The following is a 144,179-nucleotide window of genomic DNA, read 5'->3' as shown; positions in this document are numbered from 1 at the left end:
GATTTCATGTGGTGACCGTTTCCTAACGCAAGCTGAGCTAACGCAGATTTCCCGGGATAGCGTAGGCGATAATACCTCTCATGTTCTTTCCTGCGTTGTTCCACAGTGCGCACTGTTTATCCAATGTACTTCTGGCTACATTCACAAGGGCACATCGAACGCCGACTCAAAACATGCCCACATATGGCAATGTCACAGGTATCAGTGACGTCACAGCCGGCAGCTAGCGTATATAAGGGCGCAACCACAGCCCACTGCCAGTCATTTCACTTGACAATGGCCAGGGAGTGCTTGGCCGAAAGCTCGTGTAGTTTTAAGCAATTGACTCGATTGGAAACCCGAGAACATTTTATTCGATATTACGATCGCCCACTATGCGGACAGTTTAGAATGAATAATATTACAAAAAAGGCCAGATACCTTTTTCGTCTATATCGCAAGATGTCTAACACTCGAGACAGTTTTTTTTTTTTATTTCATCCCAAGAGCCGCGGCATAAAGGAACGGGCAAAGATCTCGGAATTCCAAGCACGGTGTGCGCCGGCAGGCAAGGGAGGCGAATTGTTATCTTTTTTGCGCGCAGCGTGCGCGTACCGCACAAAATGTGAAAAAAATTTACTACGGTCCACCACATCTGATCAGAATTGTAAGGAATTAACATTTCTTCTACTGTTCTTTTTTCATGACTATCAGTCTGAGGTACTCTACTCCTCTGCAATCATTCCATCTAATTTAAGTGAAATCACGGAATATTAGAGCAGTCATCATATTACATTCTGCAAAATCCTTTGTTCTTCCGACAGATGAAATTCATGCAAATGTTTCCAGAATGAAATTTTCACCCTGCAGCGGGGTTTGCGCGGATATGAAACTTCCTGGCAGATTAAAAGGGCTTTAATCCGCCAGGAGGTCTCATGCGGATGTTCATTTATTTAAAGTCTTTCACTTGATCTAACTGAAATGTAAACAATATAACTGCGTTACTCCATTTCGGTTTGAAACTGTTTGTTTGACTGTCGAACGACAATTGAAGCAAAAGTACATGTTGGTTATTATTTGATGTCAGCTTGCTCAATTTATTATTATGGTATGCTCCAGATGGCAAGGGCAGCTTTGGGACACTATTACCTATATGTTCAGACGTCTGGACGAAGACCGAAGGGAAGGTGGTGAGGCACTTGGGGTGATGGACATTGAAGCCCTTCTTGATTTCAGCTAGTGTGTGTGATGAACAGGAGACAGGGCTGCTCCACCGAATGGTAGAGTAATGTGGATCGGACACTCAATACGCCACTGATGGCGTGTGAACGTAGTCGAATACGGATAAGCTAAACCTTATTGATATAAGTAATTCCAAGGGAATGAATTTGTTTACAAATGATAATTTTGGCAAATCTTTGTTTGATTTTATCTGTAGGGATGGGGAAAACTAGCAGGTGCAAACAAATAGCGGTGTTTTAGTTCTGAATAACCATTTTTTTCATTTATTTGATCTTGGTTGTAACAGGTGTTTTTATTTCTTATTAATAACAGAATAAAAACCGAAGTATCAATTAGCCATAGCAGCAGTGATAAAATTTTTCGTTTTTCTGTAAGCCTTTTTTAAAGAACTGAAACGTCCCCTTTGAAAAATTTATGAATGACTGTCCTGATAAACCTCTTACGTTATTTTATTTTCAAACAGCTGAGCAGAACTGAACGTGTTCAGACATTTCTCTCTTTACTTATTCTGATCAACACTAAACTGACACACAATATTTTTAGCGCAACGCCATCTGTCTTTCAATAATCCCTACAAAAGAATGGCCCTGACTAACAATAACATATACCTTTCATGAATCACTTACCTCACAAAAATCTTCGTTACTCGAACTACTGCAATACAGCCAGAGCCAATACTGCCACATAAATAAAAGATTCTAACTACTGAAGGACTAACTACTGATAGCCATGGTTAGCAAATGAAACATTTTGATAGAGAACAAGCAATGTATTTACCTTAATAATGTTCAAAAGTCATCATATATGTACCAGTTCACGATATCCAATATTACAAATTTACTCTTTCAGTTGGACACACGTCCAGATCGTCCGCCCTCAAAATTCTGCCCTCTCTCTCCCCACATCCACCACTGCTGGCGGCTCACCTCCAACTGCACAACGCTACGCGCTGTTCACATCCAACTGCCCAACACTACAATAGCGAATATTCCAACAATGCAAACCCGCCAGAGACCTCACACAGCATAGTCAGTGATTTTCATATAGAGCGCTACGTGGCGTTACCAATATGAAAAACTAAACAGCGTACTTACAGAACGAGTGATTTTTGTTAGTAAAATTTAAACTGCTTTGAAATATTGCGTTATTACAAAAAAATGGGAAACTCGATCAGTGCAATTTTAATAGCAATGCCGAAGAGAACGAGCGACAAACACTTGGCTTAAGAACTGGTGCAGCATTGCTGAGACAATAACGTGTCTGTTACTGCGTGGTGCGGCCTGTTAGGTGGTACCTGTGTACGTGGGCCGACCACTGTGGCCGAGCAGTTCTAGGCGCTTCAGTCTGGAACCACGTGACCGCTGCGGTGGCAGATTCGAATCCTGCCTCGGGCATGGATGTGTGCGATGTCCTTAGGTTAGTTAGGTTTAATTAGTTTTAAGTTCTAGGGGACTGATGACCTCAGAAGTTAAGTCCCATAGTGCTCAGAGCCATTTGAACCATTTTGAACCTGTGTACGTGGAGTGGGCAACACTAGCCCCAGATGGTCCCACTGTCGCCGTGGGACATCAGTTCTATTACAGGATGGCACAGTCCCTATTTGCAACTATTTAATGAAATGCGACATCAATAAAGTACAATGGGCCATTTGCTTTAAAATATTAAATACAGGAGTAACCACAACCAGTTTATCATAACATAAAGAAGAAACACAAGACTTAATGTTTCTTCATAGTTTAGAGTCAAAATATAAAACAGCTGACCTGCTGCCTGTTTCTAGATAGGATGCCTTTGTCTGCTTGTAGCGCCTGAAACCAGGGACATTAACACGAAAAATAGAATCGTTCAACCCCACGTTTCAGCCTTTAGCTCTGTCTATTCGTTAAGTCAAAATAGTGGTATGAAATCCCAATGCAATATGGTTTTTGAGCATACTCCCACAAAATTAGAATTAGTAGCAAAATACTGGAGGATTTTTATTCTTGTTTTTTTGTAATAGTCAAGCACTTATTTCTGAGTCAGATCGCTGGTCGATCGTCAGCGATCGGCTTGTTATCTTTGGCGTGTCCCCGGGCATGAGCATCTTTGCGTTTTCGGCTGGGGCTCACGGGACGGCGAGAGGCAGTCGGTTTTGGGGCGGCCGGTGAGACTAGCGGAGTTGTGGCTCGGGCGTAAGCACATGTGTGACGTCTGTTACGCTGGGGCTGTTTGCCAATCGTGAAACTCCTGCGGCGGTTACTGGTTGCCTTGAAGGCATTTCATATAATCTGTGCCAAGCTTCACAGTGAGAGGGGAGTCCGGAGTTGGTGTTGACCTACTTGTTGTTGTTGTGGTCTTCAGTCCTGAGACTGGTTTGATGCAGCTCTCCATGCTACTCTATCCTGTGCAAGCCTCTTCATCTCCCAGTACATACTGCAACCTACATCCTTCTGAATCTGCTTAGCCGGCCGCGGTGGCCGTGCGGTTCTAGGCGCTGCAGTTCGGAACCGCGGGACTGCTACGGTCGCAGGTTCGAATCCTGCCTCGGGCATGGATGTGTGTGATGTCCTTAGGTTAGTTACGTTTAAGTAGTTCTAAGTTCTAGGGGACTGATGACCTAAGATGTTAAGTCCCATAGTGCTCAGAGCCATTTGAACCATTTGAATCTGCTTAGTGTATTCCTCTCTTGGTCACCCTCTTCGATTTTTACCCTCCACACTGCCCTCCAATGCTAAATTTGTGATCCCTTGATGCCTCAAAACATGTCCTACCAACCGATCCCTTCTTCTAGTCAAGTTGTGCCACAAACTTCTCTTCTCCCTAATCTTATTCATACCTCCTCATTAGTTACGTGATCTACCCACCTTATCTTCAGCATTCTTCTGTAGCACCACATTTCGAAAGCTTCTATTCTCTTCTTGTCCAAACTGGTTATCGTCCATGCTTCACTTCCATACATGGCTACACTCCATACAAATACTTTCAGAAACGACTTCCTGACACTTAAATCTATACTTGATGTTAACAAATTTCTCTTCTTCAGAAACGATTTCCTTGCCATTGCCAGTCTACATTTTATATCCTCTCTACTTCGACCATCATCAGTTATTTTACTCCCTAAATAGCAAAACTCCTTTACTACTTTAAGTGTCTCATTTCCTAATCTAATCCCCTCAGCATCACCCGATTTAATTTGACTACATTCCATTATCCTCGTTTTGCTTTTGTTGATGTTCATCTCATATCCTCCTTTCAAGACACTGTCCATTCCGTTCAACTGCTCTTCCAAGTCCTTTGCTGTCTCTGACAGAATTACAATGTCATCGGCGAACCTCAAAGTTTTTACTTCTTCTCCATGAATTTTAATACCTACTCCGAATTTTTCTTTTGTTTCCTTTACTGCTTGCTCAATATACAGATTGAATAACATCGGGTAGAGGCTACAACCCTGCCTCACTCCTTTCCCAACCACTGCTTCCCTTTCATGCCCCTCGACTCTTATAAATGCCATCTGGTTTCTGTACAAATTGTAAATAGGCTTTCGCTCCCTGTATTTTACCCCTGCCACCTTCAGAATTTGAAAGAGAGTATTCCAGTTAACGCTGTCAAAAGCTTTCTCTAAGTCTACAAATGCTAGAAACGTAGGTTTGCCTTTTCTTAATCTTTCTTCTAAGATAAGTCGTAAGGTTAGTATTGCCTCACGTGTTCCAACATTTCTACGGAATCCAAACTGATCTTCCCCGAGGTCCGCTTCTACCAGTTTTTCCATTCGTCTGTAAAGAATTCGCGTTAGTATTTTGCAGCTGTGACTTATTAAACTGATAGTTCGGTAGTTTTCACATCTGTCAACACCTGCTTTCTTTGGGATTGGAATTATTATATTCTTCTTGAAGTCTGTGGGTATTTCGCCTGTCTCATACACTTGCTCACCAGATGGTAGAGTTTTTTCATGACTGGCTCTCCCAAGGCCATCAGTAGTTCTAATGGAATGTTGTCTACTTCCGGGGCCTTGTTTCGACTCAGGTCTTTCAATGCTCTGTCAAACTCTTCACGCAATACTCCTTCCACCTAGATGTTTCCAAAATTGAGGAGCCTGTGTGAGAAGCACGGAATGGGCCTGTTGGTTGCTTCGTCCTTCTGGCAGCCGGAATGTCTACAGTTTGTGGTGAGCATAGTGTGAACCAGTTCTCGTAAGATGTGCTCCCAGCTTGACTCTTGGCCTGTGTTATTTGTGGGTGCCGTCCCCTTGTCTGTTACTGCTTCCGGGTGTCCTGTAAGATTTCACAGCATAACTGTGTTTTTGTGGCATTCTGTGTTTCTGGCTCGGCCTCCGCCAAGAAAGGGGAAAGATTTGTGCCCCAACCGAAAGGGGGCGGGGGGTTCCATTGGACATATTTTGGAATTCCTTAATGCTGTAATTTAAACATATAAAAAATTATTCTTTCAGAACAAGCGCCTGTTTCTTTGGGACACTGCAGTTCAAAGAGGAGTGGCGTAATGTTAATGAGTATTTGTTATTCGTCAAATGAAGTGTATTTAATGTCTTGTGGGGCACGCAGCTGTGTTATTGAACTCATTTTGAAGTGTTGTGTCGGGTGAATGACTGCTTCCGACTTCTGTGTATTCTTTTGAGTAGTATTGTAAGGTTTTTTCGATATTTGTCAGTGGGGCGTATAGAGTCAATTTTGTTTTTCTCTTTCTTTTGAATTACGGTGAATTGTTTAGTTTATCTGGTTATTGGCTTAAATCGCGCTTCACGCACTAAATCAACTGATATTGAAATTGTTTTTTTTTTTTATTCCTGTTTAATGTCAGATAGATTCAAATGTAACTTTCTGTATGTTACTTGTAATAAATGTGTTGGACTGACTTTAATGAATTATGTGCAATCGAAGTAAGGGACCCAGTCCTTCATTAGTGCTTAACAGCGGCGTGTGGTTCGGGTTGTGAGCCCCGTGCTCGGACCAGTTTCTTTTCGAGAAAAGGAGCGAACAGTCGACGAACTAAACTTTCCTTAATTTGAATATTTAATTTGATAGTTTCTTTCTACTGAGGAAATCAAAATTTTTCAGTCTTTGTTCCATTTCCCTGTTTACTACAGGAAATAATAGGAATAAAGTACCGAAAGCCAGTTATTAACAAACCAGCTATTTTGAGCGGTTTCAATTATCCGATTAAATTGGCACTGAAATAAAAACGATACAAACGAAAAGCGTGTGTTTCACCAATAACCGCCGTCCCTAGTTATCAGCTGTGCTTAATTCGTTGGATGCAGGAGAGATGTACCTGTAATGCAGTGGTACATTTTCCTGGGGTTGTAAATATACCATTATTTGTAACTGCAGTTTCGCTGCCAAACAGCTTCATGCCAGTGTAGCACACTCAAAGAGTGTCCGCAGCACACTTCGCAAATCCGCCTAACACAACAGGGTCCGTGAACGCACTGGCGACAATGTTCTATTTGTGGGTCGAGCGTCGAGCTGCAATCCAGAGTGATCAGCTGCCGCACGATTCGGTTCGTCCGCACCACACTGTTTACCCTTCCTCATGACGCGGCACTCGCACGGGTTCGTGACGCTGCCCACATTTTATCACACGAAAGTCAGCAGCATTTGCAGCTGAAGATCGTTGTTCTACATATTTATGTCAATCTGTCTCTCATGGGCTTTCTAATTTAAAAGTCTCATGAGTCATGACATCTACAATAACTGAAAACTACCACACAACAATTTCCACGAATTCACTTCGGTGAACTGATAAATGGAACAAGTAGTGCAATCTTAGTTATTGCAAAATTAATTAAGCACCGCATCGAAGACCGATATTCAGAAACTGAGTACGTGGCACTGAAGAAGGACTGAGCTCAAGAGAGCAGAACACATCACTCCGATCTGTATGAGAAGTCCGACCTGCACTAAGTGTGGTGCAGCAGAGGACTCAAAGCAGAGTAAGTTTTAAGCCGTCGTCTAAATATACTCCACTATACTCTGACTTGCTGCGTTCATTAATCTTATTTACATGTCAAGGGAATAGTAATCTCAAGACTACCAGGTGAGAGTCGTTCAGTAATAAAAAGCTTCATTTTAAGCGATCTTATCACTATGAAAAATGAGTATGAGAGCTCCCTTAACATGAAGGTTTAAAATTCAATAACCATTCATGAGCTCCTGTGTACTAGAGACTACAGTACATAATTGTATGTCGTACAATCCCAAAAGCTAACATATATCTTGTGTCTAAACACGGAACATGAAGTTGGAAAATCAAAGATTGCTATCTTGTGCGTTACACCAACATAAATATTCAGCTAAAACATTCAGATTGAAAGTATGTTCCTAAAATGCTGCACAGTAATTTCATGAAGAAAAATATTTCTCTAAATTTTGACGAGGATAAAGACCTTTACTTGGGTACGCTAATAAACAGACACGGTAATTTTGAATCCTTACAAAGGTCAGATGGATCAAAACTTTCCAAAAATTCTTGTAACAACGACCGCTGTCATTGGCAACCAGAAGAATCTTGTCCATCCTTTCATTCTTTCTTCTCATGCTTACACGTTAGCTCTGCCGGAGTGCACTGTTTTGACAGTTGAGGCAGGTAAGTCACTAATTCCTCAAATGATTTTATATAGTGGTGTCGATGGTGTCAATATGTCCTTATGAACCGGTTTATGTCTCAAAACATCCTTCCAATTTCTTCATTTACTACTTACCGTAGCGACTACAGGATAGCTTTTCGTGGAAATACTTCAAGACGAAATGTGTATACTCAGACGATTTCAGGTGTTTCTTCAAGAACCTCCGCATATTGATTCAAGAGGTCGAACAACTACTGCATTTGCTCATCGGTGATGTACTCTGGCTCTTCTATTTTCTGTTTTACTTATACTCTGACTCCAAGTTCTTTGATCGACTTGTCCAGAGGCACTTTTGTCCTGCGGTGTTCTTTCCCAATGAAGTTGATTCGAAAACCTCGTCAGTTCCGTCCGTAGCTACCGTCTTTCCACAACAGTTCAACTTCAGCCCTTGCACTCCTGATCAGAAAGGGCACCTCGCAAGCAGAGAGGTCAATCTTCTTTGTGTCCTTCTCGTAGAGAAGCTAAATGTCCAGAATTCAGTCGTCAACCAAGCCTTCGTCTATTAGAAAAGTGTATGGGATCTGTTGTCACTAACATCCGCATCTGCATTCTAACATTCCCGGGTTGTGCGCCAACAGCACCAATAATCAGCAGTTGCGTGCTAGAAAACAGGCAGCTTGGTTTGTGTGGACTCTTTAGTGAAAAAACTGCTTGAACTCTCATTCACAGATATTCCTGTGTCTAGAACAATAATTACCGCTTCATCCTCAATAGTAGCTCTAACCCCAGATTCTAGTACGGACGAGTATTCCTGATTGCATTGATTCACATCAGAACGGAGCTCCTCCCTCACTTCGGTTCCGTTATTATACCGATAGAATTTTGCAGCTCTATCACAGACCCTACCCCACCTCATGCCCGACTCTCCGGTATTAGATGCGGTCAGAGTTGGTATACCAGGATTCTTTCTTGTTTGTTTATTTACTTGCAACGTACTCCCTTACAGTATTTATAATACTACTTGTACTGTATGTGTATATGCTGTGTCTGTGGAGTTTATTGTTCGTGTTGTATGATGTTGAAGATGATGATATGCAAAATGGGTAAGCAGGCACAGCTAGAGGACAAATGTAAGGAGGTACAGGCTTATCTCACTAGGGGTAAGATAGATACTGCCTACAGGAATGTTAAATAGACCTTTGGAGAAAAGAGAACCACTTGTATGAATGTCAAGAGCTAAGATGGAAACCCAGTTCTAAGCAAAGAAAGGAAAACAGAAAGGTGGAAGAAGTATATAGAGGGTCTGCACAAGGGCGAGGTACTTGAGGGCACATTATGGAAATGGAAGAGGATGTAGATAAAGAATAAATGGGAGATATAATACTGCATGAAGAGTTTGACAGAGCACTGAAAGACCTGAGTCGAAACAAGGCTCCGGGGGTGGGCAACATTCCATTAGAACTACTGACCGCCGTGGGAGAGCCAGCCCTGTAAAAACTCTACCATCTGGTGAGCAAGATGTATGAGACAGGCGAAATACCCTCAGACTTCAAGAAGAATATAATAATTCCAATCCCAAAGAAAGCTGGTGTTGACAGATGTGAAAATTACAGAACTATCAGTTTCATAAGTCACGGCTGCAAAATACTAACGGGAATTCTTTACAGACGAAAGTAAAACTTGCAGAAATTGACCTCGAGGAAGATCAGTTTGGATTCCTTAGAGATGTTGGAACACGTGAGGCAATACTGACCCTACGACTTATCTTACAAGCTAGATTAAGAAAACTCAAACCTACGTTTCTAGCATTTGTAGACTTAAAGAAAGCTTTTGACAATGTTGACTCTAATACTCTCTTTCAAATTCTGAAGGTAGCAGGGGTAAAATACAGGGAACGAAAGGCAATTTACAATTTGTACAGAAACCACATGGCAGTTGTAAGAGTGAGACACTTAAAGTAGTAAAGGTGTTTTGCTATTTGGGGAGCAAAATAACTGATGATGGTCGAAGTAGAGAGGATATAAAATGTAGACTGGCATCGCAAGGAAAGCGTTTCTGACGAAGAGAAATTTGTTAATATTGAGTATAGATTTAAATGTCAGGAAGTCGTTTCTGAAAGTGTTTGTATGGAGCGTAGCCATGTATGAAAGTGAAACATGGACGATGAATAGTTCAGACAAGAAGAGAATAGAAGCTTTCGAAATGTTGTGCTACAGAAGTATGCTGAAGATTACATGGGTAGATCACATAACTAATGAGGAGGTATTGAACAGAATTGGGGAGAAGAGGAGTTTGTGGCACAACTTGATTAGAAGAATGGATCGGTTGGTAGCACATGTTCTGAGGCATCAAGGGATCACCAATTTAGTTTTGGAGAGCAGCATTGAGGGTAAAACTCGTAGAGGGAGACCAAGAGATGAATACACTAAGCAGATTCAGAAGGATGTAGGCTGCAGTACGTACTGGGAGATGAAGCAGTTTTCATGGAATAGAGTAGCATGGAGAGCTGCATCAAACCAGTCCCTGGACTGAAGGCCACAACAACAACAACGATTAAGATGAAGATGATGATGACAGAAGGTGAGGTATAGTGCCTGCACATAGCCTACTCCTCGCGAATAGCACAAAGGGAGCCGTCAACCTCAACGTCCCCATTCGACGGACAGATCACCGTCAACATGGTCACATGCCCTCTCTTCATGAGAAACTGCAGTGGCGTTGGGTATGCACAGCAGGACATTGGCGCAAAGTCTGCTGATCAGGAACTTTACGCCACCATATCTCTTCGCTTATGCCAGCCAAATTCTGGCAGTGAAAATACTTCCATCACTAGGATTCTAACCGACTTACTGCTACGCTGAGTGCCCTTCCAGAAGCGTGCAATAGCGTCCTCGGCCACGGAGGTTGGTTAGTTTCTTACTCAGTTGGACGATTGCTATCCCGTACGACTTTGGCAATCACTGGTGGATGTGATCTCCAAATCAGTATTGGCTCGAATTTGTGGCTGATTGTTATTCCAGTACGTATTATTATTGGGCACACAGCCAGGATTGTATATCCTATCATGGCGTTTTTCTATGCTTCCATTCGTACAGTGGTTATTCCCACTACCATTTCCTTCTTTGTGGTTCTGATATCCGTTCAGCTGGTTATCCTGTTGGAGACAGTCAACTGTTGCCGAGTTGGGGGGGGGGGGTGGTTGTGAATCATAGAGAGACCCTTTACCGTTTCATTCACGCGCATGTTAATATTGCACTCCCCTGTAATCTCGGTACACGAGGGCGCAAAGCCGGATAGCTGCAAAAGCGTACGTACACTTTGCATCTTCGGGTCACGTTCAGATTTCGTCGAAAAATGTTTAACGGTTTTTGATAAACATCAGTATTCAATGCGGAATTTACTGTTGTTATGAAAACATGCTAAACACAAACAGTCAAACTGAACGTTCCATTTCTTTTTGTCATGAAAACGTGTGCCAAAAGAACTGTCAAACTAACCCTCATATAGCCTTCATTAAGATATTCGTACTACAACAACCAAAATTTCGACTTTTCCGGTGGATTGTCCAAAAATTTTCTTTCATACTAATCTTGTCCTGACAATTGCTAAAAAAAAAAACAGCCAAATCGGTCGAGACGTTCTCAAGTGATAGCTATTGACTTTTACTCATAAAGATGGGTACCAGAAGGGCGCAGTAGCGTTTTCCAGACGGACAGGGCTGGAATGTAGGTGCACAAACCACAACCAGTCATCAGCAAGTAGCCTGTAGTTTTTTCCTGCTTGAGTTGACTGTGTCCTTTATATTCGAATGGCTTAAGCCACAGCCCCACAACTCGTTCCTCCCGCTTGTGTAACTTCATGAACAGGTTAGCTATTATTTATTTTATTTATCATATGGCAGTACACATTACTGTATGCTTCTTACAAATGTTTAAACAAATATATACATAAAAACACAATAATACGCTATTTTTTCTACAACTGACATGGTGAGACAGTGGTTGTGTACAATTAATGTAGCTTGATTCTTACAGAGTAGAAGACAGCAACCAGCCACTACTGATACTGCTATTTATTTAAGAAAATAGCGCCGTAACCGGTTTCGAACTGACAAATTCATCATCAGACGGCTGTTCACAAATTCACAAGATGGGAGAATAAAAATCGAAACCTGACGATTATGTAAGGTGCATCTTGTGAATCTTGCGAACAGTCGTCTGATGACGAACTTGTCAGTTCTAAGCCGGTTACGTCACTATTTACTTTAATAAATAGCATTATTAATAGTGCCTGGTTGCTGTCTTCTTCTTTGTAAGAATCAACCTACAATAAAATATGCTATATAAGAAGACTAAAACATACAGATAATGGGCAATACAATTAAATACAAACTTCAAGATTATACGAGGGGCGTTCAGAAAGTAAGCTCCGATCGGTCGCGAAATGGAAACGACTATGAAAATCCGATAAAGCTTTGCACAGATGCGTTGGGTAGTGTCTCTAGTATAACCCCAGTTAGCATCACGTCGCTCTTCTCATTTCTGAGCTCACAGTGAGTGCGTAAAGATGTCTAGAAAATAGTGTCTGCCGCCAAGTACGAGGGCCTGGTGAGAAATTTCGCCTGAAGCTATGCAACTAACATTACATAACTGTCGTGCTGTTTCGTCTTCACGACAATTCTCAGCCGCATTCTGCAGGGACAATGAAGATGCTCCTGCATCGTTTTCGAATGGAAATGTTAGATTACCCACAATACAGTCCGCAATTGTCTCCCCCTGAGTTTCATCTCTGGTCACATGAACCGATGTCTTTGAAGACAACATTTTGACACAGACAACGAGGTGTAGGCCAGCGTGGAGAATTGGCGGAAAGCACTGGCGGCTGCCTTCTATGATGAGGCTATTGAAAAGTTGGTACAACGCTATGACAAAAGTCTAAGTCAGAACGGCGACTACGTAGAGAAGTAGCTGAAAGTTGTAGCTAATTGTTACAAGTAAAACATTTCTGATGTTCACTGTGGTTTCATTTTGGCAATCAATCGGAGCTTACTTTTTGAACAGGCCTCGTATATGGATAATACAATTAAATACAAACATCAAGATTATGTATAAAGTCTTTAGCAACGTCTGTTCCCATCAGGAAATCACTGAACTTGCCACTGTATGCCCTTTTGTCGCGCTCTTGGACGATGTGGCGGATGGTCTGTCTGTTGGCTCCACAGTCACAGTTGGGGGTTGGTGTTTTCCCCATTTGTGAAGAGTATCTGTACATCTTCCGTGATTTTCACGTATTCTGTTAAGGGATGACCATATTTTACGCGGTAGTTCTTGTCAGGGTGGTCTCTCACTGATCCAGGAATGGGCTTGACAATGCTCAGAGTACACCTATCGCCATTGTTCCCTCCATGTCTTTGTTGCATTAAAGTTTATACTTCGCAATTCCTTGGTTGTTATCATTGTTGAATGTCTAGACCGAAGTCTGTTTCTTTCCAGGTCAGGCATGTCGCAGTGTACATGGAGCTGGGCGTTATCGGTTATCTTCCTATATTCCCAGAGAAGAGCATTCTTCCGACACAGGTCTGCAGGTGCTATGTGGCTCAGAACTGGCAGCCAGTGTGTTGGCGTTGATCTCATGATTCCGCTGACAATTCGCATATTCGCATCGTGCTATTCAGCTGCACGTCGATTTTTTTTTCTATTTTGTGAACACTGTTCATCCACAGACCGGAGCGCAGTACTCCGCGGCCAAGGAGACCAGTCCAGTGCAGACCTGTGTAGCGTGTCAGCCGAGGAGCCCCAAGTAGTGCCGCACAGCTTCTGCAGAATATTATTCCTTGTGTTTAGTTCGGATCCAGTATTTTTCAGATGTCTTTTATAAGTGAGCGCTCTGTCCAAAGTGACTGAAATGTACTTTAGATGCTCATTAGAACGGAGGCGATTTCCCTCCTGACGAACGTCAAGTTGTTTGCTTCGTGATTTATTATTGAAATGAAAACATGTAGTTTCGTTTTTTGTAGGATTTGACTGTAATCTCCATTTGCGAAAGTATGTACTTAATGTCTCCAAGTCAGATGTCAACGTTGTTTCCATGACCTCAGACTTCTTGGGTTGTGTTGGCAAGACTCAATCGTCTGTGTGCCCAAACTTCCTGGAAGATGTGGCATATCAGCAATACATAAGCTGAACAGTATTGGAGCCAACACGAAGCCCTGTAGTAGGCCGTTGTTCAGGGCTCTTTGGACTCTTACCTGTTCTCCTGTTACTACTTGGAATGTTCTGGCAGCAAGCATGGCATCTATAAGCCTGCTAGTTCTCGAGCAAGGTATTGTTTGCATAAATTTGTAGAATAAGACACATTTCCAGACAGTGTCATAGGCAGCTAACAGATCTATGGAAAGAGCTGTTTTTTTTAAAAAAAAGAGCTTTTTTTTAATTTCTTTTGGTACCCAACCTCTATTTATGCAGTTAGTGATACAACCTGGTCTCTACGGCTGCGTGCAGGGCGTAACCTGGCTTGCTCCACGGGAACTGATTCCAGAATTTTGGTGACAATCCGGTTATAGACAAGTCTTTCTAGGAGTCTATAGACAGAGCTCAATAATGTGACTGGGCGATAGCTCTTCGGTTCGTTACTCGGCTTCCCTGGCTTTAGGAGAGCAACGATACTTGATCGTTTTATTTTTGCTGAGGGACTCTGGCGTGTGTTATAATACCTGTAAAGAATTCTGTTAACAATTTTTTCTCATATTTTCCGCAGTTGGGAAGAAACTCCGGATAGACTCCATCAAGTCCAGGTGCTTTTCCCGATTTTACGTCTTTGAGAACGCTCGTTATGTCTTTTGCCGAAAATGGACGGGAAAATTCCGTTTGGTCATCGCAGAGAGATTCTAATACTGTGAGCTCATTCTTATTCTGAGTGTTGTGAGCTCTATCTCGCGGAGTTTTATGAGGTTGATACTAGCGCTAACTGGCAGCCGGACAATCATATTGACCTCCTGGCTATTTAATAGCACATCCTAAAAGATTAGCTATGAGTCGCTATGTGAGAGAAGAAAGATTAGGGTTTAGAGGCCCGCCGCCAACGGGGTCGTAAATGGTGAGTTTGCTGTATGATTTTAAACTGACACGGAAGAGTTTGGCACTGTTAATTTGATGTAATATAGAAAACAGTGACCGTGAAGGACACACTGCTGGATTGCCTACAGCCATGTCGTTGCAAGATGAAGATTCAATTAGCAACTGCTGTGAGGGAGAATTTGCACGTCCTCCTACACGTGTCTGGGGCAGACTACATGCAGCACGTCCTTAATTAATCCGGAATACGCCTCTGGGAAGCAGCAGCTCGCCTACGCATATAGGTGCGGGGGGCGTCTTCTCCGTTCCACAGCAGTTCCCCGGCAGTTCGCATTGCCATGCTCCACGTGGTATTCCCCACGTCTCGCCTACCATCGAGGCAGAACATCCACCTACACTCTGTCTCTTCTCTCTCTGCCTTCTCTCTTTCTCTCTCTCTCTCTCTCTCTCACACAAACACACACATACACACACACACACACACACTCGACACAGCTAGACGTATATTCCGCCAGCTTCATTACCTCCAGTCGGTGAGCGTCCTTCCCTACAACACTGGACAGTACCTCCATCGCAGTGTTTTTCTTCACAGTAATTGTTTCATTCAATGTGCGGATTGTAATCTATTTGTCGCAGCTAAACTCTCATACTGCCGCTCCGTCCAGTTTTCACGCTTCCGCCTATACCTCTGTGGAATGGTAAAAATTTCTACCTACGGGATTCCAACCCGTAATCAAGTTTACGTATTAAAACCACAGGCGTTCGCCATGGCAAGTTACACTCAGCTGGCAGCCAGCGGAATGCAGAGACAGGTTGGTTCGAGCAGTCTATGAATGCCACGCGCGGCCAAGCAGCTTTTGTTTTTCTAAATACTTCGTCCTACCTCAAGTGGTCTGTTAAGTTTTATGAAATACTACCACCGACTGATCCATTATGTTTTATTATTTGATGTGACCAGTGAATATATTTTTTTCGGATAAACTGGTACAGATGAAAGACATAACGTTTATATCATAATTACTTCAACAGGATATGCTGTGAACAGTTTGACGACTTTAGCCTTCTGATCCATAACTTGGGAAAACAAACTGGAATTACGTTTAATTAGAAAATACCTTATCCATTTCGATGTTGCCGATTACTCTGTCCCGGCCGTAGTGGCCGAGCGGTTCTAGGCGCTACAGCCTGGAACCGCGCAACCGCTGCGGTCGCAGGTTCCAATCCTGCCTCGGGCATGGATGTGTGTGAAGTCCTTATGGTTAATTAGGTTTAAGTAGTTCTAAGTTCTAGGGGACTGATGACATCAGAAGTTAAGTCCCATAGTGCTCAGAGCCATTTGAACCATTTCTGATTACTCTGCACTTTTTCGGTCTTGTGCAGATAAACATCAACAACATTTTAAAAAGTTTCAATTTTTTTTTAGAAAGTGTCTTTCATTGTCTATATCGCAAACAATATACAACATTAAACATAACAACTAGTTTCTACTTTTCATAATAACTAGTTCAGTTTAATAAGCCACGGCTGCAAAATACTAACGCGAATTCTTTACAGAGGAATGGAAAAACTGATAGAAGCCGACCTCGGGGAAGATCAGTTTGGATTCCGTAGAAATGTTGAAACACGTGAGGCAACACTGACCCTACCACTTATCTTAGAAAATAGATTAAAGAAAGGAGAACCTACTTTTCTAGAATTTGTAGACTTAGAGAAACCTTTTGACAACGTTCACGGAATACTCTCTTTCAAATTCTGAAGGTGGCAGGGGTAAAATACAGGGAACGAAAGGCTATTTACAATTTCTACAGAAACCAGATGACAGTTATAAGAGTCGAGGGGCATGAAAGGGAAGCAGTGGTTGGGAAGGGACTGAGACAGGGTTTAGCCTATCCCCGATGTTATTCAATCTGTATATTGAGCAAGCAGTGAAGGAAACAAAAGAAAAATTCGGAGGAGGAACTGAAATCCATGGAGAAGAAATAAAAATTTTGAGGTCTGCCGATGACATTTTAATTCTGTCAGAGATCGCAAAGGACCTGGAAGAGCAGCTGAACGGAATGGACAGTGTCTTGAAAGGAGGATTTAAGATGAACATCAACAAAAGCAAAACGAGGATAATGGAAAGTAGTCGAATTAAATCGGGTGATGCTGCAGAAATTAGATTAGGAAATGAGACGCTACAGTGGTAGATGAGTTTTGCTATTTGGGGAGCAAAACAACTGATGATCGTCCAAGTAGAGAGGATATAAAATGTAGACTGGCAACGGCAAGGAAAGCGTTTCTGAAGAAGTGACATTTGTTAACATGGAGTATAGATTTAAGTGTCAGGAAGTCGTTTCTGAAAAGTATTTGTGTGGAGTGTAGCCATGTATAGATGTGAAACATGGACGATAAATAGTTTGGACAAGAAGAGAATAGAAGCTTTCGAAATGTGGTGCTACAGAAGAATGCTGAATATTAGATGGGTAGATCACGTAACTAATGAGGAAGTATGAAATAGAATTGGAGAGAAGAGAAATTTGTGGCACAACTTGACTAGAAGAAGGGATCGGTTGGTAGGGCATATTCTGGGTCATCAAGGGATCACCAGTTTAGTATTGGAGGGCAGCGTGGACGGTAAAAATCGCAGAGGGAGACCAAGAGATGAATACACTAAACAGATTCATGAGGATGTAGGTTGCAGTAGGTACTGGGAGATGAAGAAGTTTGCACAGGATAGAGTAGCATGGAGAGCTGCATCAAACCAGTCTCTGGACTGAAGACCACAAAAAAAAAAACAGTTTCTATTCTTCGTACAACCCTAGTCAAATATGAAAGAATAAGCAGAAACAGAAAACTGCTTTAGTTAAACTTACTTATGTGGTCGTCAAGAATATACATATTACAACGTAAAATAACGTATAAAATGTAATGACACACCAATAATACTAATGACATCGAAAGACATTGTGTCAGTGTATACAGTAAGACAAAACCGCATCATCTGCATGTTTGAGTAGGACATAAGAAAGGAACGGAAGTAATCACAGGAAACTAGCGATAATCAGTTTTACGGCATGACAAAACATGGAACTAATAAACATGAAAGACGCATCAGTCTCAAATAAAAGACGACTTCAATTAACTATTCCAACGAAATGAATAAAAACCTGAAAACTGTGAGCAGGACCCGCGCTCCAAGGGTTCCGTGCAAACTTAAATATGTATAACAGATATTTCATCCATCCCAAGAATCCCAATCTTGCCTGTTGTCGATAACGGTGCTGTCAAGATATTGCTCCCGGGAGTTTCAAAACTTCCGAAAATGTTCATCCGTAAGTTATTATTTCTTTTTTTAAAAAATTTCGTTTTCGCTAATGTAATATTTCACTCATGCAATTCATTTCGATGTTATATTAACGTGCTATGATATTTGGCAATTTCAGATGCGATAAATTTGTCCGCTATTGTCCCTGTCTCAAGTACTGGTAAGATTTGACGGACGTCTCCAAAGAAGGAGACGATATAACTTCCCATAACGCTATTGTCGTTACGCCAGTGTCGAAGTGTTCAGGGATCTGTTTCAAATAATACTTTATGAGATACTGGGACCTTATTCATAACAGTGGATATGCAAACCAACGTCAGTTGCCACTAATACTAAAGTTTTTGAAGTATCGTTCGTGGTGGAAATAATAGCAATCGAAAACCACTAATCATCGTAGAGCGTCTGGTCTGAAGATCATCTCACAGAGATGAAAACTAGTCTCCTTTTAAGATAAAAGTAAATTATTTCCGCATTTTAATTACTGAACTATTTTACTGAATTACTGAATTAAAAATTTCATTATTACTTCGCTCTAAAACACTAAAGTTTCTAGTATCTCCATGTGTGGTACACATAGACTGTCAGGTAATGTTTGCTCGTAGAATGAACAGTCCATAAAAGACCTTCAGTGCTAGCACTATTGTGGGGGGGGGGGGGGGGGGGGCAGTCGTGTGGTCTTACGCGAGTACCTGTCATCACTAGATGGCGAAAGCATCGTTTTCACAGCTTCAGGGGCTTCACCTCAATGTAACTCAGCCAATTAATATCATACAAACATACATTGCATTGGTAATCATTCAAAAATCTGAAGAAATGCTACAGGGATTTTGATCTGTTGTTCAGTAATAGGGAAAATGAAACACGAGAAAGAAACCTTTCTCGTGTTTCATTTTACCTATTACTGAACAACAGATCAAAATCCCTGTAGTATTTCTTCAGATTTTTGAATGATTACCAATGCAATGTATGTTTGTAATTATGTGATATAATTACAAACCAACAATTTCTCATAATTTTCCTTCGCTTGTACTGTGACACCTTGCTTCTTACCAAATTTCATGAGCCTATGACAACGGGAAATACCACACAGATTGTGATGAGTCTGTTCGTATCAAGAACTGCCCATATCTTTTGAGTCCTATTACTTGGAAGCCTAAAGATATTACAACGCCAGCGACCGTGGACCTTAAAGTGTGACATAAATTTCAGCTTGATATCCATACCGTTCCCTGATAAATAGTGGATCTTAATAGTTGAACAGACAGAAAACGAAAGGATCCCATAAGGATTTAGTTTTTACTAACTGAGGTACAGAACCCTAAGAACAGTGATTTTAAACCTATAGGGATAAAAGAAACTAACAGTACTTTGAAAAATGTAATAAATTTACATGAAAGGCCCAAGTTACGATAAGCAGAGAACATGGTTTACAATAAGTATTGAAACAATCCATGTTTACTAAAAATATAAATCTCTTTCACTTTCCTGTTAAAAAACTTAACTCATCAGAACCAAGACCAAGCAATATACAGAACTATATGAAACAATTTCGTCATTACTTCTGAATGGTTTGCGTTAGGACGTCCATATTGCACGCTTGGCCAGGGGTGTGATGGGAATTAATATGCTCATGCATGGTTTGGTTTTGCGACAATGCCCACTTTCATTTGGATTGGTTCGCCAATAAGCACCATGCGAGGTGGCGCAGTGGTTAGCAAATTGGACTCGCATTCGGGAGGACGACGGTTCAATCTCGCGTCCAGCAATCCCGATTTAGGTTTTCCGTGAGTTCCCTAAATCGCTGAAGGTAAATGCTGAGATGTTTCCTTTGAAAGGCCACGGCCGATTTACTACCCCATCGTCCCTCAATCCGATGAGACCGATGACCTCGCAGTTCGGTCTCCTCCACCAAATAAACCCAACTCAATAAGCAAAATTTGCGCATTATGGGGACTGAGAACCCACATTTCGTAATCCAGACATCTCTTCACCCACAACCAGAGACTATGTGGTGTGCAATGTCCAGTTACGGAATAATCAGTGCGATATTCCCAGAATGAGATTTTCACTCTGCAGCGGAGTGTGTGCTGATATGAAACTTCTGGCAGATTAAAACTGTGTGCCGGACCGAGACTCGAACTCGGGACCTTTGCCTTTCGCGGACAAGTGTTCTACCAACTGAGCTACCAAAGCACGACTCACGCCCCGTCCTCACAGCTTTTCTTCTGCCAGTACCTCGTCTCCTACCTTCCAAACTTTACAGAAGCTCTCCTGCGAACGTTGCACGAATAGCACTCCTGAAAGAAAGGATATTGCGGAGACATGGCTTAGCCACAGCCTGGGGGATATTTCCAGAATGAGATATTCACTCTGCAGCGGGGTGTGCGCTGATATGAAACTTCTGTAAAGTTTGGAAGGTAGGAGACGAGGTACTGGCAGAAGTAAAGCTGTGAGGACGGGGCGTGAGCCGTGCTTGGGTAGCTCAGTTGCTAGAGCACTTGCCCGCAAAAGGCAAAGGACCCGAGTACGAGTCTCGGCCCGGCACACAGTTTTAATCTTCCAGGTAGTTTCATGAGTGCGATATTATTTGATGGCATGGTGACTACCAAATTGTACGTGAAGGTTTTGGAAGACGATTTCATCGCCTTTGTCTGAAGTGACCATGATTTCGACAAGACGCGGTTCATGCAAGACGTATTTCGACCGCATCGAAGCAGGAGAGTGTTTGACGTCCTGGAGGAGCACTCTGGGGACCGCATTCTGGCTCTGGTGTACCCAGAGGCCACTGGCTTGGACCTCGAGTGCCCGCGATATTCTCCGGATCTGAACACAGGCGACTCCTTTTTGTGGGACTATATCAAAGAAAAGGTGTACAGCAACAACCCCAAACCACTGCTGATCTGAAAAGAGCCATTCAGTAGGTCATCGACAGCATCGATGATCCGACACTTCAGCGGTTCATGCAGAATTTTGCTGTTCATCTGCGCCACATCCTCGCCAATGATGGCAGACATATCGAATATGTCATATGCCGAGTGCGAATTCTGTAGTGACGTTTACATGTTGAATAAAGTGTGTGCCCGCCTTCGTTTGTACTAATTTACTTTTTTTTCCCATATAGTTCAATAATTTTCACCCTCTATATATACGCATATTAGGCGAACCTTTTTGTCATGTAATCGAAGGAAAAAGAATCACTTCTTTAATCTCGCTATTGTCATTTATTGATGTTGTTTCTTCAATGAGGATGGTACGTCTTGCATGTTTATAAGTTGACTGTTTTCCTAATGCCGTAAAACTGGTTACGGTTCACGTTAATGGTAGGTTCACTGTCAACGATGATCATCCATACAGTCCCGACTTGGTCCCGTCGGATTTTTATCTGTTTCCAAAATTTTGAAAACAACTTCAAGGATCTGCAGTGGTGACACCTGTTCCTGTCAAATCAACGAAGTTAAGCGCTGTCAGGTGACCTGGATGGGTCACCGTCTGGGTCTGCGGATCTGCCAAGTACTGTCGGCAGGTGGGGTGCACTCACCCTTTGTGAGGCCAATTGAGGAGTTCCTTCATTGATAAGTAGCGACATCGGTCAGAGAAACTGACAACGGCTGGGAGAGCATGTGCTGACTACATGCCCCTCCGTATCTGCGTCCAATGAAGCCTAAGGCCTTAAGATGACAAGGTGGTCAGTCGTACCGTTGGGCTTTCACTGCCTCTTCGGACGGTGTCGGTTTGTTTATCTGATATTTTAAGCTGATGTTGTATGTTTTTTGTATGTAAAAGTTGCGGGGGGAGGGGGATGTTATGCACAAAGAATGGATTGTGCTACTGAATATTATTGTGCTACCAGACAGTCAACTCAACTGATTGGAGAAGTACAGAAATCAATAGTTCAACCCGCAATAAACGATCAAGTAGAGGAACTATTCCACTGACATGTAGTAAGCGTAAATCACTGTATTAAACAGACTGCGTGCTCCAAAATTTAAGTAACCCTTACACATGCTTGGCGAGAGACAAATGATTGACGTTGATATCCAGACAGATAGCTGAAACTGTCAACAGAAAACAGATGCCAATAAAGTACCCTCTAAGGAGCAGAAAATAGCAGTAGGTCTTGTCCAGATATACGGTGGCAGTGAGTTATGCTCAGGGTGTTTTAGACAAGAGGAACTGAGACATCTAGTGTGTGTAGGACATACGACGAGGAATTTATTCACCCTCCTGATTCTGGATTACTAGGTAGGATCCAGTTAAATGTAGTGCACCTTACGGCTGTAACAGGGTAGTTTATTTGATTAAATAAAAATTGTGCTAAATAAAAGATTAATTTGATGCATAACACCATTGCAAACAGCATGGAGTCGTATATGGACGAATAGCAGCTAACCATAAAAAACATGGCCACATCATTTTAGTTTAACACTCGTCGCCCATCAAACAGCAGTTGAATACAGCAGAGCTGAAAGCAATGTGCAGTGTGGCGGCGCTAAATTAGTTGCATAAGCCGTTAGAAGAACATAAATAGGACGTCATCTGATTATGAGGAAAATTCCTAACTCTGCTGTTTCAGCTCATTTAATAACGGAATACATATGCCCATTCGTGGCAGTAATATTTTGCCAACACGAGGTTTCAACTTATCGTCAGATTATAGTTTAAGTTTACTCAGAATAACTACGCTTCGCAAAATCATAATCTCATTTGTGAAGTGTTGATAAAATAAGGTGTTCATGCAAATCCTAAAACTGTGATTGACCGCTATGAAACACCAGATGATAGACGCCATCAATTGGAAGGGAAGATTCTGGAGCCGCAGATTTGAGGGCATAATTTGCCTCGAAAGCCACTTACCTTCCGAAACAGGGCGTGAGTGATCTCCAACAAAGACCTGATCGTAACACGCATGTCAGCTTTTAGGTACATTCAACACAGAGAGGTCACCTTAGGAAAGATACCTAACGACCATCGTTTCCCAATATACTACCTAAGTAGGGTACATAAGGAAGCAGCACAGAATTCATTCTTTAAGATGGGCAGTAGCTTGTCAGAGGCAGACAGGGCACTTCTGATATTGAGTGCACGTTACCCCACTCCTAACTGATCCGGAAGACTATGTTGGCGGAAAAGTCAAGTGGTTCAAGTGGCTCTGAGCACTATGGGACTTAACATCTTAGGTCATCAGTCCCCTAGAACTTAGAACTGCTTAAATCTAACTAACCTAAGGACATCACACACATCCATGACCGAGGCAGGATTCGAACCTGCGACCGTAGCGGTCGCGCGGTTCCAGACTGAAGCGCCTAGAACCGCTCGGTCACTCCGGCCGGGACAGAAGAGTCTTCCAATCGTCAAAGGCTATCCATGGAGCGAGTGAAAAGCATGTACCGATGAAGAAACAAGTCGAAACAGCATCATTATTCACCCTAGAGATCAGAATTTACATTACACAGGAAACAAGTTTGGAGACCGAGAAGAATATGCCAATGAATTTAGCATGAAAGAGATTTGAGACTATTGAAGTACACGCTGCTAAATGAATGATACCAAACTGTCAATTGAGGTGTGTCAGATGAGCCAGCTGGGAAATAGTTGTTCATGGAGATTTAGTAATAGCTATTTGAAATACATACTATATAATTATTGCTGACAAAACCACTTAAGTTCCCGTTCTCCCGGCCTCCTTCCCTTCCCACCCTCCCGCACCACCCTCAAGCACTTCGCAAACCCACTCCTCTCCGCCGCTGTCAACACTCTCTAGACAGGTGAGTTAATGGCTACAAGCCGAAGGAGCTGGCCGTAGTTCTCTTCCGTTTTTCCGATTTCAGATGACGACGGAACGTCTGATATCGTCACAAACAGTCTGCCAGGAAGTTTCATATCAGCGCACACTCCGCTACAGAGCGAAAATTTTGTTCTGAAAACTGAGAGAAGAACTCGAAGAGCCTCACAAAAATACTCGTACAGCAACCAGCACCTGTGAGCGTATGCAGAGGCGGATGGAAGCGTAAGTGTAAGGAAAATTAGCTGAGCTCCTGGTCCAGATGCCATCAAGTATCTGTATGGTCTCTTACATTACATGACCATATTAATCAACTTATATACAAGCAAGGAATCATTTCTAAAGAGTGCGAAAACATTTCAACGTGTTGAAACAAATAAGAATAGGGATAGTACAGATAATACAGATAATAAGATGCAGAGGCTGATGAAACCGTATGTGAAAGGAAAATTAGCTGAGCTCCTGGTCCAGATGCCATCAAGTATCTGTATGGTCTCTTACATTACGACATGATCATATTAATCAACTTATATACAAGCAAGGAATCATTTCTAAAGAGTGGGAAAACAGTTCAACGTATTGAATCAAATAAGAATAGGGATAATACAATGATCCTAACCATTGAAATTGTACAACGCTATATCATTAATGAACATCTGAGAAGAAAGATAGTCCAACGATGAGGACGTTCGTAGACTCGCAGAATGGTCCGACCGTCGTTTACAGAGACTTGGTGGCTAATTATCACTGGAATTCACCAACAGCCATCTAATTGAGATGTTATTTTATTTTAGTTTGACTACCAGTTTCGGCATCCACTATGCTATCCTCAGGCACCTGCATAATACCAGATGGTACACTTGCAGTGTATATCAAGGTATACAAAACAAGCTCTATGGAAAATCACGGGTAATCATAGAAGCACTTGAAGCTACAAAACGAAAGAAGTAGCGTTAAAGCAAATCTCTGTGTACATCCATCACAATAGAACAAAGATGTGTAGATATTTGTTAGTCATGAAACTATTTAACATCACGGATTTACACCAGAACAAACTGAAACATTAAAAAGATCAGAACTAGACAACATGCAATTAGGAGCTAAGTTCGTCAATTCTTTTTTTTTTTTTTTTTTCTAAATGCAAAATCCTATATAAATCTTATACATTAGGAAACCCCTAATATATATCAGGACATACCCTCATTTAAAGCAAAATATCACACTGTCATCCATGAAGTACAATAATGTGCATATTTACGGAATAAGTAGTGTCGCAACTTGTGATATAATTAATGGTAGCGGCATGAGAATGTAGCTTGACGCAAATCTCAATGGCAGACGACCTAAGAATATTCAAAAATATCGTGTGAGGTTATGTCATACAACAAATCTAAGTAAAAAGATGTGATATTGTGTCCTTTATATCGCTTATCCGGTTGGCACTTCCATGGTAAAACAAACCAACAGGTATCTCAAACCTCTTATCTAAAGGGATACCTCCAAGTTCTCTGCTGACAATGTCATACTATTTCCCTGGGAGTACAAGCTATTATCCTAACGACCATTCTACAAAATGATGAACCCATCTAATCAGTAACAAACACATATTGAGTTTTGTCGCGATAGGAAAAGTGGGTGTGGAGAAAGCTACGAAAATAGGTGAGTCTGCGAAGAACAACATAACATCAAAATTTGAGCTCACTAAATAAGTAACGTACCTGTGAAACAAAGGGGCACAGATTGTGCGTAAAAAATGGTTTGTTAAATGGAATCGTATGTAAAGTACTCATGGAGTTAATAATACTGTGGTAAGCATGGCCAGTAAAGGAGCAGCGCAAGTCAATGAAAGAAAATGTTAGGGCAAGTCTGAGAGATTGCACGGCACTCTCACTTCTGATGTGGTGTCATGCCAATTTATGTTCTTAGGGAAGATGATCTTTATTACTTGTTTGCTTGTTCTTAGGGAAGATGATATTTATTACTTGGTTGCTATACCTAGATAAAATCTGAGTTCATTCATATGGTGAAGTGGATGGCAGTAGTTAGCGCTCTTGCTTGTGTGCTCTAGTGAAGGAATGGCGGTAAGCTTTACCTACATTCAAGGGAAGAGGGTGCCGAATTAAACGACTGCAGCAAAAGCACATGCCAGCTGACGGCCAAGGAGAGCGTTTTTTCTGCAGAACCTGAGTGAAAACGTTTGCGGACTGCCCAGTTTCTCGGTCTCACTGTGCAGACACGTTGGATGGCGCCGGTAGGTCGGCGGTCGTGTCCAGGAAGGCTTGCTAGTGCCGAGGTGTCGCTGCTGCTATGGGCAGAGCATTGATGACCGGCAATAAAGCGGAGGATGGGCCTTTGTTAGGAAGTGAGCTGATGAGACGACTGTAAGTTTCTGCGAATTTCCGTGTGACAGGTCAGTGGCGCCCAGGCGTCCAGACTCAGCTACAAAACATATTTGTGAAGGCACGAGGCTTCTAGCAACTTTATGGCCGTTCTTTGGAAAGTTCGAAACGGACGCAACAGGGGAGATGATGATCTTTTTATGGAGGGCTGTTGTTCCATCCAGGTGGTGCTTTTAACAAAGACAGCATAAACGCGTGGGAAAAAGGCTGTAAAGTTGCATCTCACTTGTAAAGAATAGCAGGTCTTTACCCGAACGGTGGGACTTGTGTCCATTGCTAGTGTGCCACTTCCAGCCTGTGCCAGCCACCATCTGAAACATCAGAGGTACTGCCTCTTGAATCACGCACACAACGAGTAATCTGGTGGTATAGTTACTCCTTTTGAGTAGGCCGTCTAAATGTTTGACATATTCCGTCACGCATAGTAGTGTCATGGAGTCAAACTGGTTTGGTAGACCAGAAAAACAGGTACACCTGCACACTGGAATCAACTGGGGATTCAGAGGCTGCGTTCCGAATCAGCCGAACGCATGACCGCGTACTTGCAATTTCTTTTCGGGCGCGCAACGTTAATAACAGATTGCCGCCGTCCATGACTGCAGCCGCTGAGCGCATCGTGGTGTACCGCCCTGGCCTGCAGAAGGGTAAAGTATTCGTTGCTACGGCGTAGGGCTCCAATATATGCTTCTCAGCACCATGTACTTGGGAACCTAATTCTTCTTTATGGAATAGTAGCGTATAGATGCTTGACAGTAGCGTAGTTTTTCGGCCATACCACGGATTCAGATGTATGAAGTCAGGTACAGCGATTAGTTCTGGTTAGTGTCGTGTGTTGATGCCCACCTGATCACATTGTTCACTATAGACCGTATATTAGTGAACGCGTTTGTCAAATAAAAATGTTTGACGTTTCTTTGGCCTTTTTTTTTTGTCTTGTGATGTTAAGAATGAATAAATCTATCAGTGGAGGAAATTTCATTTGCGTGGCTTCATGCCCGAAATTTAATGGACAAATCTATTGTTATTTAGACCACATCTCCTCCCAGTGTTCTGATCAACATTACCTTTGCCTGTTAAAAAAATCATACTATTCCCCATAAGCTGTATGTAGAAATAAAGGGAAACGCTGGAACACTGACAAACTAATGTTACTTGCAATATGCAGTCAAGAAGTACCGAATTTCCCACAAATGAACTGGGGAATATGCCAGTTTGTGTCCAAAAATAATTGACTAAAAATGGAATGCTGACAACAGACAACACCTTATCACACCATACGTAATCAGTAAAAAACATCATTGACCTAAGTATAAAAACAGCGCACAAGGAAAAAATCGAGGAAATGGTCAGTAATGAAAACGTGCTGTATACCAACGGAATAGACTGCTACAAAGCGAAATACAAATAGTTGCGTAAACAACCAAGATCTGCGAGCTAATCCAATACTCATGGTAAACCTTCTGAAAAGCGTGTTTAATACACCCGGATGTAGAGGGTGATTATAATTAATTCTTGTAATACAGCTTTACAAGCAGGGCGCGATCCTGCATTGAGACAGTCATGGCGAAAGTCGCAGACGCGAAAGGAGAAAATTCTGTGTACCCGGCGTGTTTATACCACCTTCAACGGGTGGTGCGCATGACAGGTGTTTTTAGTTACGTGTTCTGACACATACAGCGAGGTCTATTGATCCATTTTCGCATTATTTTTTTGCTTCTGCCACACGTTTTCCCCATTCTTCCATAATATTACGTAGCAATTTGAAGTCATTCTGGCGATTGATGATATTTCTACAGAGGTTTGAAAGTTAAACTTTAATTATAATCACCTGTACATTACAAGTAATCTGTTGTATTAAGCAGGGGCCTGAAGATGGCATAGTGGAATGCCGAAAGTGGTAGTCAAAATTAGATAAAATAACATCTCAATTAATCGGCTGTTGGCGAATTTTAGTGATAATTACTTGACCAGCTTACGTCCCCTGTCCACGATGGATCCACAGAAACTGTGTGACGGAGTTGGAAAATACTGTCGTGTACTTGTGTGGCTTCGAAGGGTAGTGTAGTGTTCAGTAAAAGTTACTTGGTCCGTTAAAGTAAACTGTAACGTGCTTTTCAAGTCTTCCCGTAGGTATAATGATAGACATTTTGACAACTTTACTTTAGGACAGAATCTGGCTGCCCAACAGTGTCGTCCTGCTACCTGTAGTGTTATTGTAGACCTATGACCTACTGCAACAGTTAACAAAATTCTGTATCAACGTGTTACCAAAGGTTCATCAACCTCAGCAAAGAAACTTAATGACTGTCTTTACCGCAATTCCAATCTCAACGATATTCTGAAGTGCCACTGAAGGGCGTTGATACACTGAAGCGCCAAAGAAACTGGTATAGGCATGCCTATTCAAATACACAGATATGTAAATATCTACATCTACATCTACATTTATATTCCGCAAGCCACCCAACGGTGTGTGGCGGAGGGCACTTTACGTGCCACTGTTATTACCTCCCTTTTCTATTCCAGTCGCGTATGGTTTGCGGGAAGAACGACTGTCTGAAAGCCTCCGTGCGCGCTCGAATCTCTCTAATTTTACATTCGTGATCTCCTCGGGAGGTATAAGTAGGGGGAAGCAATATATTCGATACCTCATCCAGGAACGCACCCTCTCGAAACCTGGCGAGCATGCTACACCGCGATGCAGAGTGCCTCTCTTGCAGAGTTTGCCACTTGAGTTTGCTAAACATCTCCTTAACGCTATCACGGTTACCAAATAACCCTGTGACGAAACGCGCCGCTCTTCTTTGGATCTTCTCTATCTCCTCCGTCAATCCGATCTGGTACGGATCCCACACTGTTGAGCAATATTCAAGTATAGGTCGAACGAGTGTTTTGTAAGCCACCTCATTTGTTTATGGACTACATTTTCTAAGGACTCTCCCAATGAATCTCAACCTGGTACCCGCCTTACCAACAATTAATTTTATATGATCATTCGACTTCAAATCATTCCGAACGCATACTCCCAGATATTTTACAGAAGTAACTGCTACCAGTGTTTGTTCCGCTATCATATAACCATACAATAAAGGATCCTTCTTTCTATGTATTCGCAATACATTACATTTGTCTATGTTAAGGGTCAGTTGCCACTCCCTGCACCAAGTGCCTATCCGCTGCAGATCTTCCTGCATTTCGCTACAATTTTCTAATGCTGCAACTTCTCTGTATACTTCAGCATCATCCGCGAAAAGCCGCATGGAACTTCCGACACTATCTACTAGGTCATTTATATATATTGTGAAAAGCAATGGTCCCATAACACTCCCCTGTGGTACGCCGGAGGTTACTTTAATGTCTGTAGACGTCTCTCCATTGATAACAACATGCTGTGTTCTGTTTGCTTAAAACTCTTCAATCCAGCCACACAGCTTGTCTGATATTCCGTAGTCTCTTACTTTGTTTATCAGGCGACAGTGCGGAACTGTATCGAGCGCCTTCCGGAAGTCAAGGGAACAGGCGGAAGCAAGCAAGCAGGCGGAATACGGCGCTGCGGTCGGTAAAGCGTACATAAGACACATCCGAGGTAGTGGTGAAGTGCGTATTTTGCCGTATGATCACATCACGAGTGTACTGCGAAAATCAGGAAACCGGTAAAACATCAAATCTCTGAAACAGGTGCAGCTGGAGAAAGATCGTGCAAGAACGGCACCAAAGACGACTGAAGACAATCGGTCAGGGTGACAGCAGTGCAACTCTCCCTAAAATTGCTGTAGATTTCAATGCTGGGTCATCAACAAGTGTCAGCGTAAGAATCATTCAACGAAACCTTATCGGTATTTGCTTTCGGAGCCGAAGGGACACTAGTGTAGTGTGATGACTGCTCGACAAAAAGACTTACGTTACCCGGGCCCCTAAACATCGACACTAGACTATTGATGACTGGAAACAGAAGCCTGGTCTGACGAGTCTTGTTTCAAATTGTGTCGAGCGGATGGATGTGTACGAATATGGGGACAACCTCATGAACCATGGACCCTGCACGTCAGTAGGGGACTGTTTAAGCTGGTGGAGGCTCTGTCATGATGTGGAGCGTGTGCAGTTAAGAGTGAAATGTGACCCCTGATACGTCTAGATACGACTCTGACAGGCGACACTTACGTTGGCATCCTGTCTGATCACCTCCACCCATTCATGTCCATTGTGCATTCAGATGCATTTGGGCACTTCCAGCAGGACAATGCGACACCCCAGACGTCCAGAATTGCTACAGAGTGGCTCCAGGAACACTCTTACGAGTTTAGACACTTCCGCTACCCACCAAACTCCCCAGACATATCTAGGATGCCTTGCAAAGTGCTGTTCAGAAGTGATCTCCACCCCCTCGTAGTCTTACGGATTTATGGACAGCTCTGCAGGATTCATGGTGTCAGTTCCCTCCAGGACTACTTCAGACATTACTGGATCCATGTTACATCATATTGTGGTACATCTGCTTGCTTGCGGAGTCCCTTTCACGATACTAGGCAGGTATATCAGTTTGTTAGTTTCTTCGCTGTAGTTCACAACATGAATTCTACGCTGGACCCGTATTCCGCAGGATCGTGGTCCATATTCTTGTCAAAAAGAAGAAAACGAAAGTCAGTTCGTTTCTCTTAAGGTAATTCCTTTATTTATTTCCTTCGTCAGTCCGAGTTTGTGTCGGCCCGAAATGATCTACCGTCACCGAAAGTAGGCACTGAAGTATGGATGCAAATAAGCTGCACAAATTAAATCAGGGGCGGCAAACATACTGAGGATTTTTGTTAATTTATTTCTCTTCAGGAAATAAGCTTTCCAAGATAAGGAAAAGCGAGGTTACCATTTAACGAAGTTTACTAATCACCGCGCGGGGTAGCCGAGCGGTCTTAGGTGTCTTGTCACGGTCTGCGTGGCTTCCCCCGTCGGAGGTTCCAGTCCTCCCTCGGGCATGTGTGTGTGTACGTCGCCCTAGCGTAAGTTAGTTTAAGTTAGATTAACTAGCGTGTAAGCTCAGGGACCGATGACCTTAGCAGTTTGGTCCCGTAAGACCTTACCACAAATTTCCAAATTTCGTAATGAAGACTTTTAATATTGTATAATTACAGGTTAGGAACGTGTGGTGGAGGTATTCACATTGAAGATTCACTTGGTTTTGACGCGTGTCATGTAAGGATGCCGATGTGTCTCAGCAGTATTGCTGGTAGTTTGATGGTTCTGTGGTATCAGCACAGGGCCAAGAGAACTATTGCCCAACCCTATAGTCAACAATCTGGCGATGACTTTGAATTTATAGTGATAATGCGTGAGTACGGAGTAGAGATGAGCTCTGCATACTCACTTTCAACTCGCCAGCGGGCCATGATACGTCGTCTCCGAACTTCATGTCACCATATGCCCGGAGACTCGACTCGTAGGTCTCCGGCGTTACCCCATGAACGGAAAACGTCATTTGAATCTGTTGTCGGATACAAGTGAACACTACCAGCGCAAAATGAAAGCGAGTACACATGTCTGCAAGAACAGCCAACGATTCGTGGCATTACCGCTACTTACATAACAGTTGCGCGTGACGATTATTATATTATATGAATACAGGGACTGGTAAGTTGAGAGAAATATTGTTCTATATATGTGCTTTGTGTGTGTGTGGCTGTGTGTGTGTGTGTGTGTGTGTGTGTGTGTGTGTGTGTGTGTGTGTGTGTGTGTGTTTGTATGTATGTACATATATAATAATTTATCAAAGCTGCTGTAAATTTATTTTAATTTTTGATCTCCATTCAACTTCGTTACAGGGCATCGGACCGTGACAAACCGTCACACTATGTCAGGATTAAACTTACAGTCCTAAATGCTTCAGTAAGCACGAACGAAGCAACGATTGGGAAGCGATCGCAGTAGCAGCGTTCTCAGAAAAGTAATACTCGCGGAAATACGGGAGGAAGGAAGGAAATCGTTAAAAATTTGACGTAACACGGAGCAAGGTGGCGCTGTCGTTAGCACAATGGACACGCATTCAGGAGAACGACGGTTCAAATTAACGTCTGACCATCAGATTTAGATTCCGTAAATAACTCCAGAGCACTGAAAGCCCTGAGTCGAAACAAGGCCCCGGGAGTAGACCACATTCCATTAGAACTACTGACGGCCTTGGGAGAGCCAGTCCAGACAAAACTCTACCATCTGGTGAGCAAGATGTATGAGACAGGCGAAATACCCTCAGACTTCAAGATGAATATAGTAATTCCAATCCCAAAAAAAGCAGGTGTTGACAAATGTGAAAATTACCGAACTATCAGTATAATAAGTCACAGCTGCAAAATACTAACTCGAATTCTTTACAGACGAATGGAAAAACTGGTAGAAGCCGACCTCGGGGAAAATCAGTTTGGATTCCGTAGAAATATTGGAACACGTGAGCCTTAGGCCGCACTGTTACCCCTCGCGCCGAAACGGGCCACGAATATACGAGTATTTAGTATGCAACTCACCGTTGTGTTCATCAAGCATCTGTTAACAGTTGATTGAAGAATATGTTTTTCATTAATTGATTACTATGGCTTCAGCAAGAATAAAAAGGTAAAAGAGGAAAAGAAAAGTTGATAAAAGGCGAATTAAGAGTGGGAGAATTCTCACTCAACGCCACAAACACCTAAGAAGAAAGGAGATATCTCCAGAAGATGAAGTGCTGTTTGGATATAGTTACGCGTTTGTCAAAGGCTAGAACGCGTCTTATCTTAGAAGAAAGATTAAGGAAAGGCAAACCTACGTTCCGACCATCTGTAGACTTAGAAAAAGGTTTTTACAATGTTGACTGGAATATTCTCTTTCAAATTCTAAAGGTGGCAGGGGTAAAATACGGAGGAGCGAAAGGCTATTTACAATTTGTACAGAAACCAGATAGCAGTTATAACAGTCGAGGGGCATGAAAGGGAAGCAGTGGTTGGGAAGGGAGTGAGACAGAGCTGTAGCCTCTCCCCGATGTTATTCAATCTATATATTGAGCAAGCAGTAAAGGAAACAAAAGAAAAATTCGAAATAGGCATTGAAGTCCATGGAGAAGAAATAAAAAACTTTGAGGTTCGCCGATGACATTGTAATTCTGTCAGAGACAGCAAAGGACTTGGAAGAGCAGTTGAACGGAATGGACAGTGTCTTGAAAGGAGAATATAAGATGAACATTAACAAAAGCGAAACGAGGATAATGGAATGGAGCCGAATTAACTCGGGTGATGCTGAGGGAATTAGATTAGGAAATGAGACACTTAAAGTAGTAAAGGAGTTTTGCTATTTGGGGAGCAAAATAACTGATGATGGTCGAAGTAGAGAAGATATAAAATGTGGACTGGCAGTGGCAAGGAAAGCGTTTCTGAAGAAGAGAAATTTGTTAACATCGAGTATAGATTTAAGTGTCAGGAAGTCGTTTCGGAAAGTAATTGTATGGAGCGTAGCCATGTATGGAAGTGAAACATGGACGATAAATAGTTTGGACAAGAAGGGAATAGAAGCTTTCGAAATATGGTGCTACAGAAGAATGCTGAAGATTAGATGGATAGATCACAAAACTAATGAGGAAGTATTGAATAGAATTGGGGAGAAGAGGAATTTGTGGCACAACGTGACAAGAAGGAGGGACCGGGTTGGTAGGACATGTTCTGAGGTATCAAGGGATCACGAATTAAGCATTGGAGGGCAGCGTGGAGGGTAAAAATCGTAGAGGGAGACCAAGAGATGAATACACTAAGCAGATTCAGATGGACGTAGGTTCCAGTAAGTACTGGGAGATGAGGAAGCTTGCCCAGGATAGGGTAGCATGGAGAGCTGCATCAAACCACTCACAAGACTGAAGACCACAACAACAACAACAAATAACTCCAGGCAAACGCCCAGATGGTTCCTCCAAAGGAGCACGACCGAACTCCTTCCCCATCCTCAAAACAATCCGAGCTTGCGCTCCGTCTCTAATATCCTCGATGTCGAAGCAATCTTCCTTCCTTTCTTTTGAAGTAAAAATGGCGCCTTGATTTTGAATACGCGCAGACACACTCACAGATAACTTTCCTTGACTGGTTTCGTCTTTAACCAGCGGCATGTCAAGCACACAGGGAGATGGAGCGCCACCATTATTTGTTGGTATGGCTGAGTATAGCCCCAGCCACAACTAATGCAAGCGGCCATGGAAGCGCATTAAATTGTAGCCACACAGTCAGAGGTACAACAGGGGTAACCTGCCAATGTGGCCAGTACTGGCTCCGAGGCAACTGATCCATTATTAGAAGCTGCAACCAGGTGGAGGCAACAGAGGCAGCAGCAAGACCAAGCCGCTACCGCCTGCATGACCTAGTTGCTTCAGTAATAAAATGGAACGCCTGCAGACGTCCTTATGATGGTATTTGTTATATAGATATCAGTTTTGGCGATTCAGTAAGCCATCTTGAGCCTTAACTGATGCTAAGGAGTAGAACTCCAATCCTAACCACGGTCCCATCAGTGGCAAACACGTTCTGTAGACTGTAACATATGTTATGTCTATAGCCATCAACTAGTACGAGAAGTAGTTCATTTACGTAATGAAATGGAACACCTGCAGCTGTTAATGTTACCGAAAGGACGGCTGAAGGTGTTCCATTTTATTACATAAATGAACTACCGAAGCCCTTCAAACCTTCTATCAGAAGGGTGGATACACAAAAAACACTTGGTTCAGGTTTCGAGCCAAGTTTTGTTGAGTCTTACGTGACTAAACCAATGCAAAGCTAGAACAGGCCAAGGCAGCATAAATACTTGCCATTTCTAGTCTGCCAGCCAGAGTCCCAAGGAGGCGACCTACGGTGGTGTACGAATCTTTGAGTGTACATGGATCAACAAGTCACCAACTCCAGACTCTGCCGCTAAAGCTATGGTCCTTCTGCTTGCACCAAGTCCAGTGTTCTAACCGACGGGCCTTCTTCAGCTGTTGCCAACTTCCTAACCTGGAGGTGGCCCATTTGAACCCAGGGATGGGTAACCACTCAACCGACATGACTTGTGTAGGCACAATCCTTGCTGCCTGCATCTGCTCGTGTCGGCGGGTACTGATGCTGCTATGAGCCGTCCCCTCCTCGCTGGGACGATGGCGTGATTCGGCGTTCATCGGCACGCTTCGTCCAGTGCACCAGGACAGCCTTTACTCTGCAGTGCGGGAAAACTGCTTGCCACGCGGTGCTGCTTTATCGACGTCCATACAGGTTCACTTTCAAGTACTAATACAAATATTTTACGTTGATGCATCAGAGGACAGTGAGCTACCGATTTTGTGAAAGTAACAACTCAGTTCCTGCATTCAGTGTAGTGGCCATCCACTCGCGGTCTTACATATGCCTACATTTGATTGCATGATTTTTGAGATGCAATTGACATGTATGTTAATCACATTCAATTCTTCACTGACTCCATTTAGGAGGCTTCATTTACATGTGAGTGGATATCGCTTCTTACGTTGAAATGCAAAGTGCAACGAAATTCATTCCTCCCTGGGGCCACAAGAATATTTCTGCCACTTATACACGCATCCAATAATTATGATGCATTAAGAATTCATTGCTATCCTTTCCTTACTCGGTATAGATCTTACCCAGAATTCATTAATGGCACAACAAATCCTCATGTTCTCGTAGAGTAATTTATAAAGAGCTGTGCCTTAACAGACAATCCTGGAAACAGTTTAACTTCGACCTGCAATACAAGGCGCGTTCTAGCCTTTGACAAACGCGTAACTATATCCAAACAGCACTTCATCTTCTGGAGATATCTCCTTTCTTCTTCGGTGTTTGTGGCGTTGAGTGAGAATTCTCCCACTCTTAATTCGCCTTTTATCAACTTTTCTTTTCCTTTTTTACCTTTTTATTCTTGCTGAAGCCGTAGTAATCAATTAATGAAAAACATATTCTTCAATAAACTGTTAACAGATGCATGATGAACACAACGGTGAGTTGCATATAAATATATTCGTGGCCCGTTTCGGCGCGAGGGGTAACCGTGCGGCCTAAGGCTTCTTGTCACGGTTCGCTCGGCTCCTCCCGTCTGAGGTTCGAGTTCTTCCTCGGCATCGATGTGTGTGTTATCCTTAGCGTAAGTTATTTTAAATTAGATTGGTTGGTTGGTTGGTTGGTTTGGGGAAGGAGACCAGACAGCGTGGTCATCGGTCTCATCGGATTAGGGAAGGATGGGGAAGGAAGTCGGCCGTGCCCTTTCAGAAGAACCATCCCGGCATTTGCCAGGAGTGATTTAGGGAAATCAAGGAAAACCTAAATCAGGATGGCCGGACGCGGGATTGAACCGTCGTCCTACCGAATGCGAGTCCAGTGTGTAACCACTGCGCCACCTCGCTCGGTAAATTAGATTAAATGATGGGTAAGCCTAGGGACCGATGACCTCAGAAGTTTGGTCCCATAGTCTTTACCACAAATTTGCAAATTTTCATGGCCCGTTTCTCTCACTCAACCATCTTCACAGTGGAAAAATATCATTCACAAGGACAATATAAGACGACATTCTTGTTTCATGTGAGCTGATGAACAATGATTGACTTGAAGAACGTTAAAAACCTAGGTACTCTGGAATGAAGCGCTAGCTCTTGCAACAACTAGATTACTGATAATCCCGGTTACAAGTCTGACCTGTGTTTGTTACGTTTTTCAACTCACTCAGACTTCTACATGTCATATAAAACCATGAGTACCGTGTGATGTTTGTCTTTATAAATGATACTATACCACTGTGCAAATAGTGACTGAAACAAGTCATGAATAAGTTGATATACAAGACAGCATTGTATTCATCATGCGTTTCAACAATTACTGAAAGAGAGGGTGTGGGAGGAGGGGATATGGGAAGAATTCATATAAAATATGACTCCCTCTACCGTCTAAACTTTATATAATTTGAGAACGTGTTTCAGCTGCGATTCAGGGCTGGTGATGCTGATCGTATTCCGGGAATTTGTCTAAGCTACTACGGAAAACGGTGGCTCTAGACCAAATCCCACACTCTTTGATTCGGCATACGATTTATAACCGCATGTGATTCATTATTTTGTCTCGCTGAGGTAACTATTTGGGTGTTACGCTTTGCTACCAAGGGCAACGGCCTTGCCGCAGGGGATACACCGGTTCCCGTGAGATCAGCAAAGTTTAGCACTGTTGGGCGCGACCGGCACTTGGATGGGTGACCATCCAGCCACCATGCGCTGTTGCCATTTTTCGGGGTGCACTCAGCCTCTTGGTGAAAATTGAGGAGCTGCTCGACCGAATAGTAGCGGCTCCGGTCAGAGAAAACCATCATAACGACCGGGAGAGCGGTGTGCTGACCACATGCCCCTCCTATCCGCATCCTCAACCTAGGCTGACACGGCGGTCGGATGGTCCCGATGGGCTACTTGTGGCCTGCAGACGGAGTGCCTCTGCTACCAGATCTTCGTGAAAATATGTTTGCAACAGAAAATGGAACTTGTCCAATAAGTAGGTAAGTTTCTGTATCACGAGATTCTACATCGAGTTTCTAGGGCACAAAACACTGTAACTCAGGGCACGCTTCATTATTCACTGTCCGTATCAAATCTCAAGTTCTTGTTCTACTTTTTCAGTAACTATCACGCATCTTGACGTGGTCGGCAAAGTACTTAATGGACATAACAATGAGAGTGGTAGAGGGAGCCCGGATGCGCCCCCCTCCCCCCCACTACCACCCCCATCTGTCACTACTCCTCAGCCATTCTGCGCTTCTTATTCATTGAGACCAATTAAACCGTCTATAGAGACTAGATCACTGTTCTCATTTGCCTGCGCTATTGCCCACAAGGCAGAAGCGTATGTTAGTCACGGGCGGTCGCGGTTGTCAACAGGGAGAGGCGCCGACGCCGCTATTGCTGAAGACGGCGCTAATCTCGAAGGCGTCGCCAGCTGAGACGGCTCCGCGGGGAAATCTGAAGAACAGCCACCCCCCGCCCCGTGTCCCGGACACTGCGCGCTCCAGACTCGGCCTCCGTCCAGACCTGGCCACGCCTAATTGCAGCCGACAATCTCCCTGCTCCGCAGCCATCATTGCAGATGCCTGCTGGAGGGGCACGCACGCACTGACAAACACGTACTGCCGACCGGATCGATATCTGCAACTCGAGTACAAGAGGTATGCGACCAGGCCGTTTCATCTCCACAAAAAGTTAGAAAATTATGCAATACATTTCGGCCCTGTAAACACAGATATCGTATTTCTTCACCTGTTATTACCGGGTCCATTATGTCTTTCTCCTAGTGAATAGAGAGACTAGGGCAACAGATACTGACGCTGAAAGTGGATCCTTATAAGCCGAGGGCAGTGCAGGTAAAGCTATTCAGTGCTATTCCTGCTGGATCCTGGCTGGTTGAAGGTTGATGTCGTCTGACAGGTGGAGAGGTTTGAGATTATGTGGGAGACCGGTAATCCTTTGTTTGCTGATTTGCTGCTGTGGACTATTATCCACGCAGCATGCCTGGCCAACGAAGTGTCAACCGGTGGTACATCGGAGGACTAAGGTCCTGGATGGGTGGAGGTGTTGGATGCACCATCTCGTCGTCGTAGGAAACGCGCAGAGTGGTTCTGAAGCGTTTAATCTAGAAGGACCTAACACGCAGCGACACCGACCTGGAGGGCAGCAGAGAGTGCTTTGCGTTGTATCTCTGGAAACTGGTGTAGGAAACCCTAGCGTGATCGAATACGAGCACCTTTGTAGTGCTGGAATCACTTGCTGGGTAAGAGCAGCGTAGAAGACCACTTCTGGAGCCGGGGCGGTGCGGAGGTGGCGACGCGGCAGCTGAGTGGGAGCAGGGTGCTCCATCTGCCATCTGCTTATACAAGACGCCGTCGGGCCGCCCTGGTCTGAAGGCCGGAGAGAGGAGAGGCAAGGGAACACAGCCGTCCGCTCGGGCGATGCCTCGTAGACATGTTCTCGGCCAAACTGTAACCATGCAGCACACGCCCTGAAATGCGCTCTCTGGTGCCACTCTTGAAGGTACTGCATCCCCCGTAACTCCCGACGTGCGAGTCTCTTTTCTCTTGAGGCTGTTTGCTCGGATGTGGTCCGGCACATATAATCCTGCACATATAACGTAGTGGCCGGCATTGAGCAATAACGCGCGGTGTGGTCGAAACCCTTGAAAGAGTAACACTCAGCCCTCCGGCCCTTGGCCTGGAGCGACTCGATGCCAACCTTTCTGTCACAATGTTCTTGATTTGAAAGATTTTTGCGATGCTCGACGTTTTCAACGACAATCGCAATGAGAACAGGCATGGATACTGATTCCACAGTGACCGGATCCGGGGGGGAGGGGGGGGGGGGGAGGGGGGGGGAGGGGGGAGAGCGGGGGGGGGGACCAGACGCCGAAGATGAGGTCCTCTAGTTATACCTTAATGTGATCAGGTCCATCTTCATGGGATGGTGGTGAAACACCACATTCAGAAGCTTGAGGGTCTTTGGAGTGAGTGGAGCAATGGAGCTTCTGATAGCCGATAAGTGTCATAATCTTCCAGTAATCTTCAGCGGCATGCAGGGTGATCTGGTAGAGGTCGTCGCCAGTGGCATAAATCGAGAATGACAGCGTATTAGTTAAGCTTGAGTCGCAGCGTCTTTTATGTCTCCGCCCATTTTATGATTACGGGCGTAGGAGGAGGAGACGGCACTACTGGAGGACTCGGCCGAAGATCTTCCAAAGTGGCTACATCCGGCATGTCATTAAACTGATTGGCAGCGTGCAGAGCTGGCCCGTGGCAGGATTGCAGCCCAGCAGTTTGCTTTCGCACGAAACCATCGCGCTGCTGCCGTGGGGCAGAATAGTTTTACGACTTGGTGTCTTTCCTGGAGAGCGCGCTGGGTTGCTTAGTGGGCGATAAAGTGACATAATTCGTAACGAGTGGTCTGCGCTAGCGCCGATCGGACGTTTGGGCGAGGTTTAGACCACCTGCATACGTTCGTCTGACGGGCCGCTTTCGCGAAGGAGGCTCATCAGAAAGCGCACTGCCGCTCAGCCCAGTCTCTGTCTAATCTGCCGGGCTCTATGTAATTGCCCAGTCCTTATGTAATCAGCGAGAAATTGCAGCCATGGCCAACGATGATAGTATCGTTTGAGCACAGATCCGGCTGCGTACCAACAGAACAATTATTCTTATTTTTAAGTCGCGTTAAAAGCAATTGCACTCTCATATGAAACGATCATTCTGCAGCAAACAACTGTCACCGTTATCATCATTTACATGCAGTCTGTGTGGACGCTAATTCTTTTCAAAGTATTTACCATGTTCAAGTTTTATTAAGTTACTAATAATTTGTCCCTGTATCTGCTCGACCACCTCCTGAAGTAATTAAGTTGCTACAATACACTACAATAACAATGCTCCTTAACGCCTTAAGATCCGAGCACATATTGAAAGTTAAGTGAGCTACACTAGTATTAGCTACTCTACTGGCCATTAAAATTGCTACATCAAGAAGAAATGCAGATGATAAACGGGTATTCATTGGACAAGTGTATTATACTAGAACTGACATGGTATAACATTTTCACGCAATATGGGTGCCTACATCCTGATAAATCAGTACCCAGAACAAACATCTCTGGCCGTAATAACGGCCTTGATACGCCTGGGCATTGAGTCGAACAGAGCTTGGATGGCGTGTACAGGTACAGCTGCCCATGCAGATTCTACACGATACCACAGTTCATCAAAAGTAGTGACTAGCGTATTGTAACGAGCCAGTTGATCGGCCACCATTGACCAGACGTTTTTAATTGGTGACCTGGAGACGGGTCGTAACACATCTGAAATGTAACGTCCACTGTTCAAAGTGCCGTCAGTGAGAACAAGAAGTGACCGAGACGTGTAACCGATGGCACCCCATACTATCACGCCGGATGATACGCCAGTATGGCGATGACGAATACACGCTTATAATATGCGTTCACCGCGATGACGCCAAACATGGATGCGACCATCATGATGCTGTAAACAGAACCTGGATTCATTCGAAAAGATGACGTTTTGCCATTCGTGCACCCAGGTTCGTCGTTGAGTACACCATCGCAGGCGCTCCTGTCTGTGATGCAGCGTCAAGGGTAACCGCAGCCACGGTCTCCGAGCTGATAGTCCATGCTGCTGCAAACGTCGAACTGTTCGTGTAGATGGTTGTTGTCATGCAAACGTCCCCATCCGATGATTCAGGAATCGAGACGTGGCTGCACGACCCGTTGCAGCCATGCGGATAAGATGCCTGTCATCTCGACTGCTAGTGATTCGAGGCCGTTGGGATCCAGCACGGCGTTCCGTATTACCCTGCTGAACCCACCGATTCCATATTATGCTAAGTCATTGGATCTCGACCTACGCGAGCAGCAATGTCGTCATACGATAAACCGCAATCGCGATATGCTACAATCAGACCCTTATCAAAGTCGGAAACGTGACGGTACGCATTTCTCCTCCTTACACGAGGCATCACAACAACGTTTCACCAGGCAACGCCGGTCAACTGCTGTTTGTGTATGAGAAATCGGTTGGAAACTTTCCTCATGTCAGCGGTTGTAGGTGTCGCCACCGGCGCAAGCCTTGTGTGAATGCTCTGAAAAGCTAATTATTTGCATATGACAGCATCTTCTTCCTGTCAGTTAAATTTCGCGTCTGTAGCACGTCATCTTCGTGGTGTAGCAATTTTAATGGCCAGTAGTGTACTTTGCGTTAATGATAGTAAACAGTGCACGATTCTAAAAGGTTTTTGAAACCATAGTGAATTTTTTGGGGATGGTATCATACACTTAAGTGATAAAAGTCAGGGGATACTTCCTAATATCGTTTCGGACCTACTTTTCTTTGGTAAAGGAACTCGACATGTCATGGACTCAACAAGACGTTGGAAGTCCCCTGCAGGAATACTGAGTAATGCTGCCCCTGTAGCAGTCCATAATTGCTGAGTTGTTGCCAGTGAAGGATTTTATGCACTAGCTGACCTCTCGGTTATTTCCAATAAAAGTTCGGTGGGATTCAGGTCGGGCGATTTGTGTAGACAAATCATTAGCTCGAATTATCCAGAATGTTCTTCAGACCAATCCCGAACGATTGCGGCCAGGTGACACGGCGCATTGTCATCCATGACACCTACATCGTTGTTTGGGAACACGAAGTCAATGAGTGGATGCAAATGGTCTCCAAGTAGCCAGACATTACTAATTCCAATCAGCCCGCAGCTCGTGGTCGTGCGGTAGCGTGCTCGCTTCCCACGCCCGGGTTCCCGGGTTCGATTCCCGGCGGGGTCAGGGATTTTCTCTGCCTCGTGATGGCTGGGTGTTGTGTGATGTACTTAGGTTAGTTAGGTTTAACTAGTTCCAAGTTCTAGGGGACTGATGACCATAGATGTTAAGTCCCATAGTGCTCAGAGCCATTTGAACCACTTTAGCCAATTCCAATCAGTAATCGGTTTATTTCCACCAGAGAACATAGTCGATTCCATTACACACAGTTCACGCTATTATAGAGCAACAAGCAGCTTGCACAATACCTTGTTGACAACCTGGGAAACCGAGCGATGTGGCGCAGTGGTTAGACACTGGACTCGCATTCGGGAGGACGACGGTTCAATCCTGCCTCCGGCCATCCTGATCTAGGTTTTCCGTGATTTCCCTAAATGGCTCCAGGCAAAGGCCGGGATGGTTCCTTTCACAGGGCACGGCCGACTTCCCTCCGTAATCCGATGAGACCGATGACCTCGCTGTCTGGTCTCCTTCCCCCAACAACCCAACCCCCGCCCCCCCCCCCCCCCAACTACATGGGATCATGGATTCGTGCGTGGGATTTGCGCCACACGCGAATCCTACTATCAGCTGTTACGAAAAATCAGGACTCATCTGACCAGGCCACGATTTAGGAGTCGTCTAGCGTCGAACCGATATGGTCAAGAGCCCAAGAAAGGCGTTGCAGGTGATGTGCTATTAGCAAAAAGCCGTCGCGTCGGTGTAACCTACTGCCATAGCCCATTAATGCAAATTTCGCCACACTGTCCTAACAGATACACCGTTGTACGTCCCATATTGATTTCTGCGGTTATTTCGCACGGTGTTGCTTGTCTATTAGCACTGTCAACTCTACGCAAACGTCACTGATGGTGGTCGTTAGGTGAAGGCCTTCAGACACAGCGGTGTCCGTGTTCTGAGGTAATGCCAGAAATTTGGTATTCTCGACGCACTTTTGACATTGTCGGTCTCTCAATATTGAATTCCGCAGGCATTCCAAAACGGAGTGTCCCATGCATCCAGCTCCGACTATCATTCTGCGCTCAGTGTCTGTTAATTCTCGTCGTGCGGCCATAATCACGTCGGAAACATTTTCACATGAATCACCTGAATACAAATAACAGCTCCGACAATGTACTGTCCACTTATATCTTGTGTACTGCCATCAGTATGCAAGCATATCGCCATTCCACGGCTTTTGTCACTTCACTGTATATCTTTACCTTATAGTCCAAGTTCTCCGCCCCTTCCTCATGAAAGGCCGCTTTCACCATCAGAGTCTGTAGTCTTAGATGCTGAAGCTGGAAATGGACCTCCATAAACTTGGAGTGGAGCAGGTAAGCAATTCAGTACTAGTCCTGTAAGATCATGGTTCCATTGACCTCAATTCTACATCTACATCTACATCCATACTCCGCAAGCCACCTGACAGTGTGTGGCGGAGGGTACCTTCAATACCTCTATCGGTTCTCCCTTCTATTCCAGTCTCGTATTGTTCGCGGAAAGAAAGGTTGTCGGTATGCCTCTGTCTGGGCTCCAATCTCTCTGATTTTATCCTCATGGTCTCTTTGCGAGATATACGTAGGAGGGAGGAATATAGTGCTTGACTCCTCGGTGAAGGTATGTTCTCGAAACTTCAGCAAAAGCCCGTACCGAGCTACTGAGCGTCTCTCTTGCAGTTTATCTATCTTGGAGTTTATCTATCATCTCCGTAACGCTTTCACGATTACTAAATGATCCTGTAACGAAGCGCGCTGCTCTCTGTTGGATCTTCTCTATCTCTGCTATCAAACCTATCTTGTACGGATCCCCCACCCGTGGGCAGTATTCAAGCAGTGGGCGGACAAGCGTACTGTAACCTTCTTCCTTCGTTTTCGGACTGCATTTCCTTAGGGTTTCTTCCAATGAATCTCAGTCTGGCATCTGCTTTACCGATGATTAATTTTAGATGGTCATTCCATTTTAAATCACTCCTAATGCGTACTCCCAGATAATTTATGGAATTAACTGCTTCCAGTTGCTGACCTGCTATATTGTAGCTAAATGATGAAGGATCTATCTTTCTATGTATTCGCAGCACATTACACTTGTCTACATTGAGATTCAATAGACATTCCCTGCACCATGCGTCAATTCGTTGCAGATCCTCCTGCATTTCAGTACAAAAAAATGGTTCAAATGGTTCTGAGCACTATGGGACTTAACATCTATGGTCATCAGTCCCCTAGAACTTAGAACTACTTAAACCTAACTAACCTAAAGACAGCACACAACACCCAGTCATCACGAGGCAGAGAAAATCCCTGACCCTGCCGGGAATCGAACCCGGGAACCCGGGCGTGGGAAGCGAGAACGCTACCACACGACCACGAGCTGCGGACATTTCAGTACAATTTTCCATTGTTACAACCTCTCGATATACTACAGCGTCTTCTGTAAATAGCCTCAGTGAACTTCCGATGTTATTCACAAGGTCATTTATATATATTGTGAATGGCAACGGTCCTGCGACACTCCCCTGAGGCACACCTGAAATCACTCTTACTTCGGAAGACTTCTCTCCATTGGTAATGACATGCTGCGTTCTATTATCTAGGAACTCTTCAATCCAATCACACAATTGGTCTCATAATCCATATGCTCTTAATTTGTTCATTAAGCGACTGTGGGGAACTGTATCAAATGCCTTGCGGAAGTCGAGAAACACGCCATCTACCTGGGAACCCGTGTCTATGGTCCTCTGAGTCTCGTGGACGAATAGCGCGATATGGGTTTCAAACGATCGTCTATTTCGAAACCCATGCTGATTCCTACACAGTAGATTTCTAGTCTCCAGAAAAGTAGTTATACACGAACATAATACGTGTTCCGAAGTTCTACAACTGATCGGCGTTAGAGATACAGGTCTATACTTCTGCACATCTGTTCGACGTCCCTTCTTGAAAATGGGAATGACCTCTGCCCTTTTCCTATCTTTTGGAACGCTACGCTCTTCTAGAGACGTACGGTACACCGCTGCAAGAATTTGTCCTGACAGGTGGATTGTGCGAAACGGGTCATCCTTTGTCTGCTGCGGTGGAGTTTTATCCCTGGCTAACAAAGTGTTGGCCGTTGGTACAGCTGATGTCTTATGTCCCGGGTGGGCACAGGATTTAATGATGCACCTAGTTACGCAGTCGTTCTGAAGTACCAACCTCAAGGACCACAGTGGGCTCTGTGAGTTATATCTTTGGGAGCTGCTGTAGTAAGTTTTTGAGCGGCCGAAGAAGCAGTGCAGGCTGTTTGGTGGAGCTGCTGTCATCTTGCTTAATGGGAACAGCACCTAAGACAATGTCTGGAGCCGGAGCAGCATGGAGATTGTGCCGCGATGCCAGAGTGGTGGCGGGGCTCTCCATCTGACATCCATCAAGCGGGACGTAGATGGCTCACCCTGGTCCGATAGCTGCCGGGAGTGGGCGGTGGGGAAACCGCACCTGTTCGCTGACGACGATGTCGTCGGTGAACGTGCAACCAGAGAGCCTACAGCCGAAATGCCCCGGATGTCTGGGCTGTCTGGCACGCTTTTTGAAGGCGCTTTGTCTTCTATATCTTGCGACCACTTGGTGCTGTCTTTGTTCACATACGGTCCAGTGCATTTAATCCAGCGGACCAGCATTGGGCAATAACGGACGAAATCATCGAAACCCTAACAAGATTAATACTGTACCCTAGGCACATTGATGCACAGTGGCTCAATGACAACTCCAATGCCAGCACACGTCTTGACTTGAAACACCACCTTCAGAAACTTGAGGGTTTTGTCATGCTGCAAAGAAGCTGACTTCTTATTCAACATACGTAACTGGCTGTCCAATCTTGTAGAGCCAAGTCAACAGTGCTTTGTCATCTCGGACGCTAGTAACATGCTGAATCTGAGATGATGTAAGGTGTTGTGTGTTGTTGTGCTGAACCCCTAGTTATCGTACTTGCGGTACAGCCGTGGGATCACGACCAACGTGAACATTACTATGTTGGAATAATAGGCCACGATCCTACTATCACTGTCCACGCATGCTGGTGGACGCTTCTTCTTCTTACATTATGCATTAGATAATCTCCGCACAAATACCCAATATTCGCCAACGCAGTAAACAAATGAGGCAACTGCTGTATAATCTTTCTTTATGCAGGATGATTCCATGGTGATGTTACAGACTTTCAGGGATCGTGCAGAAGGGTAAATGTATCAATATTAGTTAAGGACCATGGTCCGTAAACGACCGAGCCAAAACTCATAATCAAAAACCGTTCTGCTACCTAAGTCAGCGAAATTGATGTATCGGTACTGTTTTTGCTGACTTCAGGATGGGCAACCTTCAAAGTTGGTAGTATGGACCGAAAAAAAAAAATAACCAGTAAATATGGGTTCTGAAAGATTCATATCTAAGGTGCTGTGGGTACTTGTTTAGTGAAAGAGATCTGTTATTCAATCGCGAGGGTGAACGGGTGTTCATTCCTCTTAAGGTACGTAGCCTATAATTTTCAGCTCCATAGTTTCTGGGCCAATATCATCTCCCTCAAATTAATACATTTAACATTCTTCATCATCCCCGAAAGTCGTAACATCATTACGGAAACACCCAGTATGCGATATATAGACAGTTTTTCACTCATATAATCTGTGATTTTCCGCTGGGACGACGATCATTTGCTTATCCAGTCATGTAGCACATTTGATACTAATATGACCACTCGCTTGCATGACATCTTCTTGGTGTTGCAGCATATTTATTCAGGAAGACAGCTGAACTCCTAAATAAACTATTAATTTTTAGGCCAAATTGTATCCGAAGAAGCATCCGTACATCAGAGCATGTATAAATTACTGACTTTTTCAATGCCCCACCCCTGTACACGGACTGAAAGACATGATTTTTAAGTCCGCAGCTCGTGGTCGTGCGGTAGCGTTCTCGCTTCCCATGCCCGGGTTCCCGGGTTCGATTCCCGTCGGGGTCAGGGATTTTCTCTGCCTCGTGATGACTGGGTGTTGTGTGTTGTCCTTAGGTTAGTTAGGTTTAAGTAGTTCTAAGTTCTAGGGGACTCATGACCATAGATGTTAAGTCCCATAGTGCAATGAGCCATTTTTTGAACATGATTTTTAAATCGAAAGCCGTTTCTGTTTGTAATTTGTTAGATCATTTTTAGGTATCACAGACAGATCCGACCAACTGCTTCACTGGATTTAAGAATCTAGTCTTTATACATTGTACATGTAAACTACTGTCGAGAATTTTTTACGTCATCTTTGGTCGATAGAAACGATTCCGAACAGCAGCTGTGGTGAAAAGAAATATTTTGCGTGCTCTGCTTTAATGCTCTTACACGTCCTCTTTCATTTTGAGAAAAAAGGAACTCAGTAACCTAAAATTTTTGGTTACAAACAAAAATTTTACTTTCACTGTCGGAGAAAGATCTACTTCAGCTATTTCCATCAATTACGATGTGCAGCTATATCTGGGTGGTCAGGCAAATTAGCGGATCGTACATTACCTGCATTAGTTAACTACAGCTTACAAGTTAATTTGGCATTATCTTCTCTCAATTACTAAATGATGCATTGAAGGCTCCCTTAATCAAGCAGATTATTCTGTATCACTGGGCGATTTCTAGGTAAGCCTTTCTAAATCCATTCTCATGTACTTCGGTGGATGTTGAAGAGGTGCAGTTGTCTGCTTGCCCTCTCTGGGTTGTCACTATGCGCAAAGAATCAAGTACAGGACCCCATATGAAATCCTGGTTGTCAGGTTGGCAGTTGTCACTAGTTACGAGGGCTATCCACAAAGTACATTACGTTTTGGAATTAAAAATAAATAAAGTATTTGAAATTTTTTTGTTATATACAGATGAAAGCCACACTTAAATACTACTTTTCTACATAGTTGCCATTTAAATTAAGGCCTTATCGTAGCGATGAACGAGCTTGGTAATTCCTACGTCGTAAAATTCGGCCGCCTGCGCCTTCAACCTTGTGGTTAATCAGTAACCCGGCAGAAATACGATTTTTGTGGATTTCCGGGAAAGAGGCACTACAATAAACTCTCAAAGGTATTGCCAAACTCTGCACAATATCAGAAGAGCAATACAAAACATGCGCATGGGAAATTTGGGCTCAAAGATCTTGCTGATTCATGACAAAGCCCGGGCCCACACGGCAAATGCCACTCGTGAAGTTCTCGAATATTTTAAGTGGGAGTTGTTTCCTCATCCGCCGTACAGTCCCGACCTGGCACCGAGCCACTTCCACTTATTCCCAGCAATGAAGAAGTGGTTGGCTATGCAGCGTTTTGATGACGACGCACAGCTTCAAGAAGAGGTAACCACGTGGTTGAAGGCGCAGGCGGGCGAATTTTACGACGAAGGAATTTCCAACGATAAATGCCTTAATTTAAATGGCAACTCTGTAGAAAAGTAGTATTGAAGTGTGGCTTTCATCTGTATATAATAAAAAAAGATTCCAATACTTTATTTATTTTTAATTCCAAAACGTAATGTACTTTGTGGACAGCCCTCGTATTTCATTTCGGTATTCCGCTGTGACGCGTTGTTTGGCAAATCTGTTCCGTCATTGGGATGGCCTGAGGAATGATACAATGCCCAGAGCGAAATCAGAGTCCACTTTCCGCTCTTTTATATTCAAGCACGCCTCACAGTGCTGGCATGTTCATGCTAGAATGCGGTGCTCCTTATTACGCAGACTGCCTTGGTATTTACAAGACGGTGAGTTTCCCATGCGCTGAGTGGCCAAAATTACACTTCACCTAATGCAAAGGGTTGACGTAATTATTTAGTTTTCTGAGCAATAGTATTTTGAAACACTGGTCGATGATCATAGCCCAGAAACTGCACTTCAGATTCATACCATTTATTCTCATTGATAAATATACATTGCCGGAAATAGTTGCAACGATCTTAAGGATAATGTTCAGTGGCATATGCATATTGAGGGGTTGTGGTGTAGTGAATGATTTGTCACTGTCATCGACTATGACAGGGAGCTTAGAAGGCCCGTCTGTACATCTTCCGTTTTAACTGTGCTGGCGGTGTTTGTGTTGAATTTAGATATTAACAGTGTTTTTCATACTAGGGTGTAACCACGCTCAACGATGAATATGTACTCCTGTCGAACAACATGTGCCTTTTGAATGGGGTCGTAATGATGGTGAAATTGATTAGTTTCTGAACTTTTTGACTTAAACTGTGTGCACGAAAAGCTCTCTCTAGTAACGTCACAGAAATTCCGACTACTATGTCTGATCTAGAATCGCCCTTGCTACCCTACTTTTAAACACGGACGTAACTGTGCAAAATACTTCTGATGAATGTGATAGCAATCAATCAAAACTGGATTTGATTATATGTATGTGAACCCGAAAATGTTGACGAAATAGCAGAAGCGTAGATAATGGAAGACTCAGGGTGGACAAAAGTTGAGTCAGTTCTTTCACTGATAACCCGATCATTCACTGTAGACAGAACAACAGCAGTGTTGGCTCTTCCATCATCAACTGTCAGCTGTGTTACATCGAGTTTATTTTCGATAAAAATCCAGGCGTAGTAGGACACTTCACATTGTGCATAGCCAAATGTCTCTGGTCCTCCATTAAGTGAAGTGGCAATGGGCACCTCAGTAATAGCTTAATCCATGTAAGGGATCTTCTCAGTGCTATGGGTATGTGCAATCTTTACACTAATCTGCACCTAGAATTCCTGTCTAGAATACAAGAAGTACGAAGTAATATAGATTGGCCATTATATTAAGTACTCTTACATTCCAAGCTGGAATATAAGATTAATAGGATACATGTACGTATAGAGTTAAATCTAATGGAACAAAGTCCATCATCAAGCAAACCCACTTATCATAAGGCACTTTTATGAAACGTTGAGCGTTATACATATTACTTGCATATGACCATTGTACCTATCTGTAGTGAAATGTATCTGCTATAGTGATATCTGAAATTTGCATCAAAGCAGCCCAAAAAAGGTAGAATGTAATCTGAACGTGGCTACATGTAGCAAGATATGTGCTAATACACTATTAACATTTCGATGGGGTCTCCTTTGACAAATAATCAAAAAAGAGGAGAGAAAACCTACGATGTACAGGGTATCCTTCTACTCAGTACATGTAATTATACAGGCAACCTAAACTACATCATGAAACTACAACACATATACAGGGTGAGTCACCTAACATTACCGCTGGATATATTTCGTAAACCACATCAAATACTGACGAACCGATTGCACAGACCGAACGTCAGGAGAGGGGCTAGTGTAATTGTTTAATACGAACCATAACAAAATGCACAGAAGTATGTTTTTTAACACAAACCTGCGTTTTTTAAACGAAACTACGTTTGTTTTGTTAGCTCATCTGAACATATAAACAAAAACGTAATCAGTGCCGTCTGTTGCATTGTAAAATGTTTATTACTTCCGGAGATATTGTAACCTAAATTTGACGCTTGAAACCTCCGACGTTCAGTTGCGTGTTGTAACAAACACGGGCCACGGTAGGCGAGCGGCATCTGCAGGGACATACACTCCTGGAAATTGAAATAAGAACACCGTCAATTCATTGTCCCAGGAAGGGGAAACTTTATTGACACATTCCTGGGGTCAGATACATCACATGATCACACTGACAGAACCACAGGCACATAGACACAGGCAACAGAGCATGCACAATGTCGGCACTAGTACAGTGTATATCCACCTTTCGCAGCAATGCAAGCTGCTATTCTCCCATGGAGACGATCGTAGAGATGCTGGATGTAGTCCTGTGGAACGGCTTGCCATGCCATTTCCACCTGGCGCCTCAGTTGGACCAGCGTTCGTGCTGGGCGTGCAGACCGCGTGAGACGACGCTTCATCCAGTCCCAAACATGCTCAATGGGGGACAGATCCGGAGATCTTGCTGGCCAGGGTAGTTGACTTACACCTTCTAGAGCACGTTGGGTGGCACGGGATACATGCGGACGTGCATTGTCCTGTTGGAACAGCAAGTTCCCTTGCCGGTCTAGGAATGGTAGAACGATGGGTTCGATGACAGTTTGGATGTACCGTGCACTATTCAGTGTCCCCTCGACGATCACCAGTGGTGTACGGCCAGTGTAGGAGATCGCTCCCCACACCATGATGCTGGGTGTTGGCCCTGTGTGCCTCGGTCGTATGCAGTCCTGATTGTGGCGCTCACCTGCAAGGCGCCAAACACGGATACGACCATCATTGGCACCAAGGCAGAAGCGACTCTCATCGCTGAAGACGACACGTCTCCATTCGTCCCTCCATTCACGCCCGTCGCGATACCACTGGAGGCGGGGTGCACGATGTTGGGGCGTGAGCGGAAGACGGCCTAACGGTGTGCGGGACCGTAGCCCAGCTTCATGGAGAAGGTTGCGAATGGTCCTCGCCGATACCCCAGGAGCAACAGTGTCCCTAATTTGCTGGGAAGTGGCGGTGCGGTCCCCTACGGCACTGCGTAGGATCCTACGGTCTTGGCGCGCATCCGTGCGTCGCTGCGGTCCGGTCCCAGGTCGACGCGCCCGTGCACCTTCCGCCGACCACTGGCGACAACATCGATGTACTGTGGAGACCTCACGCCCCACGTGTTGAGCAATTCGGCGGTACGTTCACCCGGCCTCCCCCATGCCCACTATACGCCCTCGCTCAAAGTCCGTCAACTGCACATACGGTTCACGTCCACGCTGTCGCGGCATGCTACCAGTGTTAAAGACTGCGATGGAGCTCCGTATGCCACGGCAAACTGGCTGACACTGACGGCGGCGGTGCACAAATGCTGCGCAGCTAGCGCCATTCGACGGCCAACACCGCGGTTCCTGGTGTGTCCACTGTGCCGTGCGTGTGATCATTGCTTGTACAGCCCTCTCGCAGTGTCCGGAGCAAGTATGGTGGGTCTGACACACCGGTGTCAATGTGTTCTTTTTTCCATTTCCAGGAGTGTATTTACGATGACGACCGTTCTCCTGATCTTACACCTCTGAAGCAACGTATTGTGGCAGCCTGCGGCGACATTACACCAGATGTACTGCGGCGTGTACGACATTCATTACGCCAGAGATTGCAACTGTGTGCAGCAAATGATGGCCACCAAATTGAACATCTATTGGCCTGACATGTCGGGACACACTCTATTCCACTTCGTAATTGAAAACGGAAACCACGTGTGTACGTATACCTCACCCCTCATGGTAATGTACACGTGCGTCAGTGAAAATGACCAATAAAAACGTGTTAGCATGTGGACGTAATGTGCTGTTCCAGTCTCTTCTGTACCTAAGGTCCATCACCGTTCCCTCTGGATCCCTACGTAATTCGGTGCTCTCCGATACACACGATCGAACAGCGGAGGAGTGGTACTCAAGCGTCAACTTTAGGTTACAATATCTCCGGATGTAATTAACATTTTACAATGAAACAAACGGCACTGATTACGTATTTGTTTATATGTTCATATGTGCTAACAAAACTAACGGGGCTCCATTTAAAAAAAACGTAGGTTTGTGTTAAAATACATACTTCTGTGCATTTTTTTATGGTTTGTATTAACCAGTTACACTAGCCCCTCTCCTCACGTTCGGTCTGTAGAATCGATTCGTCAGTATTTGATGTGGTTTACGAAATATATCCAGCGGTAATGTTAGGTGACTCACCCTGTATAACACAGTCTTATAGAAACAGAAAGATGATCATCATGGTTTTGATAACTAATATGTGTGCACACTATCAGTACAAAATCATAGTTGAAGAAATATGTCAGTCAGTCATTAGCAAGAACGTAACCATAATTTATTACTATCTCACTGCTCTGATATTATATCATCTTATTATATGTCAAGAAAAACTCTAAACTGTACGTACCTTTAACTGCGTGAGAATAGCGAGGTCATCACTTCCTGGAAAGTTATTGTTAATTGCTGACCATAATAAAATACTAAAGAAAATATTAAAATACTAATCAGTCTTGATCAAGATCAATCGGTTGATCAAGACTGGTTAGTATTATAACTATCTATAAGATCGCTGTCAAATTCCAACCATGTTTCCAAAGATTATGAAAGAAAGTATTGTTGCTTTAACGTCTCTTTTTGAAGCACTAGTGGATCAAAAGAGCAAAAAAGATTACCTGTCCTTACGGTTACCATGATCTCATTATACCTGAAATGAGCATTCCCAGTGCCTTACGTAGTGTGTCCGAAGGTATAACTGAGATACTACCTGCACAGAATCGACAGGGAACTATGGGTGAAACTGATCAGAGCTCACACTGCGCATGGACGATACACAGACATTCTTTACAAATGGGGTGTACAGAGTCTCCAGTTTGTGTCTCTGGGGCTCCAAACGAGACAATCAAGGACATTAGAGATGAATTCCACATGTGTTCCTGCCAGGGGAGTTGGAGCAATCTCACGAAAGCTAATGATACCACTTTTATATGGATTAGGTTCAAATGGGACTGAACATTATGGGACTTAAATGCTGAGGTCATCAGTCCCCTAGAATTTAGAAATATTTAAACCTAACTCACCTAAGGACATCACATACATCCATGCCCGAGGCAGGATTCGAACCTACGACCGTAGCGCTCGCGTGGTTCCAGACTGTAGCGCGTAGAACTGCTCGGGCACACCGGCCTAGATATTGACATTTAGTTAGTTTTATAAGTAGTTTCGTATTTTCATATTCTTGTTATATATAATATTAGTAATGTTATGTACTTTTAATTTAGAACAGCATGTGAGCCATACAAATAAATAAATAAAATTTCCACAATATTTTCTTTGATTTCCAAGATTCAATTCTGCGCTCTTAATCTTGATTAATATCTTTTACATAAAATACCAATACTCATACCATATACATCGCGACATAGACTCTCATTACTCTGCTCCATAACATAATAATTTTTTTTTTACTTTTACCCAAAACTCTGTTCTCTTTAACAAATATTTCCATCTTTCTTTTTTGCATCTATCTTTCTAAACACAACAAAAATCAAGCCTCTTACCGCGTCTGATAAAGATAAAAGATTCTCCCCCTCAAAAGGTCCTCAGGTCTCATACACCATACATCACACTTCTATATTCTTTCAATTCTTTCACGTTGATATACTGTATTTTCTTTTCTTTGTCATATTCGGTTGCTATCACAATACAGCCAAAGCAAGAATGCCAGTGTCCTTAGGATTGTGACAATAGGATTCTAGGTTAACAACCACTGATATGTAGTCTGAAATTTATTAATACAATGTATGTAATGCATAGACAGCGTGCTCTACTGAAATAGCATGGAATAGTTCACCATAAACTCCTAATCAAACATCGCCCTTAGCAAATCATGTTTTTTACGACATATATTGCCAGATAGAATTACGATTAATACAGATATTAGTAATTAACAGAATTCCACATATGTAGCTAATAATCTGATAAGAAAAATGTTATAGCATGCACATATTGTGACAACAATGGTAAAAGAAAAATACACAAGTCAATGAACAGCAGAAAGTACCATAATCAAACGCGTAAGTATTAAATATGTCATATCTCTTTACAGACTGGAATAAATATTTATCAAACTTTAGCCCATATATACATTTCTAGTCACCACATTCTTCTTCGACAAGTCCAAATAAAGTTTCGCAGTTATTTTCATTTATACTTAGAGTCTTTCAATTAGTAGTTCTATGTTAGACACACTTTGGAGACCTCGTGTCTTAGGAGTCCTTAAAGTTTCCTTCGTCGTTCGTTGACTGCGCCTCGTATCACTGATGTGATGCTCTGTCTCATCTCAGATTATTACGTCGTACTGGTGGCCTACTCTCAGCGATGTTAGCATTATGCTAAGGGCTAAACATACTTCGATCTCGCTAATTCTGTTTGGATCTTCGTAATTCTTGCGGCTAAAATTGTTTTCATTTGCGTAATTTCTTCGGTTCTACAGACCGTGTTCTCTATTTCTACCTCGGTAACTTGCGCAATTGTGGAAATTACCTTTGGAATGCCAATTGTTTGCACGGTACAGCTGGTGTCTCATTGCATACCTATTGCCTTCGCGGTTCCTATTAAATTTCTCCCTCAAATGCTAGCAATGTGGGTAATCGCCCTGTGGCCTGTAATTATGGTGGATATTATCATATTTCTATTCATGGATCGTTCATCATTATCAACTTCAAGTTTCTGCAACCAATCTCTAAATGTTTGTATATCGCCTCTTCGATGACCAGCCAAAACTATATGTCTTGACTGTACCGGCAGCTTAGTCAAATAAACTCATATCAATTCTGAGGGAGTGTAAGGAATTGGTTCTTGTGCACCATGTATCCGAAAAAGCATGCAGGACTTGAGAAGGCCGATTGTTGAGCGCTCTCAATCATAGTGTGCAGTGCTTAGTGCCATCATGTATCTTCATTGATCAGTAAGCTGAGAAGAACGTGTGGTAATAATCACCATAAGTTAGTCATTCTCAAGCTAATGAAAGCATTTTTGTAGCTCCTCTCTTTCAGGAGTGTTAGTTCTGTAGGTTCGCAGGAGAGCTTCTGTAAAGTGTGGAAGGTAGGAGAGAGGTACTGGCAGAAGTAAGGCTGTGAGTACCTCAGAGTAGCTCAGATGGTAGAGCACTTGCCCGCGAAAGGCAAAGGTCCCGAGTTCGAGTCTCGGTCGGGCACACAGTTTTAATCTGCCAGGAAGTTTCATTTATGTAGCTTTTTCACCCTCATGGTAACTGCACGTAAGCTATAATTGACGGCCAATATGTCATGTAGGTGGAAGACGAAAATCAAATTATTTTAGTCGCTCCATTGAGTGAGTTGCGATACCAACATTTAGGAAAATTTTAAACTTCCTAAGAGTGAGAAAATGCATGTAATATAAGCCATCATTCTTATGTGTGCATCAGTTTTTTCTCGCTCCATAAGTTTCATCCCAGTTACCTTGTTCCCAAAAAGTATTACATTCGGGAGTAAGCTCTCCCACATGTCATGAGTTCGCTTGCACATGAGAATTTGCGAGCCAACATCCCAAAAGATGTTCGGGCTCACATGCGGTTCATCTTCGTCGAAATGTCTTGGTTCAAACTCGTCTAGGGGTTGAACCGCACGTGTCGTATTACACGCCCTAAATTAGACGCTTGTTTGTGTAACGGCATTAAGTGGTATGTTCTGTATTTTTATCTCACTGTGTTATTATTAACTTGGTGGAATAGTCGTGTTTGGTGTCGTTAAGGCACTTCTAAGACTGTGGTTTGACTATTCATGTCCGCTTTGCTTTTATTGTTTTGTTTTAAGAAGCGAGAATTGTTTATTAAGATTTGTGTGTGTTGGCTTCCGGCACTTGTTAAGAGCGCCCGAGTTAATGGCGCCGGGGTTATAATGTGATGTCGGGATTTTATATTGTTATTTGATATTTAAATATTATCTTGTGTTGGTATTATCTGTCCTGTGTTACAGAACATAACCAAGGTGCGTCAGTGATGAGCAGTTGTGGGAGGCATGTCGGGGAGCTCTCAGCGGTTTATTTCGGGGACCGTTTCCAGTGGGAAGGCTCCGAAGTGTAGAGAGCACGCTAGTCCGTGATTGCGTTGGGAGTTGCCCTTGCCCTTTGCTTGTTTCAAATTATTATTTTGTTATTATATTTATTGGTTATGTGTTGCGCTTCTTTGATTTTATAGTGACAAGTGCCATTATCGTTCTCAAGGTTTTTTTTTATATAAATGATTATAAATTGTAATGCCAAGTTAACTTATTATTGCATCTTCGTCTGTGGAGTAAACACTGTATTGCCGAGTTAATTTATTATTGGATTTTGTCTCTTGGGTAAACTCTAAAAGCACTATTGTAAAAGGTTCTTTGATTTTATGGTGGCAAGCCGCTGTTACTGTTTTTAAAGCTCATTCTTTTAACCATTTGTTAAGTTCTGTAATTTATATGAATTTGTTGTTACTTAAAAGAGTTTAGTATTGGCAATTTAATAAATTGCGTACAGAGTCTGCTGTTTGGATATTATTTGGTGGAAATCCTTGGATACTTGTCCTATAAGAACACACATTCCAAACATGTTCGACTTATCTGTACATTTTTCAAGAGTTATTAACTTCAAGGGAAACTATTCTGATCACAAGAACAGCAGCAATTCACAGACAGATGAACTTCAAGCACACAGAAAACCATACAAACGGTGCCTTAGTTATATTTTTTGTAAAGTGGTAGGTTAAATGAATGTCAAGTTAGCACCTTACATTATAACATCCACGATATATATATATTTTTTATTACGAGTGGAATATGAATGTGTGGATAATATTCATTCTATTATGTAATTATTTCTTAAAAAGATGATAATTATGTGAAACAGAGACAATATTTGTCTCACATTCTTTGTTAATCTATGTCATTCTTTTCTTTTGTTTTTTACCCTTTTGTCGTCTTCTTCTGATGTACATCGCTGACGCAAGACCCGAATCGATTTGAGGTCTGTTAAATGAAAAACATTTAATGTAAAATTATTCTACTTTTATGTTCGTTTGCTGAGAAAAACAAATAGAGCCAAATGCTTTAAAACTATTTATGATAAATTATTGTAAATTCACTTCCTCTTTTAATTATAGTTTTGTATTAATTGTCTTATCATAGTCGCAAGAAGCGCAGCCATTGTTAGTTGCGATTATATAGCAACTTCGTCTGTACTTCTAGTTGAAAATAGCATGGGTTTGTGTTAAACTAATTTGCATAATATTTAATAATTTATTTTTATTGGGTACATCAATTTGCTGTTCAACTATTTATTGGGAAAAGGAAACTCTTAATTAAAAAAGAAATCCTCTTTCTTTTGCTGGCCGCCATCTTAACTTTTATTACAGTGGAAAATTTAAATTACTTGAAACTGCACCAGTGGTACTGAAATCTATTTTTAAAATAAATAAAAATTAATCGAATAAGAGTGCATTTTCTAAGACTAGTGCTGATGGTATTTATTGTTGAACAAGATTTCATTGCTGGTGTATGAGTCCAAAATTAAACTACGGACGAATCAAGGACAAAACATTTTTTGGTAGCATATGTCAGTGTTGTGTGCAGGTGGTATCCTGTGGTTCCTTTTCATGATCAATTTGCTAAGATTAATTAAAACCATCGAAGACAAAAAAATATTATAAAAGCTCTGATGTATGATATGTAATTTTAGTGATATCAACACAGCCTACAGTCAACATTATTACACTACGTCAGGTGGAATTCTTGTGCAATTTGAACAAAATAATAATCTGAGAGAAGTTTTAGTTTGAATAATGCACTGTTGTTGTTGTTGTGGTCTTCAGTTCTGAGACTGGTATGATGCAGCTCTCCACGCTACTCTATCCTGTGCAAGCTTCTTCATCTCCCAGTACCTACTGCAACCTACATCTTTCTGAATCTGCTTAGTGTATTCATCTCTTGGTCTCCCTCTACGATTTTTACCCTCCACGCTGCCCTCCAATGCTAAATTTGTGATCCCTTGATGAATCAAAACATGTCCAACCAACCGATCCCTTCACCTAGTCAAGTTGTGCCACAAACTTCTCTTCTCCCCAATCCTATTAAATACCTTCTCATTAGTACGTGATCTACCCACCTTATCTTCAGCATTCTTCAGTAGCACCACATTTCGAAAGCTTCTATTCTCTTCTAGTCCAAACTAGTTATCGTCCATGTTTCACTTCCATACATGGCTACACTGCATGCAAATACTTTCAAAAACGACTTCCAGACACTTAAATCTATACTCGATGTCAACAAATTTCCCTTCTTCAGAAACGATTTCCTTGCCATTGCCACTCTACATTTTATATCCTCTCTACTTCGACCATCATCAGTTATTTTACTCCATAAATAGCAAAACTCCTTTACTACTTTAAGTGTCTCATTTCCTAATCTAATTCCCTCAGCATCACCCGATTTAATTTGATTACATTCCATTATTCTCGTTCTGCTTTTGTTGATGTTCATCTTATATCCTCCTTTCAAGACACTGTCCATTCCGTTCAACTTCTCTTCCAAGTCCTTTGCTGTCTCTGACAGAATTACAATGTCATCGGCGAATCTCAAAGTTTTTACTCCTTCTCCATTAATTTTAATACCTACTCCAAATTTTTCTTTTGTTTCCTTTACTGCTTGCTCAATATACAGATTGAATAACATCGGGGAGAGGCTACAACCCTGCCTCACTCCTTTCACAACCACTGCTTCCCTTTCATGCCCCTCGACTCTTATAACTGCTATATGGTTTCTGTACAAATTGTAAATAGCCTTTCGCTCCCTGTATTTTACCCCTGCCACCTTCAGAATTTGAAAGAGAGTATTCCAGTTAACATTGTCGAAAGCTTTCTCTAAGTCTACAAATGCTAGAAACTTAGGTTTGCCTTTTCTTAATTTTTCTTCTAAGATAAGTCATAAAGCTAATATTGCCTCACGTGTTCCAACGTTTCTACGGAATCCAAACTGATCTTCCCCGAGGTCCGCTTCTACCAGTTTTTCCATTCGTCTGTAAAGAATTCGCGTTAGTATTTTGCAGCTGTGACTTATTAAACTGATAGTTCGGTAATTTTCACATCTGTCAACACCTGCTTTCTTTGGGATTGGAATTATTATATTCTTCTTGAAGTCTGAGGGTATTTCGCGTGTCTCATACATCTTGCTCACCGGATGGTAGAGTTTTGTCATGACTGGCTCTCCCAAGACCATCAGTAGTTCTAATGGAATGTTGTCTACTCCCGGGGCCTTGTTTTGAATCAAGTCTTTCAGTGCTCTATCAAACTCTTCACGCAGTATCTTATCTCCCATTTCGTCTTCATCTACAGTCTTTTCCATTTCCATAATATTGTCCTCAAGTACATCGCCCTTGTATGAACCCTCTATATACTCGTTCCACCTTTCTGCCTTCCCTTCTTTGCTTAGAACTGGGTTGCCATGTGAGCTCTTGATATTCATACAAGTGGTTCTCTTCTCTCCAAAGGACTCTCTGATTTTCCTGTAGGCAGTATCTATCTTACCCCTAGTGAGACAAGCCTCTACATCCTCACATTTGTCCTCTAGCCATCCCTGTTTAGCCATTTTGCACTTTCTGTCGATCTCATTTTTGAGACGTTTGTATTCCTTTTTACCTGCTTCATTTACTGCATTTTTATATTTTCTCCTTTCATCAATTAATATCAATATTTCTTCTGTTACCCAAGGATTTCTATTAGCCCTCGTCTTTTAACCTACTGGATTCTCTGCTAGGTTCACCACTTCATCCTTCAGAGCTACCCATTCTTCTTCTACTGTATTTCTTTCCCCCATTCCTGTCAATTGTTCACTTATGCTCTCTCTGAAACTCTCTACAACCTCTGGTTCTTTCAGTTTATCCAGGTCCCATCTCCCTAAATTCCCACCTTTTTGCAGTGTCTTCAGTTTCAATCGGCTGTTCATAACCAATAGATTGTGGTCAGAATCCACATCTACCCCTGGAAATGTCTTACAGTTTAAAACCTGGTTCCTAAATCTCTGTCTTACCATTATCTAATCTATCTGATACCTTTAAGTATCTCCAGAATTCTTCCAGGTATACAACCTTCTTTTATGATTCTTGAACCAAGTGTTAGCTATGATTAAGTTATGCTCTGTGCAAATTTCTACAAGGCGGCTTCCTCTTTCATTTCTTCCCCCCAATCCATATTCACCTACTATGTTTCCTTCTCTCCCTTTTCCTACTGACGAATTCCAGTCACCCAGGACTATTAAATTTTGTCTCCCTTCACTACCTGAATAATTTCTTTTATCTCGTCATACATTTCATGTATTTCTTCATCATCTGCAGAGCTAGTTGGCATATAAACTTGTACTACTGTAGTAGGCATGGGCTTTGTCCCTATCTTGGCCGCAATAATGCGTTCACTATGCTGTTTGTAGTAACTAACCCGCACTCCTGTTTTTTATTCATTATTAAACCTACTCCTGCATTACCCCTATTTGATTTTGCATTTATAACCCTGTAATCACCCGACCAAAAGTCTTGTTCCTCCTGCCACCGAACTTCACTAATTCCCACTATATCTAACTTTAACCTATCCATTTCCCTTTTTAAATTTTCTAACCTACCTGTCCGATTAAGAGATTTGACATTCCACGCTCCGATCCGTAGAACGCCAGTTTTCTTTCTCCTGATAACGACGTCCTCTTGAGTAGTCCCCGCCCGGAGATCCGAATGGGGGACTATTTTACCTCCGGAATATTTTACCCAAGAGGTCGCCATCATCATTTAATCATACAGTAAAGCTGCATTTCCTCGGGAAAAATTACGGCTGTAGTTCCCCTTGCTTTCAGCCGTTCGCAGTACCAGCACAGCAAGGCCGTTTTGGTTAATGTTACAAGGCCAGATCAGTCAATCATCCAGACTGTTGGCCCTGCAACTACTGAAAAGGCTGCTGCCCCTCTTCAGGAACCACATGTTTGTCTGGCCTCTCAACAGATACCTCTCCGTTGTGGTTGCACCTACGGTACGGCCATCTGTATCGCTGAGGCACTCAAGCCTCCCCACCAACGGCAAGGTCCATGGTTCATGGGGGAAGTATCATTTACAAACTCAAATCAATGCAACTGCTAAAAAAAAAGCTGAGTGAATTCAAATCGCAGAATACCATAGGGTATCGTATCATACATATTCATTGCACTTGTCGATGTTGATGATACACAAAAGCCGCCACAACATTGGAACAGGGAGGACGATATGTCACCTGACATACATTAGGCGAAAATTAACAGATTTGCCTATTAAAATGTACTGCATGCAATGGAAGGTGGTGACACTCAGTCAGCGATATTAATGCACCGAACTTAAATGCTGCACGACAATGAGCAAGAGAAGAAAAAAGGTGCTGGAGGAGATGTTATTTCGGGAGGAGATGCGACTAGCGACGTCACGGCCCGAGTACAACGGAACGCTCTAAAATCGACACGTGGCGAGGGACGACGAACATGTCGCGTGACTCATTGAGCAGAGCAGGTAGCGAGCCAGTGGCGTGGTACAGAGAGAATCTTCAGGAAACTACGTTGGAAAGTTTCCAGGTGGATACAAAGAGTCCTGACAAAACTCTACCATCTGATGAGCAAGATGTATGAGACAGGCTAAACACCCTCAGACTTGAAGAGGAATATAATAATTCCAATCCCAAAGAAAGCAGGTGTTGACAGATACGAAAATTATCGAACTATCAGTTTAATAAGTCACGGCTGCAAAATACTAACGCGTATGCTTTACAGACGAATGGAAAAACTAGTATAAGCCGACCTCGGCGCAGATCACTTTGCATTCCGTAGAAACATCGGAACACGTGAGGCATTACTGACCCTACGACTTATCTTAGAAGCTAGATTAAGGAAAGGCAAACCTACGTTCTAGCATTTTTAGACTTAGAAACAGCTTTTTACAATGTTGACTGGAATACTCTCTTTCAGATTCTGAAGGTGGCAGGGGTAAAATATAGGGAGCGAAACGCTATTTACAATTTGTACAGAAACCAAATGGCAGTTATAAGAGTCGAGGGACATGAAAGGGAAGCAGTGGTTAGGTAGGGAGTGAGACAGGGTTGTAGCCCCTCCCCGATGTTATTCAATCTGTATATTGAGCAAGCAGTGAAGGAAACAAAAGAAAAATTCGGAGTAGGTATTAAAATCCATGGAGAAGAAATAAAAACTTTGAGCTTCGCCGATGACATTGTAATTCTGTCAGAGTCAGCAAAGGACTTGGAAGAGCAGTTGAACGGAATGGATAGTGTCTTGAAAGGAGGATATAAGATGAACATCAACAAAAGCAAAACAAGGATAATGGAATGTAGTCGAATTAAGTCGGGTGATGCTAAGGGAATTAGATTAGAAAATCCGACACTTAAAGTAGTAAAGGAGTTTTGCTATTTGGGGAGCAAAATAACTGATGATGGTCGAAGTAGAGAGGATATTAAATGTAGACTTGCAATGGCAAGGAAAGCGTTTCTGAAACAGAGAAATTTGTTAACATCGAGAATAGGTTTAAGTGTCAGGAAGTCGTTCCTGAAAGTATTTGTATGCAGTGTAGCCATGTATGGAAGTGAAACATGGACGATAAATAGTTTGGACAAGAAGAGAATAGAAGCTTCCGAAATGTGGTGCTGCAGAAGACGTCTGTGCATAGTGCACTTACACACATTCTTTCCATAGGCCAAATATGAATTGGTAAATGTTACAAGACGCCGTTTGCTCCCCAAATGGCAAAACTCCTTTACTACTTTAAGTGTCTGAATTCCTAATCTGATTCACTCAGCATCACCCGATCTAATTCGACTACATTCCATTATCCTTGTTTTGCTTTTGTTGATGTTCATCTTATATCCTCCTTTGAAGACACCAAATGGTGACAGGTGACTGTGGTGAAGAGTCAGATGGTGTGTTCTTAATATTGAAGCAACTCACTATTGTTGTCAGTCAAACAAATGCAGGGTTAGCAAAATTAAGAACCGTAACATCGAATATAAAAACAGAAACAAATGCAGGGTTAGCAGACTTAAAAACAGAAACAAGTGGAGGTTTATCGGCCCCAAGTGCTGCTTTAAATGGTCTCAAATCTGAAACCAATGCTGGATTCGAAAAAGTCCGCAAAGTTCAGCAAAAGTTGCGAACGGAAGTTAATGAACAGTTTACTGAAATCCGGAAAGAGCCGAGAGACTCTCGCGAACTAATTCAGTCGCGTATGGCTGACGAGAGATAGATGCGTACTTACATTGCCAAGGTGCAGAATGCAGTGTTTAATATCAACCAAAGAATTGATAATTCAGCATGTACGGCGTCTGGTAAGGAGCAAAAAATCGTGGAAGAGCTCAATGTCAGAAGACGTGTCACGTGAGATGCGTTAAAAGATTTGATACACGCATTGTAAACACCGTCGCGAAAAGTCAGCAGCAGTATGAACAGCTTCGTACAGAACTGAAGCAGTGTATTGATAACCGAACAGAAAGCAGTAATCAGGCGACCGAATCGGTAGTATCATCGCACATAGTGGTGCAAAAAAATCCAGATGTAACCTAGTCAGTTATGCTATCTTCCGCGGCAGCTGCGGAGACACAAAAAAGTCATGAGGTTCCACAAGTATGTCCACAAGAGGTTGAGTCATTGTTTTCTGATCCTAAACACAAGCAAATGTGAGCAGTAGAGCTGAGACAGGTGAACGAAGCAGGTAATGTGCATTCGCAATGGTGCGAGAAGCGGTAACTGCAAGCATACCAACCCAGCGGCAGCGAATGACGCTATAACAGGGCAAGTTTCGGCGACCCATGCACCAGAGTCTCCAGTTTACAATCTATAGTACAACAGGACATATACCGCAGGTCAATACGAATCGGGTAAAAAGACAAAACACTGATCCAGTAACGAGACACTTAAACGTATCTTTCAGTCCGATACACAAGGGACGGTAGGGTTAAGATAATTGCACGGCACTGCGTAGATGCGATGCTAAATGGGACTCAAATTTGTCATCTCAGGATCCAAATGTGGTAGGATGAATAAAGGAAACCGTGACGCACTCGAAGAGAACCGAAAATGTTGCGAAAACACAAACGCCATATGGTCCAATAGAAATATTTGACAAAGATCACTTTTTGAGAGTCAGAAAATTCCAACATTGCAAAGAAAGCGGGAACTTCTTACACTCCCGCACGTTTATTCGTCAATTCCAGATCGGTTTAAAAGAGCATTGGTCACTTAGCTATAAACTTGGCTTCATTTGTGGTCATATGGAAAGCGCAATAGCGTAAACCATGCAAAAAGTCACAGAAAACAGTAAGTCGTATGAACAATTGACGTCAGCATTCTTGGAGCGATACTGGTCAACGGGAACCCAAAATACGATAAAATATGAATTGTTACAGAAGCAGTCATTCGAAAATTTGGGAGAAAAGAAGCCAGTTAGTTTTTCTGAAGATATGAAAAAAACAAACAAAGAATCAGTGTTTAGACGATACGTACAGTGATGGGAAGCTGATACGTATGTGCACAACAAAGTTACCGTTGCTTTGTCAGCAATCGTTGGTTGGCAGGGAAGACAATATACAGGAATTTAAAGGAGTGCCAAGAGAACTTGAATTCATCTTCAGTGAAGATGACGCGAAGAAACAACGGGCAGTGGGGGAAACCACTAGTAGGGGGTGTAAACGCAACTGATGGGCCTTTTCTTAAAGCTTACAATGGCGATAATAATGTTGGGAAAGGTAACCGTATTGGAAAGAGAAGTAATTGCCCATTGGATAATAATAGCTACGGTTTAGGTCACGCACAGAAGTCAAAAAACAAGTTTGGTTTTCTTGAGCCGTGGAAATACAATAACAGCTTTGGTCCTAGAAACTATGGTGGTAACTACAAATTGCGACATGATCACCACGCAAACGAAGCAGGAAGGCTTAGAGGCTTTCCATCTCAAAACCAAAGTTATCCGGGTAGAGCTGGGATGCCAAAAAGCAGAAATGTAGGGAGAATCAGACTCCAGCAGGACAACACCCGCGAAATAAACCTTGTTGTTGTGGTCTTCAGTCCAGAGACTGGTTTGATGCAGCTCTCCATGCTACTCTATCCTGTACAAGCTTCTTCATCTCCCAGTACCTACTGCAACTTACATCCTTCTGAATCTGTTTAGTGTATTCATCTCTTGGTCTCCCTCTGCGATTTTTACCCTCCACGCTGCCCTCCAATACTAAATTGGTGATCCCTTGATGCCTCAGAATATGCCCTACCAAGGGATCCCTTCTTCTAGTCAAGCTGTATCACAAATTTCTCTTCTCTCCAAGTCTATTCAATACCTCCTCATTACTTATGTGATCTACCCATCTAATATTCAGCATTCTTCTGTAGCACCAGATTTCGAGAGCTTCAATTCTCTTCTTGTCTAAACTATTCGTCGTCCCCGTTTCACTTCCATACATGGCTACACTCCATACAAATACTTTCAGAAACGACTTCCTGACTGTTAAATCTAAACATGATGTTAACAAATTTCTCTTCTGCAGAAACGCTTTCCTTGCCATTGTCAGTCTTCACTTTATATCCTCTCTACTTCGACCATGATCAGTTATTTTGCTCCCTAAATAGCAAAACTCCTCTACTATTTTAAGTGTCTCATTTCCTAATCTAATTCCCTCAGCATCACCAGACTTAATTCGACTACATTCCACTATCCTCGTTTTGCTTTTGTTGATGATCATCTTATATCCTCTTTTCAAGACATTGTCCATTCCATTCTGGTAAATGACAGAATTGATGAGATGGACCATTCGAAGACCAGTCACAAGCGATACAATCGCCACATGAGGTTGATTTTATAATGAAAAATGTAAATAGACTTTATTTAGATCAACGAAATTCGGATAATGCACCATTGGCAACACCAGTATTGATACCCAACTCATATGATATATATATATATATATAGGACAGGAAAGTATGAGGAAGTAATAGACACATTTGATAAAGGTAATGGGCAAATAACTTCCACCCCCCCCACCCACCCCCACCCCAGAGCATTCAGATGACAGGTGTTAAAACTAATGAGTAGAGTAAAGAGACGGTAGAGAACCAATGAGACAGGCAGGCTCAACATATTGACAGGTTAACGTATGACTCAATAGATGAGGCATTAATGCAAGAAAAAGAAACGAAAGTTCCTCATGTGGTTCAACTGGTCATTAAGGTTGAGGTAGGTGGCGTGCTTATAGACGCCATCCTTGATACGGGAAGCGAAACGATTGCGATTTCCGAAGAACTTATTGAGAAATGTAACGCTGAACCGGCGCTACCAATGTCACAGACAAAACGTGTTAAAGTCGAAGGACCGATTATGAGTGCGTCATCGGTGATTACTAGGCAAACGCGTGTAACTTTTTCATGTCAGGAGTTTGAAATAGAACCGACCATGGTAATTTTGCCGAAAGTATCTGTGCCCATAATCACTGGAGCCGATTTCATGTGTCAAAATCGTGTTACACTCAATATGGACGAAGGCTATATGATGCTCGGGAAGCTACGTCTTACTTTTGAAGAAAAACTCAGATATGAAGAGATGCAAGGTGCTTACAAACAACTGACTGTGCAACTGGATCTGTATCAGTCGGAGGAGGGACTGCCATGGTATAGGTGGGCTAAAGGAACAATACCTGCAGATGACGAAGTAATGGTGGAAATTCATCAAGAAATAGATAATAAGTTGCGACATGTAAGGGATATTTCAGATACAGACAAAGCCGAATTAGGAGTATTACGGCAAAATGGCGACATGCCACTAAAAATTTTCAATACGAATTCAAGGTTAAAGATTACAAGTACCGCCTTACACTATTCCACTGTGTTACCAAAGACAAGTATTTTCAGAATTACAAAGATGCTAGATGATGACATTATTGAAACTTCAACCTCAACATACAACACGAATTGCGAACTGTAGATAAGAAGGATGGAAGTATTAGGTTAGTCATTGAGGCAAGACAAATAAATTCCATTATCATTCCTGAGACGGATCGCCAAGAAAAATTTGAAGAGCTTTTACAAAAGTTCTTTGGGTTTAAGATTTTCTCTCCTTTTATTTGAGGGCTACTTTTTGGCAAATAGGACTTACACCTGAATGTAAAAAGTATAAAGCTTTTATCTCATTTGGACGAAGTTATCAGTTCGAAAGGCGCCCTTTCGGACTGAACATATCCTCTGCTGCCTTTATAAGAGGTTTAGGAACTGTATTGGATAAAGAGCTCCAACAGCGTCTCACCTGTTATATAGATGACATATTAGTAGCTGAACCATCATGGAAACTTCATAATGAGGTACTCGATAATTGCTAAGAAGATTAAAAGAAATATGTAGTAAATTTTAACATAATTAAAGCCAGTTTTGGGAATAAAGAGGTTGAGGATTTAGGCCATATTACCACTAAACTGGGAATTTTGCCTAACCCCAGCAAACTGCAAGCAATACAGAACATACGCACTCCATGCAATAGAAGGACGTTAAATGCCTTCTTAGGACTCATTAACTTCTACTGAAGGTTAATTTGGACTGAATCCGTTGCTACCCCACGGTTATGTGCGTTAACTAGTAAAAAGATGCCCTGGGTGTGGGATGCCCAAGCAGAACAGGAGTTCCAGCAACTAAGAACGTCACTGGTAAAGGCACCAGTTTTAGCGCATCCCAATTTGACGAAGGAATTCTGTATGGTAACAAACAATTCTAAAACAGGGTCAGGTGTGGTACTCTTTGAACAATACGAAGAGGACAGAAAGGGATAAGGAAGACGTCAGCTTTCGTTAGTCGAGTACTTACTAAATGTGAAAAAAATTATTCGATCGCAGAGTTAAAAGCCTTGGCAGTAGTATGGGGGTTTCGTAGATTCAGATACATCTTGTTTGGTCGATACCAAATGTGTTTACTTACCATAAGGCACAATAAATTATGTTAAGTGCAAAACTATTGCCAGGAGGAATAGTTCGGTGGATGTTAACGCTGCAGGAATATGATTTTCGAATCACCTCTGTGCCTGGGCCATCAAATATCATAGCTGATATCCTTACCCGATTGCAGGAAGGCGCTACCGAAATCAGAGTGAGTAATACAGAAGAAGAGCAAGTAGCCATGCGTTACTTGAAAAATGTGCCTTTTGAAAATTACGTCACCAGTATCTTTAAACAGTTAGGCAGGGAACATGATAAAGACCCAGATCTCTCCAAGGTTAAATTAAGTGGAACAACCGTGAATCAAGGGACATTAGACAATAAAGGACCAGGTCTTATTCTATAGACGTAATACAGATACAAGTTTATGGGTCCCATGTATACCACAGGAACTGATAAATAAGTACGTTTGGTACACTCAGTTGAGTAACAGTCATTTTGGTCCTAAGAAATGATTTTTAAAGTTAAAGATGTCTTGTCACTTCGCAAATACGGAGCAAAGAATCACACAGTTTCTGGCTAAGTGGAAGAGATGCCAGAGAGCTAAACATGTAACCTTTCAAAAGAGACCACCAATGCTCCCAATCATTCCGGAGAAATTGAGACACATAGCAGCAACAGATATCATGGGTCCATTAATTCGTACACAGATGTCATGTATTTATTTTTGTGCTCTTAGAATTAACGTCTAAATACGTGACGTTTACTCACTTGAAGAAAGCAACGGGGAGCAATATAAGCAAAGCGCTTACACAAGATTTCCTTCAACAAGTTGGTTCGGTCGATAAAAGGCTGTCAGAAAATGGGACACAAAATCATTCAGTACAACGGCACAACACGCTGCGCCGGCATAAAATCAGACCTATTTACATTTCCAAATATATGCCAAGCGCTAAGGCAGCTGAATGAAAGATGAAGGATTTGGGTCCCTCTGTCGTCTGTATTGTAGCAAGCAGCGTAATACGTGGGACAGACACTTGTGTTACTTCCAAGGTGTTATAAACGAAGTGCCACATAGCAGTATGTTATTACCTGCAATCACTGTTCTGAAAAATAAGCTGGCATCAGATAAAACCTGAGAAACAATTAAATTTCCACCAGTACCCAGAGTATAACATCTACATCTAGTAAATTTGGCACTGAGCAATTTGAAGACTTCAGCCTTAAACAGAAAAAAACCGAGCGGACAAGACGACTACTTCACGAGTATTTTCACTAGGACAAAAGGTACTGGTAAAAGCCCACAATCTCTCTAGCAAGAAAAAACTTAAAAGTACAAGTTGTTTTCAATATACAAAAACCGTATGGAAGTAAGTAAAGTGGTCCATGATAATAGAGTCGAATTGATTAACTGAAGATCAGGAAAAACATGGGGCTTGCACCATGTGAGTCACATAAAATGGCATAAAGGGTAAAACAACAAATATCAACTCCAGAAGAAAAATTAGTTGCATTAAGTATCCAGAGTCCAATAAAAGAAGCTCTGATTTGTACGAATTTAAGTTTAAAACATAGACAACAATAAAATAAAAAGTCTTCAAATTAATTGAATATCGTTATTAAATCAGAAAATTAAAAGGAACATGTTAAAATCTGTAAAAAGCATTACTGTAGTGCTCCGAACAATATTATATAGGAAAACAACAGCAGTGCAAAATAACGATAAGGACTCTTAACAGAAGCACTCTCTGATTATGCAATATTAAAATAGGAAGTTGGTCAACCAAAATATGTCAGTTGTTACAGTCCGCGGTTGAAAACAATTTTACACTGATCAATCAATTACTCATCCATTGATTGACTCAGTGCAAAATTGAAAATAGAAGAAGGAGAATATGTAAGTTGGCAGATTAAATGAGGGTCAAGTTCGCACCTTACATGAGAGATTTTATCCATTGTAACAGGAAGGTGCATATGTCACTTGACGTACTTCGGCGATAATGAGCAGGTTTGCCTATTACAATGTACAGTATCCAATGCAGAGGGGTGACACTCAGTCGACGGTATTACTGCAACGAACCTAAATCTTGCACGTCAATGAGCAAGAGAAGAGAAAAGGTGCTGGAGGAAACGTTAGTTTCGGAGCAGATGGGGGTTGCGACGTCACAGCCCGAGTACAACGGAACGCATTTAAAGCGACCTGTGACTGGGGACATTGGACTTGCCAGGTGGCTTATTGAGCAGAACAGGTAGCGAGCCAGTGGCGTGGTACAGAGAGAATCTTTAGAAAACTGCGTTGGGGAATTTCCAGATGCATACATACAGACCACCGACGCAATCGATCACGTGAACCGTACGTAGCACGCAGGTTATGTATGAATGTAAGTTGTAGGCGTCTGTAGCGGGCACAAAATGTCCAATTGGCTAAAATGAACTAGGAAGGAGTAAAGTGCTGAAATTTTGATGCAGTTTGATGGTATTCCCGTTGCGATTGTCAGATATAATTTCCACAAGATGAAAGGAATGCTCCTATTGGTTAGAAAAAGCCGTGACGTAAAGCACAGGTGGAGGACAATTTTGCTACGAGAGACACAAGACCGAAAATTTTGGGGACTCTCCTCTGAACTAGCATCAAGTGCAGAATGGGGCGCAGCACGCTATGTACGACGCAAAGGTGGAATTTAGTGTGAACAGCTAGATATTAGCTGCAACGCCGTTAAGCTCCAACAGTGGAGATACAAAACAGCCACGTAGTTAATTGTTCTTGCTAGAACTGAGAGGGCACTGTCATATAAATGCTGCTCCATCCATGCACGTGCATATCGCCATATTTCAGGACTATGGATGAGTGCATGTTTTCTCGCCTAACGAAAAACATAGGACTGTTTCTGCTGAAAAAATCAGCAAATATTTTGATTAGCTTTTACACGACTTTCAGAGGGCGAGAGCAGCCGTACAGCTAACAGCTCATCGCAGCTAAGGTAAATACCGCTAACAGAGGCGTAAACTTGTTGGTTCACCAGCTTGCGTCCACTGTGAACTCGAGCAACCTTGAGTAATCTCCTTGTTCAGCGTGCCTCAAAAAATAACCATCCTCTTTAGAATTGATTGTCATCTTAAATAGTAAGGAACTTGGAACTGGACTCGGATGATTTGTCGTAATATTGGCCTACTTCAGAATTGTATTAGTAAGAATAATTTTGTAGAGAACCTTGTCGTTAAAAATTGGGAGTGTTGTGTTCAGAGCTATTTCGATTAAACAGCATGTAATGTGTTATGTTGACAACTGTTCTAACATTGTCATGTGTAAGTAGGCTGTTTAGGTTTTCTTATTGGTAACGCCACGTAGCGCTCTGTATGAAAAATCACTGGCTTTGCTGTGTGCAGTCTGTGGCTAGTTTGCATTGTTGTCTGCCATTGTAGTGTTGGGCAGATGGATGTGAACAGCGCGTAGCGTTGCGCAGTTGGAGGTGAGCCGCCAGCAGTGGTGGATGAGGGGAGAGAGATGGGGGAGTTTTGAAATTTGTAAGACTGGATGTCATGAACTGCTATATGTATTATGACTATTAAGGTAAATACATTGTTTGTTCGCTATCAAAATCTTTCATTTGCTAACTGTGCCTATCAGTAGTTAGTGACTTCAGTAGTTTGAATCTTTTATTTAGCTGGCAGTAGCGGCGCTCGCTGTATTGCAGTAGTTCGTGTAACGAAGATTTTTGTGAGGTAAGTGATTTGTGAAAGTTATAGGTTAATGTTAGTCAGGGCCATTCTTTTGTAGACATTTTTGAAAGTCAGATTGCGTTGCGCTAAAAAATATTATGTGTCAGTTTAAGCACAGTCATGCATATTTGTTCAAAGGGGACGTTTCACATGTTACAACCTATGTAACATCGCGTACTTCTTTGACAATAATGTTGAATTAAAAACAATTTGTATACAGCTAAACGTCGTTGTGCTCTGTCATAGAATAAGGTCCACTGTTAATCCCAATCATTTGTTCTACAGACGCTAACGCACTCATAGGGTGTTTTTGCTGATGTCTGACGACAGAAAAAAGGAGTGGAGTGTCAGAGGTTCTATAAGTATACGACACTACTGGCCATAAAATTCCTACAGCAAGAAGAAATGCAGATGATAAACGGTTATTCATTGGACAAATATATTATACTAGAACTAACATGTGATTACATTTTCACGCAGTTTAGGTGCATAGATCCTGAAAAATCAGTACCCAGAACACACCACCTCTGGCCGTAATAACGGCCTTTAAACGCCTGGGCATTGAATCGAACAGAGCTTGGATGGCGTGTACATGTACAGCTGCCCATGCAGCTTCAACACGATAACACAGTTCATTAAGAATAGTGACTGGGACGAGCCAGTTGCTCGGACACCATTGACCAGACGTTTTCAGTTGGTGAGAGATCTGGAGAATGTGCTGGCCAGGGCAGCAATCGAACATTTTCTGTATCCAGAAAGGTCCGTACAGGACCTCCAACATGCGCTTGTGCATTATCCTGCTGGATGTAGGGTTTGGTAGGGATCGAATGAAGGGTAAAGCCACTGGTCGTAACACATCTGAAATGTATCGTCCACTGTTAAAAGTGTCGTCAATGCGAACAAGAGGTGATCAAGACGTGTAACCAATGGCACCCCATGCCATCATGCCGAGTGATACGCCAGTGTGGCGATGACGAATACACGCTTCCAATGTGTGTTCACCGCGATGTTGCCAAACACGGATGCGACCATCATGATGCTGTAAACAGAACCTGGATTCATCCGAGAAAATGACGTTTTGCCATTCGTGCACCCAGGTCCGTCGTTGAGTACACCATAGCAGGCGCTCCTGTCTGTGATGCAGCGTCAAGGGTAACAGCAGCCATGGTCTCCGAGCTGATAGTCCATGCTGCTGCAAACGTCGTCCAACTGTTCGTGCAGATGGTTGTTGTCTTGCTAACGTCCCCATCTGTTGACTCAGGGATCGAGACGTGGCTGCACGATCCGTTACAGCCATGCGGATAAGATGCCTGTCATCTCGACTGCTAGTGATACGAGGCCGTTGGGATCGAGCACGGCGTTCCGTATTACCCTCCTGAACCCGCCGATTCCGTATTCTGCTAACAGTCATTGGATCTCGTCGAACGCGAGCAGAAATGTCGCGATACGATAAACCGCAATCGCGATAGGCTACAATCCGACCTTTATCCGCAACGTGATGGTACGCATTTCTCCTCCTTACACGAGGCATCACAACAACGTTTCACCAGGCAACGCCGGTCAACTGCTGTTGGTGTATGAGAAATCGGTTGGAAGCTTTCCTCATGTCAGCACGTTGTAGGTGTCGCCACCGGCGCCAACCTTGTGTGATTGCTCTGAAAAGCTAATCATTTGCATATGACAGCATCTTCTTCTTGTCGGTTAAATGTCGCGTCTGTAGCACGTCATCTTCGTCGTGTAGCGATTGTAATGGCCAATAGCGTAGGATAGGCGTTAGTGTCTTCCTCTGCATGGCATCGTCGTTTGGGGCGCTGTTACCTTGTTAGTGTTTGATTCTGATTAACATTATGTTAGAGCTCAGTGCCCTTTAAAATGTATAAACTCTGGTTCCCTTAAAAAAAGTCGTTGTGATAATTCGGCATCTGTCAAAAATAATATTTATCCACATTTTCTATTGCAAATATTATACTTGGACAAATACTCTAAGACAAAAAAGAGAACTTTCGCAACAAGAAGGAATTATCCAAATGAAAATGGTAGATGTGATGTACATGTGGAAGCAAACAAATTATTACAATATCGGAAAAGTGGTTACTTTATTCAGAAATTGAGCAACAAACCAATTTGTTGGTCCACCTGTAGCCCTTATGCTAGCAGGTATTCCACGTGGCGCTGACTACTAGAGTTACTGGACGTCCTCCTGAGGGATACCGTGCCAAATTCTGTCAGTTCGCTCATTGGATCGTCAAAACCCCAGCTGGCTGGAAGGCCATGTCCATACTGCTAAAAAATGTTCTGAATTGCCGAGAGATCCGAAGTCATTGCTGGCCAAGATCGGGTTTGGCAAGAACGAAGACAAGCAGCAGAAATTTTGGCGTGTGTGGGCGGGCATTACTTTGCTGAAATGTAAGTCGAGGATGACTTGCCATAAAGGGCATCAAAACAGGGCGTAGGACACCATCGAAGTATCACAGTGCTGTAAGGGAACTGTGGATGACAAACAAAGGTGTCCAGCTGTGAATGGAAATGGCACCCGTGACCATTGTTCCTGGTTGTCGGGACATACGGCGAGCGACACTCAGGTTTGTACGGCCCGCCGTCTGGCTATCACTGCTCAGTTCCACATGGGGCTCATTACTGAAGACAATTTTGCTCCAGTCAATGCAATGTCCCCGACACCACTGCAGAATCGTTTTTTGGTGTACTGTGATTAATGGTCGAAGGCGTAAGGGGTGCCGGGAGTTCAGCCGCCTATTAATGGGATTTGCGGTCACTGAAGCATCAGTTGGACGTCGGGTCGATGATGATACTGAATCCGGGGCTGTAGGTGCGAGACTGCTGAGTCCCCACGTTCTGTCTTCTCTCTAGGCCGACCACTTAATTCTTGATGCTGTCTCCGGCCATGGTCGTTACTTTCCTGCGATAATGGCACCGCTCCTGATCAGATACCGAGCGTTTCGCTGATTACTCCAACTGGTGTCTTTCAGCCCAACTGCTCGTCCTCTCTCAGATGCTGATATCTGTGTAGTTGGTTCACGCACCTGTCTGTGAGGTAAAGTTACTGTGCTTCTGGGTATACTGAATGATTTGCTCTGGTATCGACATTTTCCATGTGTACTGTCCTAGCTCTCGATGGTGCTCTATCGTGTGCGAGCCTCTTCGTCGCCGAATAACTACTGCACCCACCATCTTCCTCACTCTGCTTACTGTATTGATGTCTCAGAATGTGTCCTATCATCCGATCCTTTCTTTTGGTCAAGTTGGGCCACAAATTTCTTCTCTCTCCAATTGTGTTCAGTACTTCCTCATTGGTTACGTGATCGACCAATATGATCTTCAGCACTCTTCTGTAGCGCCACATTTCGGAAGCTTCTATTCCCTCGTTAACTAAACTGTTTATCATCTATGTTTCACTTCCATACATGGCTACACTCCGGTCAAACACTTTCAGAAAAGACTTCGCTACTCTTCATTCGATATTCGAGATCTCTCTTCTTCAGAAATTCTTTTCTTGCCATAGCCAGTCTACATTTTATATCTTTACACTTCTGCCATCATCAGTTATTTTGCTGCCCAAATAGCAAAACTCAGTTACTACTGTAAGTGTCTCGTTTCCTAATCTGATTCCCTTACCCTCACCTGATTTAATTCGACTACATTTCATTACCCTCGTTTTCCTGTTGTTGATGTTCATCTTGCATCCTCCTTTCAAGACACTTTCCATTCCGTTCAACTTCTCTTCCAAATCCTTTGCTGTCTCTGACTGAATTACAGTGTCATCGGCAAACCTGAAACTTTTATTTCTTCTTCCTGGACTTTAACCCCGATTTCGTACTTTTCTTTGGTTTCCTCTACCGCATGCTCTGTGCATAAACTGAATAACATCAGCGATAGGCTACAACCCCGTCTCACTCCCTTCTCAACCACTGCTTCCCTTTCATGCCCTCTGACTCTAGTAACTGCCGTCTGGTTTCTGTACAAGTTGTAAATAGCCTTTCGCTCCTTGTATTTTACCACTGCTACCTCCAGAATTTCAAAGAGAGTATTCCAGCCAGCATTGTCAAAAGCTTTAACCAACTATAAAAATGCTATATATGTAGGTTTTCTAAGGTAAGTCGTAAAGTCAGTAGTGTCTCGCCTGTTCCTACCTTTCTTCCGAACCCATACTGATCTTCCCTGAGGTCTCCTGCTACCAGTTTTTCCTTTCTTCTGTAAAGAATTAGTGTTAATACTTTGCAGCCATGATTTGTTAAACTGATAGTTCGGTAATTTTCACGCCTATCAGTAACTACTTTCTTTGAAACAGAAATTACCCGATTCTTGTTGGATTCTGAGGGTATTTTGCCTGTCTCATCCACCATGCACACCAGATGATGTGTTTTGTTATGGCTGGCTCTCCCAAGGCTATCGGTAATTCTCGCATAATGTCATCTACCCCTTGGGCCTTGTTTCGAATAGATTTTGTGTTATACATGTATTTGTATTAGTCTTGTCTTTTTATCTATTTCAGGCCCTGATGACTTCACTCTTTCATCTCTTATATCTAGCCTTTCGTCTTCTACTGTATTCCTTTCCCCTGTTTTAGTCAACTGATGCCTCATGCTCCCTCCGAAGCTGTCAACAGCCTCTGGTTCATTCAACGTATCCTAGTCCCATCTCCTTAAGTTCCTACCTTTTACCGATTTCTCCAGTTTTAATCTGCATTTCATAGCCAATAAAGCCTCCCTAGAGCCGACATCTATCCCTGGAAATGTCTTACAATTTTAAATCTGGTTCCTAAACCTCTATCTAACCATTATATAATCAATGTGAAACCTTCCCATGTCTCCAGGTGTATTCCACGTGTACATCCTTCTGTTATGATTATTAAATCAAGTGTTAGCGATGATTAAATTACATTTTGCGCAAAACTCTAATAGGTTTCTTCCTGTTTCATTCTTTTCTCCCAGTACATATTCACCTGCTACTTTCCCTTGTCTTCCTTTTCCTGCTATCGAATTCCAGACTCCAACTCTATTAAATTTTCATCTCCTTTAACTATCTGAATATGTTATTTTACCTCGTCATACATTTCTTCAATCTCCTCACGTGCGGAGCTAACTGGCAAGTAAACTTGTACTACTATGGTAGACGTGGGCTTCGTGTCTATCTTGGCTATGATGTGTGTTCACTAAACTGATTAGGGTAGCTTACAGCATTTCTATTTTCTTATTCATTATTAAATCCACTCCAACATTGCCTTTATTTGACCTTTTATTTAGAATACTGTGTTCACCTGGCAAGAAGTCCAGTTACTCGTGCCACCGAACTGCACTAATCCCCATTGTATGTAACTTCAATCTATCGATTTCCCTTTTCAAATTTTCTGACCTACCTGCCCAATTAAAGGATCTAACATTCCACGCTCCGATCCATAGAACGCCAGTTTCGTTTCTCCTGATGGCAACATCCTCCTGAGTAATCCCCGCCCGGAGATCCGAATGGGGGACTATTTTACCTCCGGAATATTTTACCCAAGAGGACGCCATCATCATATATCCATACAGAAACGCTGCATGCCCTCGGGAATAATTACGGCTTCAGTTTCCCCTTGCTTTCAGTAGTTCGCAGTACCAGTGCAGCAACGCCGTTTTGACTGATGTTACAAGGTCAGATGAGTCAATCATCCAGACTGTTGCTACTGTAACTACTGAAAAGGCAACTTCCCTCTTCAGGAACCACACGTTTGTCTCGCCTCTCAACAGATACCCCTCCGTTATGGATGCACCTACGGTACGGCTGTCTGTGTTGCTGAGAGACGCAAGCCAGGCCAACGACGGCAAGGTCTATGGTTCATGCATTAATATCAGTTTCTGCCCAATTTCCATAACTACATCATGGTGCATCTTTTATTTTTTATTTCTTCTCTTAGAGTGCGTTTAGTAGTTTTGAATTTATTTCTAGCGGCCCATATTTGTCTCACCCTGTGTGCCATTGTTCGTTATACCAACGATTAAATAACGTTCCTCCCATCGTTGCTGGATATGGTATTGACAGAAATATGGGGGTCCTGTTCTCCAATGAACAAACCTATTTGCATTTGTACCCATCGTATACGCAAACTTATTAGTTTAAACAATTATAGTAAGCAGACTTAAAAGTCTTATTAAACGCACCGCACGGTGTAGGACTTGATACAATCGCATGGTAATACTTTAAATTTCACTAGGTACCAATAATAGGCAAGAATATTAGAAATTAAAGACAAAGCGTCGTTGCTATCAATAGGTATTAATACACCTGTTACGTAGTAAGCTGGAACGGCTTGAAACATCAGTCGTTTTTTACACATAATTAATTTTCACTGCAGCTGCTTTACACAACACATGATTGTTTAATACGTCTATGAATCGGTGTGAAAAGGATTATAATTGGGTGCTACAGTTCTAAGTAACGGAATATTCTGCAATGTGAATAAACAGGGGAGACTAGGAAGGCAACGTTCCCTTTATTACAGTACAAGCGAAGGAAAATTAAAAGCTGTCGGGCATGACGAATAAACGAGAAGAATATTAAATAATAGCGTCTGTATCACAAAGTTGCCTATATTTTTACATGCGTCCTGCTAGGACTGAACCAGGGAAGCGTGGCTTTTTCTAGACGGTGCAATTCGTTTAGGATACCGTGTCAGCCTTGCCCGAATACATATTTATAAAAAAGCACCTCTTGGATGCATAACTCGTTCGGATTTAATTAAAATCTCGAGCTCATGGTTCCTGCTCCTGAAGTCCCTGCCCTCATCAGACGGAGGGCCGCGGAACGCACAATTCATTATTCAACTTCACGAAAGAAAAAACGCCCCCGCAACTTGGAGTAACGAGGCCGTAAACTCCGACCTGCCCCTCTTCCAAGCCCAGAATTCGTTTTTTCTTCCCTCGTTTCCTGGTTTTGAGAAGTTTCGTCTTAACCTTCCTCTTCGGGACGGTTCAACGAAATGATTTAAGCTCTGAAACTAATAAAGAGCACCAGAAAGACAAATTCCATTTGCATACAGAGTAAGGGATGGATAAGCCTGTCAGGTCACCTGTTATGGTGGTGGCGGGCTGGTAGCAACGATTTCCTTTACTAATTTTTTTTTCCTTTTCGTCCGTTTCGGTTCAGAGTGGGGCAGACACTTTCCGGTCTCGCCTTGTCGCTCCCTCATTCTAATACAGGAAATTTGGCTATTAAGTGATGTTAAATTAAGTTAGCGAGTTGATGAAGTGACTGAGGACTATCAGTGGCTGGGTGAGGCCCACGACTTCTTGCAGCTGTGCCTGCCGCAACTTGGCGCGGCCTTAGGCGACAGAGCCCAGAGTCTGGTACCGCCGAATGGCGCCCTTTCGCTCCAGTCCATTAGTAATTCCGATAATTAAGTTTTAATAATCTCTTGCGGGTTCATTAGACGCCGCTGCAAGTCTCGGGCGTGCGACCGCTAACGACGCTCTTTTGTTTCCACGAGGAGGGTGGTGGGGAGGGGGGTGGGGGCACAATCTGGTGGCACTGGACTCCTCCAAGCATCTGACTCCTTGCTGCGTCAGGACCCCAATGACACGAATTTGACAATTTCGCTGCTGGCCTGTTGCTGATTGTCAGTACCGCATGCGCTATCTTATTTGTTACAAAACACCACGCGTAGAAAGGAATTGTTCCGGGGCTCATACCTCGGGTTCTGTCGGTGATAGAAAGGTGGGCTCAAGTGTTTTGGACAGGCCTTGGGCTAGGGGCCTTTTCTATACACGACAGAAGGATCATCTTAATGTCACTATAGTAGAGCACAGGGTCAAATTACACTGCTCGCCATTAAAATTGCTACACCAAGAAGAAATGCAGATGATAAACGGGTATTCATTGGACAAATATATTATACTAGAACTAACGTGTGATTACATTTTCACGCAATTTCGGTGCATAGATCCTGAGAAATCATTACCCAGAACAACCACGTCTGGCCGTAACAACGGCCTTGATGCGCCTGGGCATTGAGCCAAACAGAGCTTGTATGGCGTGTACAGGTACAGCTGCCCATGCAGCTTCAACACGATACCACAGTTCATCAAGAGTAGTGACTGGCGTACTGTGAAGAGCCAGTTGCTTGGCCACCATTGAGCAGACGTTTTCAATTGGTGAGAGATCCGGAGAATATGCTGGCCTGGGCAGCAGTAGAACAATTTCTGTATCCAGGAAGGCCCGTATAAGACATGTAACATGCGGTCATGCATTACCCTGCTGAAATGTACGATTTTGCAGGGATCGAATGAAGGGTAGAACCACGGGTCGTAACACATCTGAAATGTAACGATGACGAATACGCGCTTCCAATGTGCGTTCACCGCGATGTCGCCAAACACGGATGCTACCATCATGATGCTGTAAACAGAACCTGGATTCATCCGAAAACATGACGTTTTGCCATTCGTGGACCCAGGTTCGTAGTTGAGTACAACATCGCAGGTGCTCCTGTCTGTGATGCAGCGTCGAGGGTAACCGCAGCCATGGTCTCCGAGCTGATAGTCCATGCTGCTGCAAATGTCGTCCAACTGTTCGTGCAGATGGTTGTTATCTTGCAAACGTCCCCATCCGTTGACTCAGGGATCGAGACGTGGCTTCTCGATCCGTTACAGCCATGCGGATAAGATGCCTGTCATCTCGACTGCTAGTGATACGAGGTGTTCCGTATTACCTTCCTGAACCCACCGATTCCATATTCTGCTAACAGTCATTGGATCTCGACCAACGCGAGCGGCAATGCCGCGATACGATAAACCGCAATCGCTATAGGATACAAACGGAGATTGTACGCATTTTTCCTCCTTACACGAGGCATCACAACAGCGTTTCACCAGCCAACGCCGGTCAACTGCTGTTTTTGTGTGAGAAATCGGTTGGAAACTTTCCTCGTATCAGCAAGTTGTAGGTGTAGCGACCGGCGCCAATCTTGTGTGAATACTCCGAAAAGCTAACGATTTGCATATCACAGCATCTTCTTCCTGTCGGTTAAATTTCGCGTCTGTTGCACGTCATCTTCGTGGTGTAGCAATTTTAGTGGCCAGTAGTGTATGAATATTACACACTTCCTCCTGCATAGGAAAATGGAGCACTTCGTTTGCTTCTGTTTGCATTTGATGTGGCCTACAGGGTGCTGGTGGAGGCACAATTAGTACATGGGTGGTTTCTTAGAAAACTCCCGAAAAGGTTTTTTCTACCATTTTTTGTAGCAAAACCGAGGAGCCGATACCAGGACGGCTATGCACAGAAATTGGTTTAAATTTTGACCATATGTTCCTAAGATCACAATCTCGAACATCTTCGCAAATTTTGTTGTTATTGTTATCCGTTTCCGAGTGACAGAGGTTCAAACTTACGCTACTTGTAAAAAAGTGACACAGCATTCAGAAACGTGCTGCTGTAAAAGGTGTCCGTTATCATCTGAATGGTACTGTGATGCCTATGTTGTGCTGAAGCACATGCAAATTTTTGTGTACATAGAATGCTGTCTGAGGCGTAACATGAGTTTTGCTCTGTTTCAGTCTCTCATAGATAAACTATCAAAATGTCTTTTCATGTCACTGACACTTCCTGCTGTGACACGGAAAATAAGGAAACCAGCGGAAAAATGCTCCTATCGGAACACAGAAGAGGCGAGTACGCTTCTTTTTAAAAACCTCTGATTGAAAATCGGTAGTACCAGCTGGCCCATTTTATCTTCCCTAACACCTTTAAAAATTTTCTCAAAAATTTTGGCAGGCCTACGTATTTGAAATTTCTTACGCTGAGAGAGAGAAGGCGGCAGTGTCGGAGGAAAAGAGACAGTAAAGTAATAAATACTGAAAGACAGAACACAGTCTGTGGTTATGGTATACAATAAGTGAAGGAGACAGTAATAAGGTGAGATGAAAAACAGGTACACAGCGGCGCTGGAACGTAGTTGACAGGGGCAGAAGAGTCTAAGAAAATAATGAAAGACACTTACCAGAGGGAGACGTTAAAGAGAAAGAGAAATTGGAAGTGGGTTGCACGCAGATATAATGAGAAATGGAGGCTACGACAATGGTAACGAGTAAGAGAGCAACAGTGACTGTGTGAAGAGACAGGGGCACTGTGAAGAAGTGAATGAGATAGTAGCAGTAAGACAGAGCGGGAGGGAGAGGGTGACGATGAGGGGAGACAGTAGTGTAATAGTAGGACAGAAGAAAGGACACTGTGGTTATGAGACAGGAGACACTGGCAGTTATGAAGACAAAGAGAATGAGGTGGACTAAATGAGAGAGTGAGAATGGGCAAGTGAGAGTGGATTGTTATGAGCTACTGACAGCATTGCACTAGTGGGTGTATTTTCAGAGGTGGTACATTACGTTGTTTGTGTGGGTGTTTTTGTATGTGTATATACAATTTAGGATATCTATATAAAACATTCCTCAGCACTGGAGTCATTTTAATATTATACCAGAGTTATGTGTATGTACACTGTTTTCCTTAAATACTGCATGTCTTTGACCTTGAAGTCTCGTTAATACTAAGCCAGAGTCGCACATGCGTAGGTAAATAATATAGCTTGACACCATTTTTACGCATCATTTAAACACATCACTGTGACTCGTTGAAGAAGACGGGAAGGGAAGGAAAGTACAGGGTATTTAATTATCCGTTAAAGCAATTGACTTTGTTCCACCATCAGGGATATTTGACTGATTCTTCCATTTACAGTAATACATTGTAATACGTTGGAAAGAACAGGGGGCACAAGAAAAGGAGGGTGGGGACGGTGAGATGGGGACGGGGAGTAAGGAGGAGGCTGTAGCTTGATGACGTCACTGATAACAATGATGATTTAGCTAGGTCAATGACCTCGGTCACGTGGCGTCATAAATATATAAATTGTGTTCTGGAGTCATCGTAGATATGCTGTTGGATAGACTTATTTCGTTGTATCATTCTCCACTCATGACGTTAGTTTACTGACGCTGACTCAGATAGTTCAGTCGCTTGTGAACTCTAACTTGTTCCGTGGTTGTTCAATTGTGTATCAATTAAATATGTGCTCCTCGTTACACAGGAACCAAACAAGAGTGCACTGAACCCTATATGACGATGTAGGTCAGAAATGCACAGGCCACAGATTATCAGATTTTGATCCTTTTATAGCGCCCCGTCTCAAACGCGTGGATTCCCTTTTTTTCCGATTTTTCCACAGCCAATGATCCGTATACAGAAAACAACACTGCACTAGAGACCTCTCTTGGCTAGGAAATATTCTCATGCCTGTGTTAGTGTGATAATTACGAAGCGTGCCGAAAACTAATGTCTCCGAATTCTTTATGTGAAAACTCGAAAACTCTTAAAGATTTTTAAATAAAGCAAACTTTATTAACATTCAAAATATTTATTCTGTATGTCTTCGTATTTATTCCTCAACATAGTTATTCTGGCGACGAATATATTTCTCCCAATGAGACCAGTTGGTTGATACCGTCGCTGTAGAACGTTTGGCTTTGTTGACGAAGCCACAACCTCATCTTTCCTTGCACCTTTTCATCGCTATCGAAGTGCTCCCTCTATGTTCTTTAAGCTGAATCAGGTGGATACTAGTAGGGACTTCATGTGGATGATCGATGACAGTGAACCTCGGCGTTGGACTGTTGCAAACGTAGCAGCGCTCGACGTTGGTCTGGATGCTGACGATGATGTTGGTTTGTGGGGAGCTCGACACCGTGGTCATCAGCGCTCGTACAAGTTCCCAGTCTCTCCGAATTATGATGAGAGAGGTCAAGACACACACCCAGTCTCCGGATGGAGAAAAATCCACGACCCATCTGGGAATCGAACTCGGGACCCCGTGACCCATAGACAGCAACGCTAGTCACTAGACCACGAGCTGCGGTCTGTGTGGTCTGTCATTGTCGTACTAAAGAAGAGGGTACTCCAAGCGTGGGCGAACTCTTCGCATTCGAAATCCGTTTAGAGAACGATATCTTCCTCGCACCGACGTTGTTACGTTACGCGTCGCCATGTTATACGTTACAATTTGGAGCCCTGTTGTAACAGAGGACTGCAAATATGTAGACATAAAGAATAAAGATGTAGAATGTTAATAACGTTTGTTTTAATTAAGGAGCTTAAAATTTTTCACATAACAAAATTCGAGGCATTGCTTTTAAGCACGCAGTCGTATGTCCTCCTTGCTGTTTCCGTCATGTATTTTGCTTGCTAGGCGTCATAATTCCTTCACATTGTGTACTTCTACTAATCGCTAAACTCACTGCTGTCGCTGCTCATCAATTTTCTCTGGTGAAATTAGACTGCCACCATTCTTCTTTCGTTGAGGGTAGCAATGCTATCAGCGAATCTCGTTATTGTTATTCTTTCACCTTGAATATTATTTCCATTGTGTCACCTTTCTTTTATTTCCTGCTTCCCTGTTCACTGCTTCTTCGATATATAGGTTAAACGATAGAGGCGAAAGGCTGCATTCCTGTCTCACACCCTTCTTAATCCGAGAGCGTCGTCCTTGTCTTCCATACTTTTTGCCTCCTCTTCGTAGAGTTCTTTAACGTGTTCAATTTTTATTAAGCTTTCAGCAGTAATCAAACTGTTGATGTTACAAGGAACCATTTTACGGAAAGATAAATACCATTAACTGATTACCGATTGAGTGTCTCACCATGATACGTATTAGTAAACCTAATCACTGACTGTCACTCTTGAGGCTGAACATAGATCAGAGAACAGAGACTGATTTAGTAACCTCTGTGTTAGGTTTGTTGGTAGATTTTGGAATAGCAGTGTTGGGAGGTAGCCCAACAGCTAACACAAAGAGTATGAATCGGCATGAATTTCACGTCATGAGAGATAACTGCTACTTGCAGTACTGGAATTAAAGCATGAATTCTTGTTGAAACTGGATTGGTGCAATAAACAGTCTTCCTGGCAAAGTATGAAAAATACAATGAGACGTAACAATATTGAAGTCACACAAATCGTATTTTGCAGCAAATTTGGTGCTTAACAAGTCAATTGTTCGATTATTACACACACACACACAAACACACACACACACAGAAAACCACTATTAAGTTCCGCTGACGTCATTAATGTACCTCTAATTTTCGGTGGTTGCCAATCATACAGTCCATCCCTGAAATCTTGATGATTAGCACATAAACATTTTAAGATCTCTTACAGGAGTGAAGAAATTACTGCCTCTTTTCATGATTGTGAACGAACATTGGCGTAATAAATAAAAATATTCTTGCGTCTGTGATAACTCTTAATATATGTATTTTCTTGCATTTTAATCAGACATATCATTTACTACCCACATTGCTGATGCACGAGTAAAAATTACACGTGTTTTTTGCGTCGGATCTAAAACATAAGTACTCTCATTCGAAACTGAAACAAAAGCTGTTGAAAAAACTGAATATTTTCCTGACATCGTTCTTTTGTTACAAAGATAATTTTAAAGGCCTATCTTTGCTGTCTTCTGCTGCAATGTACTAATTTCTTATTACTAATGAGGAAAAGAAAACATTGATAGAAATAAATAACGAGAAAAAATGAAAAGCTATTATATTTCGAGATAAAATAGGAAGGGTATTACACACCTTTTATATTGTTTAGTATTTTGTAGTTACCATAATCGGAAGCTGATGGAGAAGAAATGGTTTCTCTAACCTATGTTCTAAAAAAAATTTTGTGTACTGCTTTCTACTTCGTCTCGAGAGAAACCTTGCACTCATATTTAATTAAAAAGTACCCAAAGTGACATAAAACGTGGCGATGAGGATCATTGACCCTCCTTGTGAATGACACATTACTTCATGCGATTACCTGTTAAAATTTGTATTCATGCTCTCAGGATAGGCCGTTTGCCTTGCAGTTTGCAAAGTTCTAGGCCATTCCGCAGACCGAAAACCAATTTGAGATTATAAAAACTAGATGACGCGTGATGTTATCTGTGCTAGCGTCGACTCACATCTGCTGTAAATATTAGCAGGAGGGATAACAATTCTAATTACCGTAGTTGTGAAATAAGCCGCTATACAGTATTGTGGAACTCGTTACCAGTAATGATCTCCATGCCATTGTATCATTCGAAAAGAATACATTAATAACTAATAATTAATTACGGATTAAAACATCGGAATGCTAGCAGTTATTAGAAGCAAATTAACAGGCGGTCCGTAAATCCAATGTAATAATGCTCGTCGTCACAAAAGAGGAACTTTATCGCTAATAAAAAGCAAAACTTTTGCTGGATTCAGTGCAGTAAATAACAGGTATAGTCACGTTAATTTCATGTTATTCTAGATTGTGACTGTTTAAATTAATGTTTTCTTGACATTAACAGTAGGATAGTTAGACATGTAACGGTTGATATCCAAATATATTTTATGGTACAAAAATCTAGTAGTTTTGACAGCAAACTACTGAGTACAAGCGAACACAGAGTAGGGTTTCACTACTGCTGGGTGTGAATGTCACACGCAGCAGGTAGAAGGTTATGCCAGTCTGAAACTCTTAACAGCAGAATGAATCATGTTCTTCACCATTTTTTAGTGACAGATGAACAGTTCTAATGAACTACTAAACTCGATCAACTATACATTCTTACAGTTTGTTGGGAGGTTTGTTCAAATTCATGTAAATGCTTATTTCTATTTGTAGGAGCCAAAGTACGCGTAGCCATCTTATCTGACTCCTCTTGGCTGCTACCGCTCACAAGAAGCACTCGAGTAGCAAAATACACAGCTGGCCACTAAAATTATAAGAACATGAAAGTTGCTCGCAGAAAAACCTCTAACTGGGATGAAGTGAAGTACATGTTTGGATTTTGAAACGATCAGCACTTCAGAGCATCCGAAAAATGTTTGTAGGAGTAGTGTCATCAAAATTTTGTAGGCAAAGCTAGATATCGTAGCGACTTCCTCATTCAAATATCACTTTCGAACGCTGTTTTTGTCGCAAGATCTTGTTATCCCTCGGGGAAACATCCACCATCGTGAGTCTGAATCAGACAGTAGCAGCATCCCAGCCTATAGTGACTGCGATGTAGCCTACAGAGATGCTGCTGCTCACTTTGGTATGAGGTTCAACTTCTGTCATTTGAGTATGGAATCACGAGGGCTGCCACCATAGAGAATCTCAAAGTCCTCCACGCGACTAGCGCCGACAGGAACATTGTTCGCGCAGCAGTGCAGGATCGTTCATCCATGTCGTGCTCGGTAAGGCAAGTGCTTGCTTGCAGCTACAGAAGCATCCGCACGGGCAGTGTGACGAGGTCCGGACTATTAACACTGGAAATTTTGTTGTGACAGTGATGGGCTCAGTTACAATACTTGACGCAGAAGTGGCACCACGTTGTATTTTTTGACGAGTTCCAGTCCTGCGTACGGTATGACGATACACATCTTCTTGTATAAAGTACCCAAGGGGAGCGAACGTTGTCAGATGTACTCCTCATCGTCACATAGCTTGATGTAACTGCTTGCCGTTGTCTATAAAACACTGTCACCTCTTTTTTGCACACCGTATGCTTCGGGCAGCAGGCACTTCGTTTCTGATGTCTGGTTGATGTGCCGCTTCTTCGAGGTGTCCGCGATGCTTTCATTTAAATGTCCTGAAACAGTGAGTAGATGAGGACTAAGAAGATTCTACACAGAATCGGCGAAAAAGGAACTTACGAAAAACCAGTAACATGACATTGTAGGATGACAGGACATACATCAAAACAACAGAGAATAAGTGGTTCAACGTAACGCACACTCTCGAAAAATTGTCCGGAGAGAAGATTCAAAATTTTTCATGGGGTTGGTGTGTGGCTGTAGTGGCTTTCCGGATGCGCCACAAGAGTCGACAAAGGACCGAGCAGCCGAGTGCGATAGTAGGGTTCTATCTTATTATAGTTCAATTCTTTTATCTTGGCGGTTCGCGCATGCCCGCCCAGACGCGGGAGATTGCTGCGTTGCCAGTTGTGCGCGCCAAGAGAAGCAGCGCCATGGAATAGTTCGCAAACTTACGTTTAGGGGGGGAGCGCGCACTTTATGAAGTAAAGCCACCACGGCCGCATTAACCCTTTCGCTGCTACAGAGACGTGCTCCCCGCATTCCGCGATGGGCGCGATTTTGTCATCACTGCACTGCTCGCCTGTGTGGACACATGGTGTTTCGCCTGCTTTGACACAATTTATCATTCGATTTCACAAAAACTATTTGGCCCAAAAATTTTATTTTTACACATCTTCTTGACTGATACCTTCCCCCCACAAATGACTTAATTTTGTTTCGATGTTCAACGCAGTTAGTGTGCAGCATTAGATGTACTGAACCATTGCACGAAATTTTGATGAGTTTGCAGAGATAAGAGTCCATAGCATATACTTTCTGTATGGTCGATTTCAGTTGCCACTACAAATTTCATAACATATTCAAACGAATAAAATTCATGAAGTAAGACACTTCGATATTGTTTTTAAATCAAGAAAATATTAAGCACCTGTAACATTATCAGTCAAGATAGCTGTAACGGAACTTGAATAGCGTGAGGTTATCGTTAAAAACGCACGCCGCGCGATTTGTTACGATTTGGTCGGTCATAATAGTAGTAACATGCTTTTGAATACAATTAAAATATAACGGCGATACCTGTTTAGCGTTATTGGAAATAATATGTAATAAATTAATGAGTAAGATAGCCGATCCTATAAGAAGAGGTAGAATTGGGCATATTAAGGTGTTTTGCTTTATATCGACTAAGCCGATGATACGGCGTCTTTTTTTTCCGTTTACTCTTAGAAGAAAAAAGAAAAAAACAAGTAACGACGTGCTAATTGTGCGTTGTGAAAAATATAGGGGCGAATTTTAAATAGCTACAGTGTATAATCAGACTAACAAATGGACACGTCTATTCGCATCTCATGAGGGACGCGGTATTGAGACCGGTTTTTTGTTTTTAATTATATCATGGAGAGCGGGCTTCAATTTATAAAAAGGAGAAAAGCTGTATCATTATCATTGACTTTTGGTGTTAAGCAACCAAAACTGTTCATCAAAGGGTTTCGGTGAATGAGTGGTGAATGCGAAATGAAACTGTGAACGAAGTTATGTTAAATAAAGCAGAAGAGACAAGACAGTTTGGTCGTATCTGTTATTATTCCATAAACCGTAACATTTATTCTCGTTGTACGAAGCTTTTATAGACGATCGTTATGACAATTTGCTTTGAAGGGATCTCGTTACGAGTTAAGTTTTGGGGACCTGGTCAACAGGGGATAGTTCGTAGATCTTAACTACTGCAGTTATTCTGGAATCAGGTGCTACCGTGACCGTTGTGTGTTGTCAATGGCTTAAGGTCATCATATCTCATGCTCTAAGATCGACGCGCCTTTCCTCTTGGTATAACGGTGTCTCACGGTAACCACGACAACGCCGACGGCGAAGGAAGATACGGTAGACACCGATCAAGGTTTGAACTCAGAACCTTCCGCTTAGCAGCAATACACTTTTACCACTACACTAACGCAGCTTGTCATTCAGCACATCTCACAGAGGACTTTAAAATCTCACGCAGAATACCGACAAACACTGTTGTTATGACTATGAATTACTCACGTTTCGTCGAAGTACAATAGGAAATAAACAATTACAGCTGTTCTTTATTGCGAAAAAGCGGTTAGTGAGAATGATTCAAACACCTTTCCTTGCTATCACCTGTATTAGGAGGCTAATTTCTTGTTTGGTTTAATTAATTAATAGAATATGAAGCAATTGGTATAAAGAATGCTTTTTCCAAACTTTCTATAAAAGAAAATCTGCTATCAAGACATTGCTTTTGTTCAATTACTTTATTTATGACTGAACGTTTCTAGAACTGAAGGCACTCGTCCGTGCTCTGCACTGCAGTCGAGCTCTGGCAACGTCGTTCTCTGTTCATTGGCTGACTGTGTCTTGTGACGTCAGATGCGCAGAACGAACCTAAACTCGGCCGCCGTCATAACTGACGCGCGCTTTAGTAGGCAGCAAGCGACGAATTTTCAGCGTGGGTTACGGTGAGTGTCTGACATAATGGTGGCTTTTCCTACAATATCAAATATGTCACAATTCTATAAAATTTTTATGTTTCACAGAATGACAAATCCATATATATCAGGGTGCTTGACGCACAGAGGCACTTTTATTAACACTTTCGTATCATAAATGTCATAGCTGTAAGAGTCAGCAGGCCGGAGTGGCCGAGGGGCTCTAGGCGCTTCAGTCTGGAACCGCGCGACCGCTGCAGTCGCAGGTTCGAATCCTGCCTCGGGCATGGCTGTGTGTGGTTTCCTTAGGTTATTTAGGTTTAAGTAGTCCTAAGTTCTAGGGGAATGATCACCTCAGATGTTAAGTCCCATAGTGCTCAGAGCCATTTGAACCATTTTTGTAAAAGTCAGTAGGATGCCATTTACAAATGTAAATGTGATAATTAAGAACTTCTGAACGCATCATGCGATCTTTATGAACATAATACTGGCTGATAGTTCATGACTCTAGTTACCATCCCTGATAATCACACACTGATACATGTTTTATTTATTGAAATATTGCGTTTTATATCTTTTTGTTATGTAAACGTGTCAGATCACAGTATCCTCCGCAGATAAACAGTATATGAAAGGTTTACGGCAGTTCTCACGTCTAGCCATACATAACCATACTACGCTTGTCTCGATTATTAACTGTTTCTGAATGATAACTGAATGCTGGCCAGAATTCAAACCTTTGTAACTTAAAAGCGGTAAACGATCCGCAGGACATAATAGCAGAAGTAGATCGAACGCGAAAAGGTGTATCAATTCAGCAGACCAAACTTATACTTCATAGTCGTAATGAGTATTCTTTATTACAAGCGCCTATGCAGTAGGTCATGTTTAATTAACTGTTCTATGCTTCTACATGTACAACATCGTGTGTGGTCTCTAAAGAAGAGGAAACAAAATTTTCCTCGCTTAAAGCCATATACCTAATTCGTAACTTTATACTATACAAATGGTGATTCATTATAGATGGTACTAAACCACGCTATTTAATTTGGGAGCGAATGTTTATTACTGGCGCGAGCGGTGAAATTTTCAGATATTCTGATTTGCGGAGTGGCTCTTGAGAGCAAGGTGGGATTTCTGGGAAAGGTAGGGAGTTAAGCATTTTGTGTCGAGATGTGATACAGAGGGAAGAGTTGGTGTCGTGATTGTAGAGAGGTGGCACTGAACGTTTCAGGGCAGTTAGTGCGGAAAAGTGATGATCATTGGGCGGCTAGCAGACGTGAATACGCATGTGACTCTTATTTGGCGTACTAGTGATGATTTACTAATTTCTATAGAGTCTACTACGATTCTGTCTAAGCAAATTAACGCAATGTTAACTGCAACTGAGTATTTATCAATAAGTATCTTTCAACCAGAATTATTGCAGTACCACCATTTCTAGATATTCTTTCTCGTGACTGATCGAACAAATTATCGTTTTACCCAACATAGATTTAACCTGTCGTCTACATCAATTTAGCATCAATAGCTAATATATCCGTATTACCATTTATTACTGTTTAATTGCAGTTTGTATTTATTTAACATCTAGCTTTTCTTGCCAGTGCGTCAGCTATCTCATCGGAGGATCACAATCTGTAAGAGTTAATTCAGCTATGATAGTTAATGAGCATGAAAGCACACGTCCACAGCTCGACCCTGTCACAACGTCGAGCCACATTTTCTGAACAGAGCCGTGCGTAGCCCAAAAGCCAACCAATCACTAATCCCTGCATTTTGATATCGATTTTCGTAAGCGAATCCGCTCAGACAATCTGTCGCGTTGCCATAGTACTAGGGGGAGCTGTAGCGGATAAAATTTGTAGAGAAAGACCGATATTGGAGTACACCCCACAAATGACTGAGTGCGTGGGGTGCAAGTACTACTCCGAGACGAACAGTCTGGTTGCAAAAGAGAAATCTGTGGTCGACAGCATCAAACCAGTCAGAAGAACGACGATCGCAAAACTAAAAAATCAATGCTTTAACAGAGAAAATGTTCTTTTTATTAGTTAATAAAAAGTGCTTGCGTTAAAGTAAACAGGTAGTTTGTGTGTGTGTGGAATTCTCTAATACGGATTTGTACGATGTATGCACTCTAATTGTATTAGTAGTTCTGAAAAACATTTATCTTCCTCTTTGCATTTCAATAGGTTCGAAGAGCACCTAAACATGTAGAATTTCTACAAATAGTAAAACGCAAATGTGTAAAAGGCAAACACAACTTTTGGTAAATACGAGTGTCGTTTAACAGTGGCAACTATTTATTTACAGCTCGAACAAAATAGATAAGTGTTTCAAAGTCTTACTGACCTTCAAAGTAGTCACCAGCATTGTGTACAACCCGTTGCCAGCGATGTGGAAATCGTAGGAAACTCTAAGCAGTGCCAGTTGTGTTGACAGTTCGAGCGGCGCGGTCTATTGTCCGACGAATTTCTAGCAGTCCTGAAGCGAATGCCGTGAAGTGTTTCCTTCAGTTTAGAAATGGAGTTGAACTCACGAGGGCTTCAGTCAGGGGAGTGCAGTAGGTGGTATAGCACTTGGCATCCCCATTAGTCAAACGAGTCAGTAACAGCTTCCACTGTACGTGCTTGAGCATTGTCCTGCAAAATGATGGTCGGGTCCTGCAGTACGTGTCACTACTTCTGTCTCTACGCTGTTCATTTTTGGAACACAACATACGGCCAGCTTAGAGACAGAAGACGGGATATACTTCCCTTTATTATGTACATACCAGTTTCGATGACCCTAGACCATAGGCTGAGTCTTTTGTACTTCTCATCAGACACTCAAGTTGTCCATTTTCATTCTTCGCCTTTATGAGAACATTCGTTAGCACATGTGTGTTTCTTCGAAAAAAATCATCCGATTTCTAAGAAATAGTTTAATTTTGAATAAAAATCTGCAAGACAATTGGAATGAGTCGGCCTGGCAAGTTGTGTCGAAACAAGTGCTGTATCATTTAAGAGATACAAAGCCGAGCGAGTGTGCCTGGACTTAACCCAATTCACTGCTACTAGCGCCACATAATCATAACGTGGCTCTGCGTAGGCCATGAGTATTGCGTCATAAATTAAGAATGAAATAAAAAATTAAATAACCTTTTCCAAACTTTGTCAACATATGCTTCAATATGTCGTTGTTGTGGTCTACAGTCCTGAGACTGGTTTGAAGCAGCTCTCCATGCTACTCTATGCTGTGCAAGCTTCTTCATCTCCCAGTACCTACTGCAGCCTACATCCTTCTGAATCTGCTTAATGTATTCACCTCTTGGTCTCCCTCTACGATTTTTATCCTTCGCACTGCCCTCCAATACTTAATTGGTATTCCATCGATGTCTCAGATCACGTCTCAATTCTATTCAATACCTCCTCATTAGTTACCTGACTACCCATCTAATCTTAGGCAATCTTCTGTAGCACCACATTTCGAAAGCTTCTATTCTCTACTTGTCTGTACTACTTATCGTACGTGTTTAACTTCCATACATGGCTACACTCCATACAAATACTTTCAGAAACGACTTCCTGACATTTAAATCTATACTCGATGTTAACAATTTTCTCTTCTTCAGAAACGCTTTCCTTGCCATTGCCATTCTACATTTTACATCCTCTCTAATTCGACCATCATCAGTTATTTTTCTCCCCGAATAGCAAAACTCCTTTACTACTTTAAGTGTCTCATTTCCTAATCTAATTCCCTCAGCATCACCCGATTTAATTCGACCACATTCACTTATCCTCGTTTTGCTTTTGTTGATGTTCATCTTGTACCCTCCTTTCAAGACACTGTCCATTCCGTTCAGCTGCTCTTCCAAGTGCTTTGCTGTCTCTGACAGAATTACAATGTCACCGGCGAACCTCAAAGTTTTTATTTCCTCTCCATGGATTTTAATACCTACTCCGAACTTTTATTTTGTTTCCTTTATTGCTTGCTCAATATACAAATTGAATAACATCAGGGATAGGCTACAACCCTGTCTCACTCCCTTCCCAAACACTGCTTCCCTTTCATACCCCTCGACTCTTATAACTGCCATCTGGTTTCTGTACAAATTGTAAATAGCATTTCGCTCCCTGTATTCTACCCCTACCACCTTCAGAATTTGAAAGAGAGTATTCCAATCAACATTGTCAAAAGCATTCTCTAAGTCTACAAATACTAGAAACGTAGGTATGCCTTTCCTTAATCTTTCATCTAAGATGAGTCGTAGGTTCAGTATTGCCTCGCGTTGTCCAACATTTCTACGGAATCCAAACTGATCTTCCCGAAGGTCGGCTTCTATCAGTTTTTCCATTCGTCTGTAAAGAATTCGCGTTAGTATTTTGCAGCAGTGACTTATTAAACTGATTGTTCGGTAATTTTCACATCTGTCAACACCTGCTTTTTGGGATTGGAATTATTATATTCTTCTTGAAGTCTGCGGGAATTTCGTCTGTCACATACATCTTGCTCACCAGATGGTAGAGTTTTGTCAGGACTGGCTCTCCCAAGGCCGTCAGTATTTCTAATGGAATGTTGTCTACTCCCGAGGCCTTGTTTCGACTCAGGTCTTTCATTGCTCTGTCAAACTCTTCACGCAGTATCATATCTCCCATTTCATCTTCATCTACATCCTCTTCCATTTCCATAATATTGACCGCATGTACATCGCCCTTGTATAGTCCCTCTATATACTCCTTCCTCCTTTCTGCTTTCCCTTCTTTGCTTCGAACTGGGTTTCCATCAAAGCTCATGATATTCTTGCTAGTGGTTCTCATTTCTCCAAAGGTCTCCCTAACTTTCCTGTAGGCAGTATCTATCTTACCCCTAGTGAGATAAGCCTCTACATCCTTATATTTGTCCTCTAGCCATTCCTGCTTAGCCATTTTGCACTTCCTGTCGATCTCATTTTTGAGACGTCTGTATTCTTTTTTGCCTGCTTCATTTATTGCAGTTTTATATTTTCTCCTTTCATCAGTTAAATTCAATATTTCTTCTGTTACCAAAGGATTTCTACTAGCCCTCGTCCTTTTACCTATTTGATCCTCTGCTGCCTTCACTATTTCATCCCTCAAAACTACCCATTCTTCTTCTACTGTATATCTTCCCCTCATTCCTGTCAATTGTTCCCATATGCTCTCCCTGAAACTCTGTACAACCTGTGGTTTAGTCAGTTTATACAGGTCCCATCTCCTTAAATTCCCACCTTTTTGCAGTTTCTTCAGTTTTAATCCACAGTTCATAACCAATAGATTGTGGTCAGAGTCCTCGTCTGCCCCTGGAAATGTCTTACAATTTAAAACCTGGTTCATAAATCTCTGTCTTACCATTGTATAATCTATCTGAAACCTGTCAGTATCTCCAGGGTTCTTCCATGTATACAACCTTTTTTCATGATTCTTGAACCAAGTGTTTGCTATGATTAAGTTATGCTCTGCGCAAAATTCTACCAAGCGGCCTCCTCTTTCATTTCTTAGCCCCAATCCATTTTCACTTACTATGTTTCCTTCTCTCCCTTTTCCTACTCTCGAATTCCAGTCACCCATGACTATTAAATTTTCGTCTCCCTTCACTACCTGAATAATTTCTTTTATCTCCTCATACATGTCATCAATTTCTTCGTCATGTGCATAGCTAGTTGGTATATAAGCTTGTACTACTGTAGTAGACGTGGTCTTTGTGTCTGTCTTGGCCACAATAATGCGTTCACTATGCTTTTTGTAGTCGCTTACCCATACGCCTAGTTTTTTATTCAATATTAAACCTACTCCTGTGTAACAGTTCTGATACTAAATGTAACTGGGTTTTCTCTTTTGATGCCAGTCAATTGTCAGGATGAGCATTCTAAAGCATTATGTCGGGGTCAAAATACTAAATCAATTAATTTTTCTCTCTTAACAACATGTGGGCAGGGTGGGTTCTTCCTAGGCTCGGGTATGAGGTCGAATGAAACATCATTTTTACATAAGATAACTTTTACTGAAGATATGTACAACTGTTTCTTACTCGATGTTTTGGCTCGGAGAGCGGCAGCTGTGTCGTTTGCAAAGTCTTCTGCTGTGGCAGCGGCGGCGGCGGCGTCTGATTGCGCGTGGCAGTGTATATCTCATGTCGCCGTCTCGCCCAGCTGACTGGAGACGCGCAGTGCGAAGTGGCCCGTTTAATTATTGCGAGCGAAGTCGTGCATCGGATGGTGATACCTTGGATGTGGCGTCCAAGTGTTTCTCTTCTCTAAGCTGCCGCGTGTGTTGTGCATCGGCCAGCGGAGCGGCGCTGCGGGGGAAGGCCAGTGTCCTGGACTCGAACAACGGACTCCCACTTGCCAGTCTTCAGCTGTCAGATCTTCATCCCAGCCCACAGGTGCCTGCTCATGTGAGGCTGTTTCCTTCCCGTCCTCACGAGTCACCCGGGTACGTAAAAATCAGACTTCAAATACCTTTTAACTTCTGTCTTCTGGCGCCGCGGCTGCTGCTTACTATTCCATTACAGCGGCGGACTTGGTGCGTCTGTGCATGATGCAGTCTCTTCTTGCATGACGGTCCTCAGCACCGAAACTGACTGAAAACTAGTGCTACGCTTCTTCACTTCTTCGTCTTCTTCATCCCTACTCTGTCGGGCCCACTGCGTCACGCGTATTTATTCACTTCAGTTTACTGGATGTCAACGACTTCACGGTCATTGCCTCTTCTGTCGCGTTGAGAAGCTTCTTGAAGAATCTTCTTAACGTCGGTCATTGGCTCTTGGAATGTAGGCGAGGGCCTTTGCTCACATGCGACAACTGAGAAACACGTGAGCCGGTTGGGCGATGCCCTGACGGCTGAATCGACAGCGCCCGCTTATGTGGAACTTGCTGACTTCACGGTCATTGTCTGTTCTGCTCTGCTGTTCTGCCCACTGTTTGCCAGTATGTAACTCTCTAAACTAAACCAAGTTTTTCATTTATATTCTAATTTCTACTTAACTTTGATTTCACTAATTTATTTACTTAAGTACCACTTAACATTCCTCCACCCTTTGGAAAATTTCGCCCTCGAATTTACCACTCAACATTCCTCCACTCTGCACACGGCAAAAGCACTATCACAAGCAATGAAAACTCTCGACTTAGAAGATTACACACGCTTCACATTAAGTATGTTGAAAATACTTTATCACTTTACTAAAGCACTGTACAGTCATGAATCACATAGTGTACACATAAATCGTTGTAATAAGTGTAACAAATCTTGATGACAATGAATAAACAAAAATAGATTATTCACTTAGAAAATTACATAGCAACACCTGTTTAATCTATTCTATATTAATGCAAGAATATCTATTCTAAGGTATTGTTTACTTTAACATAAGACTGTTTAGTAAAGAGTGAAGTACAATACACAAAATTAATACTCTAATGCTCAAAAGTAACCACTGAAGTACACCAGTTAAGAGTGTGGTATCCAATTAACAGGGATTTGATGAAGTGGTATATTATTATTTGGCTTATATTTTCGTCTTATATAAAGGAAAACTGTACAAAGCAGAAACACCAACACAAAGGTTCCAGATATACCCGTTCCTAGCATTATAATTTTAGTTTTGTGTTCACCTGTTTATTTTAAGACACATTGGCATTAATTTTGCCTTGCTACGAGTTTATGAACATATCTGCTGACTTTAGAAGGGAACTGTCAAGGGAGTCATTGAGGTAGGACAGGTTTTGTGTAGGAAATGCTTCCATGGCGTTTCCTGAAAAAAGCAAACAACATGTTTATGGACCTACCAACCTAGTAAAAACAAAAACAAAGAAAAGAAGGAATACATTGTTAACTACAAGATCTACATGTTTCTATGTTCAAATTTTCTTTCTGAAAAATTAAACCATTATCATGTATTAATTATTTACATTTGTATATTATCCACAGTCTACTAAGATTCCACTAGGACATTCGCACCCTTGGTCGAAGATTGTATGGTGCCATGTCTGTATGTTGTGCTGGCGTGGCCACTCTTTTTCCTTTCCGGGTACTTTCTCCACCCTTCGGAAAAGCAGACACTATTGTTGAAGTAATTACATCTGGAGCGCCCTTAAAAGGTTTTAAACGACTTGCATGGACAATAGTATTTCGGGTGGGCAGTTGCAGTTTAATGTTGACTGGTGACGTGATCTCAATAATTTGATAAGGACCTCTGTAGTTTGTTACAAATTTCTTCGTTTTTCCTTTCGCAATGTATGGGGTTGACAGCATCACCCACTGACCGATTTTGTAATTTGGATATTTTGCTTGGGCGTTACCTAATCTTTCCTGTCGTTCCAAAGCCTTTGTATTAGATTTTTGAACCTTTTTCCATACATCCTTCATCATTCAACTGAAATCTCTTACTGTTTCTCCGACTTTTCCGTTTTTCTGCCTGATTACATCAAAAAGGGGACGTCATTTTTCTCCCATAGACCACTTCATAAGGTGACATGCCAGTTGCTTCATGCGTTTTGGCGTTGTATACCGACACGATTATTGGTAAATACGTATCCCAATTAGAATGTTGTTCATTAATATAATAACTAAGCATCTTGCCAATTGTTCGATGAACTCTTTCTGTGCGTCCGGTGCACTGAGGGTGTAATGGAGTTGTGCGTGATTTATGTATTTTTAGTAAGTGGGATAATTGTTTCATTAATTCAGACATAAAATTAGATCCCTGATCTGTGATAATAGCTTCAGGTACGCCAAATTTAAGTATCCAATTGTTAACTAAAGCTTTTGCAACTGTATTTGCTTGCTGATCTGGGAGACTCACCATAGCTAGGTAGTGTGAAAAGTGATCTATAATTGTAAGAACATACTTATTACCAGCAGGTGTTTTATGAAATGGCCCGTAGAGATCCAGTCCACAGTTTTCAAATGTTCATGAAGCCTCGGGGAGCCTCTGTAAGGGTATTTTTGAACGAGAAAGTTCAGCTCGTTGTGCGCACGCAATGCAATTACGAACGTATTGCGCCACATCCTGCTTTCTGGTTTGCCACCAAAATCGCTCTGCTACACGTCTTTCGGTTGTCCGCTGTCCACCATGTCCTGCAAGGATATGATCGTGGGCCTCTGCCATTATTTCTTGTCTAAGGTGTTGGGGAACAACAATTCGTGGTCCAAGTTTTGTTTTACGGCATAATACACCATCTTCAAAGCAAAATTGTTTTTAGTTGTGTATTTTTTGCATTCTGTATACTCATCTTGTGCCTTTCTCCAGTCCTCAGTATCTCGGCCTGTTGCTTCCTAAAGTACTATTTTCCGACTTAGGCAATCTGCATTCGTGTGTTTTTTGCCTGGTTTATGGATAACTTCGAAATCCATTTCGGAAAGACATAGGGCCCAACGGGTAAGACGACTAGATGGATCCTTTAATCCAAGCAACCATTTTAAAGCTGCGTGGTCTGTAATAACCTTGAATTTCCTACCATACAAGTAGCATTTAAAGTAATTGATGCCATAAATAACACTTAACAATTCTTTCTCCGTTGTGGAATAATTTCTTTCTGCCGTTGTTAGCTGTCTCGAAGCGTAGGCTATGGGGTGCTCTGCGCCATTAATATTCTGACTCAAAACAACTTCTACTGAATGACCACTTGCGTCACAGGATAAAATAAATTCTTTATTATAATCTGGGTAGGCTAATACTGGACTGTGTGTTAACTTATCTTTAAGGGTTTGAAATGCTGATTCACAATCTTCAGACCAATGAAATTTTGCACCCTTTTTCAATAATTGGGTTAAGGGTCAGGCAATCTCAGCAAAATTTTGAACATATTTTCGATAATACGATGCGAGACCAATGAAACTTTGTACCTCCTTAACGCGTTGTGGTGTTGGGAAGTCCTTAACTGCCGAAATTAATCGAGGATCTGTTTTAATTACTTTTTCACTAATGACATGCCAAAGGTATGTAACCTCTGTCAATGCAACACTACATTTTTCCGTATTTAATGTTAATTTAGCTTTTCTAAGTCTCTGAAAAACATCACGCAGATGCACAGCATGTTCATTAATGTCTTTGGAGAATACAATAATATAGTCTAGATATACACAACATTGTTGAGTTTTGAGTCCTCGCAATACTCCATCGAGTAGTCTTTGAAAAGTTGCTGGTGCATTTTTCAAACCGAAAGGCATTCTTTTAAATTGCCAGTGGCCTCCAGGGGTAGAAAATGCTGTTTTATGCCTATCTTCAGGTGCAACTTCCAATTGATGATATCCGCTACATAGATCGATTGTTGAAAAGTATTTACTGTTACCCAAACTGCCAATGATATCTGTAATGTTTGGAAGAGGATAAACATCTGAGATAGTTTGTTTGTTAAAGTGTCTGTAGTCACAACAAAATCTATATCGTTTCGTACTGTCGGGAGACTTCTTTGGAATAATTACGATATTTGAATTATAAGGTGAATCAGAATATTCTATAATTCTATCTTTTAGATGCTGTTCTAAAAATTCATCCAGTACTGGCTGTAAGTGATGCGGAACTCTATAAGGCTTCCTACAAACTAGGGTCTATTTCCTGTTGGGATCCTATGCTGTGTGATATCTGTTGCTGGCAGTGGAACTTCTGCATTAAATAAATCTTGGAACTCAACTAAAACGGCTTCTATCGTGTCTCTATCATTTCCTTTCAAATGCTAAATCTTCTGGCGTAATGCGGTATTATAGGCGTCTGGTGTCTGACCATCAGTAATATCTGACCAAATGAAATCTTCTTCTTCAAAAGTACTGACTGTAGCTACTAACATTCCCTTATGCAACTCTCTGTCCTCCACTCCGAAATTGTCAATATGTACCGATACTTTTCTTTCTCCCTCAACGTCTTGAACCCGTACAACACTCCTACGTACAAAACAATGTGATACATCTAATTCCTCATGTTCCTCTAAAGGCGCTATTAGATACACTGTATCTGTAGGTACTTCGGGGTCAACGGTCATCCAGAAACGTTTTCCTGAGCCAGATGGTATCTGATCCTGCGAATCAACCTTCAAGGACGTTGCACGCAGTGTAGTTGATTTCGCCTTCCAGTTGGGGAAATCTTGCGGCAGTGGGCCCTTTCCAGCGGTGTCACCTAGCTGAAACACTATTCCGCTAAGTTCTACAGTTTGCTGTCTGAGGTCAATTTTAGCGTGATGTTTATTCAGGATATCCAATCCTGGGATCGCGTCGTACCCGTCAGTTACCTTTGTTACCACTTCTACATCTTCCTGAAATTGTACGCCATGAATATAGAAAATCAGTGATGGACATCCTAATGACTTCACTGTACCTCCTCCTACTCCACTATATCTATACCTTGGAGGGTCATATTTCTTTTCTCCAATACATTCATTACTTACTATTGATACGTTTGCGCCTGTATCCACTAGTATCCTTGCCTCTTTATCCTGTATGGTAGCAGATAACCAGCATTCCGCCTTCACATTCGCCTTAATGGCATGAAATTTTATTGGGAACGCCTGGCGGCGGCTACGACATTCCCGTTTCAGTTTAACTGATTTCTCTTTCCAAAAACTTTCTTAGACCTGCATTCCTTGAATGTGTGACCTATTCTTTGACAATTAGTGCATTTAGGTTGTCTGCAATTTTTTGCTATATGGCCCTGTCGATCGCACCTAAAACATCGTACTCCTGCTGAAAATACATTTCGCTTCCCCTTGTATCTGGTGGCAATGTCTATTTCTTCGAAAGCCGTCGCCACAGATACAGCTTCTGCTAAATTTTTAGGAAACTCTGCTCTGACACTACGGGACGTTTCAGGAGGTAACCCACGTAAAAATGTATCCAGAGCTCTATTTTCTGCCTCTTGTAAAATAACTTTATTTGCTTCATCACAAGTTGTCAACTGATAGGTGTTAATATTAACTTTTCTAACCCTATCTACAAAGCTTTCTAACGACTCGTTTTGCCTCTGAGTGATAGTGTTTAATTCTTCCCTATAAAATCTACAGCTGTTCTGTTTTTGAAAACGTTTAAGTAATCCTTTCTTCAATTCCTCAAATGTTGGAGCATTCCGTAATTCTTCATGGTGTAATACGTGTGCTTCAGCCTCTCCTAGCAATCTTAACTTTGTCATTTGTAATAGCTGTTCATCTGACCATGATCCTAACTTTGCAGCTGCTACTAAATCAACAAAAAAGGCTGTTATGTCCTCGCCAGGTTTACCTGAAAAAGAAGTTACCAAGGCTGCTGCTGAGGAATCTAGAGTGGGAGGGATTGAACTGGTTTGCCTAACCTCACTCAACTCTTTAAATAATGTATTATTATCATTTATAAGCTGTACTATTTGATTAACTAAGCTCTGAATAGCTTCCTCAGTAGAAACCGCTTGTCGTGCTCGCTCTGACTTTTTACGATTTCATGTCATCATTTTACAAACTGTTAGTTAAAGAATATGGAATCTGACTACACTGAATTAAAAAAATGTTTAAATATTTTCGAAAACTCTTAAAATTAAGAGAGAAAATACACTTCTAAGTAAAGAAAATATTACGACTGCTATGTACACCTCTATCCTTTCCCACATTAAACAATACTAACTGTGGAACTTCAGTGACTGTCATTCACACCTCATATTGATCCAAGGGTTTTCCTCTGACACCAAATGTAACAGTTCTGATACTAAAAGTAACTGGGTTTTCTTTTTTGAAGCTAGTCAATTGTCAGGATGAGCATTCTAAAGCATTATGTCAGGGTAAACATACTAAATTAAAATTATTTTTCTCTCTTAACAACATGTGTGCAGTGTGGGTTCTTCCTTGGCTCGGGTATGAGATCGAATGAAACATCATTTTTACGTAAGATAACTTTTATTGAAGATTTGTACAACTGTTTCTTACTCGATGTTCTGTCTCAGAGAGCGGCAGCTGTGTCGTTTGCGAAGTCTTCTGCTGCAGCAGCGGCGGCGGCGGCGTCTGATTACGCATAGCGGTGTGTATCTCGTGTCGCCGTCTCGCCCAGCTGACTGGAGACGCGCAGCGCGAGGTGGCCCGTTTAATTATTGCGAGCGAAGTCGTGCATCAGATGGTGATACCTTGGATGTGGCGTCCGAGTGTTTCTCTTCTCTAAGCTGCCGCGTGTGTTGTGCGTCGGCCAGCGGAGCGGCGCTGCGGGGGAAGGCCAGTGTCCTGGACTCGAACAACGGACTCCCGCTTGCCAGTCTTCGGCTGTCAGATCTTCATTCCAGCTCACAGGTGACTGCTCATGTGAGGCCGTCTCCTTCCCGTCCTCACGAGTCACCCGGGTACGTAAAAATCAGACTTCAAATACCTTTTAACTTCTGTCTTCTGGCGCCGTGGCTGCTGCTTACTATTCCATTACAGCGGCGGACTTGGTGCGTCTGTGCATGATACAGTCTCTTCTTGCATGACGGTCTTCAGCACCGAAACTGACTGAAAACTAGTGCTACGCTTCATCACTTCTTCGTCTTCTTCATCCCTCCTCTGTTGGGCCCACTGCGTCATGTGTATTTATTCACTTCAGTTTATTGGATGTGAACGACTTCACGGTCATTGCCTCTTCTGTCACGTTGAGAAGTTTCTCGAAGAATCTTCTTAACGTCGGTCATTGGCTCTTGGAATGTAGGTGAGGGCCTTTGCTCACATGCGACAACTGAGAAACACGTGAGCCGGTCGGGCGATGCCCTGACGGCTGAATCGACAGCGCCCGCTTATGTGGAACTTGCTGACTTCACGGTCATTGTCTGTTCTGCTGTGCTGTTCTGCCCGCAGTTTGCCAGTATGTAACACTCTAAACTAAACCAAGTTTTTCATTTATATCCTAATTTCTACTTAACTTTGATTTCACTAATTTATTTACTTAAGTACCAGTCAACACCTGCATTACCCATATTTGATTTTGTATTTATAACCCTGTATTCACCTGAGATAAAGTCTTGTTCCTCCTGCCACCAAACGTCACTAATTCCCACTATATCTAACTTTAACGTATATATTTCCCTTTTTAAATTTTCTAACATACCTGCTCGATTAAGGGATCTGACATTCCATGCTCCAATCCGTAGAACGCCTGTTTTCTTTCTCCTGATAACGACGTCCTCTTGAGTAGTCCCCCCCGGAGATCCAAATGGGGGACTATTTTACCTCCGGAATATTTTACCCAAAAGGACGCCATCATCATTTAATCATAGAGTAAAGCTGCATGCCCTCGGGATAAATTGCGGCTGTAGTTTCCCTTTGCTTTCAGCCATTCGCAGTACCGGAACAGCAAGGCCATTTTGGTTAGTGTTACAAGGCCAGATCAGTCAATCATCCAGACTGTAGCCCCTGCAACTACTGAAAAGGTTGCTGCCCCTCTTCAGGAACCACACGTTCAGTATATTAATATTGAAGCTGTCAAATCTCAGGGTGATCAGTTGAATATTTTTCCCTAACCACATCATTTTAAGAAAAAAAAGTGGTACTAAATAATAAAGCTAAAAAGCCAAAAATTTTGTCAGAATGTCCAAATGTATGTCAAAATAAACCGTTACATGTTTCAACTTACTCAGAATAATATTTTGGCCAAAATATGCGTTTTTATGAGAAATTTAAGACACTAAACATTTAAGTTATAAATATGAAAATTCGTATGAAGCTAGAGTTCTATATAAAAAAGCATTAACTATGTGACCCATTAAGCTTCCTCCAACAGTTTTCGAGTGAGTTCCTGAAAACTAAATTGGGAACAAGAACGTCCTTATTTGTAATACATCAAGAAACATTTATATTAATGACAGAAAGTTGTGAATACACCACTTAATAACGCCCATTACATAATGAAGGTATACCAAGTTTCAAGATTTTGATGTAAATAACAAACAATACAAAGTTTCTTAAAGATGTAGTTGAGAGGTCATGTTCTACTGTCAGTTCCGTTCTAAAATTTCTCGATACAAACGTTTAATTGCAGGCGTGCTAAAAGAAATTGTTCAAATGTCTCTGAGCACTATGGGACTTAACTTGTGAGGTCATCAGTCCCCTAGAACTTAGAACTACTTAAACCTAACTAACCTAAGGACATCAAACACATCCATGCCAGAGGCAGGATTCGAACCTGTGACCGTAGCGGTCGCGCGGTTTCAGACTATAGCGGCTAAAACCGCTCTGCCACCCCGGCCGGCTGGCGTGCTAAGACTTTTTCCATGGTAAAAGACAAACTAGCACCACTTTAAATAAAAATACGAAGATTTTAAATTGTATCACAAGTGTTATAAAATGACATGAGTTCAAGGAAGCGGCCACTTCGATGCTGTTAATTGGGGACAGAGTGGATGATGGCAGGTGTTCCCTCGGGGATCCGCTGCGGCCATATATCAATACGGCCTGAGACGCAGTGTCGACTTCACTTCGCACCGAACTATCACTCTGTCCGCGACAGTCAAACGCCTGCTTACGCGCTGCCCCAGATGACGTCACATCCTGGCTCCAAGTAAACGCATATTTTCGGTACAACTAGGAAATGACCTCGCGAGGACTGTACACTGTCCTGGATCGCTTGGATATCGCGAATGTAACTGTTTGTGTGCCGCCCGTAATGTCAACAAAACCGCATGGCAAGTGGCGGCACTGTTTTCCAGTTTTGTGGTGAGCAATTAACTTTGATTATCGGGAGTCAGAGCGAAGGACCATATAGTGGGAACTTTCCGTAGAGGTCGCCTCTGAACTGCTGATAGTGGTGTTCAGGATAGAGAAATCATTATTATTATTATTATTATCAGGAATATTACTATGTTGTGCGTGTGAAATTTTCTTAAATGTAATTGAATGGGTAAGAACTCAAAACTTTTATTTTATCTTTTAGTTTCCCATCCCGCAGAGTAAAGAGAGGGTACAAACATTTCTTTCAGTGAACCAAAGAAGGATGTGGACTTGCAGACTGAAAACTGTGGTCAGTATGTTATCCAACACTTTACGGCTGATCATAAGAACAGTTTTCAGGATCTCGTAAAAGACGGCGAATTCTCCCACATATCATATTTTTCTCATATAACTATCCATCCGCCGACCCACATGTGGTGAGTATCGTCAGGGGAAAATGAAAAGTTAATGCGATCGATGCAAAACAGCGAACTCGGAAGGCTCTAACTGGATACCGAAGTGAAATATACAGACACCAGTGCGATAACAGCGCTTAGATTTGATGGCGAGTGCGGAAACTAAGCTGTGGACGTCAGTCACAGTGACTGACCTTGATCGTGAAGGAAGAGGACGACACTACATCGCGACTGCCACCGGCGCTGAGGTTAGAAGAAGACGGTGTATCATCAAGGAGCGGCGTGGACCTGCGATCCAGGTAAAGCTACTACGCGCTTTCACCGGTGCCCAGTCCCCAGTCAGAGTGAACGAAAATTTCCTTCATAAAAAGTCGTTTGTCAGAAGATGCTTTGCGGTGGTCAGCCGATGTAATGATAAGATGCAAAACTCTTTCCGGATTTAAAACTGCATTTGTTATCGAGTACTGGTCACACAACAAATGTTACGATGTTTTGAGAGCGTTTTGGTGTGGTAAAAAGTTTGCTCCACGACGTGAGCCAGTAAAAGAGTTGAAACTTCCTGGCGGATTAAAACTGTGTGCCGGACCGAGACTCGAACTCGGGGCCTTTGCCTTTCGCGGGCAAGTGCTCTACCGACTGAGCTACCCAATCACGACTCACGTCCCGTCCTCAGAGCTTTAATTCCGGCAGCTGTGAGGACGGGGCGTGAGTCGTGCTTGGGTAGCTCAGTCGGTAGAGCACTTGCCCGCGAAAGGCAAAGGTCCAGAGTTCGAGTCTCGGTCCGGCACACAGTTTTAATCTGCCAGGAAGTTTCAAATCAGCGCACACTCCGCTGTAGAGTGAAAATTTCATTCTACTAAAAGAGTTGTTTAGAAAGTGGATCTCATGGCTGTCACATCTGACAGAAAAGATGAAATCGGAAACGATTATCATGGGACTAGAATTTAAGCTGCCTTGTTACTGATAGAAAAGTATTCCGCACCTAGAGATAATAAGGGTAGGTTCACTGAATATTTATAACGAGTGGAAAGAGTGACTGCCGCCGAGGAACATGTGCAAAATAATAATAGAGCTTCAAACAATCACGTAACAGAAATAATGGCAGTGGGAACGTGAATGTTAGAAGTGTGGAGATTCAGAATACAAGATCTAATTATCGTAGTCGAGACCGTGGTAGAGGCGGAGGGGATAGACAGACATCACGCATTCGGAATAATTTTGTGACAAAAGTTGTTGTTGTTGTGGTCTTCAGGCCTGAGACTGGTTTGATGCAGCTCTCCATGCTACTCTATCCTGTGCAAGCTTCTTCATCTCCCAGTACCTACTGCAACCTACATCCTTCTGAATCTGCTTAGTGTATTCATCTCTTGGTCTCCCTCTACGATTTTTACCTTCCCCGTTGCCGTCCAATACTAAACTGGTGATCCCTTGATGCCTAGAACACGTCCTACCAACCGATCCCTTCTTCTAGTCAAGTTGTGCCACAAACTTCTCTTCTCCCCAATCCTATTCAATACTACCTCATTAGTTATGTGATCTACCCATCTAATCTTCAGCATTTTTCTGTAACAAAGTAGAAAGGTAAATAATGTGCCGTTGAAACAAGACGGAAAGCATGTTGCTACACTATCTCATTTTGTGTCAAATGAACACAACAGGCCGTGAGTCGGAAACTAATTCCTGTCTCAGAACAGAAGGCGTAAACAGTAACACAGCCACTAAAAAAAAAATACGAATCACAGTCAGTCAGAACACGTAAACAGGTAAGAGGGACAATTAAATAGGAACAGACAGTACCAGTGATGTGCTAAACCAGCTTTTTGGACACTTTGGAAAAGTGGATCAAGGAAGAGTAAGAACACGCTATAGGTAATAGGGACGAAGAAATTACCGAAGTGAATCTGATAGGGACAGAGATGAAATAATGACACACACATTCGACGATAATGGCAATCTGAAGACTAAAGTTGTGGTAGAGGTAGTCAGTTTTGCTAGGTTTTGAAGAGGAGGAATTAATGGAAGAAGGGGGTTGCAATAATAATGATGGCAAGGAACCTGTTAGCTGTATCGTTAAGTGCTTTGATTTAATATTGATGGACTGCTCGAAAAAATCAGCTGAGAATGTAGAGATTGATGACGCCATGAATCTAACTGTGAACGTAATTGCAACTGTACAAAACTACTTTAGCTGGAAACAGATTGAAAATGATTTATTATAAGACTTTCATGAGGAATCTGTTCAAGCTGGAATAACTAACCCTTTTATAAAAACTGACATCGCAGAAGTAACACAGCGTTGTCTTCCTGGTAGTCACAGCGAAGCAAGTCCCTTGTCAAAGCAATCTTTGATGCTATTCCTAATGCGAATGAACTGACTAACATTAAAGGAAATGGTTTAAGAATAGTATGTGTTTGTGAAAAGTTTCTAGACCAGCGCAGCACGACGATTTGATACCAGTTGATATAGGTAACATAACACTACATCAAATTTCTGATACATACGAAGGGAGTGTTAATGAAGCATGGGAACTGCCTTTTAGAGCACTTAGGAATAAGGGACACTCGCAGGAAGATACTAAATTCGGCAGTAAGGTGCAAGATGCTTATGCAAAAGATAACTATATACTAAAAGAGATAGATGCTAAGGTACGTCCATCATGTGTTTCCCGAAAACAGTCTGCAATAGATACCGACGCGAGAAGTTTTCTTATAAAATTCAAAGTTTCCTGTGCTATTATATCACGTCTTCAAGAAGGAAAAACAAAGTAAAAAGCAAGTATGCAAACTGAAAATAGTGTTAATTCACGAACAGCAGTTTCACAAAAAATACTAGAGATACATTTATATCAGGCTTAATGAATTTTAGGACACCTGTGTTTTGGTGCTGACACGGTAGCATTATACTGCTGCAAGAACAATAAATATGCAGACAAGGACTACAGTACCAGCAGCATTCGCATGTGCGATAACTTCTGCCCGCTAATTCTGAGGTATGACGTCTTTTTATGCGTAGCGCACTAATTCGCTACTCGCGGGGCTACATCAAGATAACATGGGCAGTAATTATCCTCCGCACAATAGTCCCATTTTTCCACCTACCTCCCCATCCCTGCAGCAAAATTGGTGGCAAAACCGCTAGTTTTGTCACCGTGTGTCTCGCCGTTAATGGCGGACTCCGTGCGTCCTTATTACCCCAGAGAATACGGTCGTTATTCACGCGACAGTGCTGCAGGGATTGGAGTGGGTAGTTAACGGCAAAGACTGAACCTGTGTGTGTGTGTGAGGGTTATGTGGGTGGCGAGAGGTGGAGCTGGAATCGGCCGCAGTCCCAACTGGAAAGACATAACACGTATATCGTAAGAAAATTTTTAGTTTCACTCCATGGTATGATGAGAATAGAGCTCTCTTGTGGTAATATCACGTCGTAACGAAGCCACATGAAACAACATTATCCCCTACAGCAACCATTTTATTTGCTCTGGGTGTCTCATTCTCTGTGTAATCAGAAAGTTCGTAACGGTCGATATTAGGTTTTAGTATAGCTCTTCAGAAATACTGTTTTATCTGTTTAGTAATTTACAGCCATTGTTGCACATTCAGGCTTCATAAAGACTTCTAAGTATCGCTCAGAAATGTAGGCACATTAACCCTTATACTAACACAATTTGCTTCTTTCACTGAGTACCCATGGGGTATATTGACAGTATTTTAATGTACTAAATTAAAAGTATACTTTACAATTGCTCAATGTAACAGTCGTCATCCTGTTTCCACAAACATTACATTCAAGAAATAAAAATAAATTTATACTGGTGTCATATGACCCAAGTCGGATTCAGTGAAAGAAACCAATAAAAATTTTTATATTTATGGTAAGTGTAAGAAACATCACTGGATACAATTGACTCATACGGAGAAAGTCATACATTTTGAAAGTAATACTTTTGAGAACAAATGGTATATATATTTCACATTTGCTTATGGCGGTACATTGTCCTCAGCGATACTAGGAAGGTTACAATAACATCTGAGGCATGAAATCCAGACAATGTGCACAAAAATAAGCCAGAAATATTATTTACACTGTCGCAGGTGTTTCGTGTAAGAGCTGTTCTACGGAACGGCCATCACTCTCTTTTCATAAATTTTGTGACACATGTCCTTCATATTATATAGGACACACAGGGCGAGCTTTTTCAGTCAGATATAAAGAGCATCTATTGGGGAAAAAAGGCACTAACATTCATAATTTTTCTTTCGCTGATCATTTGCTGATCACAGGCCACAAAACTAAGGAAATTAATGAAATTAATGTTCTGCACACAGAGAAAAAAGTCGTAGACTTGATGTTCTTGAAGAAATGGAAATATTCAAACACTTCTCTCTCAATGATAACCTTATTCTTACTGAACAGTTACAATTACGTAACAAGAATTTTTTCAATGGATTCAAACCTTTACTGAAGGATCCTTAAAAGATATTCTTCATCTATGTCAATTTTTCCTCGTGTTTTTTTTTCTGAAGTGTTGTTTTCCACCCCATACTCTAATTGCAGTTTAATCACTTACTGTATTTTACTGTAACAAATTACTGAAAAAAAATTTTCTTACTGCTTTTAAATTATAACATGTCTTCATGCTATAAAATGTTTAAAAGTTTTAGACACATCTGCTATACAAACTGCTGTAACCTATCTATCACGTGAAGCGGATGTTTCCAATTTTCATCACTAGATGGCGTGACACCTCATGTCAACATCGTAGTATAGCCGGCGCACGCTCCACCCAGTCTGAAGCCACCTGTTTCAGTATACACAAGCCGCCCTTAGCGGCACTCTTTAATTTTTAACTAGAAATAACTGTAAGACTTTTACGTACGATGTTTTATTGTGTGACGTGGCCTTTTTGGCGTTAAAATTGTACGACGAGAGCTGTTACACTCAATTTCTTACTATGTAAGTACATCTTCATATATGAATATTAATTATTACTGTCTTGTATTTTTCTTATTCATGACTAACTTTGTATCCCCCTTATTTAGGTAATATAAATTCTGATGAAGACTCCCTTAGTTTAGGAGTCGAAACCATGGCCAATTCGACTATAAAATCCATTGCAACCAGTGGGCCGTCTTTACTATCAAAACTATTTTCACGTTTGCTGCACACAGCTATGTTTAAAGGTGTAACTTTTTATAAACGTTACGTTCAGGACAGAAGCAATTTAAATTGGAGTTATACTGACCTTGGCATTCAATGCAGAAATCATTAATACATTTGAATACGCCGTAATTATAAAAATGAAAGAAACGTCATTGGATAGAACTGAATCAGTAGGAGAAAGTCATAATTGTTGAAAGTAATAATTTCGAAAATAAATTAGATACACGTATTTGCAGCGTGCTTGGGCGTCATATTGACCCTAGTTGTCCTAGGAGGATCATGCAGTAGAGATGACAACGTATTTTTGCAAGTATTTTTTTTGAGAACTCCCTGAAATTAAACAGTACCTTAGTTCTTGTGAACACCGTCCTGTCTGTGAGAAAACTGAATGTCAGCTATTGTAATAGTTCCGCCAACTAAGAAACTATGCTTTGCTGCCCATTCTTGTTTGGCAAAAGTGTTTTTAAAATTCAAGTTTAGTCAACATACCATGTTCCCTGTTATTTCCCCGATAAATGTGGTGAAAACAGTGAGGAGTGCAGCATGATCAGTCTATAGAAGGTCGCAAGTGAACAACTTCCTACACGACTGGTTTCGAGCTTGTGCCGATCTTCAGGTGTTTATACGTTCATGTACATGTTTATATTGCTGGAGACCACAGTTTAAATACAAAGAAAGTTATCTACTGGTGACTAAACAGATACAAGTGAAACAGTTGTAAGTGGTAAGGCAGCGTTTGTCGAAATTAATTCTGTACTTACATAAATATGAGCCATCCTCATTATAATTACGCTGTGGTGACAGTTTTTCCATTCAGTTGCACATTTGTTATCATTTACACGTCCATTTTTCAGTTTTTTTTTATTTAGCTCCATATTCCACTATTTTGTCGTGCACTCGTGGTACACATACAAATATGTAGGCTATGGTCAAAGAACTTAGACGCAGGGAGTGCAAAGATGTTGCTGATACAGAAACATGTAGGTTATGGTGAAAGAACTTAGCTGTAGGAAGTGCAAGGACGTTGCAAACACAGAAACTTAAAAAGCTATTATAAATTGCGAAATCTTTTGATCCACCATATGAATTTTTTTATCCACAGTACCAAAATGAGACAACTGTTTTGAGCCACACTGTTGTCAGAGAACTTAGATCTAGGAAGTACAACGATGTTATACACATGAAAATTACAAAAATATTAGTTAAAGCTTATGTTTACAATATGGCTTTTACAAATTACAATAATGACACTTGGACTGTTGTATGACTGCTACTTCAGATTTGCATAGCATACTACTTTGTTATTAGATATAAGAGGACAGTGAGTTTTTTTTTATATTTCATGAAATGTAAGGGGCTAGGATTTGTTTGCAAGCTCCACTTGTTCACTGAGAATAAGATGCGGTGAGTAAGAGCTGTGGATGTAAATTTTTAGCTCTTTGAGCAGAAAAAAATCTGCTAAATGAGAAATAGAAAACTATTTTGTAAAGTTATTTACATATTTCTTCATAAAAGAATTTATTGAATTCAACTGTAAAAGTAAATACAGGTGAATTTAAGAACAGGTACACCCTTGAGTTAACTGAATTGATTAGTAACCATTTCTTCAATATATCTGTGATACTATTAAACAACAATTAGCTGCACAATCAATCAATCCTTATATTAAGCTTGTCCATTATGGATATTTATGAATCCTTGACTCTTTATTCAGTATCAAAACAGAAAGTTGCATTCAGTCACCTCTCTGAAATATTTGTTTATTCCATAAATCGGTTTCCGAACGTTTCCAAGCTCATCTTCATATGATGCACAGGATATTATGTGACTATTGCATAGCATAATGCTGGTTGCTGAACCTGTGGCAACAAGATGGAACATACTTCAGTGTATCGCCATGAGTACAGTTGATATGACCGTTTGGATCAAAAAATTTATTCTGTCTTCCTTTCGACCGTATGAGCGGATTTGTTATTATTATCCATCTATCTTATTCCATTGTGATTAACAGCCGGTAGCACATAACATCACAGGACGAATCTTTGCCAGCATATGCTGTACAACTAGTGCTTGTTATACATATCTTCATAGGAAGACGTCAAATACTTTGATCAGAGACATTATTTGTTTTTGTTTGGATGTAATACAGTCGGTTTATGGGCAAATACTTTAATCAAAACTGGCGTTGACAAGAATGCCCAAAAATATATAAAATAAAGTTACGATATTTACAGGGAACTAGAGATCTTTATATGTACACGAACCTTACATTTAAAACAATAAGAAGAGAGCTTTAAACGAACTGCTTGCGTATTTCAACCTTTACATTAACAGCATCTGCAATATTAGTAAAACCAGATTCTCGTTACAGCAGCTAAAGGTAAATCATTTCAACAGTAGAAATCTTGGACACCTTGTCTTACAGTACAGTGCTTATTCTGTGGTAGGTTATTTGCGCTAGCATCAGTGTAGTTAAGATGTAAACAGGCAGATACGGTAGGGGGGAGGGGGGGCGGTGTGAATTGGGTGTGCCTGATTGAATGAAACGCTTCGAAATTCTGAAGGAAGAATTTGTTTCTCGATTCTGTATGTTCACTATGTGGGTAGTCAGATGCTGTTGACAAGGATTTTAGTTTCTTCAAGAAGGCCACGTTTCGTGTATTTGCTGATAAGAAGTAGTATTTGGAGGATCTGTGGAATGCTGTTTCAGAATGACTGTGTTGGCAAGATGTGTGAAAAAGCTGTATTAGCTTCGGTTCCTAAGTCAGAGTGTCTCGGTGTGCTCTATATGATCTTTAAAATTATATTTATTTAATGTGATGGCAATGTTGCGGTTAAGACATTGGTTTAATCGATTTAATTCATTACTGTTGCAACACATCTCTCTAGTATGTATCACTTTGTCAGACATACTGGGGGTTCTACGATGCACTTCTTGATATCAGAACACTTAATTTTCTATGATGTATATGCCAGATGTTATTATGCTCTGTGCTGAGTTGTAAACCTTTTCATTTGTGAACTCATTTGCAGCAACACTGTTAACACTATATTTTGTTTACTCCGTGTGTAATCGTGATAGGGTTCCTTTCATTTCATTTCTGTATTTCTCTGTGGACTAATCTTAGGTGGTGGACTTGTGGATGCGATATCACAGCCTTCAAAATTGGGCTCCCCACTAGTTTTGTTACTGCTTGTGACACATTTGTAGTGTAAACGTCAACATCTTGTGAAATTTTGGAAATTAATTTGTCACTGTGGCCCTCATAACTGCACAACTGAAACAGCTTATAAGATGATGTTGAAGAACGTCTCACTCTAATAGATTGGTCTTGTGCAGAGGAGCTTCCGCTAGTTGCATGTGCAGGTAAGATGTGGCACAGTCTTGCCATGTCAGGAAACCTTAGTTGGACAGCAAAATGAAGGAGAAAATGATTCTATTTCTATGTAGAAGTGAAGGACGCAATATGGGCCCAGAACTACAGGAGATGCAAGGTAAGGGGTACCAAGTCACCAGTACTTTTATACCACGTGGGGAGCTCAATAAGATGGCAAGATTTAGAAGGCTTACTGAAAGGATTTTTTTTTTCCTGAAGGGAATCAGATTGTAATAGTGGGAGATATGGGCACAATCTTGGAAGGGACTGGTCGTATGATACAGATGGTGACCTTGACATGGTAGCTGGTCAAATTAGTCCACAAATTGGCAATACATACAGCTGTTCCGATGTCATGGTCAACCCCATACTGAGACTACTGAGGTCTCTTGAAGGGAATTGGAATGCCCTGTCCCGACAATGTTAAATTTAGTGACTGGGCTTCCCTGTATTTCAGAAACCACTGTAGCCATTGACATGAAACTTATCAGGACGTTAAACTGTATATTATGAGTCTATTGAACTACAATAACTGCATTTCAGCCACTGCTCTCAGAATACAATTTTTTGACCACATGGTTAAAATTTTGTGTACTTTTTTGTACGTTATCCTAAATAATTGTAATTATACGTAACATTACGTTCATCCTTAAGTTCAATAGACTCAGGAAATGTATCTTATTACCGCCTGAAAATGTGAATACTCTACTCAAAGTGGTTTCTGAGATTTAGGGAAAAATGCAACAGAAAATGTAAATTTTCAGGGACGGCTTCCAAAGTTACAAAAGACTGTAACTCACTTAATATATGCTTATTTCTTTCATTTTTAGTCACTCGTAAGTACCCTGCATCATAGTGTATATCATTATCTTGATCTTTCTCCAAGTTTTTTCACCTTTCCTTCTTTCTGGACTCCTTAGTGGCCAACTGTGCTACGTACTCTGCTTTATCAATACAAACCTTGTGCATCGGTTTAAGTTCTCTGAAGCAGTTTGTTCCAGGATTAATTCCCATATGCTGTAGCACTTTCAGCCTAACAATGTTGCCATCATTAAAAGCATTAACAGCATTACTGACCCCCCACTTTAGTGTCTACATTCCAACAAAAACATTTTTTGGTAAGCGAGTCAATGTAACATTATTGAACGACTTATTGGGATTTTGAGTCTGACTACACAGACACTTCTCCAGTAATTCAGGATCTGACAGGTCTCTGTAAATGGGTTTTATGATACCTGTGACTGCTGCTGAGATGTAATGTTTATGGTTATATGAACTGTTTGAGTACTGGGCATTGCAGTAATTCCACCATGAATGAGGTCCAGGAGGGCAAAGGTGGTGTACTGGATTTTCATCAGTTGACACTTTGTGGAAGAAGGTAGCACATGCTGCCTGCTTCATTTTCAACAAATCCTCAGTATTATTTTAATGGCCATCCCATAATTCTGCTGTAGTTCATCAACCATTTTGTCTGTCAGCCTGCATCTTATGGTTTTACTATCAGAAAGTTTCTTGACTCCCAAACTTTGTTTCAGCTTCCTCAACTTGGTGCCCACCCTCTTCTGGACATGACCAACACATTCCAGTTTTGTGATAATCTTCTCACCTTAAGGCTGAGCGGCTACTACATTGTTATATGCTTTTGAGTTTCCATCACCTAAGACCTTAGTGTAACACACTCCCGTCTCCTTCACAGATCGATTAAAAATTTCAGTAGCTGCAGAGGCCTCCACACGAGCTCTTGTTGATTCACAATTTCTGTCGCAGATATACCCTTCTGCATTCCTTGATTTACACTTATAAGAATGTTTGGTTAAAATCTGGAAATCTATTACCTCACCAGTATCCACACTGGTCACCATAGCAACAGAATTCTTAGAACTTTAGCCGCGCTTCTGCCAAGTGTCATCAAAAGCTTCTGGTATGTCAGTCATACCATCATTTATTTCAACAGCTTTGTTCGCAGCACACTTCATTGACTCACATGGAACAGATTCCACAGCAGCTCCGCCGGCCGCGGTGGTCTAGCAGTTCTTGGCGCTCAGTCTGGAGCCGCGCGACTGCTACGGTCGCAGGTTCGAATCCTGCCTCGGGCATGGATGCGTGTGATGTCCTTAGGTTAGTTAGGTTTAAGTAGTTCTAAGTTCTAGGGGACTGATGACCATAGATGTTAAGTCCCGTAGTGCTCAGAGCCATTTTTTGAACCACAGCAGCTCCAATAAATCCTGCATACTTCTCGACTTTACAAGGTCGGCGTGGCATATTCATCACGGCACACATTGTTTCCACTGCAGTGTGTCCTTTGTCAATAGCTCTGTCCATAAAACCACGTAACATTTACGTCAAAATAATTATCCCTACACTTATCAGAATTCCAAAATGAATGTGTATATTTACCACTGGCACAATTAATGACAAGTATTCTCGCTAGTCCAGTCGATACCTCACTGTCTTCATGTAAACTAACTGGCCCTGCACATATTTTACGATACACACATTCATGTAACACCGCTGTCAGGATGTTTAAATCTATCAGAATATAATCTAACATACCATTTACATCACTTTCGTTTTGAGGAAACTGTGTGATCACAAAGTTTTATTTTAATCTTCGAAGCACTGATGGGTGTTTCTCTAGACACTGACGAGTTTTCCTGTGTTTCATTGTCTCTAAGTTCACACGCTACATATAGAACACAATGTTTCCCTTTATTCGATAATCTATTACCATGAAACCCAGTTCTCTTAAAACACTTAGTTTTGGATGCATTCTTTAGTTTTTTAGAGATTTTCCAATCTATTCGTCACTTTTCCTCGGAAAAACGTTAGCACTTCGACATACAGTGCTTGCTTATACTATGAAACGATACGATATTGTTTTTGACAGTGCTGCTAATACAAAAACGTATTTTAACCTTTATAACACAGTAAACCACAGCCCACAATATAAAAATAAACGACTGTATTACATCTTGAAGTGATGCACTTAAAAATTTTTAAATTTACAACCGGTGCAGATTACACTAAGAAAAAAGTAAAATACTTTGCATGTGAGATTATATATTTTATTTGGAAAATTGCAAATTTTATAATCAGATAAAAATCCAACTCTCCTTAAAATAAGGGGCTTGAGAGGATGCTGCTGACTGCTCAAATTTCGGTGGTGTCAGCCGATAGTCTTCATAGATGAGTCTATATCAGACACGTCCTTCATCTGAATAGCATTCGGAATGGGTGTTTGGTGAAGCTTATAGGTGACAAGTAGATAGATCTGGGCTTACTCAAGGCCAGATTCAGCTAATTACATGTAAAGAGGCTAGACGTTTTTCTTAGAGTTGTGCCATGTAGGACATATATTTGCATGAGGAAGGTTCCTTTAATGCTGAAAATATGTTTAATAAATGAGGAATGTAGATTAGAGGACACAGTAAGACTATTACATTAAAATCGTAGGGAAGTAAAGATAATTTAGATGATTTGTTCTAAACCTTGACACTAATATTATTTGTGTAACAGAGAATGATTTACGTCAGAATGAAGAAATACTAAGGCTTCCTAGATATGCAAGAAGTTCGTTGCAGAACCTACAGTGGACATTCGTACTAAGTCTAATGTATCACTTACAGGAGTTGATCCACTAAAACATTGAAACGACAAAGTGTCTGAAGATTGTGCAGGAAAGTTAGTGTTTTCTAGGAAAAAACTAATCATTGTATGCGTCTACATTTTCCCTCATTTTACAGCATGGGGTTTTCCCATCAACACTTGAAGCTGTACGTGTCTCTTTACTTAAGAAGGACATGGGGCGAATTTTGGGTTATGATTTCAGTATAAACGTTCCGATTAATTCTCCAACAATACCTACATCGATCGTTCTGTACTTGAAAAACGCAGTGACATAAAATTAGTAGTTGCCTGTAAGGTCATGAAGCAGAGGTAGTAGTGCTGAAAGGAGTCAAACCAGAGCCATATCGCAAGGTAGTGAAAAAATGGTTTCGTATTGTGTGTCCACTTGCAATGTAGACATTTAAAGTCAATCTCGAAGCGGAAACTTGCGAAAAAGTCTACAGTTCAGACAACTTACGCCAAATGAATCGCCTCATCCTGAAAGTACCCCAGTCACGAAATATCCAAAATGTAGTTAAGCACATTTGCGAGGTGCCAGGGCTAGCAGTGTATTTAACACTAAGTTCTTCTAGAATCCTCATATGCAAATGATTCTCTAAGCCTCCCCTTTTCTAACTCCGACTTTTGCTGTTGCACATGCATTAAGAAGAAACGCGAACTAACTGTAATCGACCCTGCAAGTGGAGCAGAAAAGAGTCTAGCACCTCCAATAATTTAGTTTGATAGAAATTAATTTGATAAAAGAAAGTTTCATTAACGTATTGAGAAATGAAAGGGTTGCTCTACCAATCTACAGAATGAAAGTTCTGTCCAAAATAACGATTTGATTTATTATGACTAAACTCAAAATAATAAACGAAACACATGAAACATTTACAATACATCAAATCGGATACTCAAATAAATGCTGACCAGTGAAGTTGTCCATAAACTAGCTTGTGACATTTATGACCAAGTGGTATGTGGATCTAATTCCTTGCAACTCTGATCATAAGAGAAACACCCAGCCAACACAACATTAACTGCTGCTGCAGTAGTGAGAACTCAGACAATGAACACCCAAGACAGAAACACGTTACAAAAGATGGGAACAGGCGCTCTCTCCTGAGCTCTGGTTATCACATAGCAAAATTCCCTAACCTGCCGGTGCAGAGGACGTACATTATACCAAGGTGTCTTCTTAACTGCAAGGACACGATCTGGCGTACCAGAGACGATGGCTGATTCCTTCGATGTCCCGTCGTGGTGATGATAATGTTGCGAGTATAGCCCGAAACAAATTATCCTCGTCTGGTTGTTCCAGACTAAAGACTTCCAAGCAACACAAATGTGCCTCTGAGGGAAACGAAGAAGGCTCGCCACACAATCACTGATGGTACAGTGATTGATTTTAACAAGCGAAGTCACACAGTAACTCCGATACAGTCAACATTAGTCAAAACTGCTCAAGACGAACAATATAGGCCGATTGTACGCAGAAGGTTCAATTGCCAACTGTACTCGAAAACTTACGTTGAAGTCGAAACTTCAACAACTTCGTCAAACTGTTACAATTAAATGAAAGTATATTAGACAGCCAACCGAAGGCAGGCTGTCCAGAGCAGCGAGGACTCAGTCTTGTAACCTACTCTTACTAGAAGGCGAGAGCCGACTCCTTTATGAGCACCTGAAGAAGCCAAACACAGAACATTCCTGCCCCACGACAGTGGCCGTGGTTAAACGTGCCAATCAGCAACTCGAAAATTCCACTCTATTGCCGAAGCACTCCTATTCCACCAATGGAGATAAATGGCGCCAATTTCTGCGCCGATTTTGCTATGTCACGGAGCTGTCCCCTGAGCAAGCCAATCACGGTTATGATTTTGCAAAAAACGCTGGAATTTGTGCGCCAAGACTGCCTGGGAACACAATTCATTCCCACGCCTCGCTGGTAGCCCGTCAGAAAGTGTTTTCTCTAAGTTTCTGCGAAGTAACGGAATCTCTGACCCCAGCCGCTCCTTCAGGCCCCTGTGGGCGTGTCGCCCCTGTTCTTATGACAATGTCGGCGTCTGGACAGCATCCACTCGGCTCCCTCGCACCCGTCGGCATAACCCTTTCAAGATCAGCAGAACCCGCCTGTCACCGGACCACCCAGGTGATGAGAGACGCTGCGTGGGAAGTCCTCGTGAGAAGGAATAGCAACTTTTCATGGCATGCAAATAGAGAGGAAAATATTCATATCTTCTGAGTTCTCAATACTAGCCTTGTAATGACCACACTCAGCTATACTTCACCAAATCGAATTACTCAAAGTAAGATATAAATATGCAAGGGGACAAGTCACTGTGTGCATCGTAAAGGCATGCCACCTCTCATATTGACATGTTGCTAAAGGGTAACCGCACTATTTAATGCTAGAAGGCACTTACTGACGTGTTTGGTTGCGGTAGGAAAAATTTTACAGAAATCATGTAGTATAGTACTAGCACTTCAGTTCGTGACTGAAGCTCTTTTAGGATGTCAACAGAGAAACAAGGTGAAGTACCCGGCAACACGTTAAAAGCTTTTCACCAAAAGGATCTCATTCTGCTGGCAAAAACGTATATAAATGTTGGGGTTAACATTCTAGTGATGTAAAGTTTGGTTAGGGGGAAAAAGGCCAAATTATGCAAAATTTGTCAAGGGAAGTCTCAGTCTGCATTTTGGACCTCCTCACTTCTGCTGCACATGTTAAAAGCTTGTGACGGTACGTCACATAAATATTGACATTTTTATCAGTTGTAAGCAGCGAACAATATTGGGAAGTGTTAAGAGTGAACTAAAAATTATTTGTAAACATTTAACATATTTTATGAACATAATTAGTAAAAAAGATACAGTTAATGTTCTTGAAAAAATACTGATAAATAATTTAAAAGAAGCATCTTTATTTAAATCATGCTTATGAAAATAAAAAAGGATCGCTAAGAGACGCAATTGTACGGCCGAGGAGGACGGACGTACTTTATGGTACACAAACTGTTTTGTTTCGCGATACAGAAGGCAGCCATTGAGTGCCTACACATATCTTATGTAAGTTATTCTGTATTCTGCTAAAATAAACTAATTATTGTTATCGCAAAATGAAATTCATTGTAATAGTTGTCATCTCAAATGATCGCAGCTGCTAATTATTTTTAATAAGCATTTTTTCAGTAATTTGCGCTGCAGGAAGCTCATCTTCCGATGCAGTCTCCGATCGGCCATTAGGCGCCCAAGTATTAATTTAGTTTTCAAAGTGTTAACAGTAACTGTAAATGCGAGAGATTTCGTTGCAAGAACCTTTCTAAATTGCTACAGATAATTAATTTAACGTTAAAGTTCATTTTTCTAATTATACAGATTCCATGAGTTCAGTGAGTTTTATCTTGGCCGCTCGACGGCAACAACCGAAACTCTCTCGAGCCTTGCCTTGCAATCAATAAATAGAAATTAACAAAATTACATTCAATTCAGTTAACAGCAACTGTATTTTAGTCATCCCGTTCAAAATATAAAGTTAGTACATGAATAACAGCGGCCCTTCAAGAACCCGTCTCATATTTACTTATGCACGCAAGTAAATGTGATGAGAAAAGATAATATCCTTGAGAGAAAGAATCATGCTGATAAACTAAAAGTTATATATATATATATATATATATATATATATATATATATATATATATATATAAAAGCTGAAGGTGAAAATTAGAAACCCTCGCCTAAACGATGCTGTAATGCCAGTTTTTCACAAGAGAAGGGTCCAAAAATTTTATATCAAGCTTAAAGAGGACAGGCAAGCTCCATGTTCCAGCTATAAGCTTTCGCTGCACGTAAAATGTCCAAATTCTGCGGTTAATATATTTTGTTTGTGTGAGTGTGGGGGGGGGGGGGGGTGGGTGGGTGGGTGGGTGGGTGGGTGGGTGTGTGGGTGTGTGGGTGTGTGTGTGGTTCGGTGAATGCTATCATACAGAAAACAAAACAAAAGATACAAACAAATGTTCTTTATTGCCCTTCAAAATAGTCGCCACCCGAACAACGCACTTTTGACAACATTCGTATAGCTTCTGGAAACTATCAGTGAAGGCCTCCTGTGGAAACGATCGCAGAACACCTGTTACATGACCTTTCATGGCGTTCAAGTCCGCATAATTTTCATCTTTTATGGCCACCTTCAAGTGGGGAACCAGGAAGAATTCCGCGGGAGCCAGATCAGGGGAGTACAGAGGCTGTTCAAGCACAGTTACCACCTTTTGCGCCAGGAATTGGCGCAAACACGGATCGCGCAGTGTGCAGGGGAATTGCCACGGATGGTTGAAATGGCTCTGAGCTCTATGGGACTTAACATCTGCGGTCATCAGTCCCCTAGAACTTAGAACTACTTAAACCTAACTAACCTAAGGACATCACACACATCCATGCCCGAGGCAGGATTCGAACCTGCGACCGTAGCAGTCGCGCGCTCCGGACTGAGCGCCTAGAACCGCTCGGCCACCGCTGCCGGCAATTGCCATGGAGCGACATCCATTTTCCGGTCCTGTGCACCTCTGGCCAAACCCGGCGGATACGCTGTAGCAGTTGGTTCAAAACGGACTGGTAAAATGCAGCATTAATGGTTTGACCTGCAGGAAAAAATTACTTGTGGATGATGCCGTTGTTGTCGAAGAAGGCGATCAATAGTGTTTTGACCCCGGATTTATGCAGACGGACTTTTTTTTCGGTAGCGGGTAAGATGGTGTGTACCATGACATTAATTGCCGTTTGGATTCCGGATCAAACTGGTAGCACCAAGTCTCATCTCCATCACGATGGTGTCCAGGAGCGGTGGATCCAGGTCATACGTGGAAGTGAAATCACCTGAAGTTTCCATCCGTTTTGCTTTCTGCTCGTCTGTGAGGTTGTTCGGCACAAATCGGGAGCAGATCTTCGGCTTACCCAAGTGATCGCAGAGGATGGTGTGCGCCGCGTCCTTGCTAATGCCCAGTTCCTCCGCAATCAATTTGAGTGTCCGTCGCCGATCTTGCGCCAGCATTTGTCGCACTTTCTCGATCTTTTCTGGGATTCTGCTTGTCGATGGGCGACCTGAACGTGACTGATCCCCAGTTGTATCCTTCTCTTCATGGAAGCGTTTAAACATTTCATAAACCCAGTTTCTGCTAAACGTTTCCTTCAGGTACGCATGCACCAACATTCCATGTGTCTACGTTGCAATCTTTCCGAATTTGTAGCAGAACGTGATGTTTACACATTGTTCCATTGCGCTGTGAAATTTCCTCTCAAACCAATAACGTTCAACTGGATGCAGTCTGTTTACACATCCAGTCACATACAGTGCACGCCTTGTATCGATCCTCCTCAAGTCTCTGAAGAGCCAAGGGCATGCACGCACACATGCTCCAACTTGCCGTTCAGATACGACAAAATTCACCAACTTTTTGGATAATGGATGACAAGGGCCCAACGGCGTATGAACTTCGCTCAATAAATTTCTGCCCAGCCTTCCTCCATCAGTCACCGAATTACAGTTGCGTTCCGAGAACTGTGAAGAACAGAACAGAAATCGTACTGTATCGATTGCAATCAGTTTCAAAAAAATGAACACTATACCCCCGTCAAGGGACATTTGCTTCCACTTTGTGACATTTAACTACATATCCTTACTTCCAGGATGCTAGCTCTGCAAGGTTTCCAGAAGAGCTTCTGTGAAGTTTGGAGTCTAGGAGACGAGATACTGGCAGAATTGAAGCAGTTAGGACGGGTCGTGCTTGGGTAGCTCAGATGGCAGTGTACTTACCCGCGAAACGCAAAGGTCCCGAGATCGAGTCTCGGTCCGGCACACAGTTTTAATCTGCCAGGAATTTTCATATCAGCGCACACTACGCTGCAGAGTGAAAATTTCTTTCTGGAGGTTGATTTGGGTTGGCAGATGTGGAACCATCTCACATCTCCTTCAAATAACATGTTGTCGATCCTAGATATCTTTCATCTATAAAGGAAAAGGGTGAAAGAAAATGTAAATAAAATCATTCAAAACTGGAGACTGACTGAAAACATTTGTATAAGGATCGAAACCGACAGACAGTTGTGTCAATCGATTGTTTTGCGCAGAATGAAACCATTCAAACCCGCTCAGTGAGTGAAAACATTGATATAACGGCTGCAGTCGGCGGAGATTTGTTTCAGTTGGTTGTCTCGCACTGAGCGACAACTCTTAAACCTGGTGGACACAGACTAGTTATATTCAGTTGTTTCATTCCACTGAAAAAGCCGACTGAGCGGAAAAACAATCTGTTGACCAACTGATTGTTAAAAACAATCGGGTGTCCCATCACTACCTCTGCCGCAACTGTTGAATGTGTCAGCCGTTACTTCAGGCTGCTCTCTGCCAGTACTGCTGGGCTTTCGACAGCAGTAGGCGCGTCTGCAGCCAAAGGTCACTTTCGCTGTTCGTGTAAGAAGTCTTTAATGATGGAGTACCTGATTCATACAGTTCAGGACAACCGAGTGCTTTATGATTACAGTGATCCACAGTACGTGAGGAAAAGTTGAAGAAAGAAATGTGTAGGTAGATAGCAGAGCAATTGTATCAGTTACTGCAAGCAGAAACCTTAGTCCGCCCATGGACATACAAAATCAATTTTTAATTTCAAATACGACAAACAGAAAAATACCAATAAATATAAATGAAACTTATGACTATACACGAGCACTACAATTGTGAGAGAGACAATGAGTTCACAGCAATACAATGTAATGAAATACTGTACGAACAACAACAGTCGTTCTTACAGAGAAGAAAAGCAGGCGCCTTGTACAGGTGCGACGAGGGAGCTAATAAAAGGGACAAATGGTTCAAATGTCTCTGAGCGCTATGCGACTTAACTTCTGATTTCATCAGTCTCCTAGAACTTAGAACTATTTAAACCTAACTAACCTAAGGACATCACACACATCCATGCCCGAGGCAGGATTCGAACCTGCGACCGTAGCATCAAAGGGACACTTAAGTGCGAATGCAATTAAACCTCACAATATTAAGGCGTTTTTGAAAACGCGCGTTTGAAAGGAGAAGATATTTTATGTCTGCACTTAAAAATTAAACAATAATTTCTTAATTGTTGTTAAGTTATATTGAGATTTTAAACCTACATGGATACTCTGCAAATAACTTTTAATTGCCTGGCAAAGGGTTCATCGAACGAGCTTCACACTAATTCTCTATCATTCCAACCCCGCATAGCGCACAGAAAAAACGAACACCTAAATTCGTGCGAGCTCCGATTTGCCTTATTTTATGATTATGATCGTTTCTGCCCATGCAGGTCGGCGTCAACAGAATATTTTTGCATTCGGAGGAAAAAGTTGATGACTGAAATTTAGGGAGATGGTTCCGCCAGTACGAAAAGATCGTCTTTGGTGTGACGTCATAAGCGCGTGACTGCGTGTGAGATCGCTCTCTAGGTTTCCATATACACTCCTGGAAATTGAAATAAGAACACCGTGAATTCATTTTCCCAGGAAGGGGAAACTTTATTGACACATTCCTGGGGTCAGATACATCACATGATCACACTGACAGAACCACAGGCACATAGACACAGGCAACAGAGCATGCACAATGTCGGCACTAGTACAGTGTATATCCACGTTTCGCAGCAATGCAGGCTGCTATTCTCCCATGGAGACGATCGTAGAGATGCTGGATGTAGTCCTGTGGAACGGCTTGCCATGCCATTTCCACCTGGCGCCTCAGTTGGATCAGCGTTCGTGCTGGACGTGCAGACCGCGTGAGACGATGCTTCATCCAGTCCCAAACATGCTCAATGGGGGACAGATCCGGAGATCTTGCTGGCCAGGGTAGTTGACTTACACCTTCTAGAGCACGTTGGGCGGCACGGGATACATGCGGACGTGCATTGTCCTGTTGGAACAGCAAGTTCCCTTGCCGGTCTAGGATTGGTAGAACGATGGGTTCGATGACGGTTTGGATGTACCGTGCACTATTCAGTGTCCCCTCGACGATCACCAGTGGTGTACGGCCAGTGTAGGAGATCGCTCCCCAAACCATGATGCCGGGTGTTGGCCCTGTGTGTCTCGGTCGTATGCAGTCCTGATTGTGGCGCTCACCTGCACGGCCTCAAACACGCATACGACCATCATTGGCACCAAGGCAGAAGCGACTCTCATCGCTGAAGACGACACGTCTCCATTCGTCCCTGCATTCACGCCTGTCGCGACACCACTGGAGGCGGGCTGCACGATGTTGGGGCGTGAGCGGAAGACGTCCTAACGGTGTGCGGGACCGACCGTAGCCCAGCTTCATGGAGACGGTTGCGAATGGTCCTCGCCGATACCCCGGGAGCAACAGTGCCCCTAATTTGCTGGGAAGTGGCGGTGCGGTACCCTACGGCACTGCGTAGGATCCTACGGTCTTGGCGTGCATCCGTGCGTCGCAGCGGTCCGGTCCCAGGTCGACGGGCACGTGCACCATCCGCCGACCACTGGCGACAACATCGATGTACTGTGGAGACCTCACGCCCCACGTGTTGAGCAATTCGGCGGTACGTCCACCCGGCCTCCCGCATGCCCACTATACGCCCTCGCTCAAAGTCCGTCAACTGCACATACGGTTCACGTCCACGCTGTCGCGGCATGCTACCAGTGTTAAAGACTGCGATGGAGCTCCGTATGCCACGGCAAACTGGCTGACATTGACGGCGGCGGTGCACAAATGCTGCGCAGCTAGCGCCATTCGACGGCCAACACCGCGGTTCCTGGTGTGTCCGCTGTGCCGTGCATGTGATCATTGCTTGTACAGCCCTCTCGCAGTGTCCGGAGCAAGTATGGTGGGTCTGACACACCGGTGTCAATGTGTTCTTTTTTCTATTTCCAGGAGTGTATTTTTTTGTTTCAGATATATGTTTTAACGGTTTTTGTGATAATATATACTCTATAAGTGACTTATTAGTGGTTTCTTCATTCACCTCTGCCTTTCTTGTGTTCTGACCTGATATTTGTGAGTGTTTCGTGTCATGCAACTTAGCCTCTTACACGTGTTTACATTCTGCTCTGTCCAGTTGCAGCTGTAGCGGCGTATCGAAAGCTAAGTACTAATTAATTGTTTGTGTATAGTGGTTTATTTAGGAACTTTAGTAGTCTTCAACCGGTGTACTTTATGTTTTCTGGTGAAATAATTTCAGAAGAAATTTTTGGTAACTGCTTTCAGTTTCGTTACTGTGTCATTAGACGTTTGATTTTCTTTCTGTGTTAGTCTTTTGTTATATTCGCATTTGTTGTTGATTAATACTGTCAATAATATTAGTTACTTCCGTTGTAGAGCAAGTTTGAGATTATTGTAGTCAGTTTTTAACATCTTCTTATTGTAGTAGCGGAACTTAGATAAAGTTGTTTTCTTGCTTCAATAATTGTAAAATTTTACCATGAGTGAGAAGTGTGGGCTTTGCTGTAGGTTCGTCAGACTTGTTTGAAGTATTTTCACTGGGGGGAATGCAGTGGGGAAGCCAGTGGGCATTCTGGTGAGATCCTCTCCTGGAACTGAAGGTTATGTAGCAAGAGTAAGTTGATAGAGGAGCAGGAGCGTAAGATCTGTGCCCTTCAGGTGCAATTGAAAAACGCACAGGAGGAGCTAGATAGGATGAGATGGGAGAAGGGGGCTGGGGAATGGGAGCTGGCTGTGGGCAAGAGATCTCCAAGGAGAAGGAGATTTTCAGATACCTTTACTACTGGTGTTTGCAATAGATATGACCAACTGTCAGAGGCTAGTGGAGAGGAATCTCTAGTAGCTGTAGATGTAGGAAGTATGCAGCAGACCTCAGGAGTTACGGTGGCTAGGACAGTTGCAAAGTCTAAGAGAAAGAAGAAGGTTCTGTTGTTAGGTAGTTCTCATGCTAGAGGTGTAGGCCAGCAGTTGCAGGAAGTGTTGGGGAGTGAGTACCAGGTACCCAGCATTGTGAAGCCTAATGCAGGATTGGCTCAGGTGACTGTTAACATGGGGGGGGGGGGGGGGGGTTACGTAGGGATTTTGCTAAAGAGGATCAGGTAGTGATTTTGGGTGGGGATGGTAATAGTAATGAGAGGGATGGGGAGTATGACATAGATGATGACTTGGAAAAGATAGCCACTCAGACTGGCAACACGAATGTGCATTTCGTGGGACTGTTTGAGCGTCACGATCGGCCTCATCTTAGTACAGCCGTCAGGCGTAATAACATGAGACTTAGGGGTGCGCTGATGACAGAAGGCATGAGTCACATTTCAGTGGTGTCGGTGGAGTCTATCAGCAGGACGGGTTTCACTAGACATGGCCAGCACCTCAACAGGTATGGAAAGGGGAGGTTGGCAAAGCTTATAGGTGACAGCATAGGTGGGGGTGGTGGGATCACTCATGGGAAAATTCCGGTAGTTGTAGGTGTTAGAGCTGTACCTTTTTTAGATTGAAGTCATCTGATAGGTATTCCTGCTTAAGAGAAGTCTCGCTAACAAAGAAACCACTTTCGACAAAGCTTAGTTATCCGATTAATGAGGCAATTAGTATATTTCATCAAAGTATACAAGGTATTAGAGATAAAGTTAGTGAACTGCTTATAGATGTTGACTCTGAAATTATTGGTATATCTGAACACTTCTTAAATAGGGAGATAATTCAGAGACTTCCTTCACCAGAATACAGGTTGGCTGGCAGCTTTTCTAGGAGTTCTTTGAGGTGTAGGGGAGTACCCACGTATGTGAAAAACGGTACCCCATTTCAGTCAATTGATGTTTGAAAGTACTGCACTGAAAAGGTGTTTGAATATTGTGCAGGTGTGGTTGAATTTAGTGGAGCTATACTTCTTACTGTTGTTATTTATAGATCCCCAGACTCCGATTTCACAACATTTTTGTTAAAGGTAGAGCAGGTTCTTGGTTGTGCTAGGATGCTGGTAGACCTCCATCATTCATATAATCTTATGCAAACCGTATTCTTTCCAACGAGAGTGCAAGGGAACAGTAGAACAACCATAGACAATATTTTTGTTCATTTCTCATTACTAGAAGAGCATTCTGTTAGCAAAAAGATGAATGGCCTTTCAGATCATGATGCTCAAATTTAGCTCTAAAAGATTTTTTTGCTGTAACACATGTTAAATACAGTTATCAACTTTTTAGGAAAGCTGATCCAGTTGCTGTAGAGACCTTTGTAAACCTTATCAAGGAACAAGAGTGGCAAAATATTTATAGTGCTGATAGGGTAGACGATAAATATAATGCTTTCCTCAAGACTTTTCTCGTGCTCTCTGAAAGTTGCTTTCCGTTAGAACGTTCAAAACAGGGTACTAGCACAAACAGGCAGCCTGAGTGGCTGACTAAAGGGATAAGAATATCTTGTAGATCAAAGTGGCAATGATATCAAAACGTTAGAAACAGTCACAATATAAATGCAGCAGCCCATTACAAACAGTATTGTAAGGTGCTTAAAAAAGTTATAATGAAGGCAAAAAGTATTTCGTATGCATATAGAATAGCTAAGTCTCAGGATAAAATTAAAACCATATGGTCAGTCGTAAAGGAAGTGGCTAGTCTGCAGACAGGTCGAGGATATAGAATCAGTGCATAGTGGGAATGTCCGTGTTGCTGATACGTCGCATATATGTACAATATTTAATAATCACTTTCTGAATATAGCAGCTGAACTAAATAGAAATCTAGTCCCAAGAGCTAATCATATAGCGCTCGTAGAAAAAGTGTTCCGAGACTGTTACCTGAAATGCTTCGCCATGATACTGACAAGAGGAAGATTGGGTTAATAACTAAATCACCAGGACCAAGAACTCTCATGGATATGATATCTCTAGCAGAATAAAGGGATAATGTTGACAATTATAGACCTATTTCTATGCCATCGGTGTTTGCTAAAGTTATCGAGAGGGTTGTATATACAAGGTTACTGGAGCATTTTAATCCACATAATTTGCTGTCAAATGTACAGTTCCGTTTTAGAAATGGCTTAACAACTGAAAATGCTGTATTCTCTTTTCTCTGTGAGGTTTTGGACGGATTAAATAAAAGGTTGCGAACGTTAGGTGTTTTCTTTGATTTAACAAAGGCTTTTGACTGGGTTGACCACAAAAATTACTGCAGAAGTTGGACCATTATGGAGTGAGGGGAGTAGCTTACAATTGGTTCGCCTCTTACCTTAAGAACAGAAAGCAGAAGGTAATTCTCCGCAATATTGAAAGTGGTAATGATGTTCAGTCCCAATGGGGCACTGTTAAGCGGGGCATTCCCCAAGGGTCGGTGCTGGGGCCGCTGGTGTTTCTTATTTATACAAATGATATGCCTTCTAGTATTACAGGTGATTCAAAAATATTTCTGTTTGCTGATAACACCAGCTTGGTAGTGAAGGATATTGTGTGTAATATTGAAACAGTATCAAACAATGTAGTTCATGAAATAAGTTCATAGCTTGTGGAAAATAATTTGATGCTAAATCACAGTAAGACTCAGTTTTTACAGTTTCTAACTCACAATTCAACAAGAACCGATATTTTGATCAGGCAGAATGGGCATATTATAAGCGAAACGGATCAGTTCAAGTTCCTAGGTGTTCGGATAGATAGTAAGCTGTTGTGGAAAGCCCATGTTCAGGATCTAGTTCAGAAACTAAATGCTGCTTTATTTACCATTAGAACAGTATCTGAAATAAGTGACAGTTCAACACGAAAAGTAGTCTACTTTGCATATTTTCATACGCTTATGTCATGTTGTTGTTGTTGTGGTCTTCATTCCTGAGACTGGTTTGATGCAGCTCTCCATGCTACTCTACCCTGTGCAAGCTTCTTCATCTCACAGTACCTACTGCAACATACATCCTTCTGAATCTGCTTGGTGTATTCATCTCTTGGTCTCCCTCTACGATTTTTACCCTCCACGCTGCCCTCCAATGCTAAATTGGTGATCCCTTGAAGCCTCAGAACATTTCCTACCAATCGATCCCTTCTTCTAGTCAAGTTGTGCCACAAACTTCTCTTGTCCCCAAGCCTATTCAATACATCCTTATTAGTAACGCGATCTACCCATCTAATCTTCAGCATTCTTCTGTAGCACCACATTTAGAAAGCTTCTATTCCCTTCTTGTCCAAACTATTTATCGTCCATGTTTCACTTCCATACATGGCTACACTCCATACAAATACTTTCAGAAATGACTTCCTGATACTTAAATCAATACTCGATATTAACAAAATTTCTCTTCTTCAGAAACGCTTTCCTTGCCATTGCCAATCTACATTTTATATCCTCTCTACTTCGACCATCATCAGTTATTTTGCTCCCCAAATAGCAAAACTCCTTTACTACTTTAAGTGTCTCATTTCTTAATCTACACTCCTGGAAATGGAAAAAAGAACACATTGACACCGGTGTGTCAGACCCACCATACTTGCACCGGACACTGCGAGAGGGCTATACAAGCAATGATCACACGCACGGCACAGCGGACACACCAGGAACCGCGGTGTTGGCCGTCGAATGGCGCTAGCTGCGCAGCATTTGTGTACCGCCGCCGTCAGTGTCAGCCAGTTTGCCGTGGCATACGGAGCTCCATCGCAGTCTTTAACACTGGTAGCATGCCGCGACAGCGTGGACGTGAACCGTATGTGCAGTTGACGGACTTTGAGCGAGGGTGTATAGTGGGCATGCGGGAGGCTGGGTGGACGTACCGCCGAATTGCTCAACACGTGGGGCGTGAGGTCTCCACAGTACATCGATGTTGTCGCCAGTGGTCGGCGGAAGGTGCACGTGCCCGTCGACCTGGGACCGGACAGCAGCGACGCACGGATGCACGCCAAGACCGTAGGATCCTACGCAGTGCCGTAGGGGACTGCACCGCCACTTCCCAGCAAATTAGGGACACTGTTGCTCCCGGGGTATCGGCGAGGACCATTCGCAACCGTCTCCATGAAGCTGGGCTACGGTCGGTCCCGCACACCGTTAGGCCGTCTTTCGCTCACGTCCCAACATCGTGCAGCCCGCCTCCAGTGGTATCGCGACAGGCGTGAATGGAGGGACGAAAGGAGACGTGTCGTCTTCGGCGATGAGAGTCGCTTCTGCCTTGGTGCCAATGATGGTCGTATGCGTGTTTGGCGCCGTGCAGGTGAGCGCCACAATCAGGACTGCATACAACCGAGGCACACAGGGCCAACACCCGGCATCATGGTGTGGGGAGCGATCTCCTACACTGGCCGTACACCACTGGTGATCGTCGAGGGGACACTGAATAGTGCACGGTACATCCAAACCGTCATCGAACCCAGCGTTCTACCATTCCTAGACCGGCAAGGGAACTTGCTGTTCCAACAGGACAATGCACGTCCGCATGTATCCCGTGCCACCCAACGTGCTCTAGAAGGTGTAAGTCAACTACCCTGGCCAGCAAGATCTCCTGATCTGTCCCCCACTGAGCATGTTTGGGACTGGATGAAGCGTCGTCTCACGCTGTCTGCACGTCCAGCACGAACGCTGGTCCAACTGAGGCGCCAGGTGAAAATGGCATGGCAAGCCGTTCCACAGGACTACATCCAGCATCTCTACGATCGTCTCCGTGTGAGAATAGCAGCCTGCATTGCTGCGAAAGGTGGATATACACTGTACTAGTGCCGACATTGTGCATGCTCTGTTGCCTGTGTCTATGTGCCCGTGGTTCTGTCAGTATGATCATGTGATGTATCTGACCCCAGGAATGTGTCAATAAAGTTTCCCCTTCCTGGGACAATGAATTCACGGTGTTCTTATTTCAATTTCCAGGAGTGTAATTCCCTCAGCATCTCCCGACTTAATTCGACTACATTCCGTTATCCTCGTTTTGCTTTTGTTGATGTTCATCTTATATCCTCCTTTCAAGACGCTATCCATTCCGTTCAACTGCTCTTCCAAGTCCTTTGCTGTCTCTGACAGAAGTACAATGTCATCGGCGAACCTCAAGGCCTTTATTTCTTCTCCATGGAATTTGATCCCTACTCCGAAATTTTCTTTTGTTTCCTTCACCGCTTGCTCAATATACAGATTGAATAACATCGGGGAGAGGGTACAACCCTGTCTCACTCCCTTCCCAGCCACTGCTTCCCTTTCATGCCCCTCAACTCTTATAACTGCCTTTTGGTTTCCGTACAAATTGTAAATAGCCTTTCGCTCCCTGTATTTTACACCTGTCACCTTCTGAATCTGAAAGAGAATACTCCAGTCAACATTGTCAAAAGCTTTCTCTAAGACTACAAATGCTGGAAAAGTAGGTTTGCCTTTCCTTAATCTAGCTTCCAAGATAAGTCGTAGGGTCAGTATTGCCTCACGTGTTCCAACATTTCTACGGAATCCAAAGTGATCTTCCCAGAGGTCGGCTTCTACTAGTTTTTCCATTCGTCTGTAAAGCATTCGCGTTAGAATTTTGCAGCCGTGACTTATTAAACTGATAGTTCGGTAATTTTCACATCCGTCAACACCTGCTTTCTTTGGGATTGGAATTATTATATTCTTCTTGAAGTCTGAACGTATTTCGCCTGTCTCATATATCTTGCTCACCAGATGGTAGAGATTTGTCAGGACTGACTCTCCCAAGGCTGTCAGTAGTTCTAATGGAATGTTATCTACTCCCGGGGCCTTATTTCAATTCAGGTCTATCAGTGCTCTGTCAAACTCTTCCCGCAGTATCATATCTCCCATTTCATCTTCATGTACATCCTGTTCCATTTCCATAATATTGTCCTCAAATACATCGCCCTTGTATAGACCCTCTATATACTCCTTCCACCTTTCTGCCTGCCCTTCTTTGCTTAGAACTGGGTTTCCATCTGAGCTCTTGATATTCATACAAGTGGTTCTATTCTCTCCAAAGGTCTCTTTAATTTTTCTGTAGGCAGTATCTATCTTACCCCTAGTGAGACAAGCCTCTACATCCTTACTTTTGTCCTCTAGCCATCCCTGCTTAGCCATTTTGCACTTCCTGTCGATCTCATTTTTGAGACGTTTGTATTCCTTTTTGCCTGCTTCATTTACTGTATTTTTATATTTTCTCCTTTCATCAATTAAATTCAATATTTCTTCTGTTACCCAAGGATTTCTATTAGCCGTCGACTTTTTACTTACTTGATCCTCTGCTGCCTTCACTACTTCATCCCTCAGAGCTACCCATTCTTCTTCTACCATATTTCTTTCCCCCATTCCTGTCAATTCTTCCCTTATGCTCTCCCTGAAACTCTGTACAACCTCTGGTTCTTTCAGTTTCACTACCTGAATAATTTCTTTTATCTCGTCTTACATTTCATCAATTTCTTCATCATCCGCAGAGCTAGTTGGCATATAAACTTGTACTACTGTAGTAGGCATGGGCTTTGTGTCTATCTTGGCCACAATAATGCGTTCACTATGCTGTTTGTAGTAGCTAACCCGCACTCCTAATTTTTTATTCATTATTAAACCTACTCCTGCATTACAACTATTTGATTCTGTATTTATAACCTTGTAATCACCTGACCAAAAGTCTTGTTCCTCCTGCCACCGAACTTTACTAATTCCCACTATATCTAACTTTAACCTATCCATTTCCCTTTTTAAATTTTCTAATCTACGGCCGACTATTTTACCTCCGGAATATTTTACCCAAGAGGAAGCCATCATCATTTAATCATACAGTAAAACTGCATGTCCTTGGGAAAAATTACGGCTGTAGTTTCCCCTTGCTTTCAGCCGTTCGCAGTACCAGCACAGCAAGGCCGTTTTGGTTAATGTTACAAGGTCAGATCAGTCAATCATTCAGACTGTTGCCCCTGCAACTATTGAAAAGGCTGCTGCCCCTCTTCAGGAACCACATGTTTGTCTGTCCTCTCAACAGATGCCCCTCCGTTGTGGTTGCACCTACGGTACGGCCATCTGTATCGCTGAGGCACGCAAGCCTCCCCACCAACGGCAAGGTCCATGGTTCATGGGGGGGATGAAAACTGTATATTAATACGAGGGTCACTCCAAAGGAAATGCACACTATTTTTGTAAATATATATGAAAACTGTATATTTACAAAAATTGTGTGCATTTCCTTTGGAGTGACCCTCGTATTAACAGGCAACGTAATTTCACCCTGAAGTCACTGTGCACTAGTAGTACGTACACGGATGAACACACTACGGATACACGGTGCAAGCTGAGAAACGCCAACTGTGCCAACGCTGTAATGTGTGTCTCTGCGCATACGCAGTTGCCACCCGGCAGTTGCATTGTAACGATCGCTAAGCTTTCAGATATCTAGCGCGGAGTGAGATGAGACACAGAATGGTATTCTAATACGCAGTTGGTAACTGGAGTCGCATTCGGGAAGACGACTGTTCAAACCAGCATCAGGCCATAACGATTTAGGTTTTCCGAGAATTCCTTAAATCGCTTCAAATGCCCTAAAAAGGTTGTACAGAGTTTCAGGGAGAGCATAAGGGAAGAATTGACAGGAATGGGGGAAAGAAATATAGTAGAAGAAGAATGGGTAGCTCTGAGGGATGAAGTAGTGAAGGCAGCAGAGGATCAAGTAAGTAAAAAGTCGACGGCTAATAGAAATCCTTGGGTAACAGAAGAAATATTGAATTTAATTGATGAAAGGAGAAAATATAAAAATACAGTAAATGAAGCAGGCAAAAAGGAATACAAACGTCTCAAAAATGAGATCGACAGGAAGTGCAAAATGGCTAAGCAGGGATGGCTAGAGGACAAAAGTAAGGATGTAGAGGCTTGTCTCACTAGGGGTAAGATAGATACTGCCTACAGAAAAATTAAAGAGACCTTTGGAGAGAATAGAACCACTTGTATGAATATCAAGAGCTCAGATGGAAACCCAGTTCTAAGCAAAGAAGGGCAGGCAGAAAGGTGGAAGGAGTATATAGAGGGTTTATACAAGTGCGATGTACTTGAGGATAATATTATGGAAATGGAAGAGGATGTAGATGAAGACGAAATTGGAGATCAGATACTGCGTGAAGAGTTTGACAGAGCATTGAAAGACCTGAGTCGAAACAAGGCCCCAGGAGTAGACAACATTCCATTAGAACTACTGATGGCATTGGGTGAGCCAGTCATGACAAAACTCTACCATCTGGTGAGCATGATGTATGAGACGGGCGAAATACATTCAGACCTCAAGAAGAATATAATAATTCCAATACCAAAGAAAGCAGGTGTTGACAGATGGGAAATTACCGAACTATCAGTTTAATAAGTCACGGCTGCAAAATACTAACGCGAATGCTTTACAGACGAATGGAAAAACTGGTAGAAGCCGACCTCTGGGGAGGTCAGTTTGGATTCCGTAGAAACGTTGGAACACGTGAGGCATTACTGACCCTACGACTTATCTTGGAAGCTAGATTAAGGAAAGGCAAACCTACTTTTCTAGCATTTGTAGACTTAGAGAAAGCTTTTGACAATGTTGACTGGAATATTCTCTTTCAGAATCAGAAGGTGGAAGGTGTAAAATACAGGGAACCAAAGGCTATTTACAATTTGTACAGAAACCAAAAGGCAGTTATAAGAGTTGACGGGCATAAAAGGGAAGCAGTGGTTGGGAACGGAGTGAGACAGGGTTGTAGCCGCTCCCCGATGTTATTCAATCTGTATATTGAGCAAGCAGTAAAGGAAACAAAAGAAAAATTTGGAGTAGGTATTAAAATTCATGGAGAAGAAGTAAAAACTTTGAGGTTCGCCGATGACATTGTAATTCTGTCAGAGACAGCAAAGGACTTGGAAGAGGAGTTGAACGGAATGGATAGTGTCTTGAAAGGACGATATAAGATGAATATCAGCAACAGCAAAACGAGAATAATGGAATGTAGTCAAATTAAATCGGGTGATGCTAAGGGAATTAGATTAGGAAATGAGACACTTAAAGTAGTAAAGGAGTTTTGCTATTTAGGGAGTAAAATAACTGATGATGGTCGAAGTAGAGAGAATATGAAATGTAGACTGGCAATGGCAAGGAAATCGTTTCTGAAGAAGAGAAATTTGTTATCATCGAGTATAGATTTAAGTGTCAGGAAGTCGTTTCTGAAAGTATTTGTATGGAGTGTAGCCATGTATGGAAGTGAAACATGGACGATAACTAGTTTGGACAAGAGGAGAATAGAAGCTCTCGAATTGTGGTGCTACAGAAGAATGCTGAAGATAAGGTGGGTAGATCACGTAACTAATGAGGAGGTATTGAATAGGACTGGGGAGAAGAGAAGTTTGTGGCACAACTTGACTAGAAGAAGGGATCGGTTGGTAGGACATGTTTTGAGGCATCAAGGGATCACAAATTTAGCATTGGAGGGCAGCGTGGAGGGTAAAAATCGTAGAGGGAGACCAAGAGATGAATACACTAAGCAGATTCAGAAGGATGTAGGTTGCAGTAGGTACTGGGAGATGAAGAAACTTGCACAGGATAGAGTAGCATGGAGAGCTGCATCAAACCAGTCTCAGGACTGAAGACCACAACAGCAACACAGTTTTCATTCCGCTTGTGTGAAAGTCTTACAATGTGTAGATACATCATTCCCGCTTGTTTTCAAACTTATTTCAAACTGTCCCTTGAGTGGCGCCGTCACAGCATATCTTCAAAGTGGCTGCTACACTTGACGTTCGTCAGAAGCAACGTGCTGTCATAGAATTCCTGTGCTGTAAAAACTAGACAGTGGGAAACATCCGCAAGAGGTTGAAAAAGGTGTATGGAGATGCTGCTCTCGATCGCAGTGCAGTTAGTCGGTGGGCAAGCAGGTTACGTTATAAAAACGGGCAAGGTAATAGTGAGGATTGTCCTCGCAGCGGCAGGCCTCATACTGCACACACTCCAGACAATGTGCAGAGAGTTAACGAATTGGTGACTGCTGACAGATGCCTCACAGTGAACGAATTGTCACGCTACATTGGGACAGGGGAAGAAAATGTTTGCAGAACAATGGAAGTGTTGGCGTTAGAAAAAGTTTGTGCCAGGTTAGTTCCCAGGATGTTGACAGTGGCTAATAAAGAAACAAGAAAAACGGTATGAAGCGAACTTTTGGAACAGTACCAGAATGGTGGAGATGAATTTCTTGGAAGAATTGTGACAGGTGATGAAACATGGCTCCATCATTTTTCACCATAGCCGAAGAGGCATTGAGTGGAGTGGCATCATGCAAATTCACCCAAGAAAAAAAAATTCAAAACCACACCTTCTGCAGAAAAAGTTATAGCTACGGTGTTTTTCGATTCCGAAGGACTCTGGCTTGTGGACATCATGCCAAGTGGAACCAACATAAATTCTGGTGCATATGTGACGACACTGGAGAAACTCAAGCTCGACTGAGTCGTGTTCGACCACATCGGCAAAAGCAGGATGTTTTGCTGTTGCACGACAATTCACGGCAACATGACAGTCAAAAAAACCATGGAAGCGATCACAGAACTCGGATGGACAATACTGAAACACACGCCTTACAGTCCTGACCTGGCTCCATGTGACTATCATCTCTTTGGGAAACTGTAAGACTCTCTTCGTGGAACAAGGTTTGAAGATGAGGACTCCCTTGTGCACGCTGCCAAACAGTGGCTCCAACATGTTGGTCCAGAATTTTACTGTGCGGGTATACAGATGCTGGTTCCAGGATGGCGTAAAGCAGTTGAGAGGGATGAAAATTATGTGGAGAAATGAAAATATTGTTCCTAAAGGATGTATCTACACATTGTAAAACTTTCAAACATGTAGAATTAAAGATGGACTTAATAAAAAGGTAGTGTGCATTTCTTTTGGAGTGACCTTCGTACTTCAAAATTGAAAGGCGGAAAACTGAATAATGTTGTTGGGATGTTGTACATAGCATTTTAAGAGACAACAGGCGTTCGCGTAGCAGTAACAAAGAAAATTAAAACTGAAAACGAGCTATCAGGTTCTGGCGACGGAAGGCATTTTATAACTCCAACGAAAAACATAAATACGAAACTGTTATGGACATTGACGAAAAAGAGTGCATTCAGTGGAAGGAATTAGAAGTCGGAAGAAGCTACAGACTTTCAAGGCATTAACACTGCAGCACTAGTGTAAGGCGATTATTGAGGAAGTTCCCGCTAAAAAAAAAATAATAATAAAATTCCAGCAGGCTCATATAGTTAGAGAGAAGCGACTTCAGAGAAAAAAGAATTGCGTATTTGAAGCAATAAAAAAATTAAAGGGTAGAACAGAGACCTTGTTAATGTTGAAACTTTCATTTTATCATCGCATGTAAGTGCAAATCACGGAGAGATAATACAGTTCATGGTCTCCTCAAACTACTATCAAAGGGACAACGCCTAATACAAGTCTTTATCGCAAATGCGCTTGTCTTGTAGAAATCAAATTAGGCAATGACAGATTACCACTAACTTATGATGCAACAAATTATGAAAAAGAGTCAACAGAAAATGTGATTCACAGTTTAAAACCTAAATTTGTACTAATTCTCGACAATGCTCCATATCAAAATGGTAAAATAAAAAAAACTCTAATGTATAATTCTATTAAAGATGATGTCAGAAAGTGGCTAACGAAGGATCATAACTCAATCTTGGATGACATGCTGTAACCTGTTCTATATGAGCGTGCTCGTAGAACCAAGTCAAGGACCGTGGACTATTCCGTCGATAAGATTCTACAAATTGTTGGTCACGTCGCTTTAGCCTTCCCCCCTCCCGCCGTGAATTATGTCCACTGGAAGTATTTCGTATATTGTGAATGGTTCGTCAGCTTCTCGGAACGTTCTCTGTAACGCAATATCTGCGAAACATTTGTCTGATGAGAAATTTAATTCAACGACTAAAGAAAATCGGATTCCGTTGTGTGGTCACATTAAAAAGAAATACAGCGGGCTGCAGCGAGAAGTCTCTTTGAACAGTGGAATAGATAAAATAATAATACGTTCAGGTGACGTAGATAGCGAAATTGATTCGGTGGTTTTAACTCTGAAGATACTAGACTAACTGAGCTCCCAGATAGTGATTGAAGGTTAGTACTCGCAGGAATTGTTCTCTCTTCAGGGTACATATCCTTGTGCTGAAGTTTCCGTGACGTCGCCTGAGCATGCAGCTAACATACCGTGGGGTGAGTTTCGTATTAACAAACTGCTCCGCCTTCATGATTAAATAAGTCAGATACATGTAGTTTCGATGAAATCTACAATTTACAATAAAATTTGTTATCCTTATTTGTAGTATGTATGGAGAGAAAAATAAATCTGATCCTTACCTTAAAGATAACACTATCTTCTCTTAAGAAGGTACAGGGTGTCATATGTCAATTTCCCATATATGTCTTCCTCTATAAGCGTGTGAATATCTTCGAACTGTCGTCTGTTTCGTTGGAAGCTCTCACTGAATAGACGATTTCAAACTTCGGTAGAAAACACACGTTCCGAATCAGATCCAGAATCTGAATCCAGCTAAATGACAGGTTTCCACGGAAACGCAGGACGTGCGTAACTCCAACAGTTCGATTGAAATTGCTTGGCAGTTGACGTCTGTCACGTACCACTACAGTGTTGCCACATCGGCTGCCGGCTGCCACTCGGTTATAGCTGACACACAAACAACGCGGCTCACTTCACAAATGCTGTTAATGTGTAATGCTGAGCAATGCTAGTTGGAAGCGGCTGCCGCGAAGTACGTCGCAAATGCGAGGTGCTCTGTCAATAGCTGCTTTTACGTGACCAATGGCTGAACTGCAGCAGACAACGTGTTTTGTAGCCATGAATTTAAACTCATGTCCTAAGCTAACCACAATCTCGTGACGTGCAATGTTTCCTAGAGAACGACGGTCAACAATCTGCGGCACTGCAAAATTAGCGATCATTTTGTCCACAGCGCTTAGAGCCAACCTCTACAACCAAACTCGAGGCAGAAAAACTTGAGTTTCAACGCTAAAATCAGACTTCAGTTTCTCTCTGTCGCTGGTTGCCTGAAACTAACTTCACGCTGGCTACATGAGCTGCAACGTTATCACCCGATGAGCAGTCCTCGTTGCCACTTGGTAGCACATTATAGGCGACACAGGAAAATGATACGAAGAAAAATAAGAGAAAATAAAAAAGTTAAAGCGATGATGAAAATGAAGCGGTAAAGAATCGAAAACAAAAAAACATATTTAAACCAATTAAATGAATAAAGAAATAATCAAACTCTTTTGATTAGATTTAGAAATTAAAAAATCGCTGCATTTCAAGAGATTTGAACCAGCAGTAGTATTTATGACAACGGTTAACCTGTCGCAGTGATGAACTGCAGCGTTCAAAAATTCGGTTTCATGCAATGTCATGCAAAGCTTATGTAATGTATGCTGATTTCTGTGATTATGATAAATGTATATGTGAAGGAGGTATTCGAATAGAATTGTGGAGAAGAGGAGTTTGTGGCACAACTTGACAAGAAGAAGAGACCGGTTGGTAGGACATGTTCTCAGGCATCAAGGGATCACAAATTTAGCATTGGAGGGCAGCGTGGAGGGTAAAAATCGTAGAGGGAGACCAAGAGATGAATACACTAAGCAGATTCAGAAGGATGTAGGTTTCAGTAAGTACTGGGAGATGAAGAAGCTTGCGCAGGATAGAATAGCATGGAGAGCTGCATCAAACCAGTCTCAGGGCTGAAGACCACAACAACAACAACATATGTGAAGTTGAATCGCGTCTTGTGTTTAAGTATCCAGTAGTGTATGGTTAATACTGTGTATGAAGTATCTGTATTTCATTAAAATCGTGTGTGTGTATGTGTGTGTGAGCGTATGTAGTTCTTTTTGTTTCTGGTGTGGTTATCGTCTGACGAAAAACGAAATAAATGTGTCATACCAATGATTTGGGATCCAAAAATATAAAGAAAAACTTCCGGACAAGGAACTGGAAGTCAACTAACCAAATGTTGCTGCTACATGGCAATAGTGATCGGTTCGGCCTGTAAGCGTATTGTCATGTCGCTGGCTTGGTTGCGGAGTATCTTTGCGAGCGGCCGCGTTTTTGCTGAGTCGAGCACGGGACAGGGAACCGTTATGTTGTGCTGTGGGTAGCTCTGCATGTGAGAGGCATTGTTGGTATGGAAGTTGAAGTGTATCTACGAGTGCTATTACAGTAAGGTGATGAAATATGGAAGTGATTCGGAGGAAAGTGTGTAATGATGTAATTAAAAATGAACAGTGCCGCCGATAACGTATTTGTGTATCCCCTCGTTGCGTGTCGCACAGCATCAATCATCCGCGCCGTGTTCTGTCTCTCAGAATGAACTGATGTGAGTCGGGTAAAAATCAGTTACCATAAAAGAGTGCAGTCAAATGCCAGTGTCTTGTAGCGAGCGTGAGAACGTGAATTCGGTCATATCGCTTGAAAGGGTCCTGAAGCCACCTTTCACTAACCCGGTAGCCCGTTTTCACTAACATTTCTCTTTCTTTGCCTTGTTTCGTCATAACTGATTGAATGAATGTGGTTAAGTGCGACGTTGCTTGACGGTGGCGTAGTCTGCTGCAGAAAGTCTGCGATAGTCATACAGATTCAGCAGCAGTTGTACAGAATAGCCAACTCTCAAAGTGGTCAAGTAAGCAAAGAGGTTTGTGCTACTTGTGAGAAATCTAGCTGCGTTAGGATGGTGGCAGAAATGGCATCTTTGGGTTTTCCGGGCCACGCGGAGCGTGGTAGAGGCTGTAGGAAACAAAAGGGAGGCAGTCTGCCGGCGGTACGGAAGCGTCCACAGCTGTGCTCCAGTCGAAGAAGGGTGAGTTGGACTGACCGCGTAGCGCGATGTTACTTGGCGAGAGGAGATGTGTTATCTTTTGGTCTCGCTTTTCAACTCTGAAAGATAGCTTCGCCTTGTCGCAGCAAGGAATGCAAAACTTTGGCTAATTTTTCTTTTAGTAAATTTCTGTAGCAGACTTGGATCCGCCGGAAGAGCGCCACACAAAGGTGTCGATAAGAAGTGAGCACTCGCTTCTGTATGAATGTCTGTTTGCCTTCAACTGTGCATGTATACGCTTTTACTTTTCTAAATATTAATAGCTTTGCCTTCTCGTAAATTTTCCTTCCTTTATGTATCTTTCGTAATT

Source organism: Schistocerca serialis, chromosome 9, assembly GCF_023864345.2.
Source record: "Schistocerca serialis cubense isolate TAMUIC-IGC-003099 chromosome 9, iqSchSeri2.2, whole genome shotgun sequence".
Taxonomy (NCBI): domain Eukaryota; kingdom Metazoa; phylum Arthropoda; class Insecta; order Orthoptera; family Acrididae; genus Schistocerca; species Schistocerca serialis.
This window is presented reverse-complemented; position numbering follows the sequence as displayed.